General features: G+C 39.9%; 12 protein-coding genes across 18 annotated transcripts; 5 read left to right on the top strand and 7 right to left on the bottom strand.

Moving 5' to 3' along the window:
- Positions 1-2,640: 2,640 nt before the first annotated feature.
- On the top strand, positions 2,641-7,491 carry cuedc2 (CUE domain containing 2). Of its 3 annotated transcripts, none has more exons than XM_086259395.1 (9): positions 2,641-2,796; positions 3,527-3,612; positions 3,699-3,842; positions 3,972-4,033; positions 4,132-4,262; positions 4,377-4,544; positions 4,630-4,694; positions 4,779-4,839; positions 4,922-7,491. In XM_086259395.1, exons 2-9 carry the CDS (start codon positions 3,539-3,541, stop codon positions 5,066-5,068), a joined length of 852 nt encoding a protein of 283 aa, XP_086115521.1. In that variant the 5' UTR covers positions 2,641-2,796; positions 3,527-3,538; the 3' UTR covers positions 5,069-7,491. The 3 variants fall into 3 exon arrangements, with proteins under 3 accessions (XP_086115521.1, XP_086115522.1, XP_086115523.1); XM_086259396.1 differs by having other exon boundaries at positions 2,679-2,796; positions 3,530-3,612; XM_086259397.1 differs by lacking the exon at positions 2,641-2,796 and adding an exon at positions 2,805-3,095.
- hif1an (hypoxia inducible factor 1 subunit alpha inhibitor) lies at positions 7,381-21,353 on the bottom strand. Its single transcript, XM_086259394.1, has 8 exons — positions 20,943-21,353; positions 16,956-17,206; positions 15,854-16,002; positions 15,622-15,767; positions 12,966-13,072; positions 9,976-10,039; positions 9,782-9,892; positions 7,381-9,468 (listed from the first exon to the last, which is right to left on the bottom strand). Exons 1-8 carry the CDS (start codon positions 21,120-21,122, stop codon positions 9,412-9,414), a joined length of 1,065 nt encoding a protein of 354 aa, XP_086115520.1. The 5' UTR covers positions 21,123-21,353; the 3' UTR covers positions 7,381-9,411.
- A 5,628-nt stretch (positions 21,354-26,981) lies between these two features.
- On the bottom strand, positions 26,982-32,904 carry wnt8b (wingless-type MMTV integration site family, member 8b). Its single transcript, XM_086259393.1, has 6 exons — positions 31,580-32,904; positions 31,021-31,054; positions 30,033-30,171; positions 29,315-29,440; positions 29,078-29,220; positions 26,982-27,899 (listed from the first exon to the last, which is right to left on the bottom strand). Exons 1-6 carry the CDS (start codon positions 31,648-31,650, stop codon positions 27,330-27,332), a joined length of 1,083 nt encoding a protein of 360 aa, XP_086115519.1. The 5' UTR covers positions 31,651-32,904; the 3' UTR covers positions 26,982-27,329.
- A 5,082-nt stretch (positions 32,905-37,986) lies between these two features.
- On the bottom strand, positions 37,987-42,230 carry trmt2b (tRNA methyltransferase 2B). Its single transcript, XM_086259390.1, has 2 exons — positions 40,497-42,230; positions 37,987-39,091 (listed from the first exon to the last, which is right to left on the bottom strand). The coding sequence occupies exons 1-2, from the start codon at positions 41,325-41,327 to the stop codon at positions 38,471-38,473; spliced, it is 1,452 nt and encodes a 483-aa protein (XP_086115516.1). The 5' UTR covers positions 41,328-42,230; the 3' UTR covers positions 37,987-38,470.
- Positions 41,356-48,439, top strand: dnajb12a (DnaJ heat shock protein family (Hsp40) member B12a). The gene is made up of 9 exons (XM_086259391.1): positions 41,356-41,683; positions 42,030-42,207; positions 43,896-44,041; positions 44,128-44,298; positions 45,633-45,712; positions 45,835-45,944; positions 46,028-46,200; positions 46,948-47,090; positions 47,835-48,439. Exons 1-8 carry the CDS (start codon positions 41,551-41,553, stop codon positions 47,067-47,069), a joined length of 1,113 nt encoding a protein of 370 aa, XP_086115517.1. The 5' UTR covers positions 41,356-41,550; the 3' UTR covers positions 47,070-47,090; positions 47,835-48,439.
- Positions 48,440-50,949: 2,510 nt separating this feature from the next.
- Positions 50,950-52,526, bottom strand: LOC147316151 (DNA damage-inducible transcript 4 protein-like). Its single transcript, XM_086258102.1, has 2 exons — positions 52,235-52,526; positions 50,950-51,991 (listed from the first exon to the last, which is right to left on the bottom strand). The coding sequence occupies exons 1-2, from the start codon at positions 52,392-52,394 to the stop codon at positions 51,483-51,485; spliced, it is 669 nt and encodes a 222-aa protein (XP_086114228.1). The 5' UTR covers positions 52,395-52,526; the 3' UTR covers positions 50,950-51,482.
- A 9,501-nt stretch (positions 52,527-62,027) lies between these two features.
- On the top strand, positions 62,028-101,876 carry spock2 (SPARC (osteonectin), cwcv and kazal like domains proteoglycan 2). Its single transcript, XM_086259383.1, has 10 exons — positions 62,028-62,349; positions 79,690-79,735; positions 96,038-96,152; positions 96,526-96,631; positions 97,630-97,738; positions 97,871-98,005; positions 98,724-98,942; positions 99,388-99,450; positions 100,145-100,276; positions 100,856-101,876. Exons 1-10 carry the CDS (start codon positions 62,161-62,163, stop codon positions 100,993-100,995), a joined length of 1,254 nt encoding a protein of 417 aa, XP_086115509.1. The 5' UTR covers positions 62,028-62,160; the 3' UTR covers positions 100,996-101,876.
- A 5,193-nt stretch (positions 101,877-107,069) lies between these two features.
- tysnd1 (trypsin like peroxisomal matrix peptidase 1) lies at positions 107,070-111,951 on the bottom strand. Of its 3 annotated transcripts, none has more exons than XM_086259380.1 (5): positions 111,790-111,951; positions 110,108-111,180; positions 107,981-108,111; positions 107,673-107,858; positions 107,070-107,497 (listed from the first exon to the last, which is right to left on the bottom strand). In XM_086259380.1, the coding sequence occupies exons 1-5, from the start codon at positions 111,865-111,867 to the stop codon at positions 107,295-107,297; spliced, it is 1,671 nt and encodes a 556-aa protein (XP_086115506.1). In that variant the 5' UTR covers positions 111,868-111,951; the 3' UTR covers positions 107,070-107,294. The 3 variants fall into 3 exon arrangements, with proteins under 3 accessions (XP_086115506.1, XP_086115507.1, XP_086115508.1); XM_086259381.1 differs by lacking the exon at positions 111,790-111,951 and adding an exon at positions 111,276-111,404; XM_086259382.1 differs by lacking the exon at positions 111,790-111,951 and adding an exon at positions 111,259-111,398.
- A 510-nt stretch (positions 111,952-112,461) lies between these two features.
- Positions 112,462-117,640, bottom strand: sar1ab (secretion associated, Ras related GTPase 1Ab). The gene is made up of 7 exons (XM_086259385.1): positions 117,533-117,640; positions 116,551-116,621; positions 115,449-115,568; positions 115,299-115,364; positions 115,083-115,186; positions 114,850-114,981; positions 112,462-113,597 (listed from the first exon to the last, which is right to left on the bottom strand). The coding sequence occupies exons 2-7, from the start codon at positions 116,606-116,608 to the stop codon at positions 113,481-113,483; spliced, it is 597 nt and encodes a 198-aa protein (XP_086115511.1). The 5' UTR covers positions 116,609-116,621; positions 117,533-117,640; the 3' UTR covers positions 112,462-113,480.
- A 3,558-nt stretch (positions 117,641-121,198) lies between these two features.
- Positions 121,199-126,591, bottom strand: ppa1b (inorganic pyrophosphatase 1b). Its single transcript, XM_086259379.1, has 11 exons — positions 126,433-126,591; positions 125,602-125,666; positions 125,177-125,230; positions 122,922-123,041; positions 122,746-122,832; positions 122,501-122,627; positions 122,293-122,420; positions 121,998-122,083; positions 121,807-121,882; positions 121,655-121,694; positions 121,199-121,576 (listed from the first exon to the last, which is right to left on the bottom strand). Exons 1-11 carry the CDS (start codon positions 126,491-126,493, stop codon positions 121,545-121,547), a joined length of 876 nt encoding a protein of 291 aa, XP_086115505.1. The 5' UTR covers positions 126,494-126,591; the 3' UTR covers positions 121,199-121,544.
- Positions 126,592-128,993: 2,402 nt separating this feature from the next.
- On the top strand, positions 128,994-133,847 carry eif4ebp2 (eukaryotic translation initiation factor 4E binding protein 2). The gene is made up of 3 exons (XM_086259389.1): positions 128,994-129,314; positions 131,478-131,657; positions 131,758-133,847. The coding sequence occupies exons 1-3, from the start codon at positions 129,182-129,184 to the stop codon at positions 131,787-131,789; spliced, it is 345 nt and encodes a 114-aa protein (XP_086115515.1). The 5' UTR covers positions 128,994-129,181; the 3' UTR covers positions 131,790-133,847.
- Positions 133,848-134,437: 590 nt separating this feature from the next.
- Positions 134,438-139,590, top strand: rps24 (ribosomal protein S24). 3 transcript variants are annotated; one of them, XM_086259386.1, is made up of 6 exons: positions 135,113-135,292; positions 135,934-135,999; positions 136,092-136,301; positions 137,956-138,069; positions 138,921-138,941; positions 139,505-139,590. In XM_086259386.1, exons 1-5 carry the CDS (start codon positions 135,113-135,115, stop codon positions 138,924-138,926), a joined length of 576 nt encoding a protein of 191 aa, XP_086115512.1. In that variant the 3' UTR covers positions 138,927-138,941; positions 139,505-139,590. The 3 variants fall into 3 exon arrangements, with proteins under 3 accessions (XP_086115514.1, XP_086115512.1, XP_086115513.1); XM_086259388.1 differs by lacking the exons at positions 138,921-138,941; positions 139,505-139,590 and adding an exon at positions 134,438-134,476 and having other exon boundaries at positions 135,224-135,292; positions 137,956-138,078; XM_086259387.1 differs by lacking the exon at positions 138,921-138,941.
- Positions 139,591-140,557: the final 967 nt, after the last annotated feature.

Below are 140,557 nucleotides of genomic sequence, written 5' to 3'. Positions count from 1 at the left end.
GAAAAATCATAGTCATTTAACTTAGTTCCCAAATTTTTCCACCTGGCCTTTCAAAGGCAAAAGTTAATTTTGTCTTTATCATGGTCTGTGAGGTTGATTTAACTACTGAACTTTGACTAGAAGAAGCTATAAACAGGACCTCCAGATGGCTTTTGAGACTATTATTTTCTGTTTGGACATGTGCAAATGCAGTTAAAACCTTGTTTCGTGCATTAAGGTATAAGCAATGGCTGTTCTAAGTATGAGCATGCGCAATATAATATTACAATATGTTCTTCAAATGTGTGTATTACTACTTGCAGGCTGTTCTCGGTGTTGGGAAAACACAAAGAGGGGAAAAACACCATGCTGTCCTTTAATACAGATACTACATGCTCTCCTCTGATACCTCAGCCCCACCTGTCTAGCCATGAGCTCAGAGTTGAAACAGAGTTCAGCCAAGTCGAGAATTGTTCTTGCTTGTTTTATCAGTGGTGTGTACCATATTTCCCGATGAAATACTACAGCCGGCAAGAGATACTGCCAAGGGAGCAAGGAGACAATTGAATGAGCATTAATGATTTACAGGTACATATCTGCTATAATACCAACACAGGCGGAGGTAACTGAGAGCAGGCTCTAATGACATCATTGATGTTGCCTCAGATAACACCTTGATCATCAACTATGTATGGATCTGGCAAAAGATATAAGATAATGTCAAAGTGAGAGTAGACTGTTTACCACCCTACCATAGGCTGGTAAATAGACCAATATTCAGACACTGAGTCAGGAATTTAAAAAAAAGAAATCTACACATGTATCAATAAGACAAATGAACTGTAAATCTTGGGTTCGCAGTGGAAGATAAAATGTATTTTCTAAGAGAAAAATATTTGATGACAGCTGGAAAATACTTTGGGGGAAATAATTATTTGATCTCATGCTGAATTTGTACGTTTTCTTGCTCGCAAGAAAATGAACGGTCTCTAATTTTTATGGTTGCATTTTAATGGAGATGGACAGAATATCAGCCAGAAAACATGTTACACAAACGTTATAAATTGATTTGCATGTCACTGAGTGAAATATACATTTGATCCCCAAGCAAAACATGACTGGAAATCATAATGATATGACATTTCTTCTAGTTGGTCACCAGGTTTACATTCATGTCAGGAGGGATTTGGGGCCACTCCTGTTTACAGAAACTCTCTAAATCCTTTAGTCTTCTTTTACTGCATCTTGGCAGACCCTCTTGGACTGAAGGCTGTTAATCCATGACCCTATTGTGCTTCCTTTTTACCCACACCTTTGTTGCCTTGAAAATATTTTTGGGGCCACTGTCATGCTGGAAGATCCATCCACAGCTTAGAGAAGGAGGCTCTCCGCTATGATTTTATGGTACATGGCTCTGTCTATAGGCCCCTCTGTGCAGTGAAGTAGCATGTACGCTTAGTAGAAGAAACAGTCCAAATCATAATGTTTCCACCTCTGTGCTTGACTGTGGGGATGATGTTCTTTGGGTCATACTTAGCACTTCTCTTTCTCCAAACAGGGTGGGTAGAATTGATGCCAAAGAGCTCATTTTTGTTTTCTACAGTCATTGTGTGTTACCAATGGTGTTCTCACTGACTGTGGTCCTGACTGTCTGCAGATCATTTACCGATTCATACATATAGTTTTGGACTGATCCACCAACTTTCTCATGATCATCCTCACCTCATAAACCAAAGATCTTGTATGGAGCTTCAGACTGAGGGTCACCAACAGTTGTCACTAGTTCTTGCTGATGGTCTTGTAACTCATTCCAGCTTCTTTTGACAGCTTTTTGGTTTTGCCCATGGTGGCATAGAGGTTGGTGTCTAAGAAGTATCTGTGACTGATTGATTGATTGATTCATTCATTCATTCATTCATTCATTCATTCATTGACTGATTGAATACTTATTTTACCCACTAAGGAAAAAAATGTGACATTTTAAAAAAGGTAACAATGACCTTGAACTGGTAGGTATTAGCACTAATAGCTCTGAGAAAGTCTTACACTGATGTTTTTGCATTTCCGCCATTAGTTATCTACTTACTATCTACCGTCCATCATAAAATGGGTACACTGGATAACCAGGATAACCCACCATGTCACAAAGCTGAAATCATCTCAAACTGGATTTTGCTGTGTTTTATTCGTCAAACTACATTCTTGAACATAGCAATGAGTTCAGTATACTCAAATGGCCTCCAGTGACCAGATTTCAGTGTAACGTAGCAACTTAGGGATGTAGTGGAATAAAAGATTCCCATTATGAATATGTAGCTGACGAATCTGCAAGAATGATGTGATGATATTATTTTAATATAGACCAAAATTTCTTAGGAATATTTTCAGCATCTTGTTGCTGCAGTGAGTGTAGTTCTTTGTTATTTGTAGCAATATTTTGTCACAGTAACTGTGTATTTTAAGAGGGAGCAGGATAGTCCCTTGAATATATATGAATATTTAAAAAACATATGTTAAATAAAATATTATTCTACCATGGTCTCTTGGTTGTTTTGTTTTTTGTGTGTGTGTTTAAGCTTGACAGTGCAGATTCAAAAGAAACAGTCTGAATTGCATTAGATTTCCTTTTTATTTCAATTAAATATAACCAACATTATTAAGGATTAAACATTTTTAGAGGAAGTGACGTGCTAATGTTTTGAATCGTGCCGTGCAAGTTTGCGGTTGTCACGAATAGAAATCCCTGTACTGACCTGTCTTCCCCGTATATATCTGGGGAAAACCTTTTAGCTTCATGTCTCCATAATTTCTCTCACAGTAAGTTTTCTTCAATACAAACCCGCTCTTATGTAACAGCATTCGTTTAGGCATTCAGCGTTGAGTGTTAGCTTGCTTGTAGTTGTTGTCAGCTAACGAGAAGCCACTTTGCTAGCGCTAGTTCTCCAAGAGCCTGCAGCTATTTCTCTAACGAGATGCCCAGATGAAGGTTAGCCTTGTGGATCAACAGACACTTGTGATGTTGAGAAAATACGAGTGATATGTGTGTGAATAACAACACACAATATCGTATAGCTTATGATAGCTAAGCCGTGATGCTAGTAATTAACCATTAGCGGGTAAGTAACAGCTGCAGTGCTAATGCTGTGCTGCAAAGCACGAGAGAGGTCATTGTATAGTTGTGTGTGTGTTGTGCTAAAGCGTTGTTAGCTGCATAGATAGGCTGTTGCTTAACTATCTGAATTAATCTGCCTAATTGCAATGGTAAGTCTTTCCTCAAAGTTTGTAATATTATGGTTGCATCACAGCTAACCACATTTGAGATCTGTCCCGCATAAAAGTCATCGCTGCCTGCTAGAGATGCTGGATCTCAAGCTTTTGTAACAACTGGTTTTGTAACGTGTTTATTTCAGCATGAGCTGACTGTGTACCAAATCTGGTAAATGGTGACAGCTGTTAGGTTATTTAATGGTCTGCATTTGCCACTGCTCAGTACATAACTGACGTGATCATCCAGCACTTTGACTTTTGTGCGTATTCTACCTCACAGCAGGAGAAAGTAATGGACCTCCACAAAATTATCCACAGTGCACTGCAGGAATTTATTCAGACTTACATTACTGATGCAGATCTCAGGTAAGCAGCCCCCAGCCTCATTTAAGCCTGAAAAATCATTTTCTATGGCTTTTGGAAGTAACTTCCTTTCTTACCGTGCCATGCAGCACACTGGATGATGTCCTGTTGTCTTACATCACTGGGGTCCTGGAGGATCTTGGTTCCCAGCAGAGTGTTGAGGAGAACTTTGATGTGGAGGACTTTGCAGAGATGCTAGAAGCTTACATACCTGGCTTTGCAGAAATTGACAGGTAAACAGACTTTCTCCTTTCTCTGGATGGGTTAAGAAAACCACATAACAACTGTACTATGTGTTTTAATGTTATTTCTATTTTTATTTATTTTTTTAATAACAGTTTTTTTTTCTTTTTATTCTGCAGTGTCAAAGTCTGTGAAATGATGTTCAGTCTGGCTTCAAAACTAGCTACTGCTCGGACCTCAGGTGGCAAACATGTTCATTTTCTCAGCGTTTCTAAAAGTGTGATTCTGATACCTCTACTATTCTACTAAATGTTAATTTATTTGTTCCTTTTTATTTAGCTCGTGAAGAAAATGGTATCCCCAAGGCAAGGACAGAAGAGATCTCATTGAAGCTCACCAGCCTGCCCAGTGAGCCACCAAGAAGAGAAACGCAGTGCCTTAAATCACAGACAGAGGGAGCCACTGCCAAGGTTATCGATTCACCTGACATCACCACATTGTTTTTTTACATATTTGCATTTGTCTTTTTGTCCTACTGTAGATATTGTTACATCCATTAACAAATATTCACGTGTCTGTGTTAGCCACCAGTGTCTGAGTGGGAGGCCCAGGAGCAGCACTTACTAGAGATGTTTCCCAAGTGTAGTCTGACTGAGGCTCGCAGCGCCCTGTCTATTGCCAAAGGAGACATGGAGGAAGCTGTTCGTCTTATCATAGAAGGGGATGTTCAACTCAGTCCCACACCTCTTAACGTGAGTCTCTGATACACACAGAAACGTTGGTTTTGTGTTCCTCCTACCTTCCTTAGCAGTCTTTGATGGGATCCTCTTGTCTCAGGTAAACCATGGGAAGAGTATTTCCTCACTGGCAGACCAGAAACTTAAAGAGAGCATCCTTGAGAAGTGAGTAAGAGTGCTAGTGTGACTCAGCAGAACTTTCCTCATTTGTTTGTTTCTTGAGTTTATGACTGTGCTTAATCATACCAGGTACATGCTGGTGGACAGGGAGGAAGATAAGAAAACACACCGTCCCGTCGTTCCCAAAGATGTAAGCTTCCCCTTATACTTCTATTTTCTTCACATCAAATCTGTTTCATGCCTCTAAATCCAGGTGCACTCTGTTGTGACAGGCTCCAAAGAAGCTAGTTCGGTACCACGGTAACCAGGTGGTAACCACGAAAGGAGAACGGTATCAGCTCGTGAAGAAGGACGAGACCGAGGACATGAAGAAGACATATGTCAACCTCAAGCCAGCGCGAAAGTACAGATTCCATTGATGACGAGCACAGTTCTGAAAGAGCAGCTAATGACAGTATTGTTTACACTATTTTTAATTTATTAATTTCATTTAGCCTACATTTTGTTTGTTTTTTCCCAATTAAAAGCTGACATCTGCAGTGTTGTCAGAAGCTTCTTTTGGAAAAGGAAAAAAAAAAAGTTACCTTTTCATGCCTTGGTTAAAACGTTGGATTACAGTGTTTCAGTTTTTTATTGAAAAACTGAAACAGATATTTCAGTCAGGATGTTGTGACTTGCGTTCTTGTGTGTGTTTGTAACAGCCTAACCTATCTACGTTTGGCCATCTCAGCAGGTCTGATGTTGCTCTGACAGTATTGAGGTTGTGTTTGTTTAAAAAAAAAATTAATTTTATTTTTTTTTATGCATTTTTCTTTTTAAGCCGTACTGACATTGTGAATGAACCTATATTGATTTCTGTAACTAAGTTTTAGTGGTGCTGTAAAGTTTCTTCTGGACATTAGAATTATCAGCTGTTTTATGTACATATTGATTCAAAGAGGCCAATTTCATTTAGTTTAAAGTTAGGTCCAGAGTTTGTTGGACAAGGACACTGTTGTTGGAGTTTTGCCTCTGCACTCCACCACGGTGGATTTTAAATAAGATAATCGTGATGATTTAAAACATTAGTCTTAGATGTTTATTGGTAAAGTCAAGTCCTTCCTCCTTGTTCTTGTGTAATCAGTGGTTTACAACTTGTTTTAAACTTGCTGTATTTAAATTGATGAATTAATTGCAGTTTGTGAAAATGGAGGATATGCTGATGAAATTGCTTTTCTTACCCATGTAAATAATTGCCATTGTGACCTTTAGTTTTTTGTTTTTTTTTCTATGGTCTTTCAGTTGTGGTGTACACACTCAAAACTACAAAAATTGTCTTTGTCCAACAAATTATGCACCTAACTGTGTATTGTAGCCAGTAGGAGTGCTGCAGATATGTTTGTTCAGGCCTTGAATTTTAAATCAGTTTGTTCAGTCCATAAGAGGAAGTCCTGATTGTTTACTTTAACCACTTTCTCACACACGTATTAGGGCAAAAGGATGTTTTAATATGCAAAGTTTTACGGTATTTTGGTTGTTTTGCCACAGAACACTATCGTCCCCTGCATCTCCCTACATTGTTGAATCGCCTCAGGTCTTACTCTCTTTCTCCTGTCTGGCAGCTCCATCTTCATCACCTCCTCTGCACATGTTCAAACCAGCTCAGCTTTGCCTCTTTGTTTCCAGACAGCTAAACCTGAGCTGTCCCTCTGATGTACTCATTTCTAATTCTGTCCATCTTGGTTACTCCCAGTAAAAATCTTGGCGTCTTTAACTCTGCAACCTAGCTGTTTAAGTACTGAATTTAAAACCAGAGGGGAAGAAAACGCATTACAATAACTTGATCTGAAGTCTGACAGAAGTGAGATTTGACAACCTACGGATTCACAGCTCATCCCTAATAAAGGAGGACGTACACTTCACAGGCCTTACCCAGCTGAAAACATGTCCATATGCTATATAAATTCATTTTTCAAGACATGTTCAAACAACTGCAGCACTCTACTTTCTAACATTACGAAGTTGTGTGTGTGCTTTCTTTCACACCCCTAATGCAGAGTAAAAAATGCTGCTGGATGACTTCATTTTAAAGTTCATTCCAACAGGATTACCTTTATTTTTGATAGAGATGTTTAGATTTTCAAATTCTCCAATCATGTATTTGTGATAATAGATCATGTGCTTTCAGGGTCCGTTTACATATTACCGAAGTGGTTCTCTTGTCACAGCGCCTCTCATCTCGTTTGTGTTCTGTGAGGTTTGCTTCGCATGTGATTGTGGATGTTTTTTTTCCTCTGATTGGATTCTGATTTCTTGTTAGTTGTAGATTAGGATAAATGGGGTTTTCTTTTAGATATATGCTTTGTGTTTCTTTCTGCGTCCATTTGGACCAGCTATAAGCATTTGTTCTAAATGGATGGTATATAGTTTTCCCCTCGGTGTAGTGTAACAGCTGGGTGTTGGAAAGATGTCTTGTTTCTGGTGCTTATCGGCAGCAATGTTATCTTTAAATACTGTATGATGGTGTTACTGTAGAGCATGGAATGGATCCCCTGAAGCTGTTATAGTGACAACCGAAACAGCTTTCCTCGCTCTGAGAAACTGCTGACGCACAATTTATAGTAAATACTAATTTTGTAGACTACCATATGAGTTGTGTCTATTTATTCATGTACATACATAAGGTGCTAAATTTGAATATTTAAGTTTATTATTTAATTTCACAGCTTTCAGTAATCAGTCAACTCTGAAGAAGAAGAAGAACAAACAAACTTTAATCAGAAGAACAAGGAGATGACATTTAAAAAAAAAAAAAAAGAAACCACAGGCATCCATCAATAAAAAAGGAAAAAAAAAAACATAACTATCTCTGCAAATAAAATCATTCTCATCTTTAAAGCAGCTTAATGCCAGAGTGACAACAAGCATTTTTACTATAAAATTGGAAAATTAAAAAATAATAATAATAATCTTGTGACATTTAATACCCTGCCCATTTAAGACAAGGCACGCACAGTAATTAATTACCCTAGCAAAACAGTCTTATTTTTACAGAGTAATTAGTACTCAACGTTTGATCACTGCACAATTTGTGAGAAGAACAAATGATGATTACTATCAGGAGTTTAAAGGCTGAACCTTGAGCAGAAAGAAATGAAAAAATATTGACAATATATGTATATTTCCATTTCAAGGGTTCATCTCACTGATTTATTCAGTTACATTATGAAGATACCATCTACTGGTTGGTTTGGCACATACTGCACAGGACACCAGTCAGCCACAACATTAAAGCCACTGATATTTAAGTTAATCAAACTGTTCTGCGAAACCATGCTCCTCCTGTAGCATTCGTGTGGATGCTACTTTGACGTGCGCAAGCCACCGTACCCCACTGTGCTCGCTTTTAATACCGTGGCCACACAGCGTGTACCAAATGGTGTCCCTTTTATTTAAAGTACATATTAATAACAACTCGAGAGAGCAGCTTAAACTTCTATGACAGCCATCTTTCAAGTCGCTCTCGCGTCAAGATCTTACAAACCTGTTTGTGTGAAAGTAAAAATACATTTTTCTCATCTACAGATGCAAATACAGCATTTTCACCAGGAATTAAATGTTTGTATACATTACAGAATCATTTAATTTCAAAATAGACGTATGTAATATAACATTCTGATTAAGTGTACTGTAGTCCACATCAAGCTTGAAAAGCAAATGCAAACCTAACCACTAGGTGGTGCTTCTTTGTTGCACTGCAATGGTTGATACTGAGCTACATTCCACACATTTTCCTGCTAGTTCACTAAACTAATAGCATTTTAACATGTGAGTTGTTTTAAACCGGTTTTACACCCTTTAACCCAAGACAACATGATGTGTAATTGTTCTAAGAGGTTTCCACAAATTTCATATTTTCTTTCTTAAAAGTTGCAACTAAATCTGCACTGATCAGCTCATTTCAAGTACCCACTTCTCCTGATACTGGTGTGCAGAGTAGCCCATCCCAAAGAAAGGCCTTGAAGTAAAAACTCAAAGAGCAGTTTATAACACACACAAAGGAAAAGAAATCACTGCTAAAAAGAATGTGACATATTCCTTCAGCTGAATATATGACCCCCCCACAAAAACAAAACAAAAAAAAAACAAAAAAACACTTTTTGAATATTACTGTACTGCATTAACATCTGTGCCTATGTCTTTTTTTTCTTTTCTTTTTTTAAACGAGAAGTCTTGCTGATCGTATCCGAAGCAAGTCTTAGGTAGGCATAGAGGAAACGCAGATAAATATTCCCAAAAACCTCAGCTGTAAAGCTGTCTTTGAATTGCAATAAAGATTATGATTATTACAACATAATGAAATGAAATTTACTAGTCAAGCCAAAACTGTATTACTCCATGTATATGACAAATATCCTGATGTGCACTGTACATATAATACCCCTCTGACTCTTTCATTAGTGGTTAAAATAACAACGCTTCTCTACCAATTTCAGACAATCAACAGCTTGAATTGTAAAACTGAGACAGCTCTGACAGATCGGTACGAATAGACAAAAGAAAACGAGAACATGAATGTTTGATCGATGTTTCTTCTGTTGCTTTTGTATTTTTCCAATGACAATGGCACTCGAAGACTGAAGCACAACGTTTTCATGATGGCCGCTTATTGCCATGCAGTGATGCGTAGCTCCAAAGACAGTGCTTACACACACAGCAGTGTCAGCATCACATGCACACAGTTTCCAAAGCAGTCTAGTCAGCAGTTTTTAAGGGTAGGGGTCTAACTAAGATCCTGCTCGTATCGCCCTTTGATCATTGTTTTCAGCAAAGGTCCGACCTACAGTAAAAGAAAAAGGTTTTTTTTGTTTAGGATAAGCTACATCACGTACTCTTACTACACGGTTATGCTCACTGCATTGTCCTGAACTGCATATATATCTTTCCTCTGTACTAAATCAGGTAAGCCATAAATATTCACAGTAACTGGGTTGCTGGAAGGGTCAGCATGCCCCAGTGATTTCATGTAACAGGTGACCTAAATGTGGATCTTATTTGATGTTCTAGAATCAGGCAATGTGACATTCATGTGCAACTTTGTGCAGTCATGTACACTGCCAGTACTTTAGAAACCGCTCTTTTCTTTTTTTTACCTCATGTGGATCTCCGAGTGCTTCTCCCAGCATCTTTTCAATATTCCTCATGATGGCTACTTTCTGATGAGCCCGCAGAGGGTATTCTATCCTCTTAGGTGTGGGGGCACCCTGGAAGTACATGTAATAGCTGAGCAATCATGAACAGACATGTGGTGGCAATATACCACATGTTTTAAAGTAACTGTACATACTTTGTACCAGAAGTTTACAGTGATTGTCACTCCACCATTCAGCAGCGATTCAATGTGATGCCACCTGAAGACAGAAGAAAAATACAATCAACTAAATCCAGTGAACTGAATGTGTTAGAGCAAAATTAACCATCACTTAATCCCAGCATTACAAATGCAAGTAAGAAACTACAAGCAGTCTAAGTGAAAATAAAACAGAATGTCAATGGTGTAGTACCCCAGTATCCCAATTTCTTGTAATGTGTGAAGTACACAAAGTAAGTGATATGTTTTCTTGTCATTGGTTGTCTGTGCATTACTGGTGTTAGCATCAATCAATCAATTTATTTATAAGCACATTTAAAAACAACACAGGTTGACCAAAGTGCTGTACATAGTAAAAAAGTAGATCAAACACACACAAAGAACAGAACAAAACTCAGTGACAATTAAAAGCTAGAGCGTAGAAATGTGTTTTCAAACGGGTTTTAAAAATGTCAAGTGTTTGAGAGATCCTAATTTCAAGATGCAGACTGTTCCAAAGTTTGGTTGCAGCAATCGCAAAGGCCCGATCTCCTCTGTTTTTTGGCCTGCTTCTAGGGACAACTAGAAGTAATTTATCAGCTGACCTGAGAGTTCTACTAGGAGTATTTTTAGTTAACAGATCAGAGAGGTATGATGGAGCTAATCCATTTAGAGATTTAAAAACAAGCAATAAAATATTAAAATCAATTCTACAACGTACTGGAAGCCAATGTAAATGAGCCAAGACTGGGGAAATATGGTCATGTTTATGTGTGCCGGTCAGGAGTCGAGCTGCAGCATTTTGAACTAGCTGAAGACGAGAGAGCAGAGCCTGGCTGATACCAAAATAAAGACTGTTACAGTAGCCAAGTAGTCAAGCCTGGATGAAATAAATGCATGTAGTCAGCAAATGACAAAATGTTCTTAGTTTTTGCAAGTGCCCTGAGCTAGAAGAAGCTGGCTTTTACAACAGAATTTATTTGTTTCTCAAATGAAAAGCTGCTATCAAAGAACACTCCGAGATTCTTTGCAAGCACTGCAAATAGTACAATCTCAGTTTTTTGGTCGTTTACATTCAAAAAATTTAATGCAAACCATGATTTAATGTCATCGAGGCAGTCTAGCAACACTTTTAGAGAGTCCGTAGAATTATTTTTAAGAGGAAAGTCAATTTGAAAATCATCTGCATAACAGTGAAATGAGATTCCGTGTTTCCTGAAAATAGAGCCTAATGGGAGCAAGTAAAGGGAAAAAGAGTACTGGGCCCAGGATAGATCCCTCAGGAACCCCACATGTAAGGTAAGTGGATGTGGATGAAGAGCCACCAAACCTGACAGAAAAACTTCTATCAATTAAATAGGATCTGAAGCATTCAAGTGCAGTTCCTTTAATACCCACACAGCTCTCCAGTCTTGATAAGAGAATCCCACGATCTACTGTATCAAATGCCACACTTATATCTAAAAGCAAAAAAATGGCAGAGTTACTAGAGTCAGCAATTAATAAAAGATCATTAAGAACTTTTAAAAGCGCAGTTTCAGTGCTATGTAGCGCTTAATGCATAATGGTGGCAAGAAGACCTCTACGCTGCCTTCTTAATGACCACGTCCTCCATGATCAAGACCAGTAAGATCATAATCCATGTACAGGAGGGGTTTCAAGCGTACGACACGTGGGCCAGAGGTAACCCACCAAAGGATCCAATCCAGCCCACAGGATGCTTTTGGAAAAGGTGGTATTTTAAAGGAGGAGGCCAAAACTTTTGAGCCTTTAACTGCATTTTCATTAGTTTTAGTCTATACCAAGACGTAACCTGTAATAACCTATAATCTGCCATACACCAAGTAGCTCAACAGATAAACACCAACTGCAAGAAAATTTTACTTTTTTATTGTTAGTATTCATTTTAAAACCATTTACAATAGGATTTGGGGGGTTTTTTTCCAATGATTTTACAAAGTAAATAATGGAACCGTCTTTCATTTCTTTACAGTACAAGCCCTGCTGACCGGTTCATTTGATTTACCACAGCATTATGTTGACAAACAGATATATTGATGAAATTGTACTTTTCTTAAGACACATTTGGCATTAAATACATAGGTAACCTTCTTCACACTCAAAGTAACAATTTTGAGGTGTATTTCTTTATACGAGATATTGGGCAACATCTTTACTGGTCCACCCCATTTAAGATGAAACTGAGCTTTATGTGACACATGACGTAAAATGATTTTTGACACCCCTGATCTGAAGGAAATCAAGTGCTATGCAACACATACAGCAAGTCATGACATCACTCGTCAACACAGAGACTCATGTCAACAACCTTGCTAAATGGTTTAAACTGAAAAATGTACATCAGGAGCAAGAATTTGGTTAAACTAAGGAGTGCACATGAAGTTTATGATGGAGAAAATGGAAAAATGCTCATTAAAAAAAAGGGACCAAAGGGTTTGTTCACTGTGCACAAATTTCACCAAAATCTGACTAATGCTCAAAGCGGAGTAGTGGATTGTGAATCGTGGACAGATGGACAGACAACTGACTCCTCCCCATGGCACAAGCTCATTTGTCCTTTGTCTACATTAGCTAAAATAGCAAGGCATAATACGATGAGCAGACATGTACTGAGTGACAAAGTGACACAAGACACTACTTTTACACTAAAAAAGGAAAAGATCATGTTTTAAAACCTCTTAAATGACAGAGGCGGAATACAACGCACACTTCCTCCTCACATGGATGTGAAAGTGCGACTCAGAGAACTCCATCACATGACACATTAATGTCACGCTTGCTTTTTCTGGGCTAATTAATGAGGCCAACCTAAACCAAACGACTGATGGATAATCCTGCAACAGCCTGCTAAGTGCTTAAATAAAACAAAGCCATGCCGAGAGCATGAAAACAACAGCTGACAGGGCTTCCAAGAAATGTTTGCACACATAAGATTGATAGAAAGATCACAGAGATATTATTCTTACCAGTACATTGGGATGTAGAGCACGTCTCCGGGGCCCACGACAGCCTCATAGCCAACAACATTTTTAAAATTTGGAAACCTCTCATAGTCTGGATTATCAAAATCAACCTATAAATGAATAAATAAATTATATAAGAAACAGGAACATATTACTCATCTGTCTTCATGAAATATAAAACACATTTAAAAAGGTGCAGATTAAAGTTATTAAGGTAAATTAATAAAACAAATCTAATGTTATCACATTAATGACGTCATTGGAATCAAACTTGGGTGTATTGCTACATACAGCACACAAAAGTTTGGTTTCACTCATCAAAATGTGAAAAATAATTATATTAGAAAGTTAAAGATGAAATATTCTTTTCAATATATTATGCAATGTTGTATTATTTTTGTATTTCACAGTTTTTACAGTATAAAAAAAGGAAAGGAGCAAAGTGCAAATGAAATAGAACCCTAACCCTTAATGCAATGGAGCTAAGGCTTCTTTATAATCATAACTAATTAAAAAATAAAAATATTACTAAAACCTTATCCAGTTTTCATGTGCCGTCTATGCAACTGCCTGGTGTGACACATTTGAATAATTATGTTACTAAATTCCACTAAATGTGTTGTTAATGTGTTTCAGCTAGCAAGAGATTATTTAAGCCTAGCTGACGCAGTGAGCAGCTTCTCATCTCTAAAACAACTCTGCAGCTAGACACATCCTGTGGTTGTGGCGAAGATAATATTCTGTTACTGAAGGGTCAAGTTACTCTCCTGAATCAAGCACAGAAAATCACTTAACAACTCAACAATCATCTTTGAGTTAGAAATGTGGTTTTAAAAAAAGTTTTATAGAGAAAGCATTATGATCTGGGGTTGCTTCGGTTGGTCAGGTTGAGGTTTAAGAGAATTACAATTTAAAAAGTGAGGTGTATAAACTGAACGACCAGGTTTTTTTAATCAAAGGCTTTTTTTCCTGAGCTTCCAAGATTAATTGGGCTCAAATTGCGAAAGAGTGGTTCAGGGAGCATGAGACATTTTCACACATGGACTGGCCACCCGAGTCGAGACCTTAACCCCACTGAGAATCTCTAGGATGTGCTGGAGAAGACATTAGGCAGTGGGCCAACTCCCCCACTGTCAACACAAGAGCTTGGCAAAACATGAATGCAACTCTGGAAATAAATGCTGTGACATTGCACAGGTTTATAAAAATGATGCCACAATGAACGCATGCTGTCATCAAAGCTAAAATTGGTCCAATGAACTATTAGACTGTGTGCCTTTTTTCTTTTCCAGGCAGCGTATATGGACACAGTGCAGGCATCTGCACGTGAGCATGGCCGAAAGCCTTTTCGCAGGATGGAGCTGGCTTTGGACCGGAGGTCAAACATATGAAGCTTTCTGTGTGTTGTGCGTGTCAAACAGGTAAGTATACAATGTTGGGCAAGCGTCACCTTTCAACCCATCATTTCATCTCTAACAGAAAACGCAGAGTGGCACGAACACATACTGGCACTGTGAAAATAAAAATCTGATAGCCTACAGAAGAGAAGGCTATCACAGGATAAGCAAAGGTAACAGTTTCTTCAAATTTGTAATGCAAATAAGGAGTTCAAACAAATGCCGCAGGGCAAGTCTGGAAGAGCAAGAAAACTGCATGTCGGATTGCCACTGATGACCTGCAAAAGACTGAGAACATTTTAACAGTCTCTGGAGTGGTGGTGCACGGTCTTACTGTGCAGCAACTCCTCTGCAAGTTTGCAAAGTAACATCTAAGCAAGCCTGACACAATTTGTAAATCCAAACTGATATTGTTGAAATAAAACTGACACCAATAAGCAGCCTGGCTTAATAACATGAACCCCTCCTGAATGGAGCAGCTCAAACACACTTTGGGTTTGTGCTGCAGCTAGTAGTATGGGAACATTTAACTGGGAAGAACGCATTTATGTAAATGCCAACTCCTGGAAGCACATAATGATAGTTTAAAATCCATAACAGCAAGGAACACAAAATACAGGTTGCACCACAGCCCTCAGGCCCTTAAAGTGAACATCAACAATATATTTATAAACCTCAAAGGAGAAGAGCATACAAGACCCATACAAGAGAATAACACAACTACACATCTTGCAGGATAAATTGGTGAAAACTTGCCAAACAAGAATTGAGACTGAGTAGAAAGAGGAAAGAAAAAAAACATCTGTATGGCTTTGGCAAAGAGGGTGTCATTAAGCAGAGAGTGATCCTTTCCTTTTTTTGTTATTTTAAAACTGCAAAAAATTTAAAAATTTAAAAAATGGAAATAACAGTGTCATCTTGCTGAAAGTTTAAAGAAATTTAGCAACTTTCGGGGTGGCTGTAGCTCAGGAGGTAGAGCATGTCAACTGCTGATTGGAAGGCTGGTGCTTCGATCCCTGGCTCCCCCAGTTTGCATGCCAAATATCCTTGGGCAAGATACTAACCCCGACTTGCTCTCCGATGCATCCATCGGAGTATGAATGTGTATGAATGACAGTTAGAAAGTATAGATAACTGTGTATGGGTGAACCCAGCATGTTGTATAGACTCCAGTAGAGTAGAAAAGCGCTATACAAGAATCAATCTATTCATCTTATTCTTTAATCATTTGACCAAATTTCTGCACCTACAGTACAACTTACTTGGCTCTGTCTGTCACAGGGGTGATGAACAGGGTATGGATAGAGACATTCAAACTGGTCTGGCGGGAAGAGGATGCATCTCTTATGGCCTTTAATCTGTGCAAAGAAATTCTGCTGCTCGTCATAATGCGCTGGCGTCACATTGCCTGCGGTGACAGATTAACAGAAAATGTAACGCAGGGGTGACAAAAATAACTTTGAACTTATTTTCTTTCTGCTGCCAGAGCCTCACCCTCCATGCCAATGAGCAGGAGGTTGGATGTCAGCTGTCCCCAGCTTCTCTTGGCTTGCTGCTTGTTGATCCAGTTCCAGTTGAAACCAAGAAAGTCAACAACGATCTTCTTTCCTACTGTGTCGTTCAGCGTCTGCTGCAGATATACCCTTGAAATGCACGAGAAAAGGGCACATGCAAAATGTATGAGCCTGAGACAAAAGTGGTATAAAATACACTGGCATTATAGTGTACAATGACAACTTGTTTACCAGCTCCTGTTTCAGCTGACTACATCTCCTTTACACCACAAAGAGAAATTTAGCATTTAAGGAAGTGGCTAGTTTAAATCCAAATAGGTAAAAGCCGCTTTGCGTGTCGGCAAGTCAACAGTCAGCTCTCTTTAGTAAATGATCTGTCTGTGTGTGTGCTGCCAGGCCAAGTCAGGTCACAGGAATAAGCTTCTCCCATGGTTCTCTGGTGGAAATGCTTAGTCATGGCCACCGCTTTCCTCTGCTGCATTACGCTGTGAGTGTAAAAACCCTTCCCTGTTAAGTACACCTGCAGCACAAACACATCTTGTCCCTGACATTCAATGAGGCCCTCGTGCACCATATTTCTATACTTAGGGGTGCACTTAAGTGGTCCGCAGGTGCGCATGCGCTGTCAAAATAAAAGACGCGCACCAGATAAGAAGTTGTAACGCGCGTTTGCGTACATAAGATTTTGTGGAGGAGGACAGACATTTGTTTAGAACTCTTAAAGATGTCGAAGAAGCAAGCTCCTTTAAGCAATTACTTTGGTGTTCCTCCACCTCCAAAGAAATATCAGGAGTCCGAACCGCAAAAGAAGCACGTATTCTCGGAAAAGTGGTTGCAGGAGGCGAGCTGGTTTCAAACAAATGATGAAAACACAGAGATGGGGTGCAGAATATGCCATGAAAATCCCACTGTAGTGGACAAAAACAGTACCTTTGTACGCAAACGCGCGTAGCAACTTCTTAGCTGGTGCGTGTCTTTTATTTTGACAGCACATGCGCACCTGCGGACCACTTATGTGCACCCCTGTCGATACGCCTATATAACAAACACACCGCTTCGACTAAAATATCATTTCATCCTACCTTTCATCTCCTCCCCTTTCCTCCGTTTCGTGCATTTGATCCACAAATTCGTTAAACTTCATTTCCATTCGCTGAGACTTCGGGACAAAGTTCTCAAAGTTGCACATTTTTTTCTCATCGTAGTAAAGGAATTTGTGGTTTCCTGAAATGTAAACAGAGAACTCTCCGTTTCCAATGTTGTCCTTGAGGTATGCGATATCCCATTTGAGAGCTGGGTACACGAGGTTTGTGTCTGTCAAAACCACCGGTTCCTGAAAAAAAAAATAATAAAAAGCATTTCAACACAACAGAAAAATCTAACTTTATTTCACGCAATTGAAAGGTGACGTAAGTGACTTTGAACATGGCATTGTTTATGGAGACCGGTCAGAATACTTCAGTCTGATAGGAGGAAAAAGTAACTCATCACCACTCATCACGCCCAATGCATAAGAGCATCTCTGAATACAAAACACATCAAACCTTGAAGATGGGATACAGCAAGAGAAGACCAGAATGGAACATGGACCATGTCCATTTCGCCTTGTATCAACCATTCACGCTCCTGGTGGTGGTGAAACGATGTGGAGGATATTTTCTTGGCACACTTTGGACCCCCTGAGACTAACTGAGCATTATTTAAACACCACAGCCTACCTGAGCATTGTTGCTGACCATGTCCACCCCTTTATGACCACAGTATCTTCTTCTGATGGCTGCTTCCAGCAGGTTAACATGCTATGTCACAAAGCGCAAATTATCTTAAACAGGTTTCTTGAACATAACAATGTTTACTGCATTCAAATGCCCCCCCTATTCACCAGCTCTCGATGCAATAGATGACCATCACCATTATAGTGAAATGGGAGATTTGTATCATGGGCGGGACTCCAAAAATTCTGCACCAACTGCGTGATAACAGCATGTCAATATGGACAAAAATCTGCCAAATGGTTCCAGCAACTTGCTGAATCTACTACTACTTTTAATTCTTTATGGCAGCGTGGAAAAATCTCACAACTAGACTTCAGTAGATTGCAGATTACAGTCAAGTGATTTCTGTTTTTCTACTCCACCCAATTCAAGCGCCTAATCCTAGCTGCAATGGCCATCATAGGTCAAAAAAACCCAAAACAAAAACAGCTGGCCACTGTTCGTCTGCAATTAGTGCAGGCTGTCAGTCCACTGTTTACCTTATCTGTCAATATGCCAATTTTCCACATCTATTTACTCTGAATGACAACGTCAAATTTTGTGAAAGGAGTCCAATATGAGTTGATGGATCAGTGAAGTTCACAAGCATGTTTTGCATTTTTTCATATTTCAAAGGTCTGACTTCAGTTCAGGAGATGAAACGTGGGGTGAGAAGGAAGAGGATGAGTGGAAAAGAGGGAAAACAGAGACATAATGAAAATATACATGTAAAACTGTTAAATAGTCAAACAACTACTGTATTGAAGACAGACAACTTGGTGGCTTTTGCGAATCTGTGCCCTGTCTGTTTTTTTATGGACTAATTCTAGGCTGTTAAAATGCATCAATCTGTTAGAATATGTAATTATACACTAATAAGTGTAAATCTTTGATTACAGTGTTCTTTTTGCCATTAGAAATCCAACCCAGTACTACCAGGCATACCTAATATAGTGGACAGCGAGTGTACAATGGTAGGATAAAAATGTAAAGTTTTACTTTACATTTCTCACCTTTATGACCAGCACATAACTATGCTGCATAAATTAAGAGGAATGCAAAAAGACTGCTGAAGTGTCTTTCAAGGGCGACTTTTCAAGCTTTTAAGTAAAAATAATAATAATAATTAATTAAATTATTAATTACACATAAAAAATAAACATTAACTGTTGCTGCGTGTATCACCATGTTGATTTTGTCGCATTATTGTTCATAAAATCTCCCAAAATATTTGTTTAATAACTGCTCTGAATGCCATTAAAATAAATATATCCCAGCAGCTTGCAGCGGGCTGCACGGGGAGTATATGGCAGCACACTCTGAGCTACGAGGCCTACGTGACTAACTGAACGTACACCGCTGCGCGCGCCCCCGCCGCCCGCGTGTCTCGTACGTTGTGCACTGTACTGGTTCTCGGCTTCACTTTCACCGGACAACTGGGAGAATTTTCGGTGGCAAAGGCTTGAAATGATGCTGTAAATCCTCGACGCCGTCAACTAACTGTAACGTTTTGAAATATAGACACTTTAGTTATGGTCTGTGTTTAAATTAAGATGGCAGGTGGAAGCAAATAAGGGGGGAAACTGCCATTTACTTCAAATACATCTTTTTTTTTCTTTAGTTTTTACGCCCGCGCTTTATGTGCGTCGTTTTAAAATAGTTAAATATATCTCATTATTTTCCACTCTGCCTTAATACTGCTGGGAAAGAGAGTCGGTAGTTTTAATATGGATGTTTTTGTTAACATTAAACAGCTAATAAGGCGACACAATTGACATGTCACATTTGAAGCCGTGTTTGGTAGCTACAGGGGTCACTCCTAGCACAACCTGTGATCTACATTACACATACCCCTCAATGTGTCTTTTTTTTCCACTCATGTATTAATGGTTGAATCAGAATGGCTGCAGCTGTTAAAAGCAGTCTCTCCAATATGACAACACCAAATAAACAAATTCCAGTGTAAAAGATGCCTATGATAATGAATAAACGGGGGCAATTATACTCATTTGATTATCTCTGAGTGCATTTCCCCACCCTAACCTGCCTTTGCTAAATATTCTACACCATCATACATATTACTATTTTTTAACTGTTGCACAATTTGCAAAGTAGAGATCTTGAAGCCCAAATACAGATAACTGCACCAGTTTTGAGGAAGTTGGAAGAGCACAATGTGTAAGAAAAGGTGTGAAAATGTGTAAGAAATTTTCACTTCCCTTGTTCCATATATGGTAATAAAAATGAAGTGTGAAACGTGAGTAAGCTTGACAATATTACTATCCGTGTTCTGTTACTATTCTTAGATAAACATGCCTCAAGAGCTGAAAACTGTCATGGATTAGTGTGCAGAAGAATAATAAAAAGCAGAGCAGGAAGCTGGTTTATTTGGAGAAGTATTAGTAAGATGACACATCTACTTCTTTACTCCATAAAGTTTTATAACGCATACCATATCTTAAAGGCCATGCACCTATACATGATTGGTCAGTGGCCCATCAGTAAACTCCTGTAACGGGTAACTATTGTCTAGAGAGGTCTCTTGGTAAAAGGCTCCAGCTAAATTAAACAAAGAATAAGAGCAATAAAAGACAGTGGACGTATTATGATATTGTTTGCCTGCTCAAGATAGAAATTATTACAGCCTCAACCTTAAGCAGACGAGGCATGCATTTCACTTCCATTTGTTATGGTTGGAATTAACCTACAGCTGTTTCATCAAGAAGTTGGGGAGAGGTGAAAAACCTATATCAGATAAGACACCACAGAAACGCTGATTCTTATAAACACTTCTGTGTGTAGACCACAATGATGATCACCCCAAACAGCTCTGCAAAGTCACAAAGCACAAATACCGGATCTGCTTATATTAATACGTTTGCGTCCAAATGTGGAAGAAAAAGAAAGCATCTTGCTTTGGGTGTAATGTGCTGTCACGAAAACCCATTTACAGTGCCAAATTCTTACATGGCAAGCTGGAACTCTGAGGATTTGAGCTTGAAAATTAAAGTCTCTGTACTAAATTTAAATGCATCATACAGATTTATGTTGACCACACTGAGCTGATGTAGTGTTGTGATAAAACAAGGCTAAATCTGTCCAGGATGTGTCCTTGGACACTAAACAAAACTCTAAGATTGTTCGCGATCTTTCACTGTCACCGCGTTGGTAGATAACCTGAAGACTGATATTTCTTAGATGAAGCTGTTACTAAAATGTTTGTGCTGCAGCGGTACTTTTTTGGTTTCTGTAAAAACACGGGGTGCAATTTTAGCGAATCTTAGAAGTTCCCATAAGCTAACTTAGCAATTTTACCTCATTGTTTATTAGCATTTCTGCTCTCGGGTCCGTGTGAGACAGCCTGGGAATGGGCTTGGTGGGGAAAGAATACTTTCGGAGCTGGGATTCATCCCAACCCCGGCTCTGGACGCCAGAGAAAGCGGCACCACCTTCGCTCGTCGCCGGGTCAGCTTCCACCACGGTCGCCGCTGCCATGGTCGTCGACAAGCGCTGATTAGCCGCCTCAGTCTTCCCCTGAATAAAACAACCATACACCGGTTTTCGCTGCTAACGATATCCCGCTAGGCTACACAGTCAGCAACGGCACTCTCTTACAAGCTTTTCCATTCACAATTATTAATCGGTACAAGAAAATGTGCGCAGTCCCACAGAGAGCACACAGCTCCGCTCCGTGCAACTGTTTGTTGACAGCTAGAAAACAAACGAAACCAACTCATATATACTCTGGTCTGATAATGTGATGCTCAGAATATCGGACAGCGACTCCTAGCGTTGTGGCTGACTAAATGCTACTATTGCATCTATTTCCTTTCACCACAAGGGGGAGCAGTCGCACTTACTTTTTTCACAGTTGTGCAGAAAGTCGATAGCAAAGATGCAACGAGCCCATCAGTGATAGGTTAAAAGTCACACTTATATCATCTAGTGTGCAGATACAAGCTGGAAGACTTTGTTAACATAATGTTGTTACTTCTGAAAAAATATGTCCTAATTAGAGCTCAGCCTACATGTAATATGAATATTTTATTTAAGTGCTTCACTTTATTCCTCTGTTATGCAAAATTTTATTGCATAAATCCGATATTGCATGGTTTTCAATACAGGAAACGCTAGTGTAATTTTAACAGGACTTTTAATTCACAGTGACAATTAGAATAGTTTAATATAATGGACATCAATTATATTGTTCTATACAATGGCAGGGCAAACGATGGGGCTGAGTTGGCATTGACCCCCATAGTTAAAGTACCATAACCCTCAATCAGTGTAAATATACCTCCACCATCCACTTTATTAAATACACCCTATTAGTACTAGATTGGACCCTTTTTTGCCTTCAGAACTCCCTTAATTTTTCATGCCATGCATTCAGTCAGTTGCTATCATGTCCAATATAGAGACAGAGTTGCTGCAGATCTATAGACTGCACATCCATGGTGCACTCCACTCCACTCCACTGCATCCCAGAGGTGCTCTATTGGATTGAGATCTAATGACTATGGAGGCCTTTTGAGTACAATGAACTCCTTGTTGTGTTTAAGAAACCAGTTTGAGATAATTTGAGATTTAAGGCATAGCACATGATCCTGCTGGTAGCAGCCATCATAAGATGGGTACACACTGCTCATAAGGTGGTGTGGTGTTTGGTCTTTAAATGATGCGCAGAGGAACTACTAAGGAGGAGCCCAAAGTGTACCAAAAAATGTCCCTCACCCCGTTACACCACGGCTGAAAGCCTGAACTGTTCAATGTTGTTTGTGCCAAAGGTTGGCCCTATCTTCCAAATATCGTCATGTTCAAAGTCACTTAAATTGTCTTTCTTTCCTATTTTGATGCATAGTTTGAGTTAGGCAGGTTAGCTAGACCATATCCTACATGTCTAAATGCACTGAGTTGTTGCCAGGTGATTGACTGAGTAGACATTTGCATTAATAAGCAGTTAAAAAGGGTACCTAACAAAATGTCCAGTGAATGTGTAACTATGTAATGTTAAATAATAATATTTGCAAGTTTTAAAAGACAGACTCCCCCCTCACCTACCTCACAGTGGTTTGGTATAGTGGACTGAAACCTGTCTTAATATGACAAGACATCCTGAAAATAATGTAGAGAAACACAAACTCTTACTTTAGGGACAGAATGACATTTATTGGCGTGTTATTTAATGCCACCATAATCATAAAATGATATAAAATAAGATCAATCACACACACATTAAATACATGAAATACAATAAATTAGGACCAGAAAGAAAGGATGGCAGCGGCTTTATTGTGTAGTAGTATGTACATTTGTTTGTGAAACCAAAGATCCCTGGTTCAACTGTGGGAGGAGGCACAGATCCTGCAAAAGCAAATATGTGGCCCTATCTACTGTGGTGACCCCTGTGTGAATAAGGGAGCAACTGACAGTAGCTTCTATATAAAATATGTAAGAAAAAATAACAAAACTGATGAAGTTAGAAGCTCCGTGAAGGGAATTTTACATTAAACAAACGTGTTAAAAAGCTCCACGTGAGGATTGAAACTGTAAACCAAAAAGCATGTATTGTACCAAAATACTCTTTTAAATACTTTTGTTGAGTAGTTCCATGTTAAAGTACTTCTACTCCATAAGATGTCAGGGGGAAATATTGCATTTCCCCTTCAGTGCTTTAATTTCTCAGCCATAGTGGCGGGGATACTCTTCAGATTATAATAATAATTAATATTTTTCCTGTAATATTCTGAATTCAAGACTCATACTTTGAATACTAATTTAATTTGATTATGTGTCCCAGTAACACCACACAGTACCCCAGATGAGCCACCTATATAAGTCAAACTTTCTGCTTCAGATAAAGGAAGATGTAGTATTTTGATAGTGTGGCTCTTATTTCAGGAAAAAGACCAACTGCTTACAACAGTACTGGTCTTAACAAAGCACTGCATATTAAAAGTTTCATGAAAGTTAATCAGTGATGATCTGAAACATGAGTCTTTTTTTACTCTAATATTTAGGTACTCACACACTATGCCATGCTCAGCAGGCTGATTAGCCGATGCTGCCTTGTTCTGTTATTTAAATAACAACTGCTTTTAATGCTACACATAATTTTAGTTCAATAATGCAAATGCACTTCCTTTATGTGTTTTCTCCTGATTCAGTATTTATGTTCCCATGCTTAGTGTTGTTTGTTGTGGAGATCAGTGAGCTGAGCGGATCCCTCTGATGCTTTATTTTTCCCGTAGTTACTCACAGCCAGGAGATCAAACAGCCTGGTGAGTCACAAGAAACTTGTTGCTCCATCCTGCTGACCAATACCAGCAAATCTACCACTGCTGTCTTTTCCCCAAACAGCTGACAAAGCAATCACTCTGTGTTACAGTGGATCTCTACTGACGAATAGAAGCTGTTCATATCTATAGCACTTCCAAAAGTTGCAACAAATTTTGGCATTCATTGAGTTTTATAAAGCAGAGTAGAGCGCATAGTGGAAGTAAAACTCATCTGTACTCATCTGTGTTGGCTTTCATGCTGACCCTCTCCCCTCTAGGTGTTGCAGGTCTAAAACCCCTAAGCCATAAATCCTATAAGCTGAGGATTCTCTGAGGCATTATAAGTCATTTTCCCAACTTTAATTGTTTGCAAACAAAAATACTTCACATCAAAAGCTCAAAGTCTTAAAATTAGGTTTTAATACCGACGCTACTGTACAGATTAAAAGAAAAAAAATCTTTTATACATTATGCATCTCGCTGTTTTGGTTCAGAAGTTCAGATTAATTATTTAAACTGTGAAAGTAAGCAGCTGCTTTAAAACAGATCCCACAGTTCCCGTGTGGTGGTGGTGTAACCTGCTTCCCTGTCACCTCAGGCTCATGTGTTACCGCAGATCGAAAATGGCAGGGCCGGCCCGAGAGACGGAAGTTAAGACCGCTCGGTCAGAGGTCGTGTCACCTCTGCGTGGTGGGAAACTGTGTGCCCGGCTCAGCGACGAACACTTTGCGCTGTTTCACACATCCGTGATAATATTTGGTTAAGTCAGGTCAGCTCTCTTCAGTTCATCAGGGTGTGTGGTAGCGCATTTGAGGAAAATGCTGGTGTTTGCATCAAACTTTATGTCTGTCTGCCAGCTTTTTTCTTTATTGTAGTCCAAATATATTGAAGGTATTTAATAGTAATAAAAAAATTATAGTAAAGCAACGATTTAGAGTTAGAGTGAGCATTAATGTTCTCTGTCCTTGTGAATCTTCTCAGCTGATCTTATTGTCCAGCCCCTGATTTTAGATCTCATTCAGTGAACAGGAGAATAATTTCACAGATGTGTCAAACTGCTCAACTTTAACCTCCTAAGACCCGAACTCTTTCATGGCACGCACTTTTAGTTTCTCTTTGCTATTTGGGTTGATTGGGACCTGATGAATGTAAAAACAAAGAATTACAGTATGTGATTTCTTTTAACCAATTTTTACTTATTTTTGTTTCTGAGAAAAATGAGATCCACATATGAGGACATTTGCTTTAAATTCTGATATAACAGTATAATGTCCTTGTAAGTGGATATCAGGCCCTTGTAGAGCAAAATTTAGTATTTTGGTCTAGACAACCCAAAATGTGATGTCCACATATGTGGACGCCAGGTCCTAGGAGGTTAAAATGTGTTTTTCATGTTCAGCTTTCCCACACGTTAACCAATTGTTGTGCCAGCATGCTTTCCTCACTCTCTGGGGTGCTTTTTCACACGCGGGTGTAAGTGGGCAGCAAACGACTGCTGATGGCGAATTACTGGATGGCAGCATGGAGAGGAAAGCACAAATGAGAATCACTGCATTGTGCACACTGAGTCTAAAGTGGCTTTGTTAGGTTTAATCCAAAACGCTTGTCCTAATTATATTTCTGCATTACCTTTGAATGCAGTGAATGAACATTTTGTGCCTCTGTTGTACTCCCTAACACAACAAATTTGCAGGACTGCAGAGCCGCGGGGCTTTTGTTCGTGCGAGGGTTTTGCTGCATGCCAGTCGGAGCGATCTGACCAGCCCACGGGGGTCATCAGAGGAGAGAGGAGTTTTGATTATAATCATTATTTGGTAAATAAGATGTCAACAAGGTGTTTCCTTGACACTTCATTGAGTAAAAGGAGGAAGGTGCAGAAATGAATGCCCCCGTCTCAATAGGGACTCTAATCTCCCCTTTCATGTCTCTTCTTGTCTGAAGGGTTTCAGCTTCGGCTGCCATGTGCTAGTTTGCCTGAACCTGGCACTTCTTACTCGCAGGTGGGGTGAGTATCCTGGCAAGCATGTGTTTATAAAACCCACTTGTTTGGGCACAATACTTGAACTAACTTCTTTTGAGCGAACAGTGTGAATCTGTGCAAAGCCTTTTCCCAAAGTCCTTTAGAAGGCGACAGCCCATTGAGAGTGGAGAAGAAGGGATTACCTTCCTCGACAGTGGTGCATTTCCGAGAGAGCTGATTAGCTCTGCATTCATTGTTAAATCGAGCAAAGGCAGGCCCTAGAGGAGTGAAAGGATCCAAATAGGTGGGCCCAGAAATAAAACAGCCACAGGAAGCCTTGCACAGCTAGCCCAAAGTTTTCCCAACACTTCTTTCCCCCACTCCTAAGGAGGTGCGGCGTGAAAAAGGAGATTAGCATACAAAATTAGAGGCGGGATGATTTTTAAGGGCAACTTGCCTCATGCCCTCCACCCCCATGGTCCTACTCTGTCTGGACAAAGTTAATTAAACTAGTATTAAACAGTGAAGAAACTTCCAAGCGCTCAGGAGTTAGGGGGCTCTTTGAGGATTACCATGATGAGGGAGAGAATGGGAGGTATTTGTTGAGGCGAAATTGAGAAAGGCGTGATGGAAGGAAGAGTATGCTGGAAAATTTTCTATTCTTGTTGGTATCCGAACCCCAGTGGGAGGAATGTGAAGCGTAATGCTGTGTTTACTCCAAACGGCAGGGTATTACTGTCACAAAGAGTGTGTTAAAGAAGGATGAGTACTTTCTCCAGGCTGAATGATAGACAGGGTTGACGGATTTATTATTCTTTTATGGCATTTTAATAGTAAACAAACCACAAAGAAAACTAACAATAAAGCAAAACTAGAAAATGCTTCGCAATAAATTAACAATGTACAGTACAAAGTGCTTCATTTTATGTACAATTAAATACATGAAGAGGTGGAGCAAAGGTCACAACAAGCCAAATGATGGGAGAGAAAATTCAAAACTTGACACTGATGGGTGTTTTATATACAAAGATTACTGACGGGTTCATATATATGTATATATATATATATATATATATATATATATATATATATATATATATATATATATATACACACACACACATAAGTTATTTATACCACAATAGCCACGTCCACCAAGATTGTGTATCTGCATGACAATAAATACATGAAGTTGTGGAGAATTTTGAAAGCAGATAAAAACTCTTCAAATGCCCAGTGACTTTTCAAGATGTTGTAAAAAATATAAAAAATATATCTTAAATACATTTATTCCTAACCATCTATAAATTTGTTAAAACCCTTCTCATCTCCTCTATCTTGTGGCCGTTGTGTTTACTTTTAAAACGCTGTGGACACTGACGACGGTCTGAGATCATCCTTTTATCCAAAACAAACTATCTAAAAAAGAATCTGCCGGGGAGCTGCAAGAAATCATTAAGATCCTCAGTGCTTCTTCCTCAGTCTGAGGTTCTTCCTGCGGCTCCCGGCGCTCTCGCTTCTTCCCCTCTGACCTCCTTTTTTCACACAAAAGTACTTGGTCACTGTCTTTCTGCACTGCTCGCACTTTACCGCACAGCACCAGTGAAATTTACAATTACAGCTCGACACCATCTCAGCCTTACGCTCCTCCACAGCCAGGCCGCACTCCCCACATAGTCTCTTGCAGCTTCGCTTCTCCCATTTGCTCAAGTTCTTGCCTTTCTTTAGGCACTCGCGGCCCTCAGTGCCAGGCAAACCCAGAGTGCGATTTTCCAGGCAGTAATCAGGAGAGTCCTCGAGGTGGACCAGCTCCTTACGGGAGATGGAACTAAAGGTCTCGGCGATGGCCCCCTTGCTGGCCGCGCTGTTCCCCGCTCCTCTCAGAAGGTCTACTTTCAGCGCCCTGTGGTACTTCTCCTTCAAGTAGTTCCCCACCTCTCTGAACTCTGGCAGCTGCAGCCAACAGGTCTGAGTTGTGCAGCTTCCTGACACGCCATGGCACTTGCATGTCCTCTGCATGGTTCCCTTCACAGCCTGGGCACACAGACACAGTTCATGTTATCAAAATAAATAGGAATAGTTCACTGCATTAAAGAAAACTGTGTTTTGCTCTGAGTTTAGTGGAAAAACTATCAAAACATAAAAACCGTAATTGTGTGTTGGTGCATACATTTCCTGCAAATTCTTGATTGACGTGTGGTCAAATTAACTGATTGTATTCTCAAAGTTTTTCAGATAAAGGCATGAAAGCGGTGAAAAGGAAGAAATGATAGCTTCGAGGTCCATCGCGGAGTTCCTTGTCATCCATTGTGTTTCCTGACTTCAACCAACACAAAACAGCTGTCAATTGAAAAGCGGTGTTTTCTTTCCGTGAAGAGGGGATGAACTTTCTGTTGAAGTGAGGCTGAATCAAAGTTTCACATCGGGTCGCATTGTTCCTCGTAGAATAAATAGAAGTATTTATTTAGCATGTTCATTATCAACATGTTTTCTAGTGTGAGACGACCCAATGGAGAGTCCCATTGAGTGGATAAATGAAAAAGGAGGGGTTTTTCCCTCTCTCTTTCTATCCCCATTTTTTTCTGTTACAATGATGCTCCAGGTGCCATGGGGATCCCAGGGCCCAACAGGGGGGAGCAAAGGCACCGTAAACAAAGACCACTTCAGCTGCACGCCTGTGGTCCCCTCAGACTCCCTCGGGGCCAAACAAAGACCAACATAAATGTGGGATCCTTATTGCAAGAATAAAACTAAACACTTATTTTAAAAAAAGCAGAATAATACAGAATGCCGTGCAATGTCTGGCTCCCCAGGATCTCTAATTAAGCGTGCACCAGTGATCCTGAGATTCTTGAGTTGAGGTTTTGTCATAAGGAGCATTCAGCACTGGTAAATAGGCCCTTCTGGTACACCGAACACGCTGTTATTATTGGAGACGAGTGGCACCTCACTTATAGCGACGTGAAAGGGATGCTTGGGTGGCACACTCAGCGTAATTCTGCGCAGGGAAAAATGATTCAAAAGGTGCTTTACAATCTGCAATCAGTCGGAGGGCCGTGTAAGATTCTTACATTTTAAGCCAGGATGCCACCCAGTTTAAATAATGAGTGGTTAATTAAAGCCATAATATTGCATGATTGTACTGCATCTCATGCAAGATGCTCGTTTTTCATTTGCAAGTTGATCGGGTAAATTAAGAGGGCATACTGTACCTTGCGCCCAGCCTCATTGTTATGGAGATTCATGGCTGCCCGTGCATCCTGTCCAGTCTCTAAAGCATCAACAAACTGTTTGGAGATGGCCTCACCAAAGCCAACATTGTCACTGCAGCCACCCCAGAGCCACCCGTGACCACCTATAAAACAAAAAGAATGAAATTACTGGAATCGCTTTAGGAAGCGAAAACTGTCCTTTCACATGTTATGTACGCGTTCGTGTATCTCTCTGACCTCGTTGTCCATTTCTGCTGTCATCACAGCCGCAGTTATCAAAGTCTCCAAGGCTGCAGTTCCGGGTTAGGGTGTACATAACGCCAGCTGAGCTGATGGCGTGGACAAACGCCGTCTCTCGATTTGCTATTATCATCGGAGAAACTTGTTAGCTATGTTGTCTAATACATTCACACAATTATACTCCAGTTGCTTCCTTCCACTAAGTTAAATCAACTACAGAGAGAGTTTAACTTTATGTATTTTGTGTTGTTGCTGTTGTTTTTTTAATGAAAATTATTTTGAAAAAAAATCCCGCCTTCGTGCCAGGAGAGTAAAACCCTCACTGACAGTTATTATAAATATTCTCTAAATTAAACTAATTTTATTTTATATTACCTAACAAATCTGTCTCTTTGTGTTTGTGGATCTCTGTATGTAGAGGCTGTGATTCGGTGGGACATGAGTGCCTTTTTGTTTTGGCTCTTGTCTTACTTGCCTCTGTAACAATCCCAACTCTTTGGACTAAGCAAATATTTGTAAGACACAAAGAAGACAAAAAAACTCAAGCATCAGAAATAAACCTAAAAAAAAAAAAACACAGTTGCATACCACTTTTTAAACATCTTTGAAAATCTGCCATGTTTGCCATGAGTTGGAATCTCAGCCTCGTAGGCGTGTGGGAATATTTGGGATGGCGTTGAGTTGTTCTGTGAGGGGTGGGGGGGTCAGGACTTACCACTGCGCAGGCTGCTGTGCGTGGATAGCTGCAGAGCTCGCTCGGGGCAGTTCCAGCGGTCCCATGCAAACTGGTATTTGCACTCCTCTATGCCACTCTGAGCTCCTGCTGCCACGCTGCTTGAGTAGATCAGGTATGCCTGCGTTATAATACAATGCACATTTTACAGCAACAGCAGTGTGATTTCACAACATGGCATCTGCTGTGATTTCAGTACCAGGATGCATCCTACCTAACAAGCATCATATTATACTTTTAGGAAACATGGTTGAACGAGCTTGATCAAGTACAGGGAAAGTCAGTCGCTGCTATCTGCGGGACTAAAAGATCATGAGGGACTGGATCAAGGATGTGCGACTTTCACATTTGTTAGTGTTAAATCCACTGCTTTCATGTCACTTTCTTATCAGTGCAAAATTTAAGTTACTATGTGGAGTTTAAAATGTGGAAGAAGCTGGTATAAAGTGGTTACTCTTTAACAGACAGATTAAATAGATGATATCTGTCAGTTATGTGACAAAAACACTATGAAGCGGCTCAGTTTGCATGTGGAGGTCTCATCAGCTGCAGTAAAGTCTCAAAGCGCCGTCTGTGCGGGTTTCGCCTGCCGCTCTGCTGCTTGTTCGGACTGTGTGAATGATAATATAACTAATATGTCTCAAGTGGCCTTCAGGGAGATGGAGTACCACCTCTTTCACAGGGGTCTGGATCACTAATGATGACCACCCACTACAGCAGTGCCTGCTCTTGCCTCTTAACACATTCAACCCTCGGCTACACAGAGCCTTTGAATAAGGTCAAGTGTACGGATGGGGGGGTAAAGAAAAAAAATCACAAAAGTCCAAGAATATCACAGATGTAGCACCATTGTTCAACGCAGACAGGTACCAGAATTTGTCCCTAAACTTGAGTTAAGATCTCATAAGAAGTGTCTTTCTCTTTTGTGGAAAAACAGAGAGGAGAGAAGATCAAAAGAAAGTTGGCTTACCTTGGGTCCAGTCATCAAGAAATTATTCACTGACCTGGAAAAGGAGACAGCTTATTCACCCTGGGAAGCTCAGTGTCCTCCACAAATTCCTCTGCTAATGCATCTCTCATTAGTGCACTTTGTAACATGTTAAACTATGACATGTGGGTATTCAAACTTTAGTGAACCACACTACTGAAAGATTTTTTAAAAGTGGGAACTGATGTGGGAATGTTATTTTATTGACTTAGTCAAGAAAAAAAAATTTCGCTGGTTGATGGATTTTAGTTTGTAAGAAATCTCAGGGAATTTTCAAAACCTGGCTACCCGCAAATCGACCTCATAAACGGCTTATATTTAGCCAACACTAAGTGCTTATTAACCGCCTTCAAACCCAATAAGCCCTTTATAAAAGGTTCCTTATTGAATAATTCTATTAAATAAATTGGGCTTTTATTTTTCGAATGAATAAATGAATAAAAGTTCCCCGCGTGTGTTCAGTTAATCCTTTTCAGTAGGCTATTTGGAGCGGACGTTATAGCCAAGAAAGTGGCTAATATTTCATAATAAACCAACTTACCAGCAGCAGGTGGACCTCATGTGAGTCAGGAGAATGAAAATGTAATAAAAAACCTCCCAGTGCATGAACATCCTGACAGGTGAGGGGAGGGAAGAGACGGCAACTCGTCCAAAGCTGCAGACGGCGTGAAGATGGAGAGGACACTGAACTATCAGCACATGAAACTTCACAAGGGCTTCCAGGATTCAAGGCGGGGGCTCTGAAATGGAGCTGCTCTCGTCCCAACAAGAGATTATCTGCTTAATTAAAGATTTTCCCCCTTCTTACTCTCTTGGCCAATCAGAAGTAATGCACCAAGGAGAGACTGAAATGATCAAAAGGGCACCCTGGGCCTTCAGGGCCGAGCAACGGTAGGTTCCCTGCCTTCCTTTAAAAGCAAAGGCAGATCTGTTTAATCCTTTAGGAAAAGTGTAACAGTGATCCCTTGAATTTCTGCGCAGAGAAAATGTTTATTTAAGCTATCGAAAAGCAGTTGATTTGTCGGGGATTAGCTGGAGGATAGCCGTTTGTCAGTTTGATGGGACAACAGAAAACTTTGGTTCAGTTTAACAAAGGTGTGATTGAATCAGTGTATCTGTCATGGAAACTGTTACTCAACGAAATTTAACAGCACCGAGCGAGTGTGTAGTTTCATACAGGTCAAATACTCCCGATTAGTGATTGATTTTTAAAATTGATTTATTTATTTTAATTAATATTTGTTTATTTATAGGAGAGTTAAAGCAAAATTCTGCAAATGAATGATGTTTGGGTGGGGGTTCTTGATAGATGCATTCTCAGAATAATGTGCGATGACGTGCTGCAGGGAGCGGCGATGTTTATTTTGAGTGTTTAGCAGGTTTTCCCTTAAAATTTTCTATTTATTTATTTTACTGATCTTAGTAGGAGTACATTTTTGTTTACTTGCCTGCTATATTTTAACAGCCACATAAAAGGTGGATTGTGACAGAGTGAAGGCCAAGCCACTGATCAGAAATAGGACATTTGCATCGCTAATCCAGACGGCCCTTTCCTGACACTGGATAAAGGGTTATTCCCCAATAACCTCGTCTGACCTTTAGGTCCCTTCCTTTATCTGAGGCAGGACTTTTGCGATCTTCTTGTGTGCAAATTGGGATTTGGGGCGGGGGAGGGGGGGTCATCATGAGGGACTTCTGAGGGATGTTTTTGGATTAAGATTTAAAAAGAACTGACAAGTAAGATGAGATGAAATCAGGAACCACGTTGTTGCCTTAGCTTCTTTTTTTTTGTTTTTGTTTCTCCAAAAAAACACTACATTTATTTTTTTTTCTTATAAATGAATTGGTCCTTATTTGGCATTCCCCCCCCCCCCCCCCCTTTTTTTTTTTTTTTACTCCAAGTCATATTCACCCAATAATAATAATAATAATAATAATAAATTTTATTTATGAGCGCCTTTCAAGTCACCCAAGGACACTTTACAATAGGATAAAACAATCACATTCACACAAGCATTTTTCTAACGTTTGTATACACCCCACTGGATTGGGGGCAGCTCTGGGTTTAGTATACTTCCCAAAGAAAATTTCTCATGCAGCCTCGAGTATCCAAGGATTGAATCACCAACCATTTGATGGACAAGCCACTCACCCTCCTGAGCCACAGCCACCTCAAACATAGAGTTCCTCATTTTTACATGTGGTCTCCCAACTAACCGGGCCCAATCCTGCTTAGTTTCCCAGATCAGATGAGAATGCTTAGGGTGCTATGACCATGAGCTACGACAAGAAGTTTGTTATTCCTTACCTGAAACAAACACCAAAAATTTAGCACTGCAGATTTCAGTAAACATGATGGAAACTGAGTACATTTTTAGCTTCACACAGCATAAAAGTATAGCGTGAAGAGGCATTGTTTATGTATGTGTCATAATTGTTCAAATGTGTGACAGTGTATGAATATTTAATCCCAGGCACAGAAGAATACTAATCTTGCCACACTTGCAGTGCACAGTTTATTTTTATTTGTAAATTAGATTAAATTCAGAGGTGTCCCACACAAATGCTGCCTTTGTCTCACAGCAAGTTTATCTGCATTTGGTCACCCTGCCACAGTAAAATTTATTGACAATGTCAAAGTTTAATGGAGCAGAAACGTAATGCTGCAAGTAATGTTCAGACCATATCTGAATAGCATGTCAAATGTGTAACCTGCAGATGGATATGATCCAAACTCACACAGCTATCAGCAAAGATAAGTGATTTCTATAAGGGTCATTTTCACAGAATCCAATATGTGGCGCTGAAATGTAATACTTAATGTTTTTGAGGGTTTTTAGATTCATTCACACAGTTCATGTTTTTGTCAAGTCATTTTTTATTTTTTTTTATTCTTTAAATAATGTCAAAGTGCATAATCTTCTTGTCTAAAGTAGCATTTTGATTAGTAACATATACTTAGCTGCTTTTGAGTGATTCTTAGTATAGATAGTATAAAAAAAACAAACAGCACTGGTTGTGATTCTTGCTTTTATTTCATTTTTTTAAATTTACATTATTTATTTATTTTTATTCGGAATGTGAATAGTTTTACAGTGCTCCAAATTTAAAAAAAAAAACAAGAAGTCCGTTCTGGTGTGCAAAGAATTTGGTGCCTGCTTAAGGTTCATACATACAAAAAACAACAATAAAAAAAAGTCTGAAAATCAAGAACAAAGTGCCTTTATCAGTGTAGCAAGTCATTCTTAAAAAGAGACAAACTACTGATTTGGTGATGGTGATGATAACTCATCACAGAAAAGCAGTAGGGAGACAGACACTGGTTGAAGCATGTGAAGGATAATTTGATGCTGAGTACACTTGTTTTTCCATTTAAAAATCTTGAAAAATAAATAAATAAAAAGATAATCACACACATTTGTATGTTAAGCTAAGCACCTGTGATTAACATCCTTCCAAATCCCTTACTTGTGAAAACATTTTCTCATTATATATGTACTTTTACAATTACAATAAGTTTGGCACCTTCTAGGTCATTATGATCTTGACTTCGATGTTGTAAAGTCATTCTTTGATCATCTCTCTCTTCTGTAGTCTTTCAGGCCTGTCGCTGTTGCCGAGCTGGTTAGTACATTAGTTCTTACTAACATGCTAGATTTTGATTTGGCCTCTCCTAATTTTTTTTTTTTCCTCTCAGGTTTAGTTTTGGCTTTTCAGCCTATATCTCTTTGAACCTTAAATTGAGGGTTCAGCTAGTAGATATTAAACTGAAGTTAAACACTTGGAATCAGACTCCATAGCTTTTATCTGCTTAACCTTTAATGAAATAAGAGCAGGCCTAAGCAGGCCTCACCTGACCTTATCAGTCAATTCTCAAATGAATTTAGATTCTCTGAAAATGGGATCCTGTGGACAAAAATGACTGCAATTCCCAAACAGTTAATGCAAAAATAATCTGTTTAACCCATTGAATTCAAGCTGAACGTCTGCACTTCAGTTTTTTTTAAATCTGCTGTTGTGGTATATAGAGGTTAAATTAAGAAATTGTGACACTGTCCATACAGTTAAGGACCTGACTGCAAATAGTAACTTTAATGAGTTGTAAAAGAAAATCTTACGGCACTGAAAGAAACAAACTTGTTTTCCCTTGGGTTGATGTTCTTGTCATAAGGTCTGTTGCCCCACATTTGTGCAACACTATTTACAAGCCAGGTGGCATTTAGGACTGCAACATGTCTGAGGAGCCCAGGGACAAAGCACCCCACAACTAAGGATTCACCCCAGAAGTACCAGGGAACCAGCGTGGGCACGAGGAACCAGAGGACCAGCATAGACACCACGTAATGTCTGAAATAAATCAACAGATAGCATCTCATACATCCATTCTTAGTTGGCTACAATTTGGTTTGCAATGAACATTTTTTTGGACTAGTTTCAAAGACGCACAAACTCTGAATGGTAATTGGACAAATTCTTACATAGCGCTTTTCTACTCTCCCGGAGAACTCAGAGCACTTATACAACATGTCTCATCCATTCATTCAGCACATTCAGCAAGTGCTTTCTATGTAACATCCACATACATACTTGGGTTAGTATCTTTTCCAAGGCAGGCAGACTAGAGCAGATAGGACCTGCTCTACCTCCTGAACTACCAGTGACTCCAAATGGAACAGAAATCAAACATAGCATGAAGAGCACCAACATCATCGTTATTAGGGCAACAACTTCCTCAGTACCTCTGACCAGGTCACTGACCATCATTAGCAGAGGAGGATTTGCCCAGAACAGTGTAAATGTTTACTAGTGACCAAAAAGTTAACATTACTAAATCAATTCAAGGCCAAACTCACTTTTCAACATTGTTTTGCAGAAATCAAGCTCAGAAACAGTAATAAAGTATGTCTGTGTAGGTTCTCAGTCATCCAAGTCTTGCTACTCTAAGGAGCTTGGAAAGAAATCAACTGGACTACCAATAAAGTATGAGGTGCATTATTGCACTCTGTGGCTTGTTGTTGATTGAATGAGTCTTGCATAACTGTACTTTTTTTATGATCCAAATCAGTGTCTGCATTAAGGTTTGCTCACCGTTTCTGGAACATAACCACTTTATCTGTCGTCAGGTCAGACAGGCTGAGTTTCTGTTTCTTTTCAGCGCAGTCAGGATGTTCTTGGACCAGGAGCCAACCAATGTGGGAGAAGAAAAATCCCCGTGAGGCATTGTGAGGGTCTGCGTCTGTGCATACATATTTGTGGTGGAGGCAATGGTCCCTCACCCATTCATATATGTTCTTCTGCATACACATAGACAGGGAGAAGGCATGAAGTATATCACATCTCAGACTTTGCATTTTATTTTATGTACAAGTGTTCAAAAGAAGCATCACATCCGCAATTATGTTTTGTAACTTAATATTAAGTATTTAGGTACATCAATGTTTTATGACAAAAAAACAATATTTTCTTACTACATTACAGTATTTAATTTAATATACAGTAAAAACAAAAAGTGCAAATACTTAAAATTTAAAAAGCACTTGATTAACAGATCAGCAAGTGTGAACACCTCTGTAAAAGCAGTAGCCAAATACTTTTCCCGTGTGGAATTACATTGCATGTTTTTAAATGGCCATTCAGTTATTTAAAACGTGTCAGGTTGGCTTCCTTTTTTATGATATTTAGTTTGAAGATATGCAGATAGTGTCTTTTTATCATGTGCCAGAGGTTACTTTTTCATAGCACTTTACCCTGAAATTTATAAAGCTAGAGAGGATCAGCCTCCATTTTTCCCATATGTAATCGTACAACCAAGCATGCCCCTGGATTTCCTGAATACTCACTCCATGCAAGGGTTGAAGGCGATGTGGAGGAAATGAGAATCAGTCCGTAAAGTGCTCCCAGATGTAAGAGGATAAACACTATGATATTTCTCCATCTTAAGACTGTCGGCAGTTTCCATGGTTTCTCTTTATAGGTAAAGTAAATAGCATCATCTACCGTACTTGAGTCTGTCCTCGCATCTCCGCTTTGCTTCTTGTTAGTCATTTTTTATTTTTTGCAAAGAGGACCCTGTAATAGCACCTCGAAAACTAGACAGACAGATGTGATCAGTAAAACGCGCACACAGTCTCCGATCATGTCTGCAGACACTCTTATTCTTTTGTTTGTCGTTCACCGCTTAGGTTACGCTAGACATTTTAATTAGTAACTTATTATGATGATGAGAGGGGACAGTCCACGTTAGACTAAGGTGATCGAGGTCCCCTTGACTGGATTGTTGCCATCTGCGTGGGGTGGGATAGTGATAGGGGAGGCTGGATGCCTGTTAGCTGTATTTGAAGCCTGCCTGTGAGACTGTGCAATCTCTGCAGGGCAGGTGTGGGTGTACTCCGGGCCTCAAGGGCCGGTCTCCTCCAGGTTTTAGATGTGTCCTTGATCCAACACAGCTGATTTAAATGGCTAAATTACCTCCTCAAAATGTTTTGAGGTTCTCCAGAGGCCTGGTAATGAACTAATTCAGGTGTGTTAACCCAGGGTGATATCTAAAACCTGCAGGACACCGGCCCTTGAGGCCTGGAGCTTTTCACCCCTAATGCAAGGTCTAAGTATCGCCTCATGTTACCACACTGATCATAGTCAAAATGCAATACTAGTAAAAAAAAATGCCAGCGCATATAATTCCCACCTGTAAAACCATACCTGTTTTGGGGGTTATCTCATTGTTGACGTTCTACTGTTATAACAACCCCTTCTGCTACTTATCTGACCAGATCAGACTCCCAGATGTTGAACTGTCTTGATGCTGCTCATGAAATTAAAGGATTGAAAGGTATTACTTTATTTATTTGAGTAAATACCAAAGTCCATGGATTTGTGTGTGTTACTGTTTGTGTGTTACTTTCCATTAGTTAATTAATGGAATTAATTTATAAATTGGGGGGGGGGGGGGGAGAGAGAGAGCTGCAAGACCTCCTCCTATAAGGACTTTGGTAAAGCACAATCTGTCAGAGCAGAGTAATAAACCCCCCAGTGCTGTATTTAGAGGTGTTTTATGTCACTCTAGGTCTGCTTAGTCTGATAATGTGAAATCAACAATGTCGATCACCATTAAAATTTGGATTTTTCCATTTTTTAGTTTTCAGTATTTAACGTGAATATATCTGGGGACTGACTGTTGGATATTCATCTTTCTAATATTTTATAAACCAATAATTACTCCAAAACAATGGCACGTTAGCTGATTAATAATCTAAACAGTAACTTGTTGCACTGGTAGCACAGAGTCCTGAAAGCAAACAATTGAGAACACGTGGGTCAAACATGAGTATAGGATGCGCAACGATTTATTTTATCATCTAAAATACAGTACATCATTATTCCTCTACTTACAAGCTTTCAGGGTTAAGGCCAACCTTTGAACAAAAACTATTTGCTACCTCTCGAAAAGTATCACCACTTCACAATGAGGAGTATGTGGGAACAAGTCAACGGGCACAGCCAGAGTTGGTGAAAATGCTTCTCCTGTGAGTTTCTTCTGTGAGTTAGGATCACAGCAAAGTTCCTTGAAGTTCCTCATAGCTTCTCCGTCTGGTTTACAAGAAACGTAGACCAGCCTGCGGATAGCCGGTTGGTTTCGCAAAGCCCGGACAACCCTGTGGTGGAGGCCGGCTCGAGCAGGATTTACCACGACTGTAAGGCATCTGCCTGCGAAGCTCAGCTGAGATATAAGGCCAGGAAGCACAGCTTCTGCCTTCCCAGAGATAAACTCACAGTTTAACACATTATTGAGAGCTGCGTTGTGTTTAGCGTCTTCCACTGCCTGTTCTATGAGCTCTATACCAATAATTTTGTCCACTCTGGGAGAAATAGTGATTCCCATGGCACCCGTCCCACAGCACACATCTAGAAGAGTGCTGCCGGCTTTTGTTTGCCCTGCATCCTCCTCAGTGTTTGGGACACAAAGGTCTCTCACTGTGGCATAGAGGACTTCAGCAGCTGCCTGGTTCACCTGGAAAAAGGCGTCGGCCGAGATGCGGAACTTGAAGTCCAGTATCTGAGAATCACAAGATGACAGAGGAGCAATGAAAAAAAACAATCATAAGGTAAAAACATATTAAACAGTAGCTACCCACTCTTCTCTATTGCCTACATAAATTCAATGTTTATAAGGATGGTTTTATAAGTAAAGCTAATGTTATTGTTTTATGGCAACTGACAACCAGCATGAAGGTGTATTACTGCCACCTGCTTGGCTAGAGTAGTGGTACAAGACTTCAAAATGCAAGCCTGCAAGGGATGCAATGAAAGGGAGCAATGGCTGTACACACAAAAACACACAGTTTTATATTTCATTGCTAAGTTTGAATAATGACTCCTGTCTTTTTTAAAGAGACAGTTCCCCCTGGTGGGCCACGAAGATACTGCAGGTGGGCCACAGTAATAACAGAAACTCAGTTTTAATATACTAAGTTCATTACAAATGTATGAAAATATACTTATTTATATAAAAAGTGAAACAAAACTGGTAATATTAGGTGGTTAAGTTGTGATATTAGTCATTACTCTGACCTAAAGTTACAGCTCTTGAATTGACATTTCTGTCTTCCAGTAGCAGTCGGGTCACACACTGGCCTTAGCACCTTGTGTCTGACTGCGTAACATTAGGAATTTATAGACAACAGTCTGTGTTGTTTATGTTATTTAATAAAGTTTTCAAGGAAATACATCTCTTTCTCTTGTATTAATTTGGGCGAAGATTCAGGGCTTGATGGGCTCCGCTGGATTTTCTGGTGTTTAATGAGACACAGTACTCTTGGCTTTGGGAATGGCCGACTTACATTTTAGTCATACATGTTCCACTGCTTCCGTGATGTATCTTGTGGGGGGGTTTTCCCAGTACTTCCACAGCTGTAAATAAGCTGAATTTCCTACATGGCCTATTCTTAACCTCAAAAATATTACTTCTTCCCTTCTGCTTCTCCCTATTGCCTTGCTATGATAACTTTGCTATTACAAATAATGCTCTTACATGCCTCATTTACATGTCCTTAGATACATTACTGTGCAAAAGTCTCGAGCCAACCCTAATTTCTTCATATTTTGCTAGGAAAATATGTGCAGCGACTTACTGAAACATGCACAAACAAGTACTGAATGATGTGCAGCTCTGCATGAGGCAACTGACACCAGCTTTCAGTAATGTTTTTCCAATATTCTCCGATTCTTTTGTGCGGGAATGGATCGTGTTAAGACATTATATAGCCAAGAGAATAAAAGAATAACAGATTTCAAACACTTTATTTAAATTTAAGTGTTTAAATGTGCACATTTACCTATTTTTGTTTCCTATTTTGGCAGTGAATCTGAATTAAAATATACATGAAATTATTCATGAGAGCAAGCACTTGAACAGTGTCTGTGCAGCTGGACAAGGGATTATGAAATCTCTGTGAGGTTACCTCCTCATATATGTGTGGCTGACCATACAGAAGCTGGTAGGGAGATTGCTCATGGGTGCACCGAGTCATGCTGCTCTCCTGGAAGTACAGCGAGTCCAGCTGACAGACCGATCCAGGACCCTGCGTGAAGTAATCCACCAATTCCGCCTTATGGACGGCCACTTCTGCTGGGGTGAGGCTCTGTGGGTGAAAGTACACGATGGCCATGGTGCAGCCCTCTTTATTGGTCCTCACTGTGATCTCTCTCCAGTGACCCCCGGTGTGGAACAGCAGGCAGGGCTCCAGTGAGGACAGGCGGATGAAGTCTTGGTAGCACCTGGCCACCAGTTTGTGCTTCTGTGGCATGTTGAGCAGGTGGTCTCCGCTGACACAGACGATGTTCCCCTTCCTGCCCGTGCCCACGTAAAATCCAACCGTCTTCGGATTGCCATCCACTCCTCTGTTGACTGAAAATGTGGACTTGTTGCGGTAGCCATCTCTCACTGGTGAGGGCAGAACAGGCAGCACAGGAAAGCTGAGTTTATCCCTGACAGGTGAGTCGCCAGAAAGATGCCCAGAGAGCTGGGACAGGATCTTCTCCTGATTCTGTTGCTTGAGCTCAAGCTGCTTATCATAACTCAGCCTCCACAGAGGGGTGACCACATCTGCCAGCCTCTCCTCCCACGACACAACATCAGTACATGAGGGTGGTTTCTTCTCCTTACCTTTCCTCCATCGCTTCTTTGATGGTGGGTTCCCCTGTTCGGTTACAATAGTGCCATTCGCTAGAAACCGCAAAAGGTCACGTTTGACAAATATAACTGACTTGCTGCGTGCAGCTACCAAGGCCATTTTCTACTTTTGAAAAACTTGCTACTATGGCTGAGGGTCCTGCAGGAGGATTAGCGCATTGTAATCTATAAGGTGTACACGGCAAAAGACTTTACCGGGTGTTCATGAAGCACATGCTGGAGGTTCAAAGAAACTCCTCTGACGTCTTATTTACCGGACAGATAAGCTTGCTGTCGACATCCCCCTGCGTCCCAGGGCAAGTAAACATTTCCGCTGTGTCGCGATGGACTCAAACAAGGACGAAGCGGAGCGGTGCATTAAAATAGCCCTAAATGCAGTCAGTAACAACCAGCCGGATAAAGCCAGAAAGTTCCTGGAGAAGGCACAACGCCTGTTTCCGACAGAGCAAGCCAAAAGTACGTCGAATAAATGCCTGTTTGGGAAGTGATTGGGGGTTTTTTAAATCATGGGTGCTAGGCCGTCGCTGTGAAACCGAAGCAGCTAATGCTAGCATTAACGTTACACCAGCTGCTAGCCGACACTGGTATTTGTAGTTTTTCAGCCTAGAGTCGCGTTTCTCTAATACGTTTGGTTTCTTCAACATAGTGGACGATTAGTCGGTATTCGCAGTTTTATCCCTTATAGAGTGGTCTTCGTAACAGCTGGGATGCTAACAAGTAGCTAACCGTGGTAGGATTAACGACATAGGAAACGTGAACTCAGGTGGCAACCGTCGATAATGTCTCCTCTGTCTTTTCACAGACTTACTGGAGTCTTTAGCGCAGAATGGAAAGCCTCCGGAGGAGAACGGCAGTCATGTGAACGGAGAAGGACCCGCTATGAGACACCGCGGCGGCAGAGAGGAGCCCGAAGTGTCCGCACAAGCGACGGCGGACTCGGGAAAGTCCTACACAGCCGAGCAGCTGGAGGCCGTTAAAAAGTCAGTTCGCGTCTATGTGCTCCCTTTGTTGCAGTGAAAATGCTGGTAGAGCTGGCTGACGTCGATATCACTTGACGTTTATCAAAAAGTCAGTGTGATTATAGTGAATATACGCTACCTGACCAGTTTATTAGGTACACTTGCTGGCAAATGCAAGGATTTCAACAGCCAATGACATGGCAGCAACCTAGTGCATTTAGTTATGTAGACATGTCCAAGACGACCCCTTTAAGTGCAACCTGAGCAGGAGAATAGGGAAGACGTGTGGTTCAAGGGACTTTGAATGTGGAGTGGTTTTAGGTGCCAGGCAGGCTGGTCTCAGTATTTCAGAAACTGCCGATCCACTGAGCTTGAGTGTGATTGAGATTGGCTAGACTTCTTCCAGCAATAACTCAAATAACCTCTCATTAAAATCAAGGTATACTGAAGAGCATTTCTATAGGCAGAACGCATCGAACCGACACCATTGAGGTGTCACTCCTGTCAGCTAAGAACAGCAAACTGAGGCCAAGATTCACACAGTCTCACCAAAATTGGCCAGAAGAAAATTGGTAAAAATGCAGTTTGGTGTGATGAATCTCAGCATTTGGATGCTAGGGTCAAAATTTGGCATAAACTGCATGGATTTAACCTGCCTTGTATCAACAGTTCAGGCTCTTCATTGTGGGGGATATTTTCATGGGATGCTCTGGCCTCCTTCGAACCAATTGAGCATCCTTTAAATGCCACACCCTGCCTGAGTGTTGTTGCTAACCATGCCCATGCTTTTATGACCTCAGACCACAAAGCTCACATCATCTAAAAGTAGTCTCACAGTGAGTTCACTGTACTCAAATGATCGCCAGCTCTCTATCCGATAGAGCACTTTTGGGATGCGGAGAAACGGGAGAGTCACATCATGGATGTACAGCCAGCAGATCTGCAGCAACTTTGATATTGTCATGTAAATATGGAACAAAATCATGAGGAATGTTTTCCAATACCCATGCCGTAAAAGAATTAAGGCACCTCTGAAGGCAAAAAGACATCCCATTCAGCAAGGTGGCCCTCATAAAGTGTGCAGTGACTGTATTTCACACATCACTCAGTCCAGCAGATTTAGTTGACCAATAGGTCAACAGGTTTAGGTTTAGGATGACAAGATATCATTACTACTGGGATGTGATGACCACATTATCTAATCCATCTATATCACATTGCTCCAGACTTATTAGTTCCTTTTATCAATGCTGACATGTTTTTTTGCAAAACAGTGACGTCAAACAGACGTCTTCTACACACCCAAGTGATGTGCAAATCTGTTTCCCCCCTCTACAGAAAATTGATCTAGAATCAATAAGAGAAGTGATAAAAGTATCGGACCCATAAGCAATGTCAGTAGTTGCACCGGTGTCAATATCGGTCCCTAAAGATGGCAAAGCAGGTAGAAATGATGGTTCATGTAAAGTTAAAGTAGTTAGATCTGAAGAGAGAGAGAGCTCAAACTGGGGATGTGAATGTTGTAAATATATATATTTTTTTATTATTATTTGCGGAAATTAAAAAAATAAGCATCATAAAATCCACATAGTGTAAGACTCAGAGTCACATCTCTGTAGCTCTAACTACATATTGTGTTTATAGTGTTTTATTTTATTTATCGTGTGTAGTCTCCTAACAATCTCTGCTGTATCATTTTTTTCCTGCAGGATTAAGAGCTGTAAAGATTACTATCAAATCCTAGGAGTGGAAAAGACTGCCTCTGAGGAGGACCTTAAAAAGGCTTACAGAAAGCTCGCTCTGAAATTTCACCCAGATAAAAATCACGCACCAGGAGCCACAGAAGCATTTAAAGGTAAATTAAAAGTTATTTACGGGAAAGACATGGACACAAAGATTCAGAAAGTGCATAACGGTGGTGATCTTCTGTGTGTCTTGCAGCTATTGGTAATGCATATGCTGTTCTGAGTAACGCTGAGAAACGAAGGCAGTACGACCAGTATGGCGAGGAGAGAACGCACCCGAGCAGACACAGACACCATCATGAGTTTGAAGCAGATATCTCACCCGAGGACCTCTTTAACATGTTCTTTGGTGGAGGCTTTCCAACAAGTAAGTAGAGCTCAAAGGAATAATAACATCCCAGTAAAGATGTTTGGCGTGTTTTGATACACTCTTATCAAAGCAAGCAAGGGATCTTAGAAATTCTGCACAACACGAGAGTCAGCTAGTGGTTATTACATAACCATAATATGTAATCTTCCCTCATATCTGGCAGTTTTACAAAGCAGCTTCCCAGATTACCTTTCTAAATGCAGAAAGATAATCACTCCAGACTGAAAGCCAGCATATTCAGCTGGTTTTAGATGCTTACACGTGTTAGAAATGAGTTGAGTTGAAAGGTTTGAAAAACTCTTGGTAATCATCGAGGATCGTTTCGCCTTCACCATTGTCTGTCCTTACCACCAAAGTGTCTGTATGGAGGCAGTGAAGGAGGAACCTGCAAACCAGCTTATTGTGTGAATCTACGCATTTGTTGACCATGCATCATTTTCATCCTCCACAACAAGAAAATGCAGGCTGACACCGGCACAAACGGACCTGGGTACATCTTTATAGCACTGCTGCTTTATCATTTAGCATATGAAGAGTTTGGAGTTTGGGGAGGTTTTTGCCTTCAGAGACCCTCCTGGGAGGGTTTTTTTTTTTTTTTTTTTTTAAACCAGGACAAACGTGTTCATGTTTAGTTCTCCAAAATCCCAACTGCACTGTGCTTGATGTCGATGACGCTGTGTTGAGTGGGCTGTAACAAGGAAGGGGGAGACAGCAGCATTCATGAGGAATGGGAATTGCAAAAAAGCCATCAAAGGCCACAAAGCACAGCACGAAATGCACAAACAGCAGCTCCAGTGGACACTCGGATTCACATCAGCTCTTTGTGTGTTATTACTTCAGCTTGCTTACAGACCAAGAAGAGCACAAGCAAGAGTAGCCCCCAGACCGGTTGTACCACATATTTTTCACACTGCCCTCATCTGTCAACAGACACTTTCTGCAGGTAGCGGGCTTCCGTAACTGCCCGCACACTGCCAACAAGCTACCGCTACTGATTCATCACTTCTCCATAAATGTGGTCGGCTCCTCTGTAATGTTTAGTTATGTGGTAGTTGATTGCTGAAGAGATGCTTTCTCTGACTTTCTCTGTAATTGTTGCTCAAGTTGTGTTGCAGTATAATTAGGAGAGATGATGTCATGAACACCAGACCGGTTTCACCAAATAACATGATTCCTTGGACCAGTTGTTAAAAATAACAGAACATCCTTCTCTGTGGTTGAGCATGAGAATGCCATAAGTGATTAGGCAGAAAGTTTGAGTATGCTTTGGACTGAATTTTACATATCCAAGAGGCGCAGTTTCATAATCATGATGTGTTCAAATTTTGCAGGTAACGTACATGTTTACAGAAATGGAAGAATGCACTTTGCACACCATAATAGGCAAGAAAGACGAGAACAACAGAGAGATGTGAGTACAAGCTTAAACCTTGTAAGACCTTCAATACACTTGATATTTATACCACCTGATTTAGTGTCTGATCTGTGGTTAAAAACTAATCAGTCCATTTTTGTTTTTTCCTCTCTTCACAGGGAGGTCTGGCTCTGTTTGTCCAGCTGATGCCCATCTTAATCCTCATCATTGTTTCAGCTCTCAGTCAGATGATGGTCACCCAGCCTCCATACAGCCTTAGCTACCGCCCGTAAGTGGTGCATTGGTTAATGAGGTTGTGCAAAAGTGTCTGAACATCTGTCACACCCTCAGTTATACATGTTTCTATACCAGGTCAGCAGGACATATCCACAAAAGGCATACATCAAGCCTGAAGGTGCCTTTTTATGTGGGAGAACGTTTCAATGAGGAATATTCTGGAAATATGCTGAAGACTGTGGAGAGAAGTGTAGAAGAAGACTACATCTCCAATCTAAGAAACAACTGTTGGAAGGAGAAGCAGCAGAGTGAGTTTACAGCATTAGCTATGATTATTATTGAGTTTTACATTGCCGGAGTTTAAATATTTGAAGTAATTATTTGATTCAAGATCTGATGCGAAACAAGAAGAAAACTGGAAGATTTTCACATTTTTAGGGTGGAATTATTCTTTTTTTCTTCAAATTTGGCTTTAAAGATTAACTCTTATTGTTTACATTTCATTTTCTTTTCTTCATTGAATATTTTATGTCACCTTGTAGTGCTTGAGCTTGTTTGGTTAACATCCCAAGTTCTTTAAAACAACGTCCAACTGAGCAATTTAACACCAGTATAAAAAATAGATGTAGCCACCATGACGTCACCTGGAGGTCGGAGGATTCCTGTTTTGCAGCCTTGGGTTGAGCTGTTATTGCTGCCTTGGTGTTTGGAAACCGAGTGCGTCCCGTGTGAAACCAAGGACACTATACGACCCTGTATTATCTTTTTTAACTCCGAATGGGATCATAGTTTACAAAATGAACTTCAGGATTTATTCAGTTAGATTTTAGCCTAGCAATTGAGGTAATCAAGTCGTCAGAAAAGTATTTACTGGGATGACAGAGCAGAACCAGACCTGGAGGAAAGCTCCCCCTGCTGGCTGTTGGGAGTTGGCTTCGCACTTCAAACCAGGAGCCTAAATCCATATTTTATTCTATGTTTAACACTTAAGTTCTGCCTGATTTTGAACCAGTTAATGTGAATTGTACTGACAAATTCTCTTCTTGTACTTTCAGAGGAAGGCTTACTGTATCGTGCTCGTTACTTCGGGGATTCTGAGTTGTACCAGAGAGCACAGAGGATGGGGACTCCCAGCTGTTCCAGACTATCTGAGATTCAAGTCATATTGGATGGCTAGAAAACACTTCTGCACATATGGGTACGTTGCTGTCTGTGGCATACAGTATGAGTGCTACAGGATGCCGTATATGAGTTTTTGCATGTTTTATCTGACACATCCCCCATTACTCCAGCCACTCAGAATGCTGTTTTAAATTTATTTTTAATATCTTACAAGAATCAGTCAGTACACCTTGTTTTTGCGTGGCTTGATAATCGAGCTGTGTCAGGGACTGATACCAGATATTCAAGAGCAGGGATGTCAAACTCAATTTACATCGCAGGCCACATACAGCCCACTTTGATTTTAAGTGGGCCGGATGAGTGACACTCTTCTTCCTGTCAGTGTAAAGAAGTTTAACTACCCCTTTATTCCCTAAGATGTCTTAATATAAGGAAAACAAGTGCAATTTAAACAATGTGTCACAGTTTTTCTGCATGGTTTAAAAAAAAGCTCCTGCAGTAAATGAAAGAAATCTGTCTTTGACTGTGATTGTTTAGCCATATTGAGCTAAGGAAACATCCCTATAAATTAACGTTCCACCTTTTAAAGTAGGAACTACAATTCAAAAAGAGTGACCAGGTGTAAAGTAACAGTAGCTGGTTTGGTGAAAACATGCAAAATTATCTGTATAATTTAACCTTTCCACTCATGGTGAATGTTACTGAGTAATAGTGATAATGAATGATATTTTTAAGAAACTTAAATATATATAACATTGAAGTGATTATCCTGTGATATGAATGGCTGTATAACTGTGATTTATTCTCTTGGTTTTCTCAGGTTCGTCAGTACTTGAATCTAATTAGAAGAAATCGGTCGGAGCCCACTCAAATTTGACCACATTTCTGCAGCAAACCAAGAGAATCAAAAAATGCCTTACGTGTAGTGGGCAGCAGACCTCATCAGGGAACCTCTCTGCGCCTCGGTGTAGATTGACTTCCTGTAGAACTGTGAGAAGCTTTGAGTTCACTGCTGACATTGTCTTACTAGAATCTTTACAGTGGTGAGAGGCGGCCGGGTAGTCGTGCTGAAAAGTAAGAGCATTGTTGTCGGTACGCAAAGCTACTAAGATTAGCTTCCTCTGTCCCAATCGTTTTCTTTTTCTTAAATATTTTGAGAAACCCGATGGCCTTCTCATAGACAGATGTCTGAGCCACTCACAAGGAAAGCGTGTAATTTTTGTAGTTTTACCAATGTAAATATTCATTTTACTTTTAACAGTGCAGGGGTTATTGAAGTCATTTACATTGTTAAGTGGATTTGCTTGTAGCCTGTTGGATCATAATTACTGTAAACTGTTGCACAAATGAAAGTAAACCATATTTATTAAATTAACATGCTAAAATTGTATAAAAGTTTCTTTGAATTAAAATTGTCCAATGATTGACTGGTGCACGCCTTTTGTTTTACATCATACATACACGTACACACACTCGCTTATGTGCTTCAATAGTAAGTCAGTTTTTGTGTCCCAAATTCAAACTTTGCACTATGTAAGTCAGGGTATAAAAGCGGGTTTCTGAGTGTGCCTAAATGTAGCGTTCACAGGAAACTGGAATCGCAGTTCAAAACCTTTACATTTTTAATTTTCAGTTATTTCTCCACGTTTACAGTTTTGACGTCCTCGTTGGATTTTCTGTAAACTGCTTAAACTGTGTGCTGCAGTGTATGTAGTAGATATGGGGGTGAGAATGATGACCTATAGCATCACAATATCCCCCGTTTTGGTATTTGCTGTTTCTCTGATGGCATAATGTTATTCTAGGACCATCACTGCAACTGATCAGTCATGCTGTTTGTGTCATATGTTTGTGACTTTGGTGGGAAATCTGGAAAAAATACCACAGAAACACTTAAAAGCTGGATGTAAAAGGCCTTCGGGAGTCAGCAACCGGCCTTCAGCTGGTTGTGGTGGGTGAACAGACGAGTTTCGCTCTGGGAAAGTAGAGATTTGTGTCCTCTGTGTTTTGTGGTTTTGTTTTTGTTTAAAAAAAAAAAAAAAGGAAAAAAAATCAGTGTTAAATTTTATTTTAGACGTCTTGCTTCACTATACTTTAAGGTTTCAGTTGCACTTCGGCTAGCATTTGGAAACAACTGTGGGTTGTCTTTTTTTCCATGTTTGCTATTCCTAGGAAAGCTTTTTTGGGAGTTGGATGGCCTGAAGGCAAACTTCTCACATGTGTAGGAAAAGGTGACACATCTGCTTCGTGACGCATTCACTTCATGTGAATCATCACTCTTTGAACCGCCGGTTTACACCTTGTCTAATGTTGGCTTTAGGTTCAGACACACACAAGATAAGTTGGTTCCAATGAGAGTTTTATTATGATGTACAGTGCTGCGTAAAAGTATTGAGCCTCTCATTTCTTCATATTTTTCCAGGGAAACTGATGCAAACACACATGGAAATATGATTTGTGTGTGTATGTATGTATATATATATATATATATATATATATATATATATATATATATATATATATATATATATATATATATATATATATATATATAAGCAAAAACAGTTTGTACATTTCTAACAAGCTTCAAAGTCAATTTTTGGTGTGGCCACTTTTAAACTTAAACACAGCCTGAGCTCTTACCAAACTTTCTTGTCATTTCTTTAAGTAGTTCAAAGCTCTTTGATTGTTGACTGCTTTTTTATTATGTTCTCTGTCAAAATGATCCCAAACTGCTTCAGCAAAGTTGAAGTCCAGTATCTGGGGAGGCCAATCCATGAATGATTGATGGAGTGCTCCATTGTGTGGAATAGTATGCTTTTTCTGTATTGGCGATGTGTTTGGGATCATTGTCATGCTGAAAAATGAAGTCGCTGACTGATTAATAACTAATTGAAGGTCTCTCAGGTCTTTCAGATGCTGTTCATCTGCTGCAGCTTTTTCAGGCCTGTTACTTTTCCAGATTTTTAATTTTTTTAAGGCCACACTTCACACCACGCTGTGCTACGCCAGGAATTTGGCTAATAGCTCTTTGGGAATCATCTTGTTGTTGCAAAAATACAGTTTTATGCCCTTCGAACTATGGTAACTTTTTTTTTGTAGGTTCAACTAAAGGTTTGTCATTCTGTTAAGTGCCTTTCTTATGCTTGAACGATGTCAAAGATTTTTAGTAAACCTGGCGAACTAATGCTTAAAACCTTTTTAAAATGTATAAAGTTGTTGGAAACAACATTTTTAAAACTGATGCGTTCCTCAAGACTTTTGAATATTACTGTTGAACATTCACACATTTCCTATGATAACCGTTATCAGACAGTACTATCTCACTTTTACTGGTGTCTGCCAGTTTCCCCTGTTATCTTTAAGGTTTCTTCTTCAAGATAAGTTGGTTAACTTCATTAACTACACCTGTTGACTACTCCACTCCATGTAGAGCAGGGATGTCAAACAAATTTTACATTATGGGCCACGTACAGCCCACTTTGATCTTAAGTGGGCTGAACCAGTGAAACACCTCTTTCTGTCGGTGTAAAGTTTAACTACACATGTAAGCCATAAGATATTTTAATATAAGGAAACAAGTGACGTTTCAACATTATAGCTCAGTTTTACTACATGATAAAAAAAATTCAATTGCAAGAAATAAATGTGTAAAATTATAGAAAAAGTTCTGTTAGCTCATTGTGCAGACTGTCCTGTGACTACAAATTAAAAAACTGACAGAATACTTCTCCTTTTTTTTGTCTTTTTTAAAAAACTAAACCCACTTTCTGTGATTTATGTACTTAATTATTTTGGTGTATAATGGCCAAGGGGGAGGTAGAGTCTAAAATTGATATCTTCCTTCACATTTCCCATGCCATCCAAAGGGCAGAGTAGAGTCTTTGGTGGGCAGTTCTGGACTCCGGGCCTCATGTTTAACACCCCTGATGTCAAGTCATTAAGTACTGACTACTCTAAGAAAACTGCTGGAAGTATCTGTTTACAGCAGTAACATAACTGAATGGTTGGTGCAAGAGAAATAAAATACAACATACTGCTGCTTTACTGTTTTGTCTCAGCACTGCAGTACATAGCATGTATGAATTTGTGTGGATATGGGACACAGACAGATAAAACTCACACAAAAAGTTAATAAAAAAATAATTTATTCTCTCATGTTAAAAAAACAAACAAAACGAGTGTCCGTTGGTATATTTAAATGTCACATACATAAGGCATTCCCTTATAGGTGTGGCTTCACATTCACAGGAATGAAACTGACCCATGTGCAAACACTAATCTTCACTGCACCCACATGAGTAGCTGCTATGAGACAAAGGTAGTTCAGTATTAACCCCGTCATACATCATCACAGACAGGTCATTGTTATGTCTCGAGAGTGCTTTTGTTAAGATTTTGCATTAATTAGCAGCTTCTTTACAGTTTCTTTAGAGTTCATCTTATCAGAGACAGGAGTGCTCAGCGATCAGCACTCCTCAACCAGCAGTGCGGCTGAACTGTACAGTTTCCTCTTGATAGCCCTGAAACTCGTGCTCAGCTTCAGGGTGTCGTGGTGCTTCGGAGACGATGAGGATGTCTGTGCTGGTTTGCTACTTTTGAAGAGCTTCTGAACTTTTGGCCACAGTCCACTGGACTCCACCCTCAGCACCAGTGTCACATGGAAAGTTGGGACAAGGGATGGATCTACTGCTATTTGATCCACAGTACATGGGGAGTCCTGTTTCCCCATGTCAACGCACAGGTCGATGAGCGCTCCCCTGAGACCACAAGGCTCTATCGCGGCCAAGTGGAGCAGCTCTTGGCTGATATTGTGTAGCAGGCAGTCAGGGAGGATGAGTTTGGAGCAATCCAAGCTGGTGTGCGATGCATCACTGAGACTATGTGCAATGGCAGTCACAACATCTGCAGCCAAGGTCTCCTCCAGAGGATAGAAGAAGGAGCTGATGTCTAACTCTGACAGATCTGTCATAGATCCTGAAACAAAGGAGTAGCTACAAGTTAGTAAGGAATATATAGCAGTGTGGGATTCACCTTTCTTTTTTTTAAGTTTTCTAATCATTAAACAAAGTGGAAGAAAGACTGACAAGCATATTTTCTTGGTACTTTAAGACTTCGTTCTCTCTTGTTCTCTGTTTCTCTTTCCAAAATGCATTTAAACGATCAGAAATTATACATATATATTCTTGAACAGTGTTAGTTCGATCAAATGACACTCACCAGATTCACTCCTGCAGTACTGATCTTCTGTCACCCTCTGATTGTGTCCCTTCAGCTCTGTCAGCTTGTGAAGCAAACTGCTCCAGGACAGCCGCTGTGAGCCCCTGTCCTCCGATGGAGATGGAGGAAAACTACCGTACAGAGACTGATTGCAAGACATCCTTAAAAACAAAAAAATTAAAGTGCTATTGTATCCTCGAATGGTGGCCCCGTCCCTTGAACCAGACCAGCTGGAAGACCTCTGCAACAATGGAACAAAGCCTTAAATACCCACGAAAAGAACACCCCGCCCATCGTATTTTTCAGCCAATGACGATTCAGCTCACGTCCTCAGCATTCTGCCTTGCCTGGTAACACTGCTGATCCCATTGATGATTAGGCAAAGCCCCTCTGCCGGTATTGCAGCAACAGCCCGACCCCCATCCTGCATACGCGCAGAAGTTCCTGATCTTTCTACTCTTTATTTTTTTACTCATCTATTTGTTAGTCATTTTAAAGGTAAAGTAAAGATTGCCACACAAATCCCACTAAACGATAAAGAAAGATCCGCCCAACAGAAATTTCACACGAAAGCCCAGAGGAAAAGACGATGACTGTACAGCTGTTGAAAGATCGATTCCTGTGAATGACATGGGGGACACGTCTCGCACGTAGACCTCGTTTGTCGTTTCCGTCAAATGGTCAGAAAGAGTGCTGACCATTAACTTTACAGCTTTTGTTTTAAACAGCGCCCCTGGGAATAATTTATAAACGTCTAAAAGTCTCTTCAGCAGGGGCCAAACCTAAACTCAAACTGCCAACTCAAACTAAACTTCAACAGGCAGTTTCTCAGGCATGAAGTAAGCCCAGTCGACATTGCTGGCACAAAAAACAGATTTTTTTAAAGGGGGCGTTGTAGTGATCATAGCCTAGATCTTATTATTTTAATGAGTTTTATTTTCCCCTCTGCACATCCTCATAGTTTCATTCTTCTTTTTCTTTTATGATAATTTTGTTTTAAAGTTAAAGTTGGTTTAAAGTCTTACCATTACCAAAAAAAGCACTGTGTAAAACAGAATGCAATCAAAGTCAAAACTCTTAAAACCATATATTATTCACAATAAAACATAGAAATCTTTTAATAATTTACTATTTTATTAAAATGTTATCTCATTCTGAATTTGATGGCAGCAACAATTGTTTAAAAAAGTTGTGAAAGAAACAGGTGGTGAAATATTTTTAACTAATTAAGTTAATTGGCAAAAAGTCAACAATAGATTGGATATTTAAAAGAGTTTGTCTGAAGTAAAGATGGGCAGAGGTTCACTAATCTGTAAATAAAACATCTGCATTTACAAATTGTGGAACAATTTCAGAACAATATTCCCGAAGGTAAAATTGTAAAGATTTTAAAAATCATCTAAATAAAAAAAACATTATCATCAAAAGATTTTTAAAATCTGGAGGAATCTCTGTGTGCAATCAGTATTGGATGCTATATAGTCTTTGGGCACTCGGGCAGTATTGCATTCAAAACAGACATGATTCTGTCATGGAAGTCATTGCATCAGCTCAGAGACACTTCCAGAAATCAGGTTTTAGCAACATTTGCTCCATCCAGCTGATGTCCTTTCCAGGACCCACACATCCTAGATCTATTACAACAGCATGGCTTTGAAGTAGAAGAGTCCGGGTGCTGAACTGCCTTCAGTTCAATACAACAAAAATACAAGAAGATCCAGGACTGTTGAGCACATGGAATTTATATCAGGCAAGATTGGAAGAACAGTCCTTTCCCAGAAGTTCCTCTCCCCAGTTCCTAGACATTTATGGAGTGCTGTTAAAAGGGGAGGGGGTGATACACAGCCTAAAACATGGCCCTGTCCCACCTGTTTTCACATTTGTTGCTGCCATTTTCTCAGTTTAAGCAGCTGATACGTCCCTGTGCTCTTCTGTGAATAAAATATGGGTGTATGAGATCTGAAAATCATTCTGTTTTTATCTACATTTTACACAGCTTACACATGCTAGTTTTTCCTTTTTAAATGTTAATTTTTTTTCAGTCAGTCAATAAGCTTTAGTGACAGATTGGTGTCACAACTTTATGACCATGTTGTTCACTTAAATGCTTTAATAAATGACTAGAAAGTGTGCTATTCTCAGAGACCCAAAGTTTAAGAACAATCTTGCACAATTCTGGCTCATGATTTCTAACAGGGAGGCTTTACCATCCCCCACTGCTGCAAATGCCTCCAGACCTGTTTACAATAGCAGGTAATTGCTCTCCAACTTAAAGTCTTAAGCCTCTGTGTCCATTCATGCCTCTTATTTTTATGGGGATTGTAGGTTACTTACATCCCATTCTGGGGACTGACCTTCTCTTTGACTAGGTTTGTTGGAATAAAAACCCAAAGAAACACAGAAAAGTACTAGTATAATTTTGAAAACTACCACTTGCTTTACACTGAAGTTGAAGCTTAGTTGATTAAAACTATGTAAAACCAAAAGTATATCAGATGTAAAATATACACTCAAATTGACTATATGAATGAACATTTCAGGAAATTCTAACAATGCAACACAAAAAAAGTTGATATCTGACTCAGTTTACCTGACTGGTCCTTGTTTAACGGTCTTAAAAACTAAAATAGCTTTACAGCACTCATATGATAAATTGCTATGATTTTACATTTGCAATATCAGAAAGCCCAGATAGCCTAAGTGTTGCAACAAGCAGGAAATAATCCTGTTTGACATTTGTTGATGATGTCATCATTACTACAGCTGCTAATGTGTGAGCCCCCAAGAAACGGTTGCTGTGAGTTAGTTTGTATATATACAGTATATGTGTGTGTGTGTATATATATATATATATATATATATATATATATATATATATATATATATATATATATATATATGTGTTTATTAACTTTTGTTGTTCATTGTTTAAACGTGGTCCATTGACTTATTTTTCACTCTTCAGTTTTCGGTTCGTGTCTTTTTATGATTATTATTATTATTATTACTACTACTATTATTATAGCCTAATAAGATTCCTATTTGTGCTGAGCAAGATTTGAAAAGTCCATTATTGCAAGTCATATCAAAAACTGACTCACAGTCAGTCACGTAGTCATCCCAGTCTCATAATATGCACGCACCAGAACCACCTGATACTGGTTGTGATGACACATTTGACCTCACTGACTAAGACTAAAACTCTCTTTTTTTTCTCTGCAGCTTTACGTAAGTATAGTTTTGTGAGCGCTAAACTTTTTTTTTTTTAAGTTTACCTTTTATTTAGCACATAAACAGTGTTGTGATAAGACTAAGAACGCTGCAGAGATGGGGCAGAATGTGTTGGCAGAAAGCCTCATTTGGTTAAAAAGAAAACACCACATTTGTGATAACTGAAATGGCACATGCAAGGATACCGATGGTTAGACCCTCGTGCAGTTAAAGTATGATGTATCGCGAGACACAATAAGATCGCTGATCACGTTCCTTTACTAATTCACCTGCACAAGGCAGCTGTAGCAGTTGTTTGAATTTAAACGACAACTTTATTCTCCACATTTCAACTTTATTCTGAAAATGAACAACAACATATATATATATATATGGTGTTACCCTAATAGTCGTAGTAAAGAAGTAGTAAACAAGGAAAGGTAAAACAGAAAAAATTTCAGTAGCTGACTACACAAAAAAATAAAAAAGCTGAACTACCTAACAATAAACTAATGCCAAAACTATTTAAGCTACGTTCATTTCATAGTGCAGTTTGTGTGCTTAATCGCACTTAACCTAGTGGTGAAATTCCACAGTCGGCCCCCGATTGATGTAATGCACTGCATAACCAGATAGTGGCGTCACTATACAAGCTTTAAGTTTCACACAACGAAGAAGCTGCAGCCAGTGTGGTGAAAGTGCTTATGTTTGCATGGGAAATGTTTATGCCCGGTTGCATCTATTGTTTGTGCCCGTGAACACACAGCAGGCTGTCTGACGTGTCGTTTTCACGGGCGTTTCAACTGTAGCAAGTGCGTTTTATTCTGCTCCATTAATGTTTCTCCGCACACAGCGCCGGTGTCGTTTTCCTGAGCTTAAGCCTGCAGACTACACTGTTTGGGGGGAAAACATTATTTGTACATTGTCATGGAAGAAAAGTAAAAAGGGAAACAAAGCGTGACAGGCAGTGTGTTTTACAATTCAAACAGGCCTGAGAGGGCTGTTAAGCTGGCCAGCCTCGGGCTAATTCATGTATAATAAATCTATTACCAAGTGGCTTGTTGAGAGTGCTTTTTTTTTGTTGTTGTTGTTGTTTTCTGGAAGTACTTCCTTTAATCAGAGGATCATTGGAGCGAACCACAAAGAAAATCCTACCTGTATTTTTTTTCATCCCAGCATACTTGTTTCAGTAACTGGTGCGAAAATAACCCGAGCAATTACGATGCACTTAACCAGAATGTGCTCAGATACCACCTTCTTCTTCACGCTCTTTTGCATACGCTTATGTTAATGAATTCAGTAAGAGGTGAAAGGGTCTCTGGATTGTGTTTGGGAGGCTGTGACTATAGCAACGGCATGCCGTTGTGAGCAGAAGTACTTTATTGCTGTTTATCACTCCTCGTGGCATGAAAAATGAGGTGGTGTCTGTCACTCTGAGGAGACACTTCCAACTGAAGAAGAATAACCTTTCCATCTCAGCCTTCCTCGTGTTTATCTGAAAAGGCTTTTGCAGTGAATGCAGGATCGGCTGTTTGGCTTGGCGAGGCTGCATCACCTGACGCTGGACCTGGGACAGGTTTTGATTTATTGCTGGAAGAAGCAGAAACAGACCCACACTCTCAGGGGAGTGGAAAATGTGATGTTTAGCTTTTTCTCTCTCTCTCTCTCTTTGTTTGTGAAGATACACTCTTCTTTATTAAAGCATTAAAACTTTACACAACACTCCAGAGGGTGGATCTGCTGGGCCTTTCTGTTCAAAGATGATAGATCTGAAAAAAAAAGAGGAAAAAAAAGAGGCCTAGATAAAATCTAGTAAGGAACATTTTACCACTATCTGCTTTAAATACATTTCCAGAGGTGTAATAAGCCCTGTGTCATTCATTTATTATTGTTGTTGGTCACGGAACATGAGCAACAAAACAAAAAGGTGTTATCGTTTCCTTTCACTGACTGCCAACTTGACATAAAGCACCCAAAGGAGGTGGATTATTTGCATTTTCCAGCTTTGGTTGCTGAGTTTGTGAACGAGTTTCATTATTGATATTGATCGAGTGTAATTTGGCACAGAGGCTGCATTGCTAAGTGATAGGTAGCAGAGCAAAAAAGTCACTGCATGCATGATGACTTAAGACAGAGAAAAGGATCCCGATCATTATTTATAAGTACTCTTAGTGTGACTTGTCCCAGAGTGAAGCTCTCTCTCTCTGTCTCTCATTTTAGAAGCATGTGCATTATTTAGCAATCCTGCCAAACACAGCTTTCCTCGGCTGTTGTGACTGCTCTTTGAATCTTAAAGTATCCTGGATATCGTCCGTATTTACTGGACTAATACCACCTATTAGTCTTGAATGGACGTTACAGTTTAAGGGAAAAGTTCTGCAGTTTGCTTTTTTCCAGCCCAAAGTTAAGTAACATCATTAATATAATGATATCTGTAGGGAGACCTGAACCAATTGACTGACCCCTTAAACAGACTGCTAGAAAGTCATTAGTAATGGCACACATTCATTAAAAAAGTATTAATTAATAAGCTGACAAATAACTTAGGCTCCAAGACTGGCTCATGGATACACACATCTGTTCTGGATGACAGAATCCAAAATGTTTCGTTAATGAACTTCACTTTATCTGTGCGGTCGTCACAATTACATCTCTTCCTCTGAGTCACAAAGCATCAGACCCAGGGAAAACACTCACATGACACAGGAGTGTATTCACAGTGCTTTTATAAGATTGCATTACAGCCTATAGTACTATGACTCAAGGATTTCTCAGCCATTTATTTCCTTTTCTGTCTTCAAAGAACGAGATGAAAATTGTCAGTTCCCGTGTTCCTTCCTTTCACTTTCTGCTTCACTGCTCCGTGACTGTCATATCACATCTGTCTGGGTTCACGGCCAGGCCTTTGCTCGATTCCTGCTGCAGTAGCTTCAGGTTTTCCTCCTAATATGTGACTTACAAGAGAGAAGTTAATCACACTGTAATTTTTCTTCATGCTCTTCATTGCTTTCAGTTTGATTAATGTTGCTGAGATTAAAGCAGGGAGATTGCATGTATTCGTGTCTGGCTACAGTTAGCTTTAGTTGAACGCAGGAAGTACAAACTAAGCAGAGTCCAACCAGCTAGAAAATTTGTTGTTTGCACACATGAATATTTTATTCAGCTTGAGTGTGTAGCATTAAAAATAAGCATTTGCATGCTTGCTGTATGCTTCACTATATGTGGATTAAGCTCAGCTGCTTTCACACACTTGCTTGTATCACATCACATAATTTCCATGCACGAGTCCATGTTCAGTTCGAACAACTTCCTGTCTTTACGCCTGCCTTTATTAAGGTCTCAAATACACTTCTTTCAGGATAAAATAAAGATGGCATCAGTTAATCCAGCATTTCATTTACAAGCTGTCATTCACTGCTCCTCTCTAGGGCTGAGACTGCAGCAGGCTATGCAGATATAGTCAAACGCTATAGCCTGGCAAAGTGCAAATGCTGTACTTCACCAAAAAATGCATCAAAACATTTTATACAACGCAACCGAGACGTATCATAGAACTACAGTCAACATAACCACATCGCATACCTCTTTTTGTGTTGTCATTAATCCAGATAACAATCAACATTGACTCTTTTCTGTGGTTTTTTTTTTCTATTTTAGCCAACTGCGTTTCATTGTTATAATGTAGATACAAGGGAAAAATGCAAGGTTGTCAGTTTGTCAATCAAGATATAACAATGTAATTAACTATTGCTTTAACTTTATTCCATATGAAAATCACATGAAATCAGACAGCACTGTGGTAATTTGTTTCATTTTTATTAAGACTGAGAGGTTTTGATTAAGTTCACATACAATAATGAGTTTTGACAGCATGAACAGTACAGTTTGAATAATTCATAACATTTGTTGTAGGTGTGTTGCACTTAGGTATCCCATTTCTAGGGCCTGGTGTCATGTATGCTGCCCCTTACCGGGACACTTAGCAGAGTCGTGTGAGATTACACCTTAGTTAACACCTTTTTGGATGCCACAGGAGAAAAATTGTTGTCCACTGCATCTTTAAAAGTTACATGAGAACAAAATCTTTTCAAAATTTCAGTCCAGTTTTAAACAGCATCACAGAACTGAGACGGTGCCTATTAGTGTCACAAATGATATTTTAAAAACTGCTGACACTGATGAATGTTCTGTCCTTGTTCTGCTTGACTTAAGTGCAACATTTGATGCAACAGTCCATAAAACGTTTTTGACTGAGAGGCTGCAGCATCAGGTTGGTATATCTGGAACACCTCTACAGTTTTATTTTTGTTTTGTTTTTTTACTGGTGACCACAGCTCTCCCTATTCTAAAATCTGGAGTCCCCCAGGGGTCTATACTAGGTCCTATCTTGTTTTTAAAAAAAATTATATATACATGCTGTCTCTTGGCACCATTATACAGAGAAATGATATTTTGTTCCACTACTATGCTAACAGCTTAGTATTAAATGAATGGTAAAATACACAGACTTATATTTTCTAAAAAATTAAACTCAGAAAAAAAAACAGAAAATCCTATCATTGGTCCAGAAACGCTCCATTTACTCATCAAGTCCTCCCTTGGTTATCAGTTCATGTACAATCAGTTGTCAGAAACCTGGGTGTGCTTGAGAAACACATAAGCAAGGTTAACGAGTCCTGCTGCTACAGTGTAGCAAGTGGCGCTGTTACACTGTTTACACTGGCTGCCCTTTACTTTAAGAACTGGTTTTAATATTCAACTTATTATTTTAAAAAACATTCATGGCCTGGCTGCAGTTGCACAGCCTGAGATCCTCCCAGAAACCTGTTTACTTTTCCCATCACGCTCACACTTAAAGAGAAAAGGTGATTGAGCATTTGCTGTTAGGGCTCTTCAGCTGTGAAATGACCTGCCCGAGGAAGTCCAACTCGCTTCCTCAGTGTCTTCATCAGTGTTAATTTATAGCACTTGGTAGCGCTTTTATTATAGATTTTATATCTTTGACATTCTTAGCTTATCTCCATTTCATTCTTTAAACTTTTACATTTTATGTTAAATGTATTATTTCCTATGGAGTCACATTATATTTTATTGTCTCTTGCACTTGAGTCTCGTGTGGTTTTTTATAATTGATATGGAAAATTGTTTTTATAATTTATTCCTAGGGGGCTTTTAAAAAAAATTACGTTTATTGTTTGTTTATTGCGTGTTTTTGAGAAGCACTTTGTAAATGCTGGTTTTATTAAGTGCTGTACAAATAAATTTTATTTTATTATCTTTATGGTTCATTGATTTTTAAGGCTCTGTTTGGGCAGCAGCTGTAATCTATCACTCCTAAATTGTTTTAAATTTTCATACAAGCTGCTGGACCATGAAACCAAATGATAATTTCTAAATACTTGTGTTATTCTTCTGAAAATACTTACATTTACTATTTTATATTAAATAGATGATTAGGTTTTGTCTATATGCAATTGGATTCGAATTTTATATTATATGTCATATTGTACTGTATTTATTATAAAGTCTCAACTTTGTAAACAAATGTACTCTTGAACTGAGTAAGTGCAGGCACTTACTAGATAATTAAATGAATTATGCGGAGCAGATTCATAGCCTTACTTTCAACAACTACAACAAATGCCACAGCCACAGTAATTGATTATGTATTATAAATAATAACGCCATGGTCTCTCTTGGAATAGATATCTTAATCTCAAGCACACTATTTTGGATGACTATATCTGGATGAATAAAGGATAACTAACAAGATAAGCATAAATAAAAAGAAAAATCCAGTCACTTTAGAAAAAAGGGGGGGTGAAGTGAATCGCCTAATAGCTGCTGTTGATACCTGAAAAGTTCGATTCATTTGAAATTAATAAATTGTAAATAAAACAAAAACATCCCTGCCAAGTGATTAATCTCCATGACAACCAAGAGAGAGCCGCATTCATTGATGAAAGTCGTGTGATATGATTGAAGCCTCTGGAAAAGCTCTAAGTGGACCCAGTTGGTATTTTTTTTCCAAACTAACATCGCTAAGTACATTTGCATAGCTCTTTTGTAGATAAAGGGTCGCAAAGGGTTTCCCTGTTGCGGTGAAATTTTAATGAAAAAGACATCTTACCGTGCTGCAGCAGAACTGCTGGCTGAGTGTGTGTCAGAGTGGGCTTTTTACTGACTGAAGGCTTTTTTTTAACATAGACATGAGCTGGAATGATCAGGAAATCCAATCTACGACTATCCCGATGCCAAAATTTCTCAAATAAAAACTAAAACCTGTCTAATCCCAGCCTTTCAGGTGGAAGGTTTTACTTATCTCATCAGAAATAAAGGTGATCTAAATATGTTTCCCCTCACAATCCTAAAAGAATTAACTGAGGAGTCAATAATACATTATTATAGCCTTTATTTACCTGCCCCACAAACCAAAGTGTCCCACCTGAAAAAGCCCAGAGCGGAGAGGAGTCACGTGACATTTGAATTCGTTTCTTGTAAACACCAACAGCACCCAGGAACATGCAAATAAATGTGTGGCGTGTTCACGGAAACACACCCTGAAAATCTCTCTCTCCCTCCCTCTCCCTCTCTCTCTCCTCGAGCAGAAGGCGCATCCTATAGGCTAATCAGGTGGTACTTTCAGTCCAGCCTCGGTATCCTCCTCCTGCTGCCGACAGTCGGTGTGCGCGAGGTGTTTTTGTTTGTCCGCTACCATGGTGGGAAATACGGATATCGTGTGCCTTCTCGTCCCGCTGGTGATGCTGGCGGGGTCAACCCTCCAAACCGAAGTGAAGAGCGTCAAAGAGGCGGAAAAGACGGGGAATTTCATGGAAGACGAGCAGTGGCTGTCCACCATTTCACAGTACAGCCGCAAGATCAAGCACTGGAATCGCTTCAGAGATGTAAGTGTTGATTGGGAGATCCGCTGTAATGCGGTATGAGATGCGCTGATGGGGAAACACGCACTCCACATTTCGGAAGTGTAGCCTAATAGTTATTATCACACACTTTCGAAGCGGGTTAAAGCACAGAAACTTGGTGCTGGCAGTTTTAACACATATAAATGTTTCAAAATGTGAAAAAACATAGAAAATTAAGCACTATAAGATCTATTTTACACAGAAAGGCTTTTATAGTAGAATTAAATGGGAAATACATGTAAGTGACAAAACATGGTATTGTGTATTATATTGAATTCGGGTGATTTTATAAATATTGATTCAGTAAACTTCCACAATAGAGCCCAAGAAAAAAATGCCACATTTGCAAGCACAGTCCATAGTGTATCAACTGCTGTTCTTCCTACTTTTCGCTTATGAGCCCTTTGCTCATTCTAAGCAATTAAGTTTCAGCCCCACTTGCACAGAGGCATAAACCTATTCCATCACACTGACCTGACTACTGGTTGCCCCAGATGTGCTACCAGACGTATTCCAAGAGATTTCACAAACAAGGGAATTTAGCAATTAGAGCAGAGCCAGTGATTGATTGATGAGCATTTTCACCTACTAAACACACTAAACTGGGCTGCAGGGATTGATTAAAGCTTTCAGAGCACTGTGATATATTGCCGTGTCTGGGGCTGCATAGCCATAGTTTTGCCTTCCTTTGCTTCTCTGTGAAATGATTAGTAATGATCCCAACACGATTTGGGCAATAGTGCAGTTGGATTAGGTTCCATATGACTCCTGTTAATTGGGTTTTAATTGATCCTATGTGGTAACTGCACTGAATGATAGGTATCATTATTGGATCTGAAATGTGAGCGGTTTGCTTCAGCTTGAGCATCTGTTGTGAGAACAATGGCTTATCTGTTCTGGAAGAAAAGATGAGCCTTTCGAAGTAATAACCTTTCCCGAAGAGATTGCGGTGTCATTTCTGATCCTCCTCCTTAAAACACGGGTCGTGGTCCCCAGAGAGGACGTGAACGTGTGTGAAAACTGTCAGCATCCCCTCTCGGGGACGGATTAGTTTGACTGTGATTACTTAAATAGTGTGTCCTCTGGAACTGTAGTTAGGGAAGTAATGAAATTGTGGGCACGGAAAGATTAAGTCAGAATTATGGTGGGATTATAACTCACTGGTCGTGGCTCCATATTTGATGCAGAATGTTTGTTACAGCAGCGATGTCATTATGAATTCGGCACTTCGTGATTAGCTATGCAGAAACATCACTTTTCACAAACATGACAGGAATTTGACGAGTATCCCAAGATATAAACAGTTTGCTTAACGATAGAGCTTCTAATATAAAGATGTCACTTTCTCTGTGCCCCCTTTTCCCTTAATTTAACATCAAAGCTGCTGTGCAACACAAACGGCCCCTACTTTTACACACTGAATCTCTTTCATGATCATTATTCTCAAAGGTGATTGTCTCAGTGTGTTAGTGCATATGCGTGCATGCATACAGGCATACAGATGTGCTCTTGATTTTGGGAAGTCTTAACGCCCGTGTGCATGGCGGTGTCTTTGTTAATGATGATGATGACAGGAGAAAACATCAGAGGAAGTAACCAGTGAACATCCAGAGGGAATCGCCAGTAGAAACTGCTTTGATTTCAGCTTGCTGCTGTAGCAACTGCAGTCTCTGGATGAAGCACGTATCACTGGGAATTTGATGACTCTATCCACTCACAAGTCTTGCTTCAGGGTGTGGGAATAAATGGAAAATTCTTTTATTAGGGTTTCTCAGTAATTAAAACTGTAAACGTCCACAGCTGAAATACAGATTTCGCAACCAAATAGCGCTGGGGGGTTTTCTTAATAGTTGCCCCATGATGGTCTTTCAGTTAAAAAAAGACAAAAACTGGAGCAGTTCAGTCCCTGGGAATATTTTGGTTAGTGTATAAATGACTGCCAATGACACAGTTATAGGTATTGAGATTACGCAAATTCACTTGCACAGTCCTCTGAGAGCCAAATGCTAAATATTAATCCAACACTGGAAAGCAATAATCAAAGCAGCACAACATGAAAGAGGAGCTCTTCCACTCTTGCTTTGGCATGTATGGAAATGCACACAGATGCACACCAAACCTCCCCCCACAAAAACACACTGAATACATAGGGTGCAGAAAATGCACCGTAAATATTTTATATTTATTCTTTTGCAGGTTTTTAAAAGCAGGATCAGGATAAGAGGCTCTTTCACTTCCAATACAAAAAGGGCTCCCACACTTCAATCTATTTGGCATCCGAGGCAGATAGATTTAACAGATACAGTCAACAAATAATAGAATGGGATACCTTCAATCCTTTAATCTGACAGGTGCACTCAACATTTCATTCCACTAATGCACCAAATCCTGGAAAAAACTACAAGACAAACATGGGAACTGGGAAGACAATCATGGTAACTGGGTGCAGATTTGTTACATTACCTCAAACATGAACAACTTTTGTCATTTTTCAAATTTTTATGAAGAATTGGTCACTTTTTAGCTTAAATGACAATCAATTAAGGGTTACATTGACATTTTTTTACATTTTTATATCAGACAAAGACAACTCGAGTAAATATTAAAGGAAATTTTTAAGGGAAAAAAGCTATCCAAACATAATCCTACCAAAGTAATTGCCCCATCTTGTTACACTATTAATTAACTGGGATTAACCACATATTGAAAGCCGAGTTAAAGTTCACTCACCACACCCAGGCTTGATTACTGTCAGACCTGTTGAATTAAGAAATACCCTAAATAGAACTTGTCGGACAAAGTGAAGCAGACTAAAATCAACATGTACATGCTACAATCTAAAGAATCTCCAGAACAGGTGAGAAACAAGTCACTGATATCAGTCAATGTGGAAATGGTTGCATAGACATTTCTAAGGCTTTGGGACTCCACCGAACACGGTCACAGCCATTATACACAAATGGAGAGAACTTGGAACGGCGGTGAACCTTGCCAGGAGTCGCCGTCCAACCTAAATCACTCCAAGAGTACATCAACCACTTATCCAGAAGGTCACAAAAGAACATCTAAAGAAATGCAGGACTCACTTATCTCAGTTAAGGTCAGAGTTCATGATTCAACAATAAGATAGAGACTGGGCAAGGAGAAAACCACTGCTGATGAAAAAGACTGCAAAGACTCATCTCGCATTTTACAAAAAACATCTTGATGATACCCAAGACTTTGGGGGAAATATTCTATGAACTGACATGACGAAAGCTGGAACTTTTTTGGAAGGGTTGAGTCCCGTTACATCTGGCATAAAACTAAAACAGCATCTTATAAAAAGAGCATCATACCAACAGTCAAACATGATAGTGGTAATGTGATGGTCTGGGGCTGCTTTGCTGTTTCAGGATGACTGATGGAACAAAGAAATTTGCTTTCTTACACAAAAATCCTGAAGAAGAATGTCGGACCATCAATCTGTCCCCTGAATCTCAAACACATTCGGGTTATGTAACAGGAAAATGATCTAGAACACACCAGTAAGCCCACCTCTGAATGGCTTAAAAAAACAAAAACAAATGAAGGTTATGGAGTGACCGAGTCAAAGTCTGATCTGATCTTTGGCGTGACCTTGAACAAGCCATTTATATTTGAAAATCCTCCAGTATGGCTGAATTAAAACAACACTGCAAAGACGAGTGGGCCAAAATTCCTCCACAGTGATGTGAAAGACTCATTGGCAGCTATCACAACACATGATTGCAGTTCTTGTTGCCAAGGATGGCACAATCAGTTACTAGGTTTAGCGCGCAATTACTTTTTTCACACAGAGCCAAGCAGGTTTGAATAGCTTTTCTCTCTTAATGAATGAAATAATCATCTAAAAAATCATTTTAACTCAGGTTATCTTTTTCAAAGGCTAAAATTTGTTTGATGATCTAAAACATTTAAATCTGATAAATATCCCCCAAGGAAAGATCAGGAAAGGGCCAAATACTTTTTCACAGCACTATGTATAGACAGTGTACTAAATGATGGGAGTCTGCTGTAATTTTGTGCATTGCAGATCCACTTTTATGTTATTAAAGCAGATCAACAGTAGATTCCATTTTGTTCTCAACTTACCTTGTAAAAAATAATAGCGTCCATGAAATCACACGGGCATGAAATTGTTCTGGTCCTTTATTTCTGTTGAAGTAATATGAACATATATATGTGTCTAGAAATTGATGATAACAAAGAGTCAGCAATTCAACTTCATACCGAAGGATGCTCTACATTGTTAGCCTCAGTCAAACATGGCAGCATGTACTTGTCAGAAATAGCTCAGTGTTTAAAACTGGATTTTTCTGTGTACTGTATATATTTTTGTGCTTTCCCCCTTCCTATCCTGCACTGTCTGTGCCCTAAATCCTTATCTTAAAAACATGCACGTCTCCAGTCAGGCATTTCAGGACCACCCAGTAGCAATCTTGCCTGCACCTGTTATCCATTCACTTCATTTTTAATGAACAGAAACTCGTCGGCCTGCACAAAAACATCAGATCCCTCGTCGATGTCAGTGAATTAAATATGCAGAACGGTGGAAGCACTTGGAGTAGACTCTGACAGTTCTTATTGAGATGTGATGTTGTATTCTTTTGCTCCAAAACACTAGCAGGTTTACCTTTACTACCTGTTCTCACCTGTCTGTTTTTAGTCTCTCATGCCATTTATCTGGCTACAGTGCAGCAGAACTGTGGGCGCACTCTCAGTTGCTTCTTTTATTATTTCACCATGGCATACAGAAATGATTGTGGATAAATCGTCTGTAACGCTGGAGCCAAACTCTCCATTAAAGGCTATCCAGACGAACAGTAAATTATCATCGCTAGCCCGACGCTCAGTCTGTTATTCCCACTGCACATGCTGTCTGATGTTAAAATAGACTGCTACTGATGCATTAATGCTATGAATGATGATAGCGGCTTATCAGAAAACCATTAATCTATCTAGTCATGCTTTGTTCTGGCATGAGTCGGTGCTTATCGCTCACCAGATTCTCCTCGAGGCTGTAAGCATCCAAAGCTCTGAGGCAACGCACACGGAGTGCATCTTGATCGCCTCCAACTGTTTTGGGAGAGAGGGTCTGCTTGTTCAGAGTTTAGATAGAGTACTGGTGCACTGTGGGGTGTCTTGGCTGGTTACCAGAGGCCTAGGTGGGCTGTAATTGAGTAGAAGAAGAAAAAAAAAAAGAAATAGCCTTTCATCGTGCCAGGCTACAGCTGCTTCCTACAGTGGTACAATAGCCACAGCTGAAGGGAACAGGTGTCACAAAGACAAATTTGCTAAAGAGTTAAGAGGGTGATTAATTTCAATTTTCTTGGAAGATTCAGTTGTTTACAAAATGGAATAAGTGCATCACAATTCAGAAGTCTTCATACAGGTGTGACTAATGCCTGCTTAACAACACTTGGGTATTTAAAACAGTCATTTTCCTTCCAGTTGCCAGCAATCCCTGCCTGCCTCGATTTCTAAGTGACCTTCTACTGCATTTCCCACACCTAGTTTGGGAGTCTGTTTGCCAAACTTGCTGCAGGAAACACCTAATATCCCAAAAACTACCAATAAAGAGCTCTTTATGGGATACTGCCAGTGTCCTGAAGGTAAACGACAAAGTTAGTAAAGATCCCATTTACTGTTTTTTGGAGTTGTTTGGTTTTTCTCTGAGGTGATTTAAGTTGTGATTTGGTTAGACTTAAAATATCAAGCACGCATGATTATGCATGGTCAGAGGTGATATGTTGTTAGGGGCAGCGTAGGGTGTTCCAAGCCAAATTGTTCCTGGGGGTGAGAAGACAGACAAGAGTGATGATATCATAGAAAATAGAGGTACATGGCTACTCTGCCAGGAAATAGTTACTTGGGGCCAACCCTGCAGCCATGCCTGGCCACAAGGAGGTCTGGGCATCTCTTTTTATACTGTTGCCCCCTTGACCCACACCTGGATAGAGCAAGATGGATTATCAACTGAAAAACACTCTAAATTAATTCTAATTGCATATCAGTATGACATGTTTATATCAATTCTGGTGCAAAACAACGTTCTATATATAAATTTGTTTCATGAATCTCATTCGAAAAACAACAGTGCAGCAATCTAAGACCCAGTGAGCCTTTTGAGGTTCTTTACAGCAGGTTCAGTAAATCTAACTTTGCCCCCTTTAATGCTAACAATAACTTTAAGTGCCAGTAGCTGTCTCCACAGTAAATGCAGTTGGTCTTGAGCCAGGCTGATTCACAGCCAGTGTGAGATCAGGCCCTGTGGGTACAGGAGTGTATACCAAGGATTTTGATTAGCGCTGTGGAGAAATTGTTAAAAATGGTTAGAAATAACTGTACGTATCCAGATGTTTTAGCACCTGGGAAATCCTGAGAGGAAAAACTGTTTGTTGTAATCAAACTGAGAAAAACATAAACACACACGCAAATATGTCATGTGCAGATATAAATCCAGTGTATGGAGCTATGATTCTTGTTTTGAAAGGAGGTTGGCGAGTCTGGTCCTTCAGATTTAAGTTTTAATTGATAAAGCAGCATTCATAACACTGCTGTCTTTAAAACTAAAAACACATGAGCAAAAGAGCTTTGATGAGTCAAATATACACTCATAAGATTAGTTAATTTCCCACCTTATGACAACTGTATGGGCTGGGTATGTTTTTTTTATATAAGCTGTTTAATTGTATTTAAGCACTAATTTTTTGAATACTGAGAAAGTACTGTGGTTATTTAAGTCACTGAACAGGACCTTTTTTTATATGGATACAAATAATGTGGCTTGCTGTGAGGTTAATTGTATTAAGAGACTGATCGAAAAGTCTGAGGCCAGGTTTTGTTTTTTTACTGAGGGAAAGACAATATAATTTTGGCTAGGAATAATGAGCAGGTATTTGTATCAATATGACAAACCAAGCTGACTAGCTTTAACTGAAAAATTAGCTTTCCACCCTCTTGAGCCCAGTATAGTAATGGAGTTCTGTCAGGACAAGCAAGGCAAGCTGTGCTTGCCCAGTGCAATCTAAAGACTGACAATAATTCAAACATAACAAAGTGAAACAATCCCTCTGCTTTTATCTGAAACTGTGTTTTATCATAAAGCTTACCTCTTTGCATTTATCCTTTACATTACCATGATCATGTTGCCACAACCGTCTATTGTCACAAGAAGCAGGTTTGACATTGATTCCAATGAAATCGTAGGGTGTCTTTCATGGGCATTTCAGTTTCTCCTTAACAGAGGCATGAGCTTGCCAAGTTGAGAGGCCAATAGCTTCTTTCTTGTTGTTTGTGCATGGTCTGTGAAGTCAGAATAAAGCTGCCACTGTCTATGCTTTCACTGCACTGAGATCAGTTACTATATGTACGTTTGTGGAAACAGAGGTAACATTAGTAAGTAAACTACCTTCTGTGGTTATATTGCCAACTATCTTGGCCAACATATGTGATGTAGAGGAGACGGAGTGTAATAATTCTTTTAGCGCATTAGCAAAGAAAGCTTCAATGATGGAGAAAAGAAATCTAATCTAATTTAATAAAACATGCAAGTTAAAGTCAACCATCACTTTTAAATTAGCAACTCTTAGAAGTAACTTGGTAGAATGAGCGTACAAACTAACCAGCTGTTTCGCCAACACACCGCCTTCATTTTTCTGAATATTCTTAATCCCCCTGAAGATATAAACACTTAACCATGTCCCACAGCCCCGAAGCCTTGTATTTCAGCTGTCCTTTTATTTATTATGAATATTTTCAAAGTCAAGGCCTGTTTTTCTGACCTGTTTTTCAGAGATATGTAATCCTTGCATGGTAGCTAATAAAGAAATGTGATTTTATAGAATAGGGTGCATTACTAGAAATTAAACAGAAAAGTTTTTAAAAGTAGTTCAATAAAAAAGATTAGTCATCTTCAGCATTAATATTGGCAAATATAACATAATTTGGGAAGGTACTTTTATTTGTTATCATTGTTTTGATCATTTATGTGCAGTTTGACAAGAATAGAGTTTAGATGTGATTTTTATAGTGTTTATTGTTGTTATTATTATAATTATTATTATTATTGGAAAAAGGAATGGTTTAAAAAAATCTCCACCACTTTTCAACTAATAGTAAATATTTAGTAATATATTAAATATTTATTTAACTAGAAAAGTAATAACATTTTACAGTTTTTGTGCAGAAAGGTGAAGACATCCAGGAAGAGTGCAGCAAATTGCAGGAGACTGTCAGCATAGATTAAACAATAAAAGTCAAGCAGGGCAAACTGGTATGTTTTAATTAGGCCCAGTTTTTTCTTGATAAACAATGAACAAAGCAGTATGGTCATTTCTGGCTCCAAAAAACAATGACAGTGGTTGTGTTGCCAGACATGATGCCTTCAAACTGTAGTCGACAAACTACTGGCTGATGGTGGGCTACGTCCACCTTTAATATAGAGACTATGAGTACTTGACATTTCATAATTTATTCTTTTTGTTCAGATTAAGTTTCCAAGCAGTATTCTTCTTACGTAAGATGACATCAGCTTAACTGAGCAGTGAGTCACCAAGTGGACATTATTTATGTGAGAAATTAAGGACCTATCGCGTCACAACCAAATAAAAATGAACTTGATTTTGACTGATTGGGTCTGTGTTAATTCTGTGCTTTAGGTAGGTCATAACCCTACGTCGCAACATGATGTGTACCTCCCGAGAAATGCAGCAACATATCGCTGTTGAAACAGTCCACATGGGCGTAACTGTTGACAGCGGTTAGATCACAGAGTCCACGTAGATTCACCCCAAAATTCAGGTTAGTCTCTGGTGGAAATTAAGAATTTTGGGGGGGCTTCTGAATATCTTGATCTGTCTGCCTGTCAGTATTTGAAACACCAAAAAGAAGAGCTTGTTTGTCACAAGACCCATTTGTTTCAAGATAACATTTCAGCAAAGGGAACTTCAAGCAGACTTCAAGCTGAACCAAGGAAGCTTTGGTGCTAAAATTCTTATCTCTTACCTACTGATTATGAATATTTATATACTGACATTTCTTAACAGTATCCCAAACAAGGAAAAAGGAATATATGTATGAATTTAAAAAAAAAAAAAGTATTTTAGTCAAAATAGGAATTTGTGAATTTTAGCAGGGTCTAAGACTGAAATTAATAGACCCCCATATCTGCTTTTCACATGAGATGAGCCAGGTTTCAGTCCTGTTGTGTTAACGTGGGTGTGACTCTTGTCCGATTACACTGTTTTAGACTCCCCTGTCTCAGAACATCGGCCAATTCTTATCCCTTTTGAAACCCTTACCTAGGCAGCTTCATTGATTTTCCATTGTCGTATGAGCCTGTTTTTCAGTTGAGATGTGTTTTCTGCAAAGTGTGAAGCTTCTTGCTGTGCGCACCAGATTCTCCTGTGAATTGCACACTGTTTTCTTATTCCCCACAGGCCCCTGAAAGGCACAAGGGCTGATTTTATTTATAGATAGTGAGGACAGGGCTGGCATGAGTGCACAGAGGTTTCGTGGACTAAGTGTGATTTTCATTTTGTTTGTCTGTGCATGTCTGCATGCCTGTTGTGTCTATGCTTCATGTATTGCCAAACAACATGGATGATTAAAACTGCATGAAAATGTCTTTTTTAATTCAGTGTAGCCCGTCCTTTTAGTTTTGTTGGGGTTTTTTGTACATTTTAATGTGTATTCACTCAAATGGAAAAAACAATTTACCGTTTGTCTAATTAGATGCAGTTTTCAGTCAGGCTTTATATTTGACCTTTTATCCATTCTTTGCTCTCACAGTATTTCTGACGTCATTTGTCCGTGAAGCGTGAAGAGTGACATTAGAGCCTTTCTTGAATGAGAATTATGTATAATGCACAATGACCATATTAGCGAAGTACCTCACTGTTTAGTGCAGATGTGAGTGAATGCTTTTTATCCACCACTTGCAGAGTGAAGGTGATTACTCATTCTGGAAAAAGTAAGGAAGGGGGTCATGTCTGTTTATTCGAGGTAGAATCTGTCCACATCTGCCTATATTTTTTGTGCTTTTCTTCGATATTAGTTGTATATAGACACAAATCTGTGCACCTTTGCGCTACTCAAATGCTCGCACAAGAAAACCCTCAATGTTCTCAAGACGGAAACGACTTGACTCAAACCTCTCCAATCATTCTTTGTCTAGTGTTTTCTATTTGTGTCTTTTGGTTTGATGCCTCCCTCTTGTAAAATACATTTTTAAAATAGCACTAGTTCTGTTGGTGCTTCTCTAAACATCCAGAGACTTGCTCTACAAATGCAGGTTTCAATTTTGCATCTTCAAAACCTTAAAAGCTTAAAAAAAACCCACAGAAAATAATTAGAAAATAAATAAATTAAAATAATAAACAATTTTGATTCACCGCTCTAATCTTTTGTCCTCAACGTGTCCAGTTTCCTTAAATCTTTTAAGGACACGCTGCACACCATGCTGAGATATGCCAGGTTTTCAGCTAACAGGTCAGTGTTAAGCAGCTTAACAAACAAAAAACAACATTCATCTGAAAATGAGCAAATGCAAGGTCTCAACTGAAAATGAATAAAAAAGCAGCCAATGTCCAAAGATAAACTATGAAAGGCCTTCAAAAAGGCTGGAGAACTATTGCTCCAGACCACTTTTAAAAAAATACAAGAAAGTTTGGCTCATCAGAAGCAAACTGAGAGGTGGATCAATACATTTGCACAGTGCTGTAGATTATTACTTTGCCCTCTTGCCCTCACCCACATTTTGACCATTGATTGAATTCTCAAAAAGTACTAAACTCTGTTTCTTCTTTTACTTACCCGGTCTTTGGAGCACTCTTACATAAGCCTCTCTCTGTCCTGTAAGCGCACAAGCCTCTCAGTATTTGATGCCGTGCCTCTGCTCTGCCTCTGCTTTGCAGTCCTGGCTTGGTGCATGCAGAGATAGGAATCTGCAGGCTTGCTTCTCATGCCCTGTAACCAAACACGCATAAGATCAGGAGAAAGGATATAGAATATGAATAATGTTGAGGGGGTTTTGTTTCATCTCTGGTATGTGATCCGTAAACTAAAGCCGAGAAGCATGTGAACAACAAGCAAGTTTTTATGAGGTAGGAGGGAGTGGTACAGTTCTGTATGTAGCATAATATATTAAATTTATATTGCCTTGAGGTTTTCTTCAGCAACCTCAAGGCAATATAATTGCATTTAGCAGATCTGGAGGGGGTTGTACAGCTGTTACCCGACCAAGTTTATATCAGTGTGCTTCCACAATAATTTCATTGATAATAAATAAAACATCAGTGCATAAGTCTTATAAAGATTGCACTAGACGCTGCAAGCCTCATTTTCCAGCATTTTAAGGTGAAACTGGGTTGATTTTTTTTGCTTGTCACTTAGCTAATTACTATTTCCACCAGACAGAAATTCTTATTGTACATTATGAGCTTCTTTGTGCCCTCATCCTTCAGTCCCTCTGACTTTGGGCATGAAGCCCATTTGTCTATGAACTCTGAAGGAAGATTATGTTACATTAGTATGACCTTGGTGTAAAGTAAGCTTAAGAGTGAAGATCCTGCAGGTCCAGGTAGCAGTCTGTTCACATCCTCACTAGCCTTGAAGAAAAAGCATCAGCATCGATTTTTTTTTTTCAGCAAGTGCAAAAAATTATTATACTAGTTAGTGCTTACATCTGGCTCTGCATTTAGATTATGTAATTATTTTATATTTTATATCCGTAATTTATATTTTATATTGTGATTTTTATCTGTATCTTGGTTTACTGGAAAGCACTTTGGTGTACTTCGGTCTTTAAATGTGCTATATAAATAAATTTGATTTGATTTGATTTGATTTGATACTTAGGCATTACAGATGTATATATATTCATGCACTGGTGGGTCTCTATTGGTCTACCATCGCAAGTGAAGCTGATTTGTTCATCCTGCACTTGGAGCTACCTGCAAAACAACAGTTACTCTTACTGAAACGAAGTAGGGAGGGACTTTGATTCTTGAGTTTAATACATGTGTTGTCAAGGCTAGGGGAATGATAAATGGCTTGTGTCTTTATGGGCAGAATACAGTCTGTTTTATTAACACAATAAGCAACAATTACAGCCTATTACATTTGGTTTCACTGAGGTATTATCCTCGTGATAATCAATATACTGCACTCAAACCACGTATTAGTACCAAACCGAGCTATCACAGCAATGTAGTTACATTTCTGGGATGGACCACATCAGGCTACAGCACGCCGTAGATTGAACACGATGCTGTAAATGAAGCATCACCAGTGCAAGGCCAAATATTAAATCAGTCTTATTTTAAAATTGCATGGACAAAGATTATATTTTGTATTTTAAAGTTGACAATTTGTATTTTTTTTTCATGAGCTACATTCAGAAGTTTTTTTTTTCCTTAATTAGACATTGTAGAATTAGACATGTACTCACTTGCTACGATTAAACCAGAAACAGTCATCTGCTGTTTTTCAGGAAACAGGGACACAGAAATGAATATTTTGCATCAGCATAAATTATATGTTTGCGAGTGGCTCACATTTACACGTTTGTGTTTAGTATGCAACAGCTCTGAGGCACTTCACCTCCCTCACAAAAGGGTTTTGGCTGCTGTCATGCTTAAATAATTTTGTTATTGTGTGAATTGTGTGGCCCCTGGTCTCTTTTGATGTTGTGGATATGCCAGAGCTCTGTGAGGTTTAGCACGAATGTGATGAATCCACTGAAGGCCGATATTAACAGAAATTGCAGCAAAAGGTCAATAAAGTTCCATCCAGGCTTGTACGCATCTCCTCCAGAGAGTGTTATTACTGTATCCTTTGTTACTGATGAGCCCGTGATGCACTCTGCAGTTACCATGAACATACCCCTCAGGATAACCGTGGCGAGCAGAGTGCATCTGACAGCTGACATTTACCCCAAAACACTTGTCAGTCACACATGTGGGGGACATACACCCCCACATTCATTTCAAACGCTTTCTTGTTTGTTCTTTTCAATCCAGCAAACAAGCACGACCTCAGTCTGTCAAGAGATCTTTGTGACTCTGTGCAGTTCCTCCCGAGTTGAACCCAATCTTTCGGTGGACAGGCTCACAGGGTTGTGATCCTCCCCCGACAGATATGAGGGATTGTGATCTGTCAATCAGTATTGTAGCCCGGCAGCAGGACGAACACTCTGCCGTGTTTGATGTGGAGGGTAAGCTTTCCCGCTCTGTTTAACAAGAGGAGATCTTTCTGATGTTATCAGTTAGATCACAGAGCTCCTGGATGCACCTGAGTGTTTTCATCTCTCGCTGCCTGCTACCTCTAATCACTTCTGTGTAAAAGCCAGCAGTGTTTTCATCAGAGTACTGGTCTGTGAATCATATTCGAAGTGATGTAATTTCTCCGCTGCGTGCCAAACTTGTCGTCTTGTTCCACGTTTCATGCTCACTTTCAGTTTGCACTCAGGAGAATTTATTTTCCCCGAATACATTTTCTGCTGTCTCTCTTCTATGAAATCATTGATTTCCAGTCCTGTCAGCGCAGCAGGACAGTTTCCTCATCAGTCCTGGCAGAATCACAAATACAGAAAGGCTGCTAAATAATGCAGGAGCTGTAGCATCAATAAGAGAGGCATGGGAGGCATCGGATTAATGCCCAGGTTGTAAACTCTTTGATGTCTACACTCTAAATGTGTGACTCCATCAGACCAGACAAGGTTAAACTGCATAACCAGCAATCGTCCATAAAGCTCATCTGTAGTGTTGAGTTAAGATTTAGACACGAGCCAGGTTACCAAAGGAGGGGGAATAAGCTTGGCACTGCAGCGAGCAGAGGATGAGCAGAGCATCTGAGCTGCACTGGGGTAGATTTTAAATCACAAGTGGAGCCTTTGCTAGTGATGAAAATACTTACCTCTCTGTGTTGCAGTGGTGAGGGTCAAAAAAGACGATCTTGGCTTTCACGACGGCTGCTTTTCTCGCATGTTGTGTTGGGATATATCACCTTCAGGGGAGCGGTTTGGCACGTTCTCCCAGTACAGTTATGAGTCAGTCATCACTAAGGAGGGATGGTGGCTGATTGTAAATATCCTAAAATGACTCATATTTATTATTTCAGACATGGCAATATGCTCCAAACACTTGTTTTGCTAACATTAAACTCTTTAACCCTTTAAACCCTAACCCGTCACTGGTGACGGTTAGCATTTTTAGCAAGAGTGGGCAACTCCAGGCCTCGAGGGCCGGTGTCCTGCAGGTTTTGGATCTCACCCTGGGTCAACACACCTGAATCAAATAATTAGTTCATTACCAGGCCTCTGGAGAACTTCAAGACATGTTGAGGAGGTCATATAGCAATTTAAATCAGCTGTGTTAGATCAAGGACACATCTAAAACCTGCTGGAAACCGGCCCTTGAGCCCTGGAGTTTCCTTCCCCTGGTTTAAAGGGTAAATTAGGTCAGGGTTTAAAGGGTTAACCGTGTGCCTGAACTAATCTACAATAACAACAACTTATCATACTGTGTGTGTACACAAAAGTAGAAGCTTTGCAGAATTTTACTGTTATTTTGGCAGTCCTATTGTAATCTGTATAATCTTTTTGCCATAAAGTATTATTCCGTTGTCACACAGGACTAAAGATCCACTGGCGAATGAGCGGCATCCCCTGATCACTGGGGAAAAATATGTATTCCTTGGCTGATTGGCAAGTGGTGGCTGGAGGTTGCTGGCTGTCTCCAGATGAACACAAACAGTGTCCTCCACATACCAACTTCCTCGTGATAACCTGCCAAGTTAAATCCTCTAGGTATCTTGGTATTCATCTAAATTACCCTTTGAGTTGGAATGACCACACTGGTAATTTGAGTTTTCCTTTGCAGCAAAGGCTGTATTTTTTTTTTTTTTTATGCAGGCTGAAAGTCTCGGAGTACACACGACAACTCATGAAGTATGAGACGTTGTGGTTATGGCAGCTTATGTGTACGGGCAAAATCTAAGCCGTTGCATCTGGTTCAGTCCATTTCTGAGCAGTCTGTACTCAGACAGACACAGAGGTTTCTGTCAGACATGTTGGATATCCTCCATCCTAAGTAGGAGCTCCTGCAGGCAGATGATGAAGAGCCCCAAAATACAAGCTGAAGTGTTTTAAAAATAAATTTTTCCCCATGTCAATCAAGATGTTAAATAACAATTTTTAAAGGTACAGTTAGTAATTTCTTCAGGTTATTTAGAAAATTGATGCATTCTCATAAACTTAGTATTAATCCATTAAAAATGCATAGGAGCAGGTAGATGCTGCCATGGTGGCCCGCCTAATAGTTCCCCCTTATCACATCTATATGGCTAGAGACTGGCCTCATATGTAGCACACCTTATAAGTTACTTTTAATTTAAGCATCACAAATAGCTCCTTCAAACTATATATGACCATTTAACACCTGCACATCTATATTTTCATCATCTCTTTGTCATTATGTCTCCAATATTGTCACAGTTACTTATTGTTAACAGGTTAAACATGCAATCTTCCCGTCTCCAGACAACTGGCTTAAAAACAGCAACAGTAGCTGGATATAAGCTAATGTTAGTCTAGCTAATGTTAGGCTTAAGCATCCAAAAAAAATCAAACATTCCCTTTGATAAACATTTGTTTTGTTTTGTTTGACATTCGTACATTGTATTAGAGTTTATTCACTCAGCAGCAGAGTCTAACAATATTAGATCCACTTAGAAGAAAGTTTCACTAACACTGGCTAACAGAGGCTAACAGCAGCTAACAGCGTTAAAAACAGCAGACCAGCAGAAAAGCTCAGTTTCACTGCTGCTGCTAGGTGAGGAGTTGGCAAGTGTTTGCAAACCAGTCAGCATCTTCCGTGCAAACTATGAGGGGCTAAAGCAATGACAGGGGGTTTTCAGTGCAGCTGTCACCCAGAGACACCCAGGGACCACTTCATATTCTTGCATCTTTATCTGTCATTCAATTTCTTTGAGCTATTAGCTTTGCACTACACCACAAAGGGAATGCTGCTGTATGTAGCTAAACCGTGACACGTCAGTCAGTCATGCAATTATTGTAAATCACAAATAAACATGTATATTCTGATGAGTCATGCCAGAAAAGAAATGCAGTTTAATACCATAAAAATGTAGAGGCATTCTGTTTCAGCGATTCAGTGTATAAAATTTACTGTATTTTTAATGCAGTTTGCCACTGTGTATTTATATCAGGACATAAATTGCATCAGGAAAGTACTGACAGGTGTCCCAAACCTGAAGATGAAACAGGTAGAAAACTGAAATGTCATATGTGCCACCAACTACAGGTTGAGACATCTGTCACCTTGTATTCTTACGATACTCATTACCCTTCTTTTCCACCTTTTTCACCTTGTTTAGGTTTGTGGTGAAGCAGTGTTGGGAAAATTTAATATTGTGTGTTTTTATGCACCAGCCATCATTCAGTTACATTTAGTGATAAGGTGAAACCACTTTCCTAATGTTGGTGGGTCTCTCTCCGTCAAATCTAATCTGATCTGATCTTCTAAATTTGTGGTAAATAAACCAAATTAAGCAACAAAAGACTTTGTTACATATATTATTATAAAATCAGGCTCTAAGAGATTTAAAAATGAACTTACAAAGTCTTTTTTGTGTCCTCATGATGTCTTGAATACAGCTTAATACGCTCTGTCCAAAATTGCACTTTTCTTCTTGACTAATATCGACTCTTTTCTCTCCTTTTGCTGTCATTTCACCAGGAGGTAGAGGTCAGTTCTCTTCACTTTTTGTACAGCTCTCTTATAGCCGCCTTTTGTCCAGTGTCTTTTGCATTCATGAGTAATTTCCTTGTCTCTTTGTGTGTCTTTATCTTTGCCTCACCATCCATCTTTTCTCCCTTTTTTGCAAAATCTCTTTCAATTTGCCCATTTTAATTAGAGCGATTAATGTTCTAATTAAACAGGGGTAAAAAGGCAGAGCATTTAAAAGGCAGCTCACCCCTGATACCATATGTCTCGAATATAGGCAGAGTGTGCAGATTTGTTGAGCTCATTTCCATAAAGAATGTACAGCCACAGTCTCTGGTGTGACTCACTTAGCTAATTATCATGCCAGTGTACACATTATAATCAGTGTCCAGTGATAATGTAAACTACATCACTTCTCCACTGTGATGTGGAGTGTAGCAGTGTTCATGCTGTATTTTATAATATCAGCAACACTGTGCACTCACTGTGAATTACCTGACTCTGTTGTCTTGGCAGCAGATGGTAAAGTAGTGTTTTCTTCCTCTTTCTGCAGGATGACTACGTGCGTACCTGGGATGAAAATCAAGGTTCTAATGACAGTAAGTTTCACAACATCTTGTTCCTTCCTGTGTGTGCTGCTGAGAGATGCTGAACATAAAAGCGTCTTGTTGAATTTTGATAGCTTACAAATGGCTCATAGAAGTTTTAGGACCAAGTTTTGCTTTCATAGATGCCTTAATTCTTGGCAGCATAGATTCACCAAGGTGCTGGAAACCCTCCTCAGAGACCAAGGTTGCCCCATGCTTTAATGTTGTTTATACTAAATTCAGGGCCTATCATCAAAATGTTGCAGCACATGTCAAGACTCATCAGACCAGGCAATGTTTTTGTCCAATTTTGATTAGGCTGCGCGAATCTTAGCCTCAGTTTCCTGTTCGTAGCTGACAGGAGGTGCACCCAGTGTTGTCTTCTGCTGCTTGTAGCCCACCACCTTCAAGGTTTGATGTGTGTTCTACATATACTGGTTGTAATTAGTGGTTATTTAAGGTAGTGTTGCTTTTCTGACAGCTTTTAGCAGTCTAGCCATTCTCCTCTGACCTCTGGGATCAACAAGGCATTTTCACCCAGAGAACCCAGAGAGTTTTCTGTGTGGGGAAATCCCAATGAGCAATTTCTGAAATACTCAGACCAGCCTATCTTGTGCCATGCTACGTTCAAAGTCACCAAAATTGTCTTTCTTTGCTATTCCAATGCTAAGTCTGAACTTTATATGCCTAAATGTCATCTGGTTTATTAGTTATATTAAAGAGCAGTTGAAGAGGTTTACCTAACAAGGTGGCCTGTGAGTGTGCTTGCTTAATTAGAGAAAACAATAAATAACTTATACTCAGTGATCACTTTCTGTGTGATAATAATATATAAAATGGACCAACATGTATGACTATGCTGTTTTTAAGATTATGAGGAACATAAATATTATAAAAATGCTTATTTGGAGGGAAAGCCCTTTTGATGGTCTTATTGAGAGTTTCCTATAAATGTATTTAGGCTCAAATAAGGTTCTTAAGGCTTTTACAGTTCAAGTAAAAGATGAACTACTTTCATTAAAGCTAAATGTAAAACCACAGATTTGTAACTTGCTACACAATATTACTAAATATATACCGAGTGCTTCCTTGTTGCGTTTGTATCAGTCGTACGGTCTCATGTTTATCTTTAGCAATTAGTCATTTTTTGGCTTTCCATTGTGGAACTCCATTATGTCTGTGTTTCTCTGAAACATGATTCCATGCTCAGGCCTTTTCTGCAGTAAAGCTGCTTTCAGCTCAGTTTACAAAAGCCTCAGCAAGTATTGTGAAGCTCTGAAATACCTAGTTAGACGTAATAGTTCTATAGAAAGAGAAGCTAAAAGTTTCAATTTGATTACTGGCTTATCCGATCATAATTTAACCATGACTGCAAGAAATGCTGCAGTTACTCATACAAATGTTTTTACAAATGCATCACCATATATCTTAAGGCAAACTGAATGAACTGAAGGAATGGCAGAACAATATATACACTAATGCACACACCGAGGGCTAATCAGGGGAATCAGACACAGCTGGGGAAACAAGGCACAGAACAAATAAAAACCAAAAACTGGAACAAGGAGACACGGAGACAAGAACTTTAGTGAATGGATAAAAGTGAAGAACCGTGGAAAGGGAACAGTGAGAAAACAAACTGTGCTAACAGAGGATATACCCGGAACATAAGAGCAACCGAACACTAATGAAAAAGTGTGAAACCAGAATGGCCCGAAAACAACATGAAGAACCAGAAGCTCTGAAGAAAGAATGGAAATCAAAACCAAGACAATAACTCCCAACTCCTAAATTTCAAATACTAGTAAAACCCCAGGGAGAAAGCCCTGGTTCATGGCATCTTTGAACAACTTAATATCAGCATTTCGGGTTTGCATCACGTATGCTTTGGCTCTGTAACAGGGAAATTCAATTAAAATTGTCTTCAAATGAAGTGCTTACTTTAAAAACAAACTATGGAAAGGTGTAGTTTGAGTTTCCCAGTATTTTAATTTTCTTTAACGACATTTTACATGTAAACCATCTCAGCTTCAAACCGTCTTTTCACACTGTCTATTTCGCTGACTTACTTCTTTAGACTTATGCATCTTGAGCATAGTAGGTGTTCCTCAATGATCAGTGCTAGGCCCCCTTACTAATATGTCTGTATATGTATAATCTTTATGGTTTAGTTGAGAAACGTTTTGGCCGTCGAAGCCTAAATTTGCGTACTGACATTCTAAAAAAGTGCAGAGAGGCAGGGTAGATATTGAAAGATCAAAAATTGTAGTTGTCACAATCTGCTGAGTGGCAGGCAGGATGTGGACCCAAATGCAGGACTCATCACACACTCAAAGAGGCAGCTTTAATTGTGCTGTAGCAAAAAATACACTAGAAACAAAAATCAAAAACCAGAGAACTAAAAACTAAGGACAAGGAACTAAGGCAAGGCAAGGCAAGGCAAGGCAAGGCAAATTTATTTGTATAGCACAATTCAACAACAAGGTGATTCAAAGTGCTTTACAGAGACATTAGAAACAAGAACAAATAAAAAGCATGATTTAAAATTAATTAAAACAAGCAAACAAACAAACGAACTAAACACACACATTTCACACCTGTTCGCGCGATCTGAACCCTTATCGTAAGGGGAGCTACCAGTCCTTCTGTGGACGAGCTACTTTCTATTTTAAATTCCCTGAATTTAAAATACTCTCTAGACCCAGTCTAGACCCAGCTGGGGAGCTACCCAGAGCTCTAAACCCACTTAACAAACAAACAAACAAACAAAACAGTATATAAAATCAAAACAGATAAAATCAGAACAGTAGATAAAATCAGTAGTTAATGTAAGTTTTGAAATTTAAGCTTAACAAACAAACAAAACAGTATATAAAACCAAAACAGATAAAATCAGAAATAGATAAGATCAGTAGTTAGTGTAAGTTTTGAAATTTAAGCTTAAAAGTGTGGATTTGGTGCTTTATTCAAATGCAGCTGAGAATAGGTGAGTCTTCAACCTGGATTTAAATAAACTGAGTGTTTCAGCTGATCTGAGGCTTTCTGGGAGTTTGTTCCAGATATAAGAAGCATAAAAGCTGAATGCAGCTTCTCCGTGTCTGGTTCTGACTCTGGGAACTGATAAAAGACCGGATCCAGATGACCTGAGGGATCTGGAAGGTTCATACTGGGTCAGGAGGTCACTGATGTATTTTGGTCCTAAACCATTCAGAGCTTTATAGACCAGCATCAGAACTTTAAAGTCTATCCTCTGACGGACAGGTAGCCAGTGTAAAGACCTCAGAGCTGGACTGATGTGGTCCACTTTTTTGGTCTTAGTGAGGACTCGAGCAGCAGAGTTCTGAATGAGCTGTAGTTGTCTGACTGATTTTTTAGGTAGACCTGTAAAGATGCTGTTACAGTAATCAAGCCTACTAAAGATGAATGCATGGACTAGTTTTTCCAGGTCCTGTTGAGACATCAGATCTTTTATCCTTGAAATATTCTTGAGGTGATAGTAAGCTGACTTTGTTATTGTCTTAATGTGTTTTTCTAAGTTTAGGTCTGCATCCATCACTACACCCAAATTTCTCGCCTGGTTTGTGGTTTTTAGATGTATAGATTGAAGTTCTCTGGTGACCTGTAATCAGTCTAAGACACTGGGAAACTAGAAACTTTAAACTAGAAGCGAGGATGACGAGGAACATGGAGGAAACACACACACACACACACCACAGAGCACATGGGAGTGGTACGACGCAACAACGGACAGAGGGACAGGAATAGCAAGGGAACAAGACACGGGAGGAGAGAACAGCACAGGACAGGACTATCAAAATAAAACAGGAAGCATGAGACAGGCACGGAGACGTGGACTTGTCAAGGAGACACGACTGACTGGGGAGACACAGGAGATGAACAAACACAGAGATTAAACACAGGCTGGGATAAACACTAAGAGAGGAAGAACTGAGAACTAAAGAAAACCAACAACAATAATCAAAGATTATAATAACAGAACAGAAACACAAATCCTGGATCGCAGACCTAGTACCGTGACAGTAATAAGCACAGAGCTAATCTGCGCTTGTAAATCAAAACTCAACATTTTTTGTAATAAAATAGTCTGCTGGACAAGTAGTCAGCCAACTGGCCTCCTTATGAAAACTCTGCCTTCCGTTATAGTGTCATGGAGTAGATTTAATAATGTGTGCTGAGCTAAAGAAGTTAACTAATGCTATCAAAAGGACAGTAAAGTTGCTTTTAATTAAGGGTGAGAAGATTGATGTGGTTTCTAAATTGACATATCTCTGGCTCAAATGCAAATTTTAAGAAACATGTCAAATTAAAATAGCCACTAAATGTAACTTGACTCTTTCTCAACAAAATAAAAGCCAAAGCAAACCACTAGAATCTTTGCTCAAGAAAAATGGAAAGAAGCCAATTTAACATCATCACTATAAAATCTGCCTACTCTTGGCTCTTTATTGACCTGTGTTATATTTGTTTGGACTGGTATTCAAATATTCTTGCTTATAATTTGTCTGATACATTTAAGATGCCGACAAAGTGCGTATGTGTGAGTGTGTTTTGTCTGGTTAGTTTCGTCTCACTTGCTGTTGTTGTATCGCTCTGTGGACATTTTAATTGTTGGCCTGCCTGGTCACAGTGGAAGAAAACAAGCCTTAGGCTAACTATTCTGCAATGAATCAGATAGTAACATTGGTAAATAATGTTGTAACAAATAAAATGAAGAAAAAGAAACCGACTAGACAGGATTGCATTTTTTCTGTATGTGTTAAAGGAAAGACGGGCAACTCTGGACTAGTATCATTAAGGTTACAAATGAGGCAGTCCAAAGCAAAACACCCCTTTAATGCTTCTTCTGTAACCCTGACACAACCCGATACTTTATTTGCTCAAAGAGAACATATTCTGTTAATACGTAAATGTCCAGGCCCCAGTGAAACAGGCTATTACCCTGTAAGATTTATTTATGGGATCTTAATGATAACACAAAACGCACACATATTACCCACCAGAATCCAAAGTATATCCAATTATCTCAAAATAAAACTATATTCATGAAACCTCCCAGGCTTTGTATAATACAGTAATGTATGTGCATGTAAAAAACCTTTTCCTGTACTCAAAATGTGTCATAATGCATTCATTATTCAGGCATGAATATAAATCCATGCAAAACGAAGAAATCCCTGCGATGGATGCTTTTGCAGTGAAAGCAAAGCTGCAAGATTGATTGAAACGGAATGTCATTATATGGCTGTGCTGCTGCACGATCCGTGGCCTGTATTTGAACTGTAGCGCTTTCCAGATGGTCACCGGTTCACCATATTAGACAGTGTTGCCTGTGTTTTTGTGGTTTTATTTTTATTCCGGGGTCAGACATGCACTGTCCACAGCTGTATTGATTCCTTTGCGAAGATGCTGAAAGATGTTTGCGCTCCGCTTGAGCGGATCTGATGTGACTCCCACAGGAAATGCTAAACATTGGCTCGACTTCCACCCATCATCACTTCGCTCTGCTTCCTCGTTTTTCCTCCATTTACACTCCAGCAGGAGCCGCGAGTGGAGGCAGAACAATTGAGGTCTCCTCCTTAACTCCTGCTGCAACTCCAGCCTTAATTGAGCCGGTGCCAGATGAAGTCATGACATGGAGTTTTGTCCTTAACCACTGTCACTAGATTTGCAGCCTAAATGAAGTCAGCTGAATAGCTGAGTCCATTAGCGGAATTTCCAAGGACTTAATGAAGGACTAATTATTGTTCCCAATGGCTGAGAGGTATAAAAGCATGAGAAGACAGTGAGGCAGAGGTGTGAAGCTAATATGCCTTGATTTAGTGTAAAATGACTGACATCAGCTTTATTCCTGCCAGCTCTAAGGCACTCTGATGATCAGGAAATTGTGGACTGTGGGTGAAGGCAAGTTGGTGTATGAGAGTGTGATAGGATGCTAATAGAAATATCTTATACCCTGTTCATCTGTAAAAAGGAAATATTTTATTCAGAAGGAAGAATGCAAGGACGAGAACATTTACTGAAAATGCACAAAACATTACACACTCACTTTGTTAGTTACAACTTGCACATACTAGGTTGGGACCCCCCCTTTGTCTTTAGAACTGTCTTAATGCTTTATGGCATCGATTCAACAAGGTGCTGGAACCATTCCCAGGTTATTGTTCCCCATTGACATGACAGTCTCACACACTTGCTGCAGATTTGTTGGTTGCACATTCGTGATGTGAAAGTGCTCTGTTGGAATAAGACAGGGGTGTCCAACTCCAGTCCTCGAGAGCTACCGTCCTGCAGCTTTTAGATGCATCCCTACTCCAACAGAGTAGCTTCAGAGTAACTTCAACATGTTGTGTGTTCAGAGATGGTCTTCTGCATATCTTAATGCAGTGGTTGCCAAAAATTATACAACTGTGAGATACTGTTTGTCCGTGATTTGAACCGGGGGAACAAATTGTGGCAGGATCAGCCTGATATTATTTGTATCCCACTGTAACTTTACTGTATAAAGAGCTAACATTGCCAACATTTCAGTATAAGAAGTGTTTGTGAACTAAAAATCAAGAATTGTGGGATACTGTTTGTCCATTACTTGGACAGCCCAGAGCATGCTCCCGACGCAGGGGAAACAAATACTTTCGGGGATCCCGACCTGGCACCGCTGTTGTTCAGTTGAAGCCAAAGGCAAGATATGCTTCATCATATTTTATAGTCTTTGGTTTGGAAGAAAGGTGGTTTGGAAGCATATGATCCTTGATCCTGTGCTTTGCGTTTGTGTGGGAGCCCCATCAGAAACCTGCCCATTATGCTAGCAGTGTCCAAGAATTCTGTTTTTTTTTAATCCCCCCCCCCCCCACACACACACACACACAATGGCTCTCCCCCACTTCGGGAACCACTGCCTTAATGTAGCAAGTGGTTATTCAGCAGTCTGTACTCAGACCAGCCCTTATGGCACCAACAACCATGGCACGTTCAAAGTGGTCAAAATCATCTTTTTTATTCCCATTCTTATGCTTGGTTTGAACTTCAGTGAGCTGGCTTTACCATGTCTCCATGCCTAAATGAATTCAGTTACTGCCATGTGATTGGTTGATTAGAGCAGTTGAGTAGGAATGCCAATCACAGTGGCTGATGAGTGTACATCCAAACTCTAAGGCAGACCTTCCCAAAGTGTGGGGCCTGCCCACTAGGGGGGGCGCAGAGCCATTGCAGGGGGGGGGGGATGAAAAGGGGGGAAGAAAAACAAAACGCTTGGACACTGCTAGCACGGGGCGCCCACAGAAACGCAAAGCAGGAGATGAAGCATTACAGCGAAGAAAAACCCTAAACAAGTACCGAGTGCGCAACAACGTAATGTGAAATTCACAGAGAAACTCGCGGATTCTTCCACTGACCGCTGCGGCACACCTGCACCAGGGCACACCTTCGCCTACCCCACTCCTGCTTTACAGGTGAAAATAGAGCAACAGGACCGCTAGTCTTTGATATTATTTATTTTCTGCTGTGTTTTACTTGCATCTGTTTGAAAGACTGAGTGTAAACAAAAAAATATTAAATATGTTTCCAAACCAACTTCTTTCTAAGCCAAAGACTAGAAAATTTGGAACCACCAGTTCTTCAGTCACTACCTTGCACGACAAGCAAAGATTTCCAGTAGTACACAAGTGTCTACATAAAGCCACGGTAACAGTTGGGTTTTAATTCTCATTTAACTTGTTGCCATGGCAAACATTAAAAAATGAAATGTCATCTTTGAACTTAATCCTGAGTTTTTGAGGCTCTCGTCTTACCTATTTTGCAGTCAAACATACCAGCATACTGTGGATCAACTTCACAAGTGGCATTTGCGTCTTCAGCTTTTATGAAACTTTAAAATGCTTGCCTTAGGTTGTCAGATGAGTAGTATTCCACATCTTTCATTTCACACAGCATAAAACCCTTCATCTATTTCCCTTTCTCTCATTCTGACGCAAGTGTGTTATCTCCCTCCATTGATCTGCCTTCCTTTATGACTGGCCTAATGAAGCAAAAGAGTGAAAAGAGGAGATTTGTCCCTCTGAGACATCACTAAATCAGTGTGATGTCTTTACTCCGAAGCTCTGAGCCTACAGGCCTCATTTCTCAGCCGGGCTGCCCAGACTGCTACACTGCTTTGCAGAGGAAGACAGAGCTTTAGAAATGTCAACAGACAAGAGAGCCAAAGCCGTCAGACTGAGGTGGAAATTTGCATTCAGGAATCGTAGTAGCTGACTCCACTTTAGTCGATGCTGTCCCGAATGAGGGTGGCCAAGCGAGCTCACCGCAGCTTATTAAAGGACAGATAGATAAGACACAAGCCAATTAAGGAATTGTCTTCATTTATTTGACATTACATGCAAAGCACAACTAAGTACGCTGTGAATATCTCTGATGGGAAAGTTTTCATTTGCATTGTCTTTGTTTGACTTGCGGTGTGTTTTTTTGTCCTGGTACTTTAGGAGATAATTGTGTGAAATTTAGTGATGGAAAAGGACCCCAAATTCAGACTCATGAGCAGGTGTCAAGTGAAAAGAACATTTTATTTAAGGCAAACCAAAATCCATCAGTAAACACAGGAACATGGGGACACTCTACAGGAACACTACAGACTGGGATGAATAGTAGCATGAACATGAAACAGGGTGAGACAACAAAGATCTATGGGGAGATAAGGGCTATATAAACACACAAGATAATTAATGAGATGTGGAATAGCAGGGAACACAATAGAAATTTATCTGAGAAACAAGAGAAAGTACTACAAAATGCAGCGTACACAAGGCAGGAGATCCCATAAATTCTGTTCCTCTGGACGTAGCATTTTCAGTTTTCCATCAGTGAAGGATTGGTAGGAGACTTCCAAAATACAATAGGAAGAACTGATGGAGACTATACATGGGGAACACAAGAGAGGCAGGGAAAACTGGAAGAACTCAACAGTAAGTGGAACAAAAACACAAAGCTAAAAGCACAATAACAAACTAAGAAACAAGCTGACTATAACCAGGAATCAACAGAACTCTGAAGTCCAAAACACAAAAGGCTGGGTGAAAGACTCAGAACCGAAACAAATAGTTAATCCCAATCTTAATATCATCAGATGGCTCAGTTGATACCTTTTCTCCACTTTGCTGTTGGCCCTACAAGCCACTTTGCAACCTGACGCAACCGCTGCATCTGCTCTGCCCGCTCTGTCATGTGCTGTGGGTCTTGCAGCTGCTCTAGCAAAACTAATCTATACATTTGTTTGACTAATGTTGGCCTCAGTGAAGTGTATATATTTGTGAGTAGGATCTGCAGTACATGTGTTGCAAAATGAATGAGTATTTGTCATTAATTTCCTTATGTTTTGCTGTTTCCATTGTCTAAAGCTGCACTGCAGTGATCTCTCTTTGTTGCTGTAAAAACAGGTCCAGGAAATCTACAGTTGATTTGTGCAACCCCACAAATGACTAAATTGGCATACTTAAAGACATTAAATTGTGGTAGGCAAACTGTTGTAATGTAAGGTTGCAAGAGTAATCAAGCACACACACCCTAACAATTAAGTGCATGTGTATAGCACTGATGTTTTTATGTATACCTTTAAGTGTACACTGGATTTACATATGCTGATCTAAGATAGAGAGGCCAATAAATGGTAAATGGACATTTTCTGGATATATTAAAGGCAAAGAGCATGGTGAATTTTGCTGAACCCACACTTTACAAGGACTGTTTCTCTAGAGCAGAGATTCAAATATAAGGCACGGGGGCTTAAATCGGCCCAGCAAAGTCTCCACTGGATGGCTTTGAAAAATAAAGGCCGAGATATACCCGCTATAATGGCCGATTAGGAAGCCAATGCAGTATTGTCCTGAAGGATCGGTGCCGCCATTCAGATAACATCGCTGCTAAAGTACGGCTATAGGAGGAGAAGAAGTCACAACTTGTCACGGCGAGTGAGGTGAGCCGTGTGGAGATGATCAGAGATGGGCAGTAACGCGTTACTTGATTACTTTTTTCAAGTAACGAGTAAAGTAAGGGATTACTATTGCAAAAACGGTAATTAGATTACTGTTACTTTCCCGTAGGAACGCTGCGTTACTAAAACCGTGATTTTTTTTTTTTGCGTGAACGTCTCATGACAGTGACGTAAGCGAGTGCGACGTTCGTGACAACAGCTGTGTGCAGATCAACAATGGATAATATATCAGTGCGGGAGAGAGTATGAGCGTGCAGCGTTTAAAGCGTGGAAGTACTGACCTTACTTTGAGTTTGATTCCATAAAAAGTGACAAAAACATTAGTGTCTGTTGTGCGTGGGAAGAAAACTTCTTTTTATAGCGAAAAAAAGACCCTAAACAAGCACCGAGTGCGCTACCACGTAATGGGAAATTCACAGAGAAACTCGCGGATTCTTCCACTGACCGCTGCGGCACACCTGCACCAGGGCAAACCTCCGCCTACTGCACTCCTGCTTTACAGGTGAAAATAGAGCAACAGGACCGCTAGTCTTTGATTTTATTTATTTTCTGCTGTGTTTTACTTGCATCTATTTGAAAGACTGAGTGTAAACACAAAAAATATTTTATTTAATATGCTGGAATGTGCAGAAAATAGGTTTAACTAATGTTTAACTAATTTCTTCAAGTCAGAGAATGGTGCATATAATTAAATTTTTGCTTGATGCATAAAGTTAAAAGATTAAAACTGAAAAAACAAGTTTAAAAAAAAAGAGACTTTTCCATTTGATTACATTTTGTATGATGGATTATGCAGAAAAAGTAGAATTGGGCTGAAAGATCTATCGCTTTATCACCTATTCAGGTTGTAAATCGTGTTTTTAAAAAGTAACTAAGTAATTAATTACTTTCGAAAATAAGTGATCAGTAAAGTAACGGGATTACTTTTTTGGGGAAGTAATCAGTAATTAGTTACTGATTACTTTTTTCAAGTAACTTGAACAACACTGGAGATGATAAAGGAGGATCCTATCGCAGGCAGTCGTGAAGGTGAGAAGGTGGTTTATTGAACACAGAGCAAATAGCCTTCTTGTCATGTTTCGGCCGTGTGGCAGGCAGGATGAGGACCCAAATTGCAAACTCACAGACACGGGGGATAAACTCAAAATGCAGCTTTATTGCTGACAAGTGATAAACAATAACGATGATATAAAAGCAATGCAAGACTACACTAAACTGGGAAAAGCTAAAGTAACATATACCGGAAGACACGGGGAGAACCACACACGGCATGAGGGAGAACGCGACGCCGAACAGAGGGAGACTCAGACAGAAATACACAGAGGGTAAACGAGGAAAGTGGGCACACACGGGGAACACAGGTGACACTGATAATCATAACGAGACAGGGCGGGGTGAACTGAACATGACATGTACAGGCACAGAGGTTCAGACAGGAGGAGAGAGAGCACGGGGAAAACACAGACATAACGGGCTGGGGAAACATGAAACAACCACAAAGGGAGACGAGGGCTCATAAATACATAGAGGGCACACAGGGGGGAGAGAGAGCACGGGGAGAACTTAGACATGATGGGCAGGGGAAACATGGAATAAAACATAAGGAGAGACGAGGGCTCACAGATACACAGAGGGGCACACAGGGGGTAAGAGCCATGAAGGGAAAACACTTAGGGAACAACACAACAGGGCAACTCAGAAAACATGGCCTAAATAAGGAACGAAATACAAAAATACAAGGAACTAAGAATACTGGGCCCACATGGCCCAGGACCATGACACTTCTGTCCCGTTTCTCTATCTAAACTGGGAACAACTAAACTACTGAACACAAACCAGGACCTGAACATGAGGGAGGATGGACAGAGGTAAATGACGGTGAAAGCAGGAAGAACACACAGATGAAGCACGGTGAATACACAGACGGACCAGCGACTACAATGGCTGTATCCCAATTCAGGGTCTGCAGCCTTAAAGTACGCAGCCTCAACGATCCTCAAGGGCCGCGTACTTAAAGACCGCTAAGGCCAGAAGTGCGAGGCTTGTGAAATGGGACGGTCTAGCCTCCATTGCGCTGCCCAGGTTGCCTAGCAACCATGATTCTAACAGCTGGAAACGTGTCATACAGCTTTGTTTGACAGAAATGAAGGAGAAAATCTTTTGTTCATTTGTTTGTTTCTACATGAGCTTTGATCATTCTCTGTAAGATTAAGCTCAGCTATTGAACGGCGTATATTTTAAAGTAAAGGCTGTAAAACCAAGTTAGTACAAACGTCACTAATGTCACATAACGTTGCCGACATGTGGCCAACAGTAATGTTTTAATGTTCTTCGTTATTAAACATTTGCACATAAATAAGTGACATAATATTCAGTACTTACTTAAAGTTTACTCTTCGGGCACCCCTCATCTGCCGTTTTTTTCGGCAAAATTATCCACACCCACCGCCGCGCTATGCATTCTGGGATATATTGGGCCACGAAGTCTACACCGCCACGTCCTTAAAATTCAGGGAAATTAAGGACGCATTTGAGGCCGCATTTCGAGCAGCCTTCGAATTGGGACAGCCTTTGTCGCGTCGCGGTGACGTAATCGGCCTTGAAAGGCGGCCTTTAAGGCTGCAGACCCTGAATTGGGATACAGCCAATGACAGGAGACACGACTGAAATACACTCAGAGAAACACAGGGAGATTACACACAGGTGGGGGACACAGCTGGAAGTAATTAACGAGACGAGGAAGGTAAAGGTAAAACTTCCTTGTCTCGTCTCGTTTGTCAAAATCGGCGCACGACACAAGCAATGCATCAAGCATCAAAAAAGCATAAGAAGGGCACATATTTAGGGTTTTTCAATTATAATACGTTTTGTAGCTTTTCCTGCTAATAAAACCTCATCCATGGCCGTTCATGCAGCACCAAAGTAAACAAGTCTTTCCGGCCCACTTATGATCAAAGTGAGCTGTATGTGGCCCACCATATATATGACATCGCTGCTCTAGAAGGTATTAATAAATGTAAGGGATAATGTGTTTAAAACAAGATAAAGACAATGGATAGACCGTTTTGTTTTTGTTGGGAAAATCTTGCCCTTTGCAAAATATCTCCACTGCTATTACCTTGTTTTTACTTTACAACAACCAGCGCTTCTGGCGCTCCCCCTACCAGGGACTCTGCCCAGCTCTTTGCACACAGTGCACACATCATGTACTGTATGCACACTACTCCAACTCTAAACCTCAGAAAACAGAAAAACACCCAATTAAGTTCCCTGGGGAATTTCCCTTTGTCCTTCTCACCATCACCTCTTCCTGAGCATCCTTTTTAGGCCCGCCTGGGGTTCCTTCTATCCAGTAATTTCAAACTATATAAGGCTGCAAAGGAAACAGCCTGTTATTCCAACTCTGGAGGGGGGTCAACCTTGTCTCGTACTTGTAACAAATTATGTTTTTGCTCCTGAGTCTCTTCTGTTTAACATTTTCTAAGGACATTCAGTAAATCTCCACTGTAATCTGAATTGTAGTCCTTTCACTGCTCTTTCTTCCTTATACAGTTTGTGAGTATGTAATGGTTTTTACACATTACACCCTGGATTTGCATATATCATTCCCAGGTAGACAGGACAATAAATTGTAAATGGACACTTCCTGGTGTTATGTCAAAGGCAGACCGCATGAAAATGGGTGAATGTGCTGAGTCCACTCTCTATGAGGACTATTGATAGATGTTGTGAGATCCAACCTGTTTAAAACAAGGTAGAGGCAAAAGAGAGACCCTTTTGTCCTGTTTGCCTTGCACGTGAAACAAATTATGTTTTTGCTCCCGAGGCTCTTCTATTTAACATTTTCTGAGGAAATGTAATAATTTAATTTAATAAATTGTGTTAAATCTCTGTCATTTCACTGCTACTTCTTCCATATAGGTCTGGTGAATGTGTAAAGGGTTTTAGATGGTATAAAGCTGCCACTAATCATCATTTTTAAATGGAACAGAAATATGATCATCTATTAAATGTATAATTAAAGCCAGTAGCTTATCTTAGCACAAAAGCTGGAATTAACACAGTAGATCTTAACTGTTTATTTTATAAAAAATAAAAATATATGTAATGTAATGTTGCCAAGTTGCCTGCAGTTATAGCATCATATTTAGCAGCAGTAATTTACTCATCTTGATCCAGGCAGGACTATTTTTGCACAAAGTGCAGGCACACCTGAGAACACTCCTACCTAGAAAACAACATAGCACCAATGACATTAGAGACTGGGTGTGTAAATACTAGATAAAAGAGCTGATGATGAGGATGTGGCCTGAGCACTGCTTCCGTTATCCCCAATCTGCAGGGATAACAAATTTCCCACGTGTGGGAAACAAATTTCCCACGTGTGGGACTAATAAAGGTTATCTTATCTTATCTTATCTTATCTTATCTTAAACCTCATGCAAATCTCGATTGGATTAGACTGAAGCACGGGGAGCCTAATTAGGAGAGGTTTACTGCTACAGGCATTAGTTTAAAACCATAGGAGAGGCTTTTTAAAAGTAAAAAGAATTAAAGTAGGTGCACTGGGGAATAGATGGAAAAATAGTGGAATGCGAGGTGGAAAATAATAAGCAAAACAGGTAGGCCAAGAGTGAGGGCGCACAGCAAGGATGTCTGATGTGAGGAGAAGACAAAGGAATGTGAAAAGATGGAAGAAAGGTGGCTTGATAAACATGATTGCACAACAGGGGGTTTGAGACACGGAGAGGGAGAGAGTTCTTAGAAACACCAGATTGAGCTGCAAATCACAGTCAACCCAGAAATGATTCCCAGACCACGGAGAGCCTGTTGCTATGGAAACGTCATCATCGCAGGCACTGCTTTAATCCGTGGAAGCCTGTTAAGTTAACATGAGGCTCAGGCAGCCACCTTATGCTTCTGTACTCACAACACAACGCCGTGCCAGCATTGTAGCCACTCGCTACAGACGAGATTTATTTACAAATGTTTTTGCTATTAGAAAAATCAGGATCATCTTATTTGTATTTATGGTTTTCCTTCTCTCTTTCCTTTGCTTTCTTTGGTTCAATGGATTGCAAAACATATAGCCTTTTGCGTGCGTGGCCCTTTACCTACTACACTTAATCGCCTTCTCCTTCATGTCAGAGAGAGGGTCCCCAAAGGGTGGAATTGGCTGATGCACCGTGATTCTGCTGATGCGCTGGTGTGAATTGGACAGGGCGGGTGGTGAAATATCAAACCTGCGAGGAAAAGAAAGGCGGGTGGCAGCAAAAGAGGACAGAGTCGAGTAAGAAAAGCTGGGAGACGTCTGTGATATTGTGTACTGAGATAGTGTACACAATCAATGCCAACTGGGATAAGGAGCAACCAGAGAATAAGGCTGCACTGCTGACAGTTTAAATGGATGAGGAGTCTGCATCTGGGCATTAATGCCTCCAAGCCTTCTCCCCAGCAGCAGAGCAGTCAGTCAATCAGTTATACAACCAGCTCAGCCGTAGCAGGATTGGGGGGGGGGGGTTGTATTGTTTTGGATTTGCTACTCAAATCAGATCTCTGTCAGTTCGCTTCAATAATCCTGTGATGTAGGCAGAATTAATGTATTCTGCAACCAGAAAGGACAAGAGAGGAGATCCTAAGCCTGCCTGCTAACTGCCATAAAACAGGATACAGTAAGGATTCAAGGCGAACCTCAGTCCTACATATGAAGTCTGTGATAGCAGTGTGAAAATAAACTCTATTCCTGTGTAGCTGTGCTCATGGATAGTGCAGGTGAATATAGGCTGAAGTAGTTAAAGAGAATAGAGGGTGACATCCAGGTCAGGCTCCAGGAGGCCTGCTAGGAAGAGACAGATATGACATATGAGCATGTGTGAGGTGCTGCTAGCAGAGAGTTTGATGGATGTGGCAACCTGAGTTAGACATCCTGGCTTTAGCCCAGATTGCAGGAATTATTTAAGTGTAGTAGAGAATGTAAATATGTAAGTAGATGAAGTCTGCAAGTTATTCAACGCTTTTTAAAAATATATATATATATATCAGCTGAGGAGCTAAATTGGATCAAAAGCCAACTAAAGAAGCTCTTGTAATTTTATGTTCAAGAATAAGATTTTTCCTCCCAATAAATAAAAGTGCCTCAGAGTGCATATTTAAAATAGTGCAACACCAGCACAGCTCGAGTCATTTAGACTGACTCTTGGGTTATGCTGAGCAAGTAGGGAGCAGAAAAAAGACAGAAAAGGGGGAACGGAGGGAGGAAAAGTGAAGCAGTGTGAAAGCTAAAGTACATGTCTCATTTTCTTTTTTCTCCCCAGATGTAGACACCACCAAGGACCCTTGTCAAAAGGTTAAGTGCAGCCGACACAAGGTGTGTATCGCCCAGGGCTACCAGAGAGCTGTGTGCGTCAACCGCAAGAAACTTGAACACAGGTGAGTGTGTGTAGCCCATGGGCAAGAATTGACTAATTCCCAAAACAGAAAAATAGTCAAAAAAAAATCTTCTTTACGCACACTAACATGAGTTCAACTCAACCAAGCACGCACTCCATAGTCTGCTGCAAACTGGAGTGTTTATCCCTGTCGGCCACACTCGTAGTATTAAAGCTTGTTTGTGCACCAGTGTAAGTACGACTGCCTGCTGTTTAATGATAAGCTAATGCATTTGGACAACACAGAGGAGGCCTGTTAGCTTCGCGCTTGTGTTTTGGTGCTGCTGTGTGTGTACTCTGAATTAACGCAGCAGTTGCTGTCTAAGCTGGACTTATCCAGGCTGACATGGTTGTGTTGTCCCCTTGTCCTGCAGGCTGAAGCAGCCCGCTCTCAGGTCTCCTGATGGAAACTGTCACCCCTGTCCCATCTCCTCCACTGGGCCTGTGTGTGGATCTGATGGACACAACTATGCCTCAAAGGTACACCTCCACCCCCCACTTTAATTAACCTGTTAATGTCTAAACAATTAAATAATTGCCAGAAATTTAACATTTTTTGAAAATGGACTGTTTACTAAACTGCCTGACAAATTAAAAACATTAAATAATAATTAAAAATAGTTTTCATTTGCATCATATTTGCTGTGTCTGGCTTTTATTCGGTTTTTTTGGGAGGGGAAAAATCACACCGATGATGTGGAATACTCCAAAACTGACAAAACCTAACCATATTGTACGTATCGAATATGATTAATGAGTGGTTAAATGGTTACAAAGTGAGATTTATGGTTGAATTTTATACATATAGCAAAGCAACAGTACAAAGTTGACTGCACTGAGCACCACTTAAATTTTTCCATGTGGTTTTACGTATATTAGTAGTGCTGTGACTGTGATGTGCACTTGAGCTCCCCTAATGTGGCTCGTTCCCCTCGGTGAACATTATTACATGCTGATTCAACACATAAATTCTGCTACTATATGCTACGTTGCTAAATAGCCTTGACAACTCTTGCAAATTTAGGTCATACGGATATACACATACTTTTACACACATCTTGAAATCCGTGGTACATGCTGTACGTGCTCTGCGTCGTTTGGTAAGAACCGACACACACCTTTGCACATTCAGAGCTAAGCAGTGTGAGGAGAATCTCAAGGGACACAAAGCTGAGACAAAGAGCCGTGATGTATGGCCTCAGAGGAACCAATTGGTGGCTTGCGGTGACAGAATCCCATGTGTTTATTGATTAATGCTTTGTCTTTTGAATCACTATTTCTGACCTTGTGTGCAAGTAAAGGTTGGGAAGCGCATTCAAGAGCAGGACTCTGATTTTGAATTAAGGCTTACAGTCGGTCACCTCATGAATATTTGATCTGCGTTGCGGCAATAACTCATTTCACTTCACCTTTGTGTCCCCTTGTCGATGTCATCGGTGTGTGTGCGTGTGTGTTTAATGACTGTATGTGTGTTGCAGTGCAAGCTGGAGCAGCAGGCGTGTCTTACGGGGAAGGATCTTACCCTGAAGTGTTCTGGTCTGTGTCCTTGTCCAACTACTGCTCCTACAACCAAGGAGAGTAAACATGGTGAGAGCAACATACATGACATACAACTCGTGTTTTGTTTTGTTTTATTCTCACACATCTACTCAAGCATAACAGCCATCATAACTGCATAAATAGGTGCAACAAATATTTTTCTCTCCTGTACTTACACAGAGGGCTGCACCGGGCAGGATCTGGCTGATCTCGGGGAGCGTCTGAGGGACTGGTTCCAGCTACTGCAGAGTAATGCCAACCAGAACAACAACAGCAAGCCCGGGGCCAAAGCCACTGCAGTCAGCACCACATCAGGTTAGCGCTACTACTTAATAAACTCATTGCATGAAGAGGGCATTTCAATGCTTTAGATGCAGGGTAGCGTACTATAAAATATCTAAGAAAGCCATTAAATCTATTTTTCATGTCTCATTTAAGACAAAGTTTGTTTCTGCTGCTGACAGTCGACACTGTAGCTCTTGGCTGTTTAACACTGTACATCTCTGGATCTCTAGATTCACAAAAAATAATTGATGCCTCATAAAGAAATAAACTGGATGCCTTCCACGAGCTATTTTCTGGTTCAAGGATTTGTAATCAGTAATCGTATCAGCCAATCACTATAATTAAAATAGTAAAAAGAAGTACAGCAGGAAAATCAAATTGTCCTGTTGGTGCCACTTGCAACCATTTGCCTGAAACTATCTTGGATGGATAGTGTAACATAACGCTGCATCACATACGGGAGGATGTTTATGCCTCAGGGTACAGTCAGGAAGTTCCAAGCATCAACCGGCGTTGTAAAGCCGGGAGAACAATACGTTATAATGCCATTTTCATATGCAAAACTTTTTCTTTTTTTTAACGTTGAAACTGGCAGCACTGGAAGGCATTAGGAGGATGATAAATGCAGTTTTTTTTTCCATTGGAAACAGGAGATGTTTCTGAGCATGCTGGCGTGATTTTTTCCGTTTGTGCAGCTGTCCCCCTGAAAAAAGTCTATGTTTGTTTGTCTGCCTCTGTGTGTTGGCAGTGCTGGACAGGAGCCTGGTGGCCAGCTGTAAGGACTCCATAGGCTGGATGTTCTCCAAGCTGGACACCAATAGCGACCTGTACCTGGATCAGGCCGAGCTGGCTGCCATCAACCTAGACAAGTATGAGGTCTGCATTCGGCCCTTCTTCAACTCCTGCGATTCCTACAGGGACGGCAAGGTCTCCACTGCTGAATGGTGCCTCTGCTTCTGGAGAGAGAGTGAGTGTTCGGGGGATTATGTGAGGTTTGCAGGCTTGTGGGTTCGCACTCACTTGTCTGTATGCTGACATTTTCCCTTCTGGCACATGCAATCAAACTTCAAGGCGCTCGGCTGCCCTCGAGGTGTGGCTGCGTCTGTGTTGTGCGCTGGCCCATCAGTGTTTGTCTTCCTCCTCATCCTTCAGTCCCCCTATGGGCCAAAACGGTCACCGCAAGGCACTAAAAACATTTCTGCTGCTTGTTGACAGCCTGATTCTCCCACCGCTCTCGGAGATTGAGCGTGTCAGCCAAGCAGCTGAGCAGAAACTAGGTCCCAGGATTGTGCAGTTATTTATTTGGGAAGAAAGGGTCCTAAAATACATGGATTATAGTTGCAGCTCTCTAAGATTTTTGTTATTTTCTCTCTTCTGTGACTAATTGTGCCTTTATTTCCACTTCTTTTAAGAACCCCCCTGCCTTGCTGAACTCGAGAGGATCCAAGTATTAGACGGCGGGAAGAGGAAGTTTGGTAGGTGCAGGGGGTTAGTCCCTGATCCCTTCTGTGGATTATAACATGATACGGGCATCTTTGTGTTTGTCTTACGCGTGCATGTTAAGAAGTAAAGAGGAGCAGTGTGGGATTATGTGTGAGTGTGCATGTGTGCACTGCAGATTTTGATTTTGTCTTGCTGACTGGGCTCTGAGTCAAGACTCTCCAAGGACACAGAGCGGTGAGCAGGGGGCAGTCTGCCAGCCTGACGCGCTGACGTTCCCCCGAAAAACTGGATAGACAGTTCAGCCGTCCCTAATTATTATTTTTCATTACATTTACAAATGTATCAAAAAACAATTAAGCAACACAACAGATCCGCCCATCTCTGAAGTTTACAACCAGGCTAATTTTTGCCTCACTGACAAACACAGCTACACTTAGGTGTGATCACAGGCTGCTTTTTATACGTCCTCCCTTATAACATCATGATAGCCAGCCACCCCCACATCACCTCAGTAGGCTGCAGCATGCTGACTTCCTCTGGGTATTCCTCCATGAACATATTGTTTTCATGGAATATAGAATTAGCCTCCACATATGCTGCATGCATTATATTGTCACTTGGGCTCATGTGTGATGAGCCACACTGAGAAATTGTGCGAGATTGAAGGCGAGGCCGCTTTACCTTACTCTGCTCTTATTTATTTATGTGTGTGCGTGTAAATGGCAGGTCGATTCATTCCTAGCTGTGACGAAGACGGCTTCTACAGGAAGCAGCAGTGTGACAGGGGGGAGTGTTGGTGTGTCAACCAAAACGGAGGAGAAGTGGCCGGATCGAGGATTCGTGGCAAGCCAGATTGCGGTGAGTGTCGAAAGGTTTTGCATACCGATAAAAAACAGATTTTTTGAACTTGAAAGCTGAATGCAGTGAGAGTTCAGTGCAGATCGGCGCAATTCTGCACGTGTCCCCGCTGCATGCATTCTGCACAAGGCTTTCTTTATGTTAAAGGGCCGAGGCCCACTGCAGCATAACTCACAGTAGGGACCAAGTGCCACATTCATGTGTCCGGAGTCATTTGCATTCTAAAGCGCCGCTTGTCGCTGTGAGAAAAGTCTTTCAAGATAAATGAGGACTGGCTGGACTGAACCTGTGCCTGATAAGAATAGGTCCCTTGGCAAGGTTTAGAAATAGCTATTAAAATCCAGACAAAGTCAAACACCCCCCCCCCCCCCCCCCCTATTTTTTTTTTGCCATTGCAGTCAGTGTTTTTAAATTGATTTTAGCATTTCTCACTGGCACAGAAAGGACTCCATCAAAACTGAGAGGAAGGCATGCTGAACAGAATATATTGCAATGTGCAAGATGGCCACAGCGGATAATTCGATTTCTCTGCATCCCCCCCCTCCCATGCCCGTGTGATTTCTCTCCGTCTTCCCGCAGATTACGAAATGGCATATTCAGGTGATTTTGGAAGTGGGGTTGGATGGGAAGACGAGGAGGAGAAAGAAGCCGAGGAGACTGCAGAGGAGGCTGAAGAAGAGGAGGTGGGAGAGGTGGATGACGGGGGATATATCTGGTAAACGGGCCAACCAATCTCTAAAGGAGCATCTCTGTGGTCCCAAACTTACACACACACACACTTATACACACAAATCCTGCAAAGAGATGGACGGGATCAAGCGCTCACACTCAGAACAACACTGGATTATAAAAAAAGCAAAGGGGGGGAAAGTGGCACAGGTTGGGAGGGTGAAGATACAGATGCTATGGAAGTAATTCTTGTTACAGGGTGATAAAGAGCAAGGGAGGGGTGGGGGGATCACAGTTAAGAAATTATGGGTCTGGTGTCATGAATTTTGTCCTTCATACTTGTGAATCTTTGTTCTCTTCTGTTGTCTGTCCTTTAAACTATCTTTGAGCAGTTTTTAGCTGATGCATAATGGAGACTTTAAGAAGCTGCAGGTGCTTTGCATTAAAAAGAATAAAATAAACAAAGCGAGATCGGGTGCACTTCAGTCGTCCAAATTGGCATCTTTCATCGATTATGTTTGCTGATTAACAACATTTAGATAATCAGATTTGCTTTAAGGCAGAAATCTGGCAAAAAGAAAAAGAAAAGAAAAGAGAGAAAGCCACATTAGAATATTGAAAAGCACCTTTTGACTTTGCCATTTTCATCTCTTATGCTTCAGCTCTTATGTGACAGTAGTGCTCTGTCTCATTCATGACTTAAGAAAAGGTTTCTCATGCGTCACTCTTTAGCTTGTATATATTGTGTGTATCAGAAGGCAGAATGTCACCTATTAGTCCCGTAATCAATGCCTTGAAAGACTAGCAGAACATGCTGCTTAGTTGACAAGTGTACATCGTATCATAGTGTGGATTGGTTATTGTGTTTAATAAAAAAATGGAATAAAATAAACGTATCTATGTGGCTCCAGTGGCCACCGTACAACTGAGTGTGTTCTCTTTTCTTTTCATGTCTAAACTGGAGCCAAAGCATCTTGTTCCCCGGCTGCACAAGGGGAGCCTAGCTCTCTATTTGTTGAAAATAGAATAGAATAGAATACAATTCAACTTTATTGTCATTGCACATGCACAGGTACAGGGCAACGAAATGCAGTTTGCATCCATCCAGAAGTGCAAAATGACATAACATGCATTAGGATTGACCTGAACTCAATAGGAGTGTTAATGTGGGTTACCAGGAGATTGAACTTTGGAGCTTAGCACCACTGGAACCCTTGAAACCAGCCGCATAGCTTGTTTTATTTAGCGTTTTAATATCAACTCATTAACAGAGAATGGAGGGACTTTAAATTCACCGGTAAGAAAATATTGGGCTATCCTATAGACATACATATATACAAAATATCTATAGCACTGTGCAAAAGTCTTGAACCGCTCTTCATTACTTTAATTTCCAAGGAAGCTGGGAACAGGGAAATAGAGTGTATAAGGCATAAGAGGAGTTTGTACAATTTTAATGAGCTTGAAAGTGAATAATTACTATGACCACCTTTATTCTTCAACACAGCCTAAACTCTCTTGGGCAAACTTTTGTCTTGTCATTTCTTTTAAGTAGTCTTCAGGAATAGTTCACCAGGCTTCTTGAAGGATATTCAAAGCTCTTCTTTGGTTGTTGGCTGCTGTCAAGAAATGTGTGATTGAAAGAGAGGACAAGGTCTTAAGATCCAGCATTTTATGTTTACAGAGATACAAAATGCTATGACAGAGTTTATCTGTATTTGCTTTTGCTAATAGTAAATCATCTTTATTCTTAATGATATAATCAAAATATACATCTAATTAAGATGATGAATGTTTGTTCTAATGTCTGGATTTTGTGTGTGTAGACAGCTGTAACCTTGATAGATTAGTGTCTGTGTGTGTCTACAGGAATGTGAAAAGAAATGTCTCCAGCCCATCATTATACATGATTCTGAATAAGAGAAATGGTATGATAGTACAATTTTATGTATGTTTGTCACACTTAAATGTTTCAGATCAAATCAATTTAAATATTAGACAAAGACGAGGCAAGTAAATGCAGTTTCTAAATGGAAAATCGAACCTACAGGTTTAAAGTTTATATTTAAAAAGTGACAAATAATATAAAGAAGAGGAAATCGGGACAGGGAATCATATTTCATATGCGAGTTTGCTGATAGTTAATCGGGTATAAGTTTAATTGATGTAACAAGTGAGAAAATATAGTAATGATTCTAGTGGCAGGCTGCTCACTGAGAGCTTGTATGGAGATGCCCTTGGAGGCTCTGTGTGTGTGTGTGTGTGTGTGTGTGTGTGTGTGTGTGTGTGTGTGTGTGAGTGAGTGAGTGAGTGAGTGAGTGAGAGAGAGGAGGAGGGGAGGTGGGGAGTGAGTGCAACACTGAGGAGCCACTCATCTAAAAGAATGTCTGACTTTAACACGTCTGATTCAATAAAAGACATTATACTGAGTGTGTTAACAAGGTACCAGTCTTTGCTTATGCTTAAATGATTCATAGGTTAGCATTAAGTAGCTTGACAAAAAGCATTCTTCTGAAAATATTCAGGTACAAGGACTGGATTGAGGATTGACAATGATGGGGGCAGGAAACAAAAACAGCCAGTGTCCAGAGAAAGAACTTCAGAAAGCCTGGAGAACTATTGACTGAGACCACTAAATACAAATAAAAAAAACACTACAAATATATTTTTGAAATGACACGTCAGCTAAGAAAGCCGACTTTCTGATGCATAGCTTTGACATTTGTTCCTTTTTTCCTGGAACATTGAAAAGCAGTACTAAAATCTGTCATTTTCTGCTGTTTGTCTCTAAATCTGCTCTTTGAACAATACAATAAAATAACAAAAATAACATGCTGGTTTAGAAAGTTGATTGTATTCCTGTGCACCTTGTTAGTGTGAAAAAAAAAAGGCAAATAAGCACAACATAAGTATAGCTGATGGGCATGATTAATTAGGCAAACGGTTAGTCATAAAACAGAGTTTTGGACAAAGGGAAATTTTGATTGAGACACTAAAAGAACAAGTCAAATTTGATAAATGTAAGGGATCCTTTACAAAAAAAGTCCTACAGCACTCTTACAATAAGTGTTTGTGTTTGTAAAAGAACATCTCATTTTTGGCCAGGATATCAGCGAGTCAGTCTGGCAGACAGAAAGGTGCTTACGTGCATTACTGACGTCAAGAGGATGAAGCTTACTCAGCAAAGTCACCTTGCATGGGTTCATGATTTTGCCAGAATTCTCTGATAAACAAATTTACCTAAGACTGTGTTGGATGAACTGCTTTTATTTTTTGTTTTACTTTTTTTGTTGTTGTTGTTTCATAATACTGACCTACATGTGTGCACCAACACCCATATAACATCGAGTTGAAACTGTTAGATACTACATTACTCAAACAAAATTGCTGGAACACATTGAAAACACATCAGATTTTATCAACTTTTCTTCTAAAGATGCTGTCTGCTAGCCGAAATTGAACCTCCCCCACCCTCATTCAAATCTGGCGTTTGGAACTATTTTGGTTTTCATGTGAAGTATGACCCTGAAGGTAAGCCTGTCATGGACAAAAGTAAAACAGTATGTCGGATGTACCACGCAGTGCTCAATTACATGGGTGGGAACTAGTGCGTTAGCGCAGTTTGCTCGTTAATGTGTTGACGCTGTCCAGCCCCACGCAAGGGGCAATCCGCGGTAGCTCGTTAACGGAGATTTGCCGCGTTGTGGCGTTAATGTCATTTTAACGAGATTAACGCTGACAGCACTAGTGGGAACACAACGAACATGACTGCACATTTACACCGACATCATCCTAGTGCAAAGACAAGTGGAAGCAGACAAAAACAACAAGCACCCATGCTACAAACTTTACCCGAGTCATTTAGACAGCCGTTAGCACAGGATTCTCCTTATGGGGACCTGATATGTTTAATATGCTGCTGAGAATATAGCCCAGAAGAAGCGTATAGTATAGCTTTTATTTTGGAAAGAGCCATTTCTCTGTAATAAACTCTCTTTTCCAAAGATGAGTGATTCCTCGAGCAGATAGATTTTTTTTTTTTATTATTATTTTGTTGTTTCAGCAACATTACATTTAAAAACTGTACTTTTGAGTTAAAATATATATTTATAATTTTAATAAATGACAAATTAAAAAGGCATGAACATTTTTTTGTATCAAAAAAATATCAAACCGGACTGTGAATTTTGTGCAGCGTTGCACCCCTACTATACAGGGCTGAAATCAAAGAAATCCTTAAAATCAAATGGAAAAAATGATTAAAATTGATTGGAGCAACTCAAAATGGTAATCAGTAGTTTCTATGGCCCCCACGTGCTTGTATGAATACCTGACATTGTTGGGGCATGCTCCTAATGAGAAGACAGTGTCCTGGGGAATCTCTTCCCAGATGTGGGCCAGGCCATCACTGAGGTCCTGGACAGTCTTGAGTCTCCACAACTTCTCCAGATCCTTTCACATAGTCGCATGTGCTCAGGGTGAACCTGCTTTTAACTAAGAAAAGCACAGGGTGCCAGTGGTGGACCTGCCAATTTTGGTATTCTATGTCAAATGTCAATCGGGCTTAATGGTGCTGGGAAGTGAGCGCAGGGATCCGCTAAATGATGTCAGGCCCTCAGGCCACCCTCAGTCTGTTTCTGATTGTTTGGTCAGAGACATTCACACCAGTGACCTGCCGGAACTCATTTTGTAGCTCTGGTAGTGTTCATCCTTCTTCTACAAAGAAGCAAACACCAGTCCTGCTAATGGGTTCAGGCCCTTCAACAGGGCCTTGACAGGCTCTCTGCCCGTCTCCTGGAATCTCCTCCATGCTCGAGAGACTGTGCTGGGAGACGCAGCAAACCTGGTATCCTGGAAGACTTGAACTACCTGTGTAATGTCTGTAGAATCCAGGTATCACCTCATGCTATTAGAGGCTCTGACCCTGGCTAAATGCAAAACTAGTGAGAAAGATTGTCTCAACGTTGCTTCTCTTCTGCACCTGTTGTTAATTTCATTACCACCCAAGCAGCTGAAACTGATTAACAACCCTCTGCTACTTAACTGACCAGATCAAGATCCCAGAAGTTTAACTGACTTGATGCTATACTCTTAATTAAAAGTGCTCCTTTGAGTTTTTCCACTAGTGTGTAAACTGCTCAGAATATTACTACATCTTCTAAAATAAAAATTCCTCTAGCAAAGTTGGTTACTGGTGCACAGACAGGCTAGCCATATTTGTGATTACAGATAGCAAATTAAAATCTATATATTTGCCTTATTTTAATGAGCAGTGCAGCATGGACGAACACTGCACCTATAATTAGATGCTATTTAAAAAAAAAACAGCATATGCGTCTCTGTGCGAAATGCTCCTTAAGGATTCAGTGTCCTTCTCAGCTCATTTCTACCCCTACTGCACCTCATTCTGCAGTGAAGTGTGGCTTGTAGCTATGAGAAACCAGCAGAAATGAGATACAGACACAAGTCTGCATATCAGCACTTCGAACAGCACAATGCCTTTAGAAAACTCTCTCCTCAGCCTCCTTGGGACACTGCTGAAAACTCCACTATGAACTATTCAGCCTGGGAACAGTGAAATAGAAACCTTTCAGCATGTTAGAGCGTATGCACATCCTCAGGAGTTCAGGCCCAGAAAGCTCGTCTTAGCATTGTAAAAACTGACAGCAACCAATTCTCTGAAATGTCATTTCTCAGTTTCACGTTTCTGTGATAATGGAAATAAGAACCAGTAGCTTCCCAGTGGGTGAACCCTCAAATGTGTTCACTGTGAGTGGGTACGTCTGCCAACAGATGTCTGAATACCTGAAACCGACAGCAGTCCTCTGGCTACCCAAAGGGACCAATCATTTTCAGCAGCCTGTCAGCCTATTATGCTGAATATTCCTCCCCGCCTGGTAAAAAAAACAAACTGTATGCACCAGACGCAGGTGTAAATCCTAACACATGCTCTGAGAAATGTGTCTTTGATGCTGTAACTGTAACATAAATAAGGATCAAAAGTTGGATGATTCACTTTTTTTATCCCAGCAGATTACGTAATCTTTTTTATTTTATTTTATAAATGGATAAATGTATTTTATAACCTTGGGAATCCAGCAGCACACCAAGAAAACACTAATCATTAGCTGAAAAAAAATTATTTAATGTAATTATTGTGCAATTAAACAGGTATAAATGTACTTAAAGTGCCTGTAAACATTAGTACCCTTATAAAGATTTTCTGGTTAACCACATGACTCTGAGATGACAATTAAGCAGTAATTATTCCTTCAGTTGCAAATGTCTCATCTAATTAATTCTGATTTGTCATCTGTACCACGTGTCAGTGTAGTGCAGGGGTCCTCGGTTACAGTTTGCTCTGAGCACCTTGTAGTCTCCACACCCTCCTGATTTCTTTTTCTGTACTGTCCAGCTCCCTGAATACATTAACATCCTTTGTCTGCTCAAAGTGCTGCAACAATCTCTGGAAAACAGTCACTGGGACGCTGAAGTTCAGATGTGGGTAAGTCACTTTAGTGGCCATGTCTCGCGTGTTGCTGGAAACGATCCCTGCAACACAACAAAGAAACATTTTTTTGTGAATTCAAAGCCACAGCAGTGCTGACTGAACCACTGATATAAGCACAGCTGACTTTTCCCTGCACAGAGACGTTTTCTGTGGTTATCATGTGCCCCCCTCTGTTCAAAAGGTGCACATGGCTTTCTTCCTGCAGGACCTCCTTACCCAGCAGCTCTCCTGAGCATCTCTGCACCACAGCACCCCCGCTGGTTCCCGCTTGTACTGCACATGTGGTCTGGAGCATGACAGGCTGGCAATTCCAGCTAATGGCTTTGGATAGGACGCCGCAGGTCAGGGACGGACCGCAGCTCCGACCCAGCCCACCGTATCCGACGACAACTACAGAGTCACCTGAAGTTAGAAAAGGCCATAACGGTTTTTAAGCGTAAAGAAGCAGGAACTCTCTTCTGGAACTGCTTATAATAAAATAACAATAATTCTACTGTTTCTGCTGCACAAGACTGAAATCAAACCTGGAATGAAACTCTGACACATCCGTGAGACCACAGCTTCTGGGACAGCATCTCTGAGCTGCACCAAAGCGAGGTCATAGGGTGAAGATGCTTTAGTGGAAAAAAGGACATCACCCACTGAATCATGGACTCTGAGAAAAGAAAATCGCCAAAAAAGTGAGGATTATTAGTCTTACACATTCTGTGATCACAAAACATACTTCCAAAATGTGGTGAAGTTGCTAAATAAACAGGAAAAGACCATAATCCCATATGGTGTAGATCCATACAGAAAGCTTTGTCTTTGATGCAGCAAGTCCATGTCAGCTTATAGGACTGTCCATACATTCAGAAGTTTATTACTGCCTATAAATTTAGGGCTGAACGATATATCGCATTTGCGATAATATCGCGACATGATCAAGTGCAATTTTCTAACCGCAAAGGCTGCGATTATACTCTGGACATGTCCAAATTCATGGGCTGCATCCTCCTGAGGCCGCATTTGTAGACCGATTACGTCACAGCGACGCGCCGAAGGCTGTCCAAATTACTACCATATCCCAGAATTCATAGCGCGGCCCAGCCAAACTCCAGTTTCCAACAATGGCGGCCGCTACTAAGTTTTAAAATTACTCATACTAATCTTTCTGGGTCACAAAATAAACTTTTAAAATATTTTCAGGCGAGAAAGTAGTTGTGTAAACATCAAATATCTGCTCGGTTTATCAAGATATCCCATATTTGCAAAAGTGCTTCGACGTTTTCAGAGGCGTCTGCTACCCACCAGCTCGACAGCTAGCCGGGAGCTCGAGGGTTACTGATGCGGCCGAGAACGGCACAACTCCCGGCACATCATTTTCAGATCACCGCGGAGTTTCGCTGCTCGGGTTAAACGTAATATATAAGTCACTTAGACAACCTAAAAATGTTATTGTTGGGCTTTTTTCAGTGTTTTGTTTGTTCGTGAGTAAATCGGTTTGGCTGAGATTAAAGTTATTAGATTAGATAAAATAAAACTTTATTAATCCCCCGGGTGGGTTCCTCCTTGGTTTTCACACAGCTGACTAAACGTCAAACAGAAAACTTATTAAACAGAAGTATGAGACAGTCGAGAATTTACGCCAGTGTCTGGTTATATTTTAGATAGCAAGAAGCAGACGGCCGAGTTTATTAAACTCCACCGAGACAGCGGTGACGCTAATCAGAAGGCTAGACCGTCCAATTTCACGCCTTTAAATTTTAAAGGCGTGTTTGTGTGTGTGTTTATACAATTGCTATTATGTTTGCACTTTATGTGTAATGTTACTGACTGCAGAGATCAGTAAGATGTGTGTATTTTTTATTTATTAGTTTTATTTATTTAATATTATTTTTTAATTGAATGACTGTCTAGTAGTTCACAGATGTCGAAAAACTGAGTGTGGTAAAGCCACTGATTTTGTTTATGTATATTTCTGCAATCTGCACATTGTACTGACTTTCATTTTAATGTTTACACCAGGGTTCCTTGTCAGCACTTTATGCTCAGATGTTTGTAAGCTAAAAATAAACTATTGTGTATGTTCAAATATACTGTTGTGATTGAAGAAGTTAAATAAAAATGTCAGTCATCAATTCATGCATCACCTCATGTCATCATAACAGAGGTCTGTCTTCCAGGAAAGAACAGTTTAAAATTAATGTAATATAGTATTGGCCATACTATATGATGTATTGCTTGTCTTTGTTTAATAATACAGAAGACAAAGACCTTAAAAAATAATCGCATATCGCATCGCAATCGCAATATTGGGGCAAAAAAATCACAATTAGATTATTTTCCATAATCGTTCAGCCCTATATAAATTGCACTCATTTTTTTCCAGGCTGGAATAATAGTACCGAATACATCTTTAATGGCGTTAAAAATCAAGAATTTGATGCACAAGTTTGAATATATTTTTGATTTTCTCTCATCCAAACCAGGTCAATCTGCAGGCAAGTTCCTAGTACTTGTTTATGCTTGTTTTTTTTTCTACCCAAAACTGTGTTAGGTTTGAAAAGAAGACTAAGATTAGCGGATTAACACATTTTAGTGTTTAATAAGGTTTGAATTAATTTCTGCTTCAATTAGGAGGGGGTTTAAGATAGTAAATGTGCCATCACCTGTCCCTATGGTGGAACTTCAAGCGGACTTTAGACTTCCTGTTGACAACATGCCTGCACGACACAACCAGTCGAGAGCCGACAACAACCCCTGAACCCCAGAACTGCCCGCTGTCCACAAAGCAAACAGTGGGGTATTTAACAGCTTTTGACTCGTGAGCAGCGGTGGACATCTGGATGTCCGACTCTCCTGGATGAAGCCAAACATTTCTGAGGGGATCCTGGACACTCAGGCAGCTGATGAGATTCCTGAAGACCAACTGGGCAGAGCAGACCAGAGTGAGGCCAATCCACTCATTGGCCTTCCAGCCAAATGGAGACACAATCAGCCCGATGAGATGCACGCTGCCTGCACCTTTCACCACAAACAACCCTCCACCTTCTGTGCCTGGCAGGCAGCGGGCGTCTGTGAGGATGACAGCGTTATCTTCTCCAGCAAGGTTACTGATGATGCCTCTGCTGAGGGTGCTGATGAAGAGATCCAAGCAGAGGGAGCCAAAAGGTGAGCCGCAGGCAACAACAGGGCAGCCCTTCTGGAGAGGCGCACTGCTCTGCCAGGGGATGGTGCCTGAATCCTGGCTGCTGTCTAGCACCACACCTACCCTGAGTACAGCAAACCAGCTGAGGAAGTGGAAATCTCTGAGCAGCTCCTCATCCTCATCACAATGGAAACGCCACTGGTCGGCCTCCTGGAAAACTGCCTGGAAAGCGTGTTTAAACTCCACGCAGTTCACCAGCATCAGCAGCTCGGCTGCAGCCTCCCTCTGCCCTGCTGCTGTTTTGCTTCTAGTGGGTGTGATTGTTGCTCTCCGTGCGCTCTGCTTGGTGTCAGTTGGAAAGGTGACGCAGATTTGAAGTTTGGCACTGAAGCTGTGAGGTGGCAAGAAGTCGTGGTCCCAGTAGAGGGGGTCTCCGTCGATGATAAAACGTGAAAACGGGAGTCCGGTGCATATGATGATTCCTGTGCGAGGGTGGACAACAACTCCGCTGCAGCTCACCGGTTTCTTTGCCGAAGACGCCTCTGACACCTTGACAACACAGCAGCGCCTCTCCACGTCCTTTAACTCCATGCTCTAGCAAAGCAAATCAACAAATGTTTTAACGGCGTTTAAAACACTCGAAAAAGCAGCTCATTAAAAATGTGTACATGCCAGGAGTGAGAAGGAACCTTCAGATAAGTCACTGTGACCTTAAGTTTAAACTATTTATGGAAAATATTTCCCACAGTGTCTTCTAACTTCTTCGCCCTGTTCGTAACTTCCTGGTTCTGCTTCGTTCCTGCACCTGATTGGTCTGAAAGCAAACACCTTCTAGCCAATGGTAAACAAGGAAACTAGAGGGCGTTCCTATATCCCGATTAGAAGTTTATTTACGTTTTACGATGTTTTATGTGTGGTTTTTATGTATAATATCTTTGCTGTTATCAGCATATAGGCTGAAGTCAACTGCATTTGATATGGAGTTTTATATAAAATAAATAAAAAACTTTTTTGCCCGTTTATGACTCTGTGTTCTACTGTGTAATCAATACAGTCCTTTTTGGGTCACTTAAAATATCCTTTCTATTCTATCACACTTGGAAAAGACATAAAGACATTTTTAATCGGACTGACCTGATTTGTTTTGTTTTTGTTTGTTTTGTGTGTGTGTGTGTGGGGGGGGGGGGGGGGGGGGGTCTTTACCTGGAAATCAAAGGTGAAAGGTGAGGCATTTTTCTCCTCAGGTACTTTTGCAGCCCAAAAGTTTTCATTTAGGATCATTGGTGATTCTAAGTTGACCGATGTGAATGTGATGGGTCGTCTGTCTGTGTTAGCCCTTAATGCTCTAGAACTGGATTTAATAAAAACAGACAGAATGAAGCTTGGTGAGAGCAGCCATCATCACGGGGCAGACGACCATCAGAGTATGAGTGTGAGAGACACTGAGACATGCTAAAATCTAGTTGCAGAAAGGCATTATACAATAAAATAATGTGAATAATACATAAATTTAAGAAATTCTTCCACAATATCACAAGGTTCGGATTTTAGATTTTTAACTGTATTTTTATAAGTTTTACAGCTGTCCCCACTAATAAAGACCTCTTTATTACCAAAGTAATAGAAAAACAATTAACTAACAGAAACCTTGAAGTTCCACCACAGGAACCTTCCATAATTATACAGTATTACGTGTGTAGTTCTTTACACTGACAGAAAGGAGCCTTTCACTGGTCCACCCCACTAAAGCTCAATAAGTTTGACATTCCTGTTCAAGGAGGACTAATAAGTGTTGTGAATGTGAATGGATCAATAGATAGATGGATGTTCCTTTGGTGGATGAACCAAAAATGAATTAAAATATCTTAAACAAGGTTTAAAGAGTTACCAAATATATTTATTTTGCTAAAATATTGCACAACACACCCAACAAGAACATGACATCTTTTTTGTATGAGATATATCAAGCATTAAGAATGCGAAGTAACAGACAGGCCAGTTATTTATTGCAAAATATAAATACACTCTTATAAAATATTTTATAATGTTTTAAGATAATTTTATCCAAAAATACTGTATAAGCTTTTTTTGCTAATCACCACCCAAGTACTCTCATAAATCACTGCGTACTGTTAGCAGCAACCAATCACAAAGTACTCAAGTCTTTTCAGTGCAGTCACCTATCGGTGTGTTTGGCTGGCGTAAATATCTAGTATAGGCAAAAAGTCAGTCAGTGCACTTGTGGTAACAATGTTAGTGGCCGTGTTTGTAAACCTAAATGTAAACCTTAAAATAAACATACTATCACAAGAACTGTCAGCATCCTCCGAGGTAGGCTTGCAAGTTGAGTTTAACAATTACAGCAACACATTTTTGCAGCACTTTCTAGGAAGAAAAAAAAAAGTTGTTTTTGAAAACGATCAATTGAAAGAAAAAAAATAAAACAGAATAAATAATGTGCATACGTGCCAACAAAAATGTTTCATCCTCTATCAAAGAAGAGCTGCTCTAAGCACACAGTGTTAACTACACTGACCTTCACTGTAAGCCAACACCAGCAGCCAAAAATACACCCGGGTCTGAAACAAGTTCACAGCCATGGCATGTCCTACACGGCAGAAACAATTCCCTACAGGCTTTAGGTAAAGGTAGAAGAACCACAGCATGGAGCTTTTCTCCACACTCAGTCTGAATAATACAGGCCAATGATTCATAACTTATCTTTGACTTGCTGCGGTACGACTGAGATAAAATACAGAATTCTTCAAACAGATGAATAATGCTGGGCTTTTAAATACAAAACATATTTTGTACTAGCATATTTAATAAAATCTCTCTACTGCAGGTAGTTTTGTGTGGAACAAATCTGGTTAAGGCTATTATAAAAATGTCAATCAATCGATATACTGGGCAAGCCAGCGAAAACCGTCTCCATATCCCTGTCGCTTCAGCACACTGCACATGAACACCTCCATTGGCCTCAAATTCAGCTCCTTCAGCAGCACTTTGCCCTGAAAAGAAACAAAAATACACATCAAAAAGAACAGCTTTAAATCTACAACTCCATCCAGCAACCTTGCCCATGAACACTGAACAAATACAACGCACATCTTAAACTTTAACCGTGCTTTAAGCTCTATTAGAAAAGGTTTTCCCTGACTCGTCAGCATGGATCAATAAACCGACGCTTAGGTCTTGAACCAGAAATGATGTCTCAGATTTATACAAAAAATTTAACTGCAGTAAAATATCGTTGTGGGGCAGCGGTTTCCTTAAGTCTTTTCTTCTTAGGGTCGATTTGGGCTTGTTGCACAGACAACTAAAAAGAATGCACATACACTAACCAGCCAATTTGTTAGGTATCCCTGAACTGCTCAGTAATCCAAATATCTATATATTTATAATGTGATCACCACTCAATGCATACACTGAGACTCAGCAGGTCATCACCAGATTTTATATTGTTGGCTGGCTGACTGCTGAGTCCACCCATCTGCGATCTGGCTCCTGAAAAGTAAGTGGGTAGCCACTGTGACCACAGTATACCCAGCTTCTGACGGCAGCTTCCAGCAGGATAACACACCATGTCAAATAGCTCGGTCCTATTTATTGAAGTCTTAAAAGCCTAGTAAGAAGACTGTCTCTAAGTACTGTTGCTATGATTGTTTTAGTCTTTCCAACACAGTAACATGTACAAACAGTAAGAAATTGATATAGGCATTGTGACATCGCCTTTTATTTTCTTTTAAGTGCTGTTTTGAAGCCTTCAGTTAGACATTCTGGCTGCCACATCTTGATTTTTTTTTTTTTTTTTTAACTGGATGTAACAAGCAAAAGTTAGATTTGACTGCGAAACACTAAGCTGCTACTAGAGCGTAGCCAGCTTTATCTTGTATTTTATTCTATTCCAAAAGGGACCATACTTTACAAAAGAACATCATGTTCTATTCAGTAAGTTATGAAATGAGAACACAGACTGTAAAGACACCAGGAAAGTATTTAGTGAGGTCAAAGATCAAGTGAGCAGCACTTTCTAATATATGTCTATACAATCTGACTGCTTTTTCCCCACCAGAGGTGTCGCCTCCTGCTGGCCATTAAAAAGAATGCAGATTTGAAGTACTTTGAACAGGTTTCACTTTTCCAGAGGCTACGTTAACCTTTTAAATACAGTTTATGGTTTAGAAAATATCAACACCATATGACTCTAATGCTCTTGCCAGACGTCACATCATCATTTAATCCCACATTTCTTGTACAAACCTTTCCAGTTGTATGCCCCTGAAGACCAAGTACTGCCCTGAGTGCATCCTCACTGATGGCCTCTGGACGGTCTATCTTATTGCCCAGGATTAGAATGGGGATGTTTGCAATGGTTTCATCTGTTAACATGGCCTACACAAAAGAAGTGTCATATCAGACATACCATACAGATCATTCCTATCAGTGGCAGCTATGGGCAGCTGTCTGTGTTGACATCAGTACAAATAACTCACATCCAGTTCAACTTTTGCTTCTGCTAGTCGCATATGGTCAGCACAATCCACCATGTACACGATACCGTTTATGGCTGGGAAGTAGTTCTTCCAGATCCTTCGTGCTGTAAAGACACACATTTTCAGTATTTTTATGCAACACCTCAACAAATACATCAATAATATTTTAAAAAGCTCAAAAATAAGATTGAGAATCACTTTTTTTTTTACTCCCACCTTGCGTATGACCTCCAAGGTCAAATGTCGTAAAAGTCATTCCAGCTATTGTCAGCTCCTCGGATGCTGGGGAAGAGAGGTTTGATTTTAGGATAAGCAGTGAAGCAAGACACACATGGCTAATTCCTGATGTGACAAGTAAAAATCTACTTGGGTATAGCGTCGGCATGTGCTGTCCCAGCCTGTCATCCCTGAGCATCTGCAGGAGCGTTGTTTTTCCAGCATTGTCTAGTCCAAGAAAAACCATCTTCCCAGTCTTCTTGTACAACCCTGATAGCAGAAAGAAGTCAAATTGATGGGTTTAAAAGAAGTCTTGGGCAGGAGAACTGGGAGCCAGAATAGAACTGGCTGGTATATGTTTTATAGAAATAGAGCGAATGCCAAAAACAAAGTGAAAATCTGGATATTTGTTAGTATTCAGGCTCGAATTTACTTCAAACTGTCTAGTTACTACCTCCAAGTTACCATTTTGTAAAACAACAATATCGGTGCTTTATATCCTCTCAAGGATATTTGAGGGTGCGTGCGTGGGACCAAACTAGTTTACATAGACTTTAGACTGGACTTGGAGACTTGAGACTTGGTATTTAGCTGCTTCTCTCTGGGTTTCCTGTGGTGGGGGCACAGGAGGACTGGGTCCTTGTTGTTACAGGGTCTTCGTATGATGGTTTCCATTGCCAGCTATATGCAGATACTGGACTCCACTAGGGCTGCCCTTTCTTATCAGGTATGTTAATGATTTTTATGGACTTATTTTTATGGGATATCTAGCCAAGGGGTGGAGGGTTTGGTGGTCTCAGGATCTCATCTGAACATAGAGCCATGACCTCCACCTTACTCTGAAGCGGTTTGCAGATGAGTGTGAAGCAGCTGGGACGACACTCAGCTCGAGACTCGGCAGAAATTGGCTTCCTCCGAAAGGTGTCTCAGAGTAGAGCTGCTACACCGCCATATTGAAAAAGGACATTTGGGGTGGTTCAGAAATTTGACCTGAATGTCTCCCAGGTGCGTCCTAGGTGAGGTGTTCAGGGTATGTTCTATCAGGAAACCCAGGGGCAGACCCAGGTTACGCTAAAGAGATTACATTTCTTGTCTGGCTTCAGGCCACCTTAGAGTCCTTTCTGGAAAAGCAGGCGGAAAAGGCAAGAGAGAGGGAGGTCTCTACTTAGCCTACCACACCCACAATTCAGCCTCAGATAAATGGCAAATATTGGATGATAATGGATGAAAATGTGGAAATTTATTTCAACACCTAATAGTTGCAAGACACTGCTGAAGCCCCTGTAGATCCAATCAAATAGAAAAGACATTTCTGATGGCTTCCTGAAAGACAGAAAGCTGAAGTTAATTATGACACATGAAGGACAGTGATGTACATAAGATACCAGTCATAAAGTCTGTAAATGAAAAAAAAGAACCCTTTTTTTAAACTACTGCAAAAAGCTGTCATCTAGCACTAAAGCGCATTGTTAATCATTATTCTTGACCCTGCGTGGATTACTCTGCTGGTATGTGTAAGCTCCGTGTAATCACACAAGTTTTAAAGCTTGAAAGGAAAGGAGCTAAGCAAGGCAACAAACAGCCTTCAGTGATTTTTCAGACGCTGGTTTGATCTGGGAGCTGTCTCGCTCGCTCACAGTGATCTTCCCCTGACTATTTTTGTGAGGGTTGCGACAACGACACTTGATCTTGGTAGTCTCCCCCTGCCTTCGCTCAATGACACACCTGTCACTGGGTGAACTTAAAGTGAATAGTGAGGCATGTGGGCTCTGAGAAATTACCCAATTGTTAATGCCTTTATTATACAATGTTTTCACAGGGTCACTTAAATGTCAGCGTGGCACTTAACTGCTTCATCTGTGGATTTACAGCTGTGGCACTGTAGGCACTGTTCACAAACTTTGGTTTGCCGTTTTAGTGATGAAATGACCAAATCAGCACTCCAAAACAAGTAAACACGGCTAAAAGCAGAAATCACCACTAGCTCACTACTCTTTATAAACGCTCGTTCTAGTGAAATCACTACTACTGTCTAGCTTATCACGTGCAGCTCCGCGGTACCGACGTCAGCTTTAATAAACAACGGTAAATTTAATAAACACGAGCGCGCGGAGGGATCCACAGTGTCCAGTCCTCGAACTTTATGATGTCGGCAAATGGTTTCAACAAGCAGTCCTGAATGGAAAAGTTTAAACCCCAACAAAGCCAACTTAATACATCATTTGCAGCGTTACCTTGGTCAGCAGTGTTAGTGAACTGAACTCGTCCGTTGTTGGGTTTTTTTTCCTTCTCAAAGCCTCCAACTTTGACAGTTAACCGGAAGTACGTCACCGGGATGGCTACCAACACACCAAGGTAAGAAGTGCGCATGCTGGGTTTTTTGTTTGTTAGTTTTTTAATAACAATAAAAAAAAAAAAATTTTAAAGTACACTTCAAACGGTCATGAAAACATTAATTTAAAATGTGTTTTAAGAACTTAGAACTTAATTTGCTTTTTAACACTACTGACTGTAGTTTACTTTTAGTTTGGGGGGGGGGGGGGATACTGGTCATGCCACTATCTTTCTACATTTTCGGTGTAACTTTCCGACATACATAGTATCAACGTAATTACATTTTAATAATTATTTCTATTTAAAAAAAATTAAATTACCCAGACATTATACAGTTTTCATACTAGGAACAGAAAAATAAAGGAGACACAATCGCCTCTTAGTATAACTTTGGGCTACAAAAACTGGGCCTCGGGATCTAAATTTAATATATAGAACCAGCTTATTATTTTATGTCCTCTGTAATGGACATTTGTTTTTGATCAATATCTTTTTACTTATTTGAGCTACCCTACTAAGTCCCGATGTACTAAATAGAGGGCTTTCCATTAATATCTCATGTGTTTGAGTGGCCTCTTTTAACGCTAAAGAGGAAGGAAAATTACAAAAAAGTTCAATGGGAAGATTCATTTTTCCTCGGTTCTCAGAGAATATATAGTAGTTAAAGCAAAAAGTGAAGGCGATGAGGGCTGTGATCACTAGGTGGCAGCATTACAACCATGAGAGTTTAGTCTGTTCTGAACTAGTTCTCAAACTTTTTCTTGCCAAATAACACTTTTTAAACTCACTAATATTTTTTTTAAATGAAAGAAATTAAAGTAATCAAAATAAGTCCAGTTCCAAAGTATCAGCAAACGTCATTTCCCTTAAAACTAATATATTGATTCAACTTAGTTTTGTTTTTTGTTTTTGTTTTTTTAACTCACTGGGTATTTTGTTCGGTACATGTACAGGGGCTTGCAAAAGTATTCGGCCCAATTGGACTTTTCCACATTTTGTCACATTACAGCCACAAATATGAATCAATTGTATTGGAATTCCACGTGGAAGACCAATACAAAGTGGTGTACACGTGAGAAGTGGAACCAAAATTATACGTGATTCCAAACATTTTTCACAAATAAATAACTGAAAAGTGTGGTGTGCGTAATTATTCAGCCCCCTGAGTAAATACTTTGTACTACCACCTTTTGCTGCAATTACAACTGCCAGTCTTTTAGGGTATGTCTCTACCAGCTTTGCACATCCAGTGTTAAATTAACACTAGAGAGTGTCTATATGGGTCCACTCCTCTGAGTGTTAAATACAACACTGTTGGGTGTTAAATTAACACTTTTGACAGTGTTATATGTTTAAAAGTAACCTAGTCAGTTTTGAAGATTAACAAAGACTAACACTGAGCAGTGCTGATTTTCTAACACTGGAATATTTCTAACATTTTGAGTTATTTTCCAGTGTTAGAAAATCAGCACTGCTCAGTGTTAGTCTTTGTTAATCTTCAAAACTGACTAGGTTACTTTTAAACATATAACACTGTCAAAAGTGTTAATTTAACACCCAACAGTGTTGTATTTAACACTCAGAGGAGTGGACCCATATAGACACTCTCTAGTGTTAATTTAACACTGGAGATTTTGCTGTGTAGAGACTGAAATTCTTGCCCATTCTTCTTTGCAAAACAGCTCCAGCTCAGTTAGATTAGATGGACAGTGCTTGTGAACAGCAGTTTTCAGACCTTGCCACAGATTCTCGATTGGCTTTAGATCTGGACTTTGACTGGGCCAGTCTAACACATGGATGTGTTTTGTTTTAAACCGTTCCATTGTTGCTCTGGCTTTGTGTTTAGGGTCATTGTCCTGCTGGAAGGTGAACCTCCGCCCCAGTCTCAAGTCTTTTGCACACTCCAAGAGGTTTTCTTCCAAGATTGCCCTGTATTTGGCTACATCCATCTTCCCATCAACTCTGACCAGCTTCCTTGTCCCTGCTGAAGAGAAGCACCCCCAGAGCATGATGCTGCCACCACCATATTTGACAGTGGGGATGGTGTTTTTCAATGTAATGTGCAGTGTTAGTTTTCTGCCACACATAGCGTTTTGCATTTTGGTCTCATCTGACCAGAGCAGCTTCTTCCACATTTGCTGTGTCCCCCACATGACTTGTGGCAAACTGCAAACGGCACTTCTTATGGTTTTCTGTTAACAATGGCTTTCTTCTTGCTTCTTCTTTCTTCCCCCACCTGAGCTGTAGATCTCTGCAGCTCGTCCAGAGTCACCATGGGCCTCTTGGCTGCATTTCTGATCAGCGCTCTCCTTGTTTGGCCTGTGAGTTTAGGTGGACGGCCTTGTCTTGGTAGGTTTACAGTTGTGCCATACTCCTTCCATTTCTGACTGATCGCTTGAACAGTGCTCCGTGGGATGTTTAAGGCTCAGGAAATCTTTTTGTAGCCTAAGCCTGCTTTAAATTTCTCAATAACTTTATCTCTGACCTGTCTGGTGTGTTCTTTGGACTTCATGGTGTTGCTGCTCCCAGTATTCTCTTAGACAACCTGAGGCCGTCACAGAGCAGCTGTATTTGTACTAACATTAGATTACACATAGGTGCACTCTACTTAGTCATTAGCACTCATCAGACAATGTCTATGGGCAACTGACTGCACTGAGACCAAAGGGGGCTGAATAATTACGCACACTCCACTTTGCAGTTATTTGTAAAAAATGTTTTGAATCATGTATGATTTTTGTTCCACTTCTCACGTGCACAGCACTTTGTATTGGTCTTTCACGTGGAATTCCAACAAAATTGATTCATGTTTGCGGCTGCAATGTGACAAAATGTGGAAAGTTCAAGGGGGCCGAAGACTTTTGTTTGGGCTTTTACTTTGCTTTCTGCCTCAATTTCTGCTGCAACATTTGGATTTTAGGGTTACAATTTGGCATAAATATGAAAGCATGGATCTGTTCTCCCTGGTGTCAAAGCATCAGGCTTTTGGCTGTGATGTAAAAAAAAAAAAAAAAAAAAAAAAAAAGGGTGCAGCTATTTCATGCCAATTGAGCATCATTTAAACACCACAGCTTACCTGAATATTGTAGCTGACCACATCCATCCTTTAATGACCACGGTGTACCCTGTTGGAAGCTGCCATCTTCTGATGCTTCCAACGGGATAACCCACCACATCACGAAGTTCAAATAATCTTAAACACGAAAATGAGTTAACGAGTTAACTCCACCATCAACCGATTTCAATCCAATAGAGCACCTATGTGATGTGGTGGCATGCCCAGTTATTGCATATAAACATAAATAACAATAAAGCCCATGTTCTAAACCAGTCGTTCTCAATCTTTTCTGTTACATCGCTTCAGAAGCCAGATCCCAATTTTTTTTTTTTTTAAAAAGAAAAAAGAAAAAGAAAAGCAGTACTCTTAAAAAATAAATAAATGAAAATTTTAAAAAACTGATTGTGTCAGCTCCATCTTTCCATGATCATCAGGTGACTATAACACCCTACAGTTTGAGAACCACTGGTCTAAACTAAATACTAATGACTCCACTCAAACTCACATGTTCACGTTCAGAAGCTTTATTAAAGCAGTTCGGTCTCAGACAGGACACGCACATCTACTAGGCACAGTGCCTGCACTTTGTTCATTACAGCACATCTGCAAAGAGATTACTTTTTTTTTTTTTTTTTAAATAAGCGAAAAATCATTGGTCATGACATAAGTGCTCTCTTTCTCTACAGTATCATTACTATTAATCAATAGTATCGCTATTCTTCTCCATCTACAAGGAGATGGGTAAACCCAGACCCCACCACCCATCATCCCATTGGTTCCTAATCCAAGTAGGTCTTCAAATATTCCTGTGAGAGATGAACTTTCCTCCTGGTCCACTTGAAGAAGGTCCTCTTTTACTTCCTCTCATAGTAGAACCATTTATCAACTGCGAATGAAAACAACCGTGTAAATCTCACATCTGAACACTCAACCTCAGAATCATAACAATTATATGAAATGTTACCTGACGAGGGGACAGGGTCTTCTTTTCCACACGGGCATGTCTTTAGAAAGAAAAAAAAAAATAGAAAGAAAGAAAGAAACATCCATCAAAGAGACCCAAATTTGAAATTTCTGATGTTATATTGCAAAATCTGGCAGGGATAGAAGTCTTACCTCACCAACAGCAGCAGTAGCCTCATCTGCAGAGCAGCAGAAAGGGCTGTCGCCAGCTGACACACATGTGTTTTTGCTGTTTTGTTTGATAATATAGAGATTTATAGTAAGTATGACTACTTATATTCAAGAAATTATTGGCTGCAAGTTTGCATTTCTTCTAAAAGCAGCTGATAAAAGTCAGAGTTTACCAGTTCAGTTCACCAGCGCTAGCCTTTTGGGAAATGAGGGCTTTCCAAAAGTTGTGAGTGCTCTTGATTACTTCAATGGCAAAGTCCTGAAACATAAAACAGCAACTACATATGAGTGTAGGACTTTTAATAGTAATTATAAAGTAATCAAAGCTTTTATAACTGAACATGCAGGAACTAATTTGACAGTTCCTTGAACTGTTTTATAACTGAATGCTGAGTTTGACAAAGAAGGAAATGCTGACAAAGTGTTTAAAAAATGACTGGTTGGCTAAATGAGATGTTAGGTGGAGACCTTGTCTTTGAACTCCTCATTGAAAGCAAACTGGTTTTCTGGTTTCCCATCTGGTACTTTGTACCTCCTGAACCAGTCGACTGTGGCCTCCAGGTAGCCAGGTTTCAGGCGCCGGACATCACCGATGTCTAATGATGGACAACGTCATCGTCATAAGTTCATGACGCTAATGCAGAAAAACGAAAACTGAGAAATCTGAGGTACTTACTGTTAAACTCGCTGGCCTCGGGGTCATCAACATTGATCGCAATCACTTTCCAATCTGTTTCACCCTCGTCGATCATGGCCAGGATGCCAAGGACTTTCACTTTGATTACTTCACCACGGGAGCACACCTACACAGGACATTCCAGCTCGTGGTTAATTTTCAGTAACAAAGAAGAAATCACATAATTGGCAGTATTATTCATTTATGAAATGAAACAATCACAAAATCATCAGCGTGCACTGCACCTTACTGCCGATCTCACAGACATCTATGGGATCATTGTCACCGCAGCAGCCAGTGTCTCCATCTTTATGTGCCGGATCTTCCCACGTCTAAGACATGAAAGCAGGAAGTTAAATAACTCACTGTTCAAGCAATCTACTAATGTGGATACTTCAGCTCTTTTGAACAAAATACTGACCTGAGGAATGGCTCCGTAGTTCCATATGTAGCCTTTATGTGGGAAAACATTGGCAACATAGCGCAGCTTGCCCTTCTTAACGTCCTGCTTTATTGGATTCAAGAGGTCTTTTGTAGCAATCTGAAAGAAATTTTTTAATGCAGTTAATATTAAGTTCATTCCTGGTAAATGGCATGCACTTGTAACTTAATGTTACATGCACAGCTAGAAACAATAATTCTTCATACAACTATCAAAATTGGGAAACAATGCATTAGCCACAGTAAATACACTGTGGAATAAGCTCAAACCAAATCTTCCAAGATCTGATGCAGAATTCAGAGAGTTCATCACAGTGCAAAAAGTAACTAATGATGACAACACTCAGCATTTAAGATTACATTTTCCCTAAGACAAGATTCTGGTAAAGATGTTTGCAACCAGAGTTCCTGTGGTGAAAATCTGGAGTAATGAGGGCGACTTTCAAGAGGCTTAGGAGATTCTTCTGCAGGGAACAGAAGAAAGCAGCTGGCAAATAAAGATGTAGGGGAAATATTCTGTAAATGCTGAATGACAGCAAGTTAGAGATGTGCTCACATCTCTAGCCCAAGGGAAAAACGTTTTAACGGCAGAAATTACAGCGATCGTAACACTCAAACATTTGGCAAGTGGAAAAATATAACAGTGCAGCAACAATGACTTCACACTGTCACAGTGGAGTGAGAGCACAAACATTTACAGCACCGTCACAGACTACATCACAGATACTGTTGCAGTCTCATATTATGAAGCAGCTCATTGAGTTCCTGTTTCTCTTTATTCTTTATCTTTTCTTCATCTTCAAGTTGCTTCCGTACGTTTTTCGGCGCTTAACTACTCCCGCAGTTTGTGCCATTTTCACCGTTCAAATCTTTAAAAAAAAATTCTGCTCTTTCCAGCTATGACTTTTGGTGCTCATAACTTCTATACTTTTTGAGATATTGAATTTTTTTTTGCCCATTTCTGCCATATTATCAGTGGCCTCACTGATTTTCCTTGCCGGGTTGACCTGTGTTTTAGCTCAGTGAGATGAGCATCTGTTCTCAGACTGGGAGGCCCGGGTTCAAATCCCGCTTATGGCAACATTTCTTTCAGTTACCAATTCAACTTATTTAACTCTTTTCAACACAAATTTCAGCTTTTTCAGCTGTTTTCAGCAAAAACCTCTTTTCAGCAGAACTTCTGCTGATTCATCTCTTTTCAGCGCATCTTTTTGCTTCTTTACCTCTTTTCAGCAGAAATTCTACTGATTCACCTCTTTTCTGCAAAATTTTTAGCCTTTTCACCTCTTATCAGCACAATTCTCAGCAGCTTCTGCTCATTTCAGCAGAATTGTCAGTCTCTCCACCTCTTCTTTGTGAGAATGAGTTTGGCTCAGTGAGATGAGTAGCTGCCTTGAGACCAGAAGGGCCAGGTTCGAATCCTGCTCAGGGCAACGTTTTTTTTTCTTCAACTTTTTCAGCTTTTTTCAGCAGACATCTTCAGCGTTAAGGCATCCACACAGCATTTTCGCAGGAAATGCAAATTTTTCTAGTTACTGTATTGAAATGACTAGCACAGAAAATTAACAAGTAAACTACAAGTGATGCAGTGAAAAAAAAACCTCTTTCCTGATTTCTTTTCTCCTTTTGCATATTTGTCACATCTCCATTTTTCAGATCATCAAATAAATGTGATTATTAGACAACGATAAGCTGAGTAATTATAAAATGCAGTTTTTGAATGATTTCATCTATTAAGGGAACAAAGCTATCCAAACCTACATGGCCCTGTGAGAAAAAGTAATCACCACCTAAACCTCATAACTGATAGTGCCACCATTGGTAACAAGAAGTGCAATCAAATGATTGTGATAACTGGTAATGAGCCCTAAATATCGCTATGGAGCAATCTTCAGTCTCGAGACTTGAGTGACAAAACATTTCTCCCACTGTCCTTGTCAAGGGAGAACTGAAGTTGCCCCTTCTCACAAAGAACAGGAGTCTACTAATGGAAAAATTATATCGGCTGGACTATTACCTGCACTATTCTATTGGTTCCAACAGGTATTGCACAGACTTTGTACTAGACTAAAAAGCACGTAATATCTTATCTGCATTCTCACACACACCGATGTCAGGGCTGCACTCAGTAAGTGAAAACACCTCAAAAGTATATATATTTTTTGTTTGTTTTCCTTCTTGTGTCAATCAACTGCACCTTCAGAAAGAATGCATTTTGCGCAGCACCAGTCTTACCTCCATTTTTGCATTTGTCCATCTTGGCACTTCAACAACCATGTGAAAGATGTTCTGAAAAACAGAGAGAAAGAAATCTATTGAACTGTCTTTAAGTTATTTTAAGTTTTTTTTTTTTTTCATTCATACTTAAGCGAGACAATTCTAAACTTTTTATCATCCATTCAAGCTCATGCTCAGGTATTGCTTCAATTAACTGCTGCTGGCAGATAAGATAAATAATCTACAGTAATCACAAAAGGTATTGACACAGCACTGAGGACATGGAGTAAAGGCCACTGCCTTGCAAATCGATTATTGGCTCACTACTACAGAAAAAAAAGCAGCTGAACATCACTGCCTGTGCTGCAGGGGAAATTTATCTTGAGGGCTGATCTTATAAATGCACGCATATTTACATACGCAACAGGGTAAAGGTGGCTTACCTGGCCTTCGTCAGCATACATAGGTATGTCATGAAATGGTGAGATGTACTTCCCTTCAGCATTTTCTGCAACAAAGATTAAACATTGTATGAATACGGCAGGCAAATACAAACTGCTCAATGACAGCATTCAGCTGAATGAAGTCATTCATATCGTGCTCGGAGGCCCCTGCTTGCAAAGGCTGGACTCTGCCGTGCATACTTAACCGGAGCTTATTTTGCCCTTACTTCTTTACTGCAGCTGGTATGAACGTGCTTTAATGAAAAACCTGCAGTAATCTAGCCATAAAAACTGTAAACTGTGAGACAACAACAACACTAGATTATGATGTGATGACAGTCAAAGCCCTTGCTGAAATTACTAAATACACTTTGACCCACAATAAATAAGAGCGGGGGTTGTAATAAATCAATGAGGGCGTAGTCCCACCATCTCCAAGGATTTATGATGCCTGCAGGTAATTTAGCATCGTGCGAAAGTTAGCCAAAAGCAACTTCCTTCTCCCATGTACAAACAGGTAGGTCGCCGATCAGGTATAGCCACTTCATGTCAGATCCATCATTATTTCACAGGGCAAAACCTAAAGGACCGGTTAGGCCAGGTTATTGGACTCGAGAGGAGATTTACTATCGGTTTTAAAACATTCTATTAATTCCTTCTGCAAGGATATATGTAAATACACACACTTCACTGATATGACTGAAGGGAACGTGCAAAACAAATGAATAAGTGACACGTGGGAGGTTGCGACTAGCCGGTGGCATTTGAAGAAAGTCCTAAAAGTAGAGAATAAAGACGAAACGTTATTACTTGTGCTTATTTCCTACTTACTGAAAAACAAGCGGTAGCTCAGGGAGTTCGGGTTTCCCCTCTCTTCTACTGAGAAGCTCATGTTGTCGTTTGGCTTTCTGTTTCACGCTGGATTTGGGTGAAGGATGGTGTCGGAAGAGTCTGCGCAGGGCTCTCGCGCTGCGTTGTCAGTCACCGAGGGCACCGCGCATGCGTACTTAGCCAATGATGCCTTTATAGGCGATTGGAAATATTAGCTTCAACAGAAAAAATAATTCTCCCATTGAACTTCATTACTAGTAATAACCACCAAGCTAGAACTTTATTTGTGAACATCAGTGCTAACAATATTATCCATTATCCACGATACATGTGTACTAAAGGTTGAGAGTTTATACAAAAACTAAGAGGAAAAAACATATATAAGACATTATGATTCACAAATTGACATAATATATTCAAATTGTGCAAAAAATAAAGATAAGAAAATGGGGTTCATCTCAAATTCATTTAAAATATTTAAACAGTCCTGCTAACTTAAGGGTTTTCTTCTCATTTGCAAGCTTTAGTTACTTACTTAAGAGTTTAAATGATGTCAGCTGTCTGTTTTCGTGGTTTACGAAAAATGTTCCCTGACAGAACAGTCCTGATAACAGAGTCTAAATCTGGATTCTCAATATATGTATTCCAAATTCCACTTAAATGTGGAATTAATGTGAAATGTGAAAAAAGGCCCATCAACAAACTCAAACAAAGCAGGAACAACACAGGTTGAACAAATATAACAATATGCAAATATATGCACAAAAAATTGAAGAGGAAAGTGCAAGTGATAGCCTCAAATCCAGTAAGCAGACAGCAGGGGATCCCTCGCCATGCATAAATTTACAAACAGGTCGACGTTGAACGAAAACACCTGCGCAGTGTCTGAAGGCATCTCTTCCTCTCTGCTGTCAGGAGATGGAAAAAATGTCTTTAGCTGATTGCCTCCTGCAGGAAGAACTGATGACCTCAGGTTCTAATGATCATATATCTCCTACTTTCACTTCATGCCTGCTCTCCGATAAACCTGCTGGAAGGGGGAAACAGAGAATCCATGTAATGCCATCTACAGGTGACAAACTGGAACAAGATGGCCTCGCCCTGCAGATCCGTGCAAGAAGCATTTTGCCAGTACATTGATTTTGGTCTGGCTCGTCAGATGCATAGTTTGTGAATTTATAGTTTGTTCTCTGTCTGGTCTAGTTTACAGACATCCGGTCTCTGTTGACAAAAATTATAACACAATATAACACAAAATTACACACTCTCAAACATGGAAACTCTTTGCATCACACACACATAGAGAATCACCTTTTCTTTTGAAAAAGAATCATACAAGAATGTGCATAGTTAAGCTAAAGGATTGGGCATGGAGCTCTAAACTGCATGAATAACTACAAACTACTCTTAGCTCCTTCCACTATTTCTTGTCAGTTGTCAATCATGCTTCAGCTTCCTGCACTTGTTGCTGTCCAGTTCATCTTCTGCCCTTTCTTTTTTGGATCCAAGTGCCTTGCCATTATACTTGTTTTGATCTGTAGATAATGCTTTCAGCTAACTGCCAACATAAGTGCTCAGAGGTGACCGTACAATCATATTCATTTGATCAGCTCACCACTGACGCTACACCTTCTGCACTGCTTTGAGCTCCAGGAGGTTAACACAGCAGACCCATTATGACCAGATACAGCTGCCAGCTGCCCTCCATTCAACAAGTGATGCACCCAGAAACACTGCTTTTACTAGCTTTTATTCTCTATTTCTATTCTCGCAGAAACTTTAAGGTATATCTGTGTTTTGTAAAGGTTGATTTAAAATCCCTCTTCCGACTACACTTCAATTCTGAGGCAAGCGGAGTAGATGATCCCAAAGTGATCATCTATGAGAAAGCTTCCAATGGCTCGTTTTGGAGATCATCTCCCTCGCACCCCCCTCTATCACACCAACCCTCTGCATGTCCTCCTTCCCTACATCCATGAATCTTTTCTGAGGACAAGATTCATGGATGTCCTCTTTTCCTCTTGCCTGCCAGCTCCATCATAAACATCCTATTGTCCAATATATATTTTTTCTCAGTGCTAACATCTCCAAACCATACATCATAGCACGTCTCACTACCATCTTGTAAACCTTCCCTTTCACATTTGCTGCCATCCTTCTCATAGTTGTCTCTTCAGAAACCTTAAAAATAGAAATTAACGTGGATGTGTACATATTTTATAGCAACACCAAACTCAGTTTTAAGAATTATTATAATTATTTAATAAATTTTAATTATAACCGCCTCCTATTCTGCTATTAAACCCTTTTTTCATAAAATAAAAGATAATGTTTTCACTTTTAGCAAGGAAAGGGGAAACTCTACATGCATGTACAGCCATGTCCCCCCATTTGTTTTTGTTTTTTTATGTTGCATGACAGAAACACCTACAAGTCCATCCATTTCTTGCCAGCATGCATGATTTCCGAAGAACATACAGGTTTCCCTGTTAACGTATAAAAAAAGGTTTTAACCGATAGTGACGCCTCGCACGGCTGACCTCACATCCGGACGCAGCTTGTCGTGCTTCCTGCCTTGCTGAGGGAGGGGACGGTGCTGACGGCTGGGAGGACGAAAGGAGAGACAAGAAAGCTTTAGGGAAGACATACGAGAGTGGGGAACGGCCCGGGTTTCCACCGTCCGTCGGGAAACAAACACCCCAGTTTTCTGTAGCTGCTGGATTTGTCACCAAATCAGCGCTAAACAAAAATGTCGACCAGTCGTCAGCTTAGCGAGAGCAGGGCCATCCCGACCAAGACGGTGTTGATCAACGACACAACGCAGCTACCTCATGACTATTGTACCACCCCCGGAGGCACTTTATTCTCTACCACTCCTGGAGGTGAGAGGGCAGCTCGCCTGCTTTGTCGTCGATTTGTAGGGAAAGAGGGGAATTTGGAGTGAGGTGGTGCTTGTGGTCTCAGCTAAGCTTCAACTGTGCCTGGCAGTGTTGGCCTAGGCTGCCTTGTCATCCAGATGAAAACAAAAACAAAGCTTAGCCCCGCCCCCGTGCGCTCTAGCTGCTGCCTGATTGGCTCGTTGGCAACGCAGAGATTCCATTAGTGCATCGTTACCTGAAACTGTATAAAGGTGTACTTGTTACATTTGCCAGCGGTGGTGAGCAGAAATCTGATGATCGTTAGATTACAGGTAAAGGCGTGTCTCTGTGGAAGCTCGTTTTCACCACTGGGATTTTTTTTTCATGCATAAGTCGAAGTTTTGACTTATTAAGTTACTAACTTCAAAATGAGTTATTAAGTCGATATTTTGACTTATGGATCGCAAGAAATTTAGTTTTTCAGTGGCAGAAACAAGCTTCCATATGTTTTAGCTTCAGTTCATAATACTTGATTTCTACAAGGACTCAAGCAGGGTTGCCAAACATAAGGCCCAGGGGCCAGAATTGGCCCGGCAAAGACTCCAATCCAGCCCACTGGATGGCGATGGAAAATGTGAAAGAGGGCATAAATTTTGGACTTTTAAATGTATTTTAATAAGTTTTATACAGGTTTTTTTCTGCACATAAAGATCTCCACTTTGTCAGTGTATACGTACAATTGATTAAGTAACAGATAAACAATGAATTAAATGTTTTGACAATAGGTCTGCAGTAAAACAAGTCCTGTAAATGAACAGAAACTTGGTTTTGTAATTATAGCACAGTATGGGCCTACCAGAACCTTCTGTAAATTTCCACGTTTATTTGTTACAATGTAAGCCCAAAGAGTTGTGCTGACAGATTTATTTCGTTTACTACAGCAACATTTCTTTACCATGCAGAGAAACAGAGAAGTATTGTTGAGAATGAGCATTTGTTTATTTTTCTCATATTTAATGCAGATTAAATGTGTAGTTGAACTGTTTTCAGTTGCTGAAAGGGCAGTTTCACAGGTCCATTTCAGATCAAAATGGGCTGTAATGAGGCCCACAATGTAAAATGAGTTTGACATGCCCGCACTAAAGGATCCTTTCCAATAAGGACAATTTTACACAATTTTCCTGCCTGACTGGCATCACTGATATGCTTTATTCTGCATAGTAATAGTACTTACATAGAGACTTTCTGTTAAAGCATTCATTTCTAGAAGTGGGTGGTTTGATCCTAATATCAATATTATCAATATTGGATACTTTGTTTCTGTATTCTATGTTCAGTATGTAGCTGCTGAATTGTGTTAATTATTTTTGGGGAAACGAACAAAAATACCTCAAAGATGCACTACAAAAATATATCTGGACCTTTTTGTGTAGACTGTAACATTTATTGCATTTATGGACTTTAGCACAGATACAGGCAAAGAGAGGAACATTTACATTATAGGTCTCCAAAAAAAAAACAGTGCGCAGGATTACACAGCACTGTTTTTCTTTCATTATCAGCAAACGGTTTGTACAGGAAATGTCTGTATTAAGCATTACAACCACAAAAGGACAGTCAGTTTACAGTGAAATGAAACTGCTCAACTACACTCTAAATGCACATTTAGTTTTAGGCTAGAATAATGAATAGATGGGGTTTCTTAGGAGCAGGAAGAAAACGCCTGAGAGGAAGAAGTGAAACTAAAATTTGAAGAAGCTCAGCTGATTTGATCAGTCACACAGGTGCTGCTGATGAAATCAACTTGACCTGTGCTGCCGTTATTGTGAACAAGCTGATGTTAATGTTATTAGTTTCACCTGTGTTTGCCTGCTATGGAGAAGAGGAAAAAGGTCAAACTGCATTTTGAGTCAGCCACGAATGCAAATACTGTGATGTCACCATGGCCATCAAGACTGCAGATTTTAGTACGTTTATTCAGAAATTATTAGACAATAGTGTGTACAGGGAAACTCAGAACCTAATGGGGAAATATGTGCAGGAAGTTGGCTTCACTAATGTTATTGCATATAGTTGAATCTGGCCCCTGTGGATGAAGACCAGGCTTTTGCCTTTAAACAAATTAAGCTGCACCCATATTCACCATCTCTTTGAAAGGTAGCAGAAACTTGATGTTTCCCGTTTCAGGAACCCGGATCATCTACGACCGCAAGTTCCTCCTGGATCGGCGCAATTCTCCCATTGCCCAGACTCCACCGGCTCACCTGCCTGTCATCCCTGGCGTGACCAGTCTAAATGTTCTGACTGAGAACCAGAAGAATGAAGCCAACAACCACGTCAACAACCACGATGGGAAGCCTACAACTGGTAAAAGATCCACTGTTCCACATATTGATTAATTAATCTGCCTCTTCTAGACACATCTCAATACCTACTTGTCCTGTTCCCCTTTCTTTGTGCTTTAAAGGTGATGATGCTCAGTTTGAAATGGACATCTAACCGACTGGAACCACACCAGCAAAAGGAAATAACCTGGCAACACGTGTGCCAGTGGCTTGGCTTGTAGAAACCAATGTCGTGAGCCCTCATGGCAGCCATCTTCTTTAGCTCTTTGTCTCACTGCTGGATGTAATGTGTGTAAACCATGGGGATTCAGTCTATCATACAGGTACAGTTTGGCCATTGCTGGAAACTCGGTTTATTTGAATAGATTTCCATGGTTACCAGTTGCAGTACAAATTAACTTCACAACACGGGAGCTTCTCCCAGAATGCCCAAACAAATTAGTCCAATTTCTCGGGAGTCCCCCAGCAGAGACGTAAAACAGGAAATAATCCACGTTAATTGGGAGAGGAAGTGGTTATTTTTTTAAATTTTTTCTTTTTAGTCTTTGCCTCGGAATCAATCGAAACATATGAAATTCCACACAGTCTTTGGTTTTGAAGACCCTTGTTAGCATGATATTTCAGTGATTTTTTTTTTTTTTTAAATTGTTTTGAAACTACTTGAAAAGCCCCACAGTCTATTATTATTATTATTATTATTATTATTATTATTATTATTATTATTATCATCATCAGTTGGACTCTTTAGTTTCCAGTGATGGTTTGTAAAGGGATGCTGTGTTTTCAATTAGGTGAAGATTTCATGCTATTCCAAGACTTCACTCTTCATTATCAACACAAGGGTGCACAAGTTTCCAATTTCCAAGATATGTTTTGTTTTTTTGTTTGTTTTTTTGTTTGTTTGTTGTTTTTTTTGTTTTTTTAAAATGAATTTTAGCCTGCGATTGAGCGGTTTTTAATCAAAAAATGATTGTACTTCCCACTTATGTAAGGTTTCAACCTGGCAACTGACAAACAAGCTTTTGATTTTAGTTACATTTCAGTATAACAATATAAAGCCACTCATTTCATCACGACCGTGGCCTCGCTGTGATTTTTATTTTCATGTTTCTCATCTGCCAAAAAAATTATTTTTTTTTTTATTTTTTTTTTTTACTACACTTTGATCTTGTGTTGGCAGGTGCTCTGCATTCATAATTTGATAAAGTCGAAGGATACTTGGCACCATGTGCTGGGAGCTTTCCAAACCAGATAAAAACATTTAGAAGAACATGGAAATGGTTAATATCCTGCTGATGTTTTTGGTGCGATACAAGATTTTGGAAAACTTGAAATAGTCCAGATGTTTTATATGCATTTTATTTTTTAATACGGTTTCTTAGTACTGAGTGAATTTGTTTGGATATGGGCACTGTCAAGCCTGTTGAATTGCAGCCAGAACAAACTGTTTGCATCAGGCTTGATGGATGCTGTAATCAACAAATCTGTCCCCCAGTGTCCTTAACCCATTTTAGATTACCTTGTTCATCTCATGAGTCACGCCTGCCCATGCCTTACTTTACATGAAATGCAGTAACTAGATACCTGGTCATCAATTTGTACTTTCCAACAGATGTTTATTTTTTCACTGCAACATTGAACAGGTAACATTGTACTTGGCAATTGAGCAAAAGGAATACTTTTTATTTTCTTTGCCATTTTTCTATCCTCAAACAGCTGTGAAGTTTTGAAGTGCAATGGTAAATATGGGATATTGAAGTTGGCAATGTGAGAGTACCGCACACTCATGTTCAAATAATATTTTTTCTTTTTAACACCACAAATCATATTCATACCTGCTAACTGTACTCTGTCCAAGTAGCAGCTCTGAATTCGGTAAATGACTCAACATGAAGTTTGTTTCTCAGTAAGACTGGAACCTCTGATGTCTGTCAGATTATTTTATTTTTTTTCTTCTTTTTGCCGTTATTAATTCTGGCCATGTTTCGTGATAAGTCTTTACGGCATTATAATTTACACGGCAGATTTCTTTCCAGTGACTTCAGTTTCACAAAGAGGGCTTAATATTATGCTTTGAGAGACAAATTTGAAACCAACTTTACTGTAATCTTTTGTTCTGATTTTTAAATGACGTTTATTTTAAATGAGACTCCAATGCCAGTGGACACTGTTGCTGCAAGATCAATAAAATTCTGTAACAAAGGAAAAACAAGATTTTTTGGGGGCTTTATTTTTCTTCTTTGTGTGTGGTTTTGGCAACTTGGAGAGGCAGAATCACACTCGTGCAAACAGGTGTGCTGAAGTTGATCTTTCTTATCTGATCACCCTTGTAAACATTTTCCTATGTCTTTTATTCATTGAGTGTTGTTTAGCCAACCACCTATTACCATCTAACACAATAGTGCATGTAACGTACTTTCTTAAAAAAAAAGAAATGGTGTTTGGTGTGTTGTTGGTGTTTATGTTCATAAGTAAATTGATTGCTCTATTTCAAAAGTGCATAATAAACAAGAGGGAGGATACTGAATTACCACCAACAACACTGCACCACTCACTTTACATGTTTGGAAAACTGCTTAATACTTAATCCTATCTCTGTTACTGCTCTTTCATAATCTCTTCAATAACTACATATGTATGTACATATAGAAACAAATCTGACCTATACTTGGTTTAAAAAGAAAAAAATATTTTTAAACTGTGTTTGGAAATTGAGCTCTACACTTAGTCTATTCCCTAATTTTACTCCAAAAACTATATAGTCATCTCCCTATTTTTTTTATTTTTTTTTTAGGGGGATGGGCATTGTTAAAGTGGATGGATCTTGAAGCTCCAAAAGAGGTGTGTGTTTGGAGTTACCCTGACAAAAACCTGCACTTACAGTGTCCTTTTTTCCAGCGCAGTTTGGAAATGAAATGTTTTCATCAAAAAGCAATTTGGTCCTACCTAAAAGGTTCAGCCCAGTATGTTACAGTATTAAAAAAATGTTGTTAGCTGTGTTGTGTTTTCTGTCCATCTCTTAAAATTAATGACTATAAAATGAGAATTGATGTCTAGTGAACTGAAGAACTGCCAGAAGTGTTGTTCATTATGTCATTTTACTCTGGAAGTTTGTTTCCTTCACTGAAAACAAGTTTTGTTGGACTGACTTACTCAAACCAATGCGAAAATTACTAAAAACTCCGAGAATCTAAAATGTAAATTAAGTCAAAATTTTGAGCTAATGATCTAAGCGTTTGAGATAAGAACCTGTTTGTTTTTTTAAAAATAACCCGATATTTTGTATAGCAACAAGAATTTTGATTTGTAAATGGAAAAAAAGTATTTTTTCCGATGAAAAACAATTTTTTTAAGTGGCAGAAACAAACGTCCACAGTTTTTACCTCAAACGCCAAATGTTTTTATGGTGAGGAAAGTTCTGGATTTTTCTTTAAAAGTATCATATAATAGGCTCTATTTCTTTGTAGCGTAATTAAAATGTTTTCACATTTATTAAATATTGTTAGAAACCGAAATAAAATAAAATTTCGCCGATATCATCTTTTCCATCAGGCAGTACGAGTAACATGCTCGCTAAATTTTGTGCAGGCATTAATCCGGTTGCCTGCTGGTCCTTCCTCCTTTTCTACGTCCCTGAGCGAGGCCGGCGTCAAGATGGTGAGTCTTGTGGTGAAAATTGCGAGTAAAATCTGTCGATCATCGAGGCCATCCGTTCACCAACACACATTTCTCTCAGACCAAGTGATCCTTTAGAGCTGCTTTATAATAAAATGTTGATATTGTTGTAGTGTGAAACGATCTTAGAGAAATTTCAGAGATACCGTCAGGATGCTAGTCTGACTGAGGTCGATCCGCATATTGCACACACCAGAGGCTACACTCGTCTTTCCAGTCGTTGTAAATTGTTTTCTATGCACCACATGGCCACATTAGCACGCTTAGATAATACGTTAATTTAGAAAATAAACACAAAGTAGCGCAGCTTACAGTCCTACCTATGGCAGCTAACGTTAGCATAATTACACTAATGGCGGCCCACACGTTAGGCTAGCATGTTTGTTAAAGTACCACAAGAACACTTCAGTAACGGACAGAAATAGGCTTTACAGCAATTAGTTGTTTTATTTCTAAGTTAACACACCGTGTAAACGTTAGGAGAGTCGAGGACTTAACGGTTATGTCAACATAGTGGTATTTAGGTAGGGTGAGACAGGTGAGCCTCTATCTTCACTATTATGAGGCTCTTACAAGTACAGCAGTTTTCTCGTTGCTAATGCATAATTTCTTTTCGTCTTCAGAACGACACTGTAACAGTCAGGACCCGCAAGTTCATGACGAACCGACTGCTTCAGAGGAAGCAAATGGTAAGGGCTCTCATGTTCATAGTTGATCACATCTCGAGCTTAAGCTCTAGTCCTGAAGCAGCACATTTATCGCCTGCCCTTCCTCTCTGTAGGTCGTCGATGTCCTCCATCCCGGCAAGGCCACAGTCCCAAAGACTGAAATCAGGGAGAAGCTCGCCAAGATGTACAAGACCACCCCTGATGTCGTCTTCGTCTTTGGCTTCAGGACTCAGTTTGGTGGCGGCAAGACAACAGGCTTTGCCATGGTGTACGACTCCCTAGATTATGCCAAGAAGAATGAGCCCAAGCACAGACTGGCCAGGGTGAGTTTTGAATAACTTTGCCAAGTCAAGTCAACACAAGTGGCTATACAAAAATCAGAGAGCTGTCTGTTGAAATTGGTATATATGAGCAGGAGATGTATGTTCTCTCAGCCATCTCACAAATTTTGCACGAGTCTGGACCTCCAGTGTAATGTTATGGAATATTATTTTACCCGAGAAGAGCTTTTGATGACATTAGGACGTAGTATTTATTATCTTGAACTAGAGCCAGATTAGTACCAGATTTGATGTTTTTACAGAGTAAAATGTGACAGGGATATTGGCTGATATTCTGCATGTAGATGCATATAAACATGCGGTATGTTGGAGAGATATAGAAAGGGAAAATGATGGGGCTTCTATTGACTTATCAGGATACGCGTTTGTCAAAATAGTTAGCACCTTGCTATGAAGACCCTGCTTGAGTCATGATACCAGAGATTCAGGAAACCAATATCACGAGAAGTGCCTAATTCTCTGTACCCAATATGGCACCGTGGAGGAGGAAAAAGGTTCTCCCATGTATTTAAATCAAGATGTTTGCTGATTTGATTGTAGCAGACCATTTATTGAAACATTTTTAACAGTCTGTTAAAACACACTGAACTATTAGGATGGTTGTTGAGTGGCCTCCTAATCGTTGTACAGGTATAATGTTGGCTACATTGCATTAGACTAACCATCCATATACCATGGACCATAGCTGATTTTACAGTGGCAAGCTGTCTCAAATAAAATAGCAACCAGTATTTCAAGGAAGCATCGCAAAGTACTTCCGTACCCCCAACTAGTTGCACTAGTCCCCCCCTCTTCCACTTAGTTGTTTTGCTGTGCCCTATGTGTGTGTGATGTTTCCTGTCCTTTTCAGCATGTAAGGATAGTCAAGCTTCAGTACACATGCTGCCTAAAAAAGATCTACAGCAGCAAAACACTGTTGCATTTTCAGAATCAGTTCTGAGGACGTCTCCATCGTATGCCATGCAGTGGAGCAGAGAGTATTAAAAACAGTGGGGTCAGAGCCATTGGGTGGACATACAGTTTAATGATGCCTTGAACTACCACTAATTCATTTTTTGCAGTAGCCTGTATTTAAAAGAAGAAAATGTGTTCCTGTTAGTAATAATGATAGTATCTCTGATAAAGAAGTGCTAACGGTGAATTGGTTCAGCCCTCCTGTAAACTAGATACTGAACACAGTTTTACATTTGATTGATTTTAAGTTTTTGGTGGAACTCTAGCAGAGCAGCCCTTGAACATAGAGGAAATGTCCTTTCTTAGTTTGATAACATTGTTATTAAAAAGGATGTGTCTATTGAGTCTTTTTTTTTTAAGTTCTTATGCCTGCACTGAGTTTCCTAAACTTTGCCTGTGACATGTGATTGTCATACAGTAGTATTTAAAGAGACAAAAACTAACACTTGAACTAATAAAAATAAGAACAATGAAACAAGAAAATCCACTCTAGAAACGAAATTAAACTAAATTATTAAAAATAAAAAGTGAGAATGAAATAAAATGAAAAACTAACTATGAAATATAAACCGTTAATAGCTCTGACTCTGACGGGTCTTTTTAAAAGCCTCTCACAGTCTCGAGGTTTCCCATGTTCTTTTACAGTCTGTAAAATAAAATGCGTTTGTCTTTGTGTCCTCAGCACGGTCTCTATGAGAAAAAGAAGACCTCCAGGAAACAGCGCAAGGAACGCAAGAACAGAATGAAGAAAGTACGAGGCGTCAAGAAGGCCAGTGTTGGCGCTGCTGGCAAAAAGGTATCGTGAGCACTCGTTGACCAACCTCATAGTTTTCCACGGGGAAATAGTCTTGACCATTATCCAAGCTACTGTGAAATCTCTGTATTTCTTGATTTTCATTACACACCTGTCCTTTTATTCTACCCTGCTAATCTTTGTTTCTCCACAACTCTTCTGCTATTTTAATTTCCTTTGTCATCTTTCCAATCATATCTCATTGTCTTCGGAAACTGTAGAAGGTAAATGCTTTCCAGAAATAGACTTAAATGCAGTGTGCAGATAATCCAGGAGTTACATTCAGTAGCTCAGTAACTCCTGCTTTTGCACCACCCCTGATCCATCTTTTCACTAAAGCTGTAGTGCTTTTGTCTTTGGATGTACACTCATCCAATATGAAAGGATCTGACCCCACCGGTTAATACATAATACTACCCATCCCTTCTCCTAGTACTAACAAGTACTACTGTAAACTAATAGTGTTGTAGTTTTATAAACCTGTTAACATAGCGAGGAAATCGCCCAAACAATAAATCAAAGTAGTGCTTAAATGATTATGTAATCTCTTGAAACCCTGCATACTTCTGTACCCTCTTTGGCATCAGTCACATAGAATAGATCTCTGAATGTCACAGCCCAGCTGGACAGTGTTTTAGCCCAATTCACTGCATCTGGAATAGCTACAGCACAGCTGGCTAGGAAAATATTGACACTGTCCAGCCATGCCTGTGGTGCTGTCTGTTGGCCTTGGTCAGAACTCTCGGGTCCATTCAGAGCTCTTTTCTATTCCACGTTTCAATTTTCAACATGTTAACATCGTTTTTGTGCCATGTTTTGTTCTTGATTTTGCTTCCCATGGATTTCTTTTGCAGAAATGAAGTGTCAGTCTGCAGGTATAGAAGCAGAACAAGCATGGTGTGCTAATGTGTTGCACATCAGACGCTGATAGACCTGAGCTTTGCCGTGCATGTCATCCCTTATTTTCCCTGCAGTTTTCCTTCAGTGTTTTTCACCCCCCGCAATGGTGTTTTTAAACTCCCAGCTTATGTGTTTTCCCACTACTCCAGCCCATTCTACCACTTTATCTGCTACAGTGGGCTTTTCCCACTCTGTCTTAGATTTGAACAGACTGCTTTGATAGTGCATATCTGTAGTTAATAGAAGCAGAGTGTAGCATGTGGGTTTTAGCTTGTTTTGTGTGGGAGGAAGCTCAACTAAAAGCCTGTCGATGTGTGAATTTTACTCTGGACATTATGTTCTTCAAGTAAAATGTCTTACTCAGACTGCATTCAAGTGTGAATTTAAACTGTCCCAACAAAAAATGCAACTTTTTTTTGTGAACATTTGTCTTTATTTGCACTCTTCTAACTTACTGAAACTCCCTGTGAGGTTTTCTTTTGCTGTAGTTTAAATTAAATTTGCTGTGGTATTGATTTTTTTTTTTTCTTCCCCACAGTGATCCCAGACAGCCAGGGAGGGTCTCCGTGCTCAAGATGTTCTTGTATATTGTCATCAAATAAAGTTTGGAAAAAATTGGAAAAATGTGTCTTTGTGTTTATTTGTTTTTGAAAGAATTGAATTGACCATATGTTTTTAAACTCTAGACTTTGAAAGAAGCCAGCAGGTGTTTGAGTGTTTCTGTAAAACACTCGAGGAGTGAAAAGTCAGATAGCTGGCAGCCAGCCTTCTGATCTGAATGACCTGCTGTGTTTTTGTAGGCTGCCGAGTAGAAGCTGTTGGAAAAGCTGATATTTGTAGCTTTGACATCTGTGAATTTCATTACTAAGGACTCTGGGCCAGTTTTCCAGTGTGAGTGCAGTAAATATGATGAACACAAGTTACATGTTTACATAGTTAATTGACACACGCAGTGTCGATGGTGATATCCAGTGGCTTTGCTGTAACATTACTGTCAAGCAGCCAACAAGTGATTTTTTTTTTTTTGTTTGTTTTGTTTTATTCTTCAATTATTCACTTGTACAACTCATTAAATAATGCAAAGGTTTTATATTTTAATGTAAATAATCTAAATGCAGGGTCAGTAAATCTGATTCAATGGCCATTTTATTAGGTACATCAAGTCAAGTGGCTTCATTGTCATTTCAACCATGTCCAGTGGTACAGTACACAGTGAAGCGAGACAATGTTCCTCCAAGACCATTGCAAAAATCTATATCTGTACATCTTGCTAATACCAGGTTGGACCTCCTTTATGTCTTGAAATCTGCCCTTACTCTCCATGATGCAGGTTCAACAAGGTGCTGGTAACATTCATTGGAGATATTTCACCACACCCTAAAAGTGTTTTCCTCCTGGAAGTAGTCATCAGAAGATCGGTACACAGCAGCAATAATCAGGTAGACTGTGGTGTTTAAATAACTCATAGTTTGTTCTCAGGGACCTGAAATGTCTGGGCCTATCATCCAAGTGTCACAGCAGAAATAAAGACTCCTCTGCTTTGCTAATATTGTAGAGTCTGTGCAAACTGTAGCTTCAGTTTCCTCCTCTT

This window comes from Aulonocara sp. 'chitande type north' Nkhata Bay, linkage group LG13 (assembly GCF_057382095.1).
Source record: "Aulonocara sp. 'chitande type north' Nkhata Bay isolate Kocher_YH1m ecotype deep benthic linkage group LG13, A_spYH_male_GT1.1, whole genome shotgun sequence".
Taxonomy (NCBI): Eukaryota; Metazoa; Chordata; class Actinopteri; order Cichliformes; family Cichlidae; genus Aulonocara; species Aulonocara sp. 'chitande type north' Nkhata Bay.
Note: the sequence above shows the minus strand (reverse complement) of the source record. Positions and strands in the feature narration are given on the sequence as shown.

Excerpts from the sequence above, each read along its gene's own strand:
- trmt2b (XM_086259390.1), bottom strand. The coding sequence starts at position 41,327 with ATGGCCTTGGTAGCTGCACGCAGCAAGTCAGTTATATTTGTCAAACGT. Across the intron at positions 39,092-40,496 it reads AGCCACACATATATGAGGAG|ATACTGGACTTCAAGTTCCG; the intron begins GTAACCTCACAG and ends TGTGATTCTCAG.
- eif4ebp2 (XM_086259389.1), top strand. The coding sequence starts at position 129,182 with ATGTCGACCAGTCGTCAGCTTAGCGAGAGCAGGGCCATCCCGACCAAG. Across the intron at positions 129,315-131,477 it reads ATTCTCTACCACTCCTGGAG|GAACCCGGATCATCTACGAC; the intron begins GTGAGAGGGCAG and ends TTCCCGTTTCAG. Across the intron at positions 131,658-131,757 it reads CGATGGGAAGCCTACAACTG|GTGATGATGCTCAGTTTGAA; the intron begins GTAAAAGATCCA and ends TGTGCTTTAAAG.
- rps24 (XM_086259386.1), top strand. The coding sequence starts at position 135,113 with ATGTTTTCACATTTATTAAATATTGTTAGAAACCGAAATAAAATAAAA. Across the intron at positions 136,000-136,091 it reads TGCTTCAGAGGAAGCAAATG|GTCGTCGATGTCCTCCATCC; the intron begins GTAAGGGCTCTC and ends TCCTCTCTGTAG. Across the intron at positions 136,302-137,955 it reads CCAAGCACAGACTGGCCAGG|CACGGTCTCTATGAGAAAAA; the intron begins GTGAGTTTTGAA and ends TTGTGTCCTCAG.
- tysnd1 (XM_086259380.1), bottom strand. The coding sequence starts at position 111,867 with ATGATCCTAAATGAAAACTTTTGGGCTGCAAAAGTACCTGAGGAGAAA. Across the intron at positions 111,181-111,789 it reads CTTTCACCTTTGATTTCCAG|AGCATGGAGTTAAAGGACGT; the intron begins GTAAAGACCCCC and ends TTGCTTTGCTAG. Across the intron at positions 107,859-107,980 it reads GTGTCAGAGTTTCATTCCAG|GTGACTCTGTAGTTGTCGTC; the intron begins GTTTGATTTCAG and ends TTCTAACTTCAG.
- LOC147316151 (XM_086258102.1), bottom strand. The coding sequence starts at position 52,394 with ATGTCTTGCAATCAGTCTCTGTACGGTAGTTTTCCTCCATCTCCATCG. Across the intron at positions 51,992-52,234 it reads GTACTGCAGGAGTGAATCTG|GATCTATGACAGATCTGTCA; the intron begins GTGAGTGTCATT and ends CCTTTGTTTCAG.
- ppa1b (XM_086259379.1), bottom strand. The coding sequence starts at position 126,493 with ATGAGCTTCTCAGTAGAAGAGAGGGGAAACCCGAACTCCCTGAGCTAC. Across the intron at positions 125,231-125,601 it reads TGTATGCTGACGAAGGCCAG|AACATCTTTCACATGGTTGT; the intron begins GTAAGCCACCTT and ends TCTGTTTTTCAG. Across the intron at positions 123,042-125,176 it reads GGACAAATGCAAAAATGGAG|ATTGCTACAAAAGACCTCTT; the intron begins GTAAGACTGGTG and ends AATTTCTTTCAG.
- cuedc2 (XM_086259395.1), top strand. The coding sequence starts at position 3,539 with ATGGACCTCCACAAAATTATCCACAGTGCACTGCAGGAATTTATTCAG. Across the intron at positions 4,263-4,376 it reads CAGAGGGAGCCACTGCCAAG|CCACCAGTGTCTGAGTGGGA; the intron begins GTTATCGATTCA and ends TGTCTGTGTTAG. Across the intron at positions 4,695-4,778 it reads AAAGAGAGCATCCTTGAGAA|GTACATGCTGGTGGACAGGG; the intron begins GTGAGTAAGAGT and ends TAATCATACCAG.
- spock2 (XM_086259383.1), top strand. The coding sequence starts at position 62,161 with ATGGTGGGAAATACGGATATCGTGTGCCTTCTCGTCCCGCTGGTGATG. Across the intron at positions 62,350-79,689 it reads ACTGGAATCGCTTCAGAGAT|GATGACTACGTGCGTACCTG; the intron begins GTAAGTGTTGAT and ends CTCTTTCTGCAG. Across the intron at positions 97,739-97,870 it reads AACCAAGGAGAGTAAACATG|AGGGCTGCACCGGGCAGGAT; the intron begins GTGAGAGCAACA and ends GTACTTACACAG.
- hif1an (XM_086259394.1), bottom strand. The coding sequence starts at position 21,122 with ATGGCAGCGGCGACCGTGGTGGAAGCTGACCCGGCGACGAGCGAAGGT. Across the intron at positions 15,768-15,853 it reads CCTGCTCATTGGCATGGAGG|GCAATGTGACGCCAGCGCAT; the intron begins GTGAGGCTCTGG and ends CTGTCACCGCAG. Across the intron at positions 9,893-9,975 it reads CTGTAAACTTCTGGTACAAA|GGTGCCCCCACACCTAAGAG; the intron begins GTATGTACAGTT and ends ATGTACTTCCAG.
- dnajb12a (XM_086259391.1), top strand. The coding sequence starts at position 41,551 with ATGGACTCAAACAAGGACGAAGCGGAGCGGTGCATTAAAATAGCCCTA. Across the intron at positions 44,299-45,632 it reads TGGTGGAGGCTTTCCAACAA|GTAACGTACATGTTTACAGA; the intron begins GTAAGTAGAGCT and ends CAAATTTTGCAG. Across the intron at positions 45,945-46,027 it reads TACAGCCTTAGCTACCGCCC|GTCAGCAGGACATATCCACA; the intron begins GTAAGTGGTGCA and ends TTTCTATACCAG.
- wnt8b (XM_086259393.1), bottom strand. The coding sequence starts at position 31,650 with ATGTTCATGCACTGGGAGGTTTTTTATTACATTTTCATTCTCCTGACT. Across the intron at positions 30,172-31,020 it reads TCTTGATGACTGGACCCAAG|GCATACCTGATCTACTCAAG; the intron begins GTAAGCCAACTT and ends ATTATAACGCAG. Across the intron at positions 27,900-29,077 it reads ACAATGAGGCTGGGCGCAAG|GCTGTGAAGGGAACCATGCA; the intron begins GTACAGTATGCC and ends CTGTGTGCCCAG.
- sar1ab (XM_086259385.1), bottom strand. The coding sequence starts at position 116,608 with ATGTCTTTTCTATTTGATTGGATCTACAGGGGCTTCAGCAGTGTCTTG. Across the intron at positions 115,569-116,550 it reads CAGTGTCTTGCAACTATTAG|GGTTGTACAAGAAGACTGGG; the intron begins GTGTTGAAATAA and ends TTCTGCTATCAG. Across the intron at positions 115,365-115,448 it reads CATGCCGACGCTATACCCAA|CATCCGAGGAGCTGACAATA; the intron begins GTAGATTTTTAC and ends TCTCTTCCCCAG.